This window comes from Canis aureus, chromosome 23 (genome assembly GCF_053574225.1).
Source record: "Canis aureus isolate CA01 chromosome 23, VMU_Caureus_v.1.0, whole genome shotgun sequence".
NCBI lineage: Eukaryota > Metazoa > Chordata > Mammalia > Carnivora > Canidae > Canis > Canis aureus.
Window position 1 is genome coordinate 39,750,622 of NC_135633.1, and position 127,657 is coordinate 39,878,278.

Here is a 127,657-nt window from a genome sequence, read left to right on the forward strand (position 1 = left end):
ATCAGGGAAATGAAAATTAAAACCACAGAGATATTGCCTCACCCTAGTCAGAATGGCCAGAATCAAAAAGAACAAGAAATAACAAGTGTTGTGAAGATGTGGAGAAAAGAGAACTCTAGTGCAGTGTTGGTAGGAATGCAAACTGGTGCAGCCACAGTGAAAAACAGTATGGAGATTCCTCAAAAAATTAAAAATAGAACTGCCCTTTGATCCAGCAATTGCACTACCAGGTATTTACCAAAGAATACAAATATACTAATTCAAAGGGATCCATGCACCTCAATATTAATAGCAGCATTATTTATAATAGCCAAGATATGGAACCAATCCAGATGCCCAGCAATAGATAAATGGAAAATGAAGATGTGGAATATATATATACAACAGAATAGAACCCAGCCATAAAAAAATGAAATCTTTCCATTTGCAGCGCAGTGGATAAATCTAGAGGGTATTATGCTAAGTGAAATAAGTTGGACAGAGAAAAACAAATATATGATTTCACTTACATGTTTAATTTAAAAAGTAAAAACAAAACAAACAGACTCTTAAATACAGAGAAGAAACTGATAGCAATCAAAAGGAAGATGGAGGGGGATAGTTGGCAAAAATAGATTATGGGGATTAAAAGGTACAAACTTCTGGTTATAAAATAAGTCACAGAAATCAAGCATAGCCTAGAGGATACAGTGAATAATACTGTACAACTGTTGTATGGTGGTAGATGGTGACCAGTTACCGTATAGAATTCTCAAATCACTATATTGTATAACTGAAACTAACATAACATTGAATATCAACTATTCTTCAATAATAATTTATTTTTAATTTGGAAAAAAGGAATCAAAGAAAACAACCATGAATTAATGTATTTGGGAGCACATAAATAAGAGGGAATATTTGAGCTGAATCTTAAGAGAAGAATAGAAATTTATGTATTTTGTGTGTGTTCCTTTGCTTTCTATTTGGAGTCAGGTTAAGGAGAAATCTGGATTGGGCTTGTGGGCAGTGGGGGTTGGAGGTAGGAATTGTTATTTTTATTTTTAGAAGATAATATTAGTGGTGATTAGTGGTGATAGCATTAGACCTGTTGGAACTAGAACATTTTGATCATTTTGCTTTTTCTGTTATATGACAGTGATTATTTGGGATTTAAGAAAACTTACCATTTAAAAAAAAAATCAGCTTCTTTTTCATGGTGGAGCTGCAAAGTACCATAAATCAGATCTATTTATTCTGCAGAGACTTACTTAACAGGTCCCTTAGGCAAATATTAATCAAATAGGCACCTAATTCCCTAAATCAGCAGAACTGTGGTGTGGGAAAAATGCAGAAAAATGTGCAAAGGGACTTAGGAGCCTCCTGAGAGGAAGAGATTAAGATCCCAGCTTCTTTCTATTTGAGGTTCAATGCTATCACATTTTTACTGCTGAACTGATTATATTCCACAAAATATGCACTGACAGGAAAGGACCTGAAGGGAAAGGTTCCAGGAGGAAAGGGAAAGCCCTGCTGGCCACCCAGGCTCCACAGCAGGGCCTAAATAGAGGTGAGAATGGGTGTGTGGCTGACACTGGATATCTCTCCCTATTGCAGAGGAAAATGATAGACACAATTGCTGACTTTCATAATTAAACTAAAGAACTTGAACCTTGTACATCCTTTTGAGCACCTGTGAATGAAGAGAATGCTCATGGGAGTAAGATCCATACCAGTAATGATGTCTTTCTCGCATTTATCAGGAAATATTCCATAGGGCAGCATGAGGCCTCATCTACACCATTTGGCAGAAAAAAAAAAAAAAAAGTCAAAAACTAGCATCTGCCTGTGGCCTTGTCTAATTCTTGAGTTTTCTTTCAGCCTAGAAGCAGGACTCTGGGCTGAATCACTCTCCAGGAGTTCTAAGACAATTATTTACGATCGAAGAAGCCTTAGGAGAGACACTTTAAAATCCTTGTGGTGTTAGTTTGCTAGTGCTGCCATAACAAAGTGCCACAGACTGGGTGACTTCGACAGCCCAAGCTTGCATCCTCACAGTTCTGGAGGCCAGAAGTCTGAAATCAGGATGTCAGCAGGATTGGTTTCTTCTGAGGCTTCTCTCCTTGGTTTGTAAGTGGCTGTCTTCTCCTTGTGTCTTCTCATGGTCTTCTCCCATGCGCATCTGTGTCTTCTGTCCATAAAGACACCACTCACATGGGATCAGGGTCCACCCAAATGAACTAATTTTAACTCAGGCACCTCTTTAAAGACTCTATTTCGAAATAAAGTTCCTCTACTGAGTACTGAGCATTAGGACTTCAACACATAAATTTGTAGGGGAAGGAGGGCACAGTTCAGCCTAGAATGCTTACCAAGTTCACAAAAGGAGACTCCAGGGAATTTGAATGTTAAAAACTCTTACTATTTTTAAAAGTTATTTTATTGTCAAATCATTACCCATAACCATTTTTTTCATATCTAATGCTATGTCAACTTGCTTCAGAAATTTCGTTTAAACGTATTAATGAATATAGAAGACACAGTTGAGGTTCCCAGTGAGACTTGCTTCATTCCCACTGACATATGTCCCTTCACAGAAGCCATTGGTATGTACTCTGACAACGTTCCTATAGATATTTTTTTGTTTTTGTCGTAAACTTACCTGCACTCTAAGCTGGTGAAGTAGATCATACCATCGACATCTGCTTAAAATTCTTATATAAATGGCAGCTTCAGAATAAAGTCCACACTCCCTCGTATGGCATGGTTTTTTAAAAAATTTATTTAGTTAGTTTTTGAGAGGGAGAGAGAGCATGTGCAAGTGGTGGGGTGGGTTGGGGTTGTGGGGGGCAGAGGGGAGAGAGAAGGAGAGGGAGAGAATCCCAAGGAGACTCTGTCCTGAGCCTGGAGGCGGATGCAGGGCCCAATCTGATAACCCTGAGATCATGACCTGAGCTGAAACCAAGCCAGTTGCCAAACTGACTGGGCCACCCAGGTGCTGATCCTATGGCACAGTTTTTAAAGATCTGTCCTCATCTGCCTTTCCAGTCCCACTTACTGTCCTCCTCCTACACAGTAATGAACTGAACACATCATTTGCATGTGGATATCTCCATTCCCTTACTTATACATGCTCTTCTCCTTCCCTAGAATGACCTTGCCTCCTGTCATCTAGTTTCTTGTCTCTCATTTATATTCTTGTATCATTGAATAATGCCTCTGTCACAACACAGATCATATCATATTAAAATTGTACATTTTATCCAAAGGATTCAGAGTGCCTTGAATGTAAGGAGTGAACCTCTCCTAATTCAATGCCTAAAGCTTGGCACATAGAATATGATTAACTCAACTAAGATTTGGTAAATGAATGATTAATTGAATGAATTAACTGGTTATTGATGATGTTGGTAATAATACTGCTTGGTGGCACATATTTGTTCCATGAAATTAAAAAAAATTTAGCTATTGAAAAAATCTACAAACGAAATATTTCTGAGATTCTGTTCCAACAACAGAAGCAGCACCTAAATAAGAAAAAAAAGATAAATGTATTTTCTGAATATTGTTTCTCCTGCTGAGACTTTCACAACTGCTGCTTTCCTTTGGGGGCTAGGGTGTATAAGGCTGACTGGCTCCAGGATGCCTGAGTTCAACCTTCACTTGACACCTGACAACTCTGTCCCTCCCTGATCTTGCTGGAACTGTTACTATCAGGTAGCAGAGACTTTTATTCCTGCCTTATTAAGATGGAGACCCTGATCCTGGAACCTAATTCCACCAAAACCCGTAACTCAGGAAAGGGAGTGTGGGTTTAGGGAGACATATAAGAGAGCCCTTCAAATTGAAAAGCCAGTCCAGGTTCTAAAAGTTTAAAAGCCTTTTCATCACATCCATGTTCGATATCTGTCTCTTCTCAAGAGAGAGGGAAAAAAAAAGCAAATTATTTCTATCAAATTGAGGTCACAGGCTTCCCAGGAAAAATACAGGCCAGCTTCCCTCCAGGCAACAGATTCTCCCGTACTAGGGCTGTGTCTGCACAGGAGGCAGCCCTTGTGGCTCTCCTTGCTACACGGAGCAGCCAGTTCCTGCGTACAGCCTTGCTCCACCACCCACCCAGTGCTAATTGCTTCCCTGGGATGCAGCAAGAAACTGGGGTAGGAGAAGCCTGTCAGTGTCCTGAGGTAATTCCTAAGGGCTCTCTTCCTAGACTCATTATTCTCACAGACACTCAGCCTCCAGATCTCCCCAGAGCACCCCAAGGCAGTCATACCAAAGGCATCTTGGGCACCCTTCCCTCCTGAATGATAGAACAGGAGGTTAATCCCCAGGCACGGTGCCCAGGGAGGCCAGAGAGTGCATGAGGGAAAATAGATGAGTTTAAGAGGGAGACCATGTTAGCCCTCTTGCCCTCATTACTGGGGGCAGACAGAAGCTGTCTAGGTTTGCAGACCTGAGGGGGTGCTGGCTGCTTACAGGGTCCTCACAAGACAGAAAACCAGAGACAGCCAAGACCTCATGGGGCTGTTTTGCCTAGAATGAATAACAGCACAGTAAAATAAGACACTCAGGTGGCCTTCTGTGGTAGCACTGACAACAGCTGACCCAGGGCTCGGGGCTTAATACAGAATGAACAATGACCACCTGACGTGGCTCAGAAACTATGAACAGAAATGTGCCCACAGAGGGCAATATAAGAAAATTCAACTTATAAAACAATAGCTTTGGGGTAGCAACAAGCACTTGAAACATACGTAACAGGGACGTCTGGGTGGCTCAGTGGTTGAGTGCCTGCCTTTGGCTCAGGGTGTGATCCCGGGGTCCTGGGATTGAGTTCCCCATTAGGGTCCCTGCACGGAGCCTGCTTCTCCCTCTGCCTGTGTCTCTGCCTCTCTCTCTGTGTGTCTCATGAATAAGTAAATAAAATCTTTTTTAAAAAAGAAACATATGTAACATGCATTTTTAAGTTAAGATCTCCCACCATACCCACACAGACACGCAGACACACACACACACACACACACACACACACACACACACACACATACACACAGAGTGAGCAACAAGGGAATTTCTTTTTTTCTCTTTTCTTTTTCAGAAAAGCACCAGCTTGTGCAAAGTAACAGCTCTAAAAGACTCTGACTGGACTCCAAAGATATCAGAAATCAGCTAAAAGGACCATCTCTCTGAGACATCGTTACACCAATATTGTCCCCGGATTGTTTCAACCCTTCACATGATCATGCCTGTTTACCCAAATAGAGGACAGTGCCTTTAGCTAGATCGGTATTTACCTCATCCACTTTGATATAGTCGACAGTGCCTACGAAAGTGACAGGCACAAAGAAGGCGCTAACTCAACATTTCCGGAAAGGAAGGAAATTAAGGGGAGAAAGGAGAAATAGCAGGATGGAGACAGGAAAGGAGATAGGGAGGAAAATGCATGAGGGATGTTTCAGGGTTTTCCAGAACTCTACAGAAATCCACTCTCTAAGCCAAGATATAGGTTAAACATTTTTCTTTTTTTTTTACTGCGATAAATACAAAATGGCCAGAAGCTATGAAGTTAAAAAGCAGGTCAACAGTGTTTGTACACAGCTCTAATTCTCCAAATTCAGTGATCAAACAATATTTAGATATATTCTGCACTGCTTTTTACCATCTTCTGACCCAAAGCTGGCCATGTTCGATACACAAAACCATCCTGGGCCCCCAGAGGGCAAACATGAAGGAGTCCTAAACAAAGGACTGCAAACAGGATGCTTGAGTAGGTTTTCCAGACTTTTTCAAGGCAGATGTACGGAGAGCTGAAGGCATGGCAGCCCTGAACTTGACCCACTTTGCTTAAAACCAGGATCAAGTTAATTTTATTTTCAAGGACACAGACATTTACTAGGAAGTCTAGCATGACAGAACTACTTAATGAAATTTTTACTGTTTCTCCCTAGAAATGACTCCCATTGCCCAGCTCTTGCCTCTCCTTTAGCTCCTTACAGCAATTTTGGAATATTCGTCTCTGGTTCTAGTTCTCGTAAAGATGGAATAAGAAACGTTCTCTATCCTGTCACTGCCACTAAGCACAATGGTGAAGCCTGCACAGAATGTGTAGAGCAGCTGCTTCAGGACTCTGAAAAAGAAATAGTGGCAGACAGGTGGAGGAAGAAGATCAGAATCAATGTAGCACCATAGCCACACTGCCAGTCCCCCCATCTTTCTGCCATTTGGCACCAGATTGGGCACAGTTGTGGAACTATACAATGGGACAGGACTAGAATTAGGGTAATATGAGGGAGGCAGGGTCATACAGTACAGAGCCAGATCCTGTCTTCATTTAAAATTGTAATATGATGGGGTTTCATATTAATTTTGATTTTTTAATCATGCATTAAAATGTTATTTATCTTGGTTATGATTTTTTTGGCAACCCTTACATTTTGCACCTATGGCATGTGCCTCACTAGTTTTACCCTAGTCCTGGCCCTGTAGCAAAGTAGGATAACTAAAATACATTTTCTGGGTGGTGTTCCAAAAAGGTGAGCCATGGGGAACTGGAAACTGCCAAAGAAACTAAAGATAAAGAAGAGCTCAGGAAAGTGATCCCACGGAAATTGTATATCAACTCCTAGGCTAAACTCCCAGTTATATGGGTGTGGATCAGATTCTCACCAGCAAACCAAAATCTGTGAGAACTGAGCCAAGGTACAATTGCTGCCCAGGACACTGACTGGTCACTAGATAGAGCACAGACAGGACAGTTAGAAGCAAAGGTTTTGAAAGCTCGACTGACATTGGAACCCCAGACAAGACAATCCCACAGAAGACAGGATTAACTTGCAGCCAGAAACAGAGTACCAACATTCTCCATAGTGTTTAAATAGGACAATCCAAAATTAGGCTGCATATGAAAAAGGAAAATCTCAACTCACATTGGAAAAAGATAGTCCAACAGTCCAAAGCCAAGATGACAGAGGTGTTAGAATTATCTGACCACATCTTTAAGGCAGCTATTATAAAATGTTTCAACAAGCAATCATGAACACTCTGGAAACAAATGAAAATATAGAAAGTCTCAGCAAAGAATCAGAAGATGTAGGAAGAACCAAACAGATATCTTACAGCTAAACAATACAAGTAACTGTTAGAAAGTTTAAAAAATCACCAGTTGGACTCAACAGTGAGATGGAGATGAATAGAAGAAAATAGAAAAAAGAGTCAGAAAACTTGAAGATATGTAAATAGAAATTATCCAGTTTGAAGAATAGAGAGAAAAGAGATTTTTTTAGAAAAAAAAATTTTAGAAAAATTTAAAAATCTTTTTTTTTTAAAGATTTTATTTATTCAGAGACACAGAGAGAGAGAGAGAGGAAGAGACACAGGCAGAGGGAGAAGTAGGCTCCACACAGGAAGCCTCACGTGGGACTCGATCCCGGGTCTCCAGGATCACACCCCAGGCTGCAAGAGGCACTAAACCGCTGCGCCACCAGGGCTGCCCTAAAATTCTTTTTTAAAAAAGATTTTTTTCTTTTTTTTAGAAATCTGTAGGACAATTAAAGAAGAAACAAGCTTAATATTTGTGTTGTCAGAGTCCCAGAAAGCAATGGGGAACAGTTTGGTCCTGAAAAAAAAAAAAAAAAAAAAAAACAGTTGAAGAAATAATGACCAAAAACTTTCCAAATATTTTGGTATATGGTTCTAACAATTTTAACGCATGTATCAAAGCATATGGCCACTACTACAAACAGGTAACAATAGCACTGGATTTCAGATCTGGGTCTATTCTCAAGAGTCTATTTAGATCCTATCCATATGCTTCCTGAGACTTGCATTTGAATTCTACCAAATATTCTCTTATGTAAAATGTGAGGTGAAGAGTACTATTTGGCCCTCATAATATCTTCCATTCTCAAAAGTCCCCAACATTGAACTATCAGTGGGGCCTTAACATCTATATTATGAGCAGTTTCCCTCAAAACTATTTGTTAATTTATCTATATATTTTTATCTTTTTAGACAGAGGGAGAGTGAGGGGGAAGACAGGCAGAAGGAGAGGGAGAAGCAGGCTCCCTGCTGAGCATGGAGCCTGATTCAGGGCTCAATCTTAGGACCCTGAGATCATGACCTGAGCTGAAATCAAGAGTCAGACATTTAACTGACAGAGCCACCCAGGCACCCCAAAGCTTTTTTTTTTTAATTGATGAAAATCTTCAGGGATCTAAAAGACATTGAGATTGCCTCTGAAAATCAGCATGGAAAACTTCCAGAGTGTAGGGTCTCTTCACTTGATGATTCTTCAGCCAACAAAAAAGTACGTATGCAAATATGAAGTGTGTATAGGTCCCAGCGCTGCATCTGAGAAAACTATCAAACATAAAAGTCATCCAAAAATCATGTCCAATGAAAAAACAACATTTATAAAAACCAGCAGGAGCTTCACTCACATTAGTGAAGAAAATTAAATGAGATCAAGAAAAACCAAATGAGATCAAGAGGGTGGGACTATAAGACCACGCCGGAGAACTTCAATAAATTTTATCAAAAGAAATCTTCCAAGGACAAAGTGCCACTTTTGTTCTCAACCAAATGTCCTGTTAGAGAAAGGGTTAAGCATTTTCTTCTCACAGCAAAGCCGAGAGTAAGGGCAGGGTTGGGGGATCTGAATGAATGGTTGAGATGAGAAAGGCATTTTTATTTATGTCACTGCTGCTCATGTAGGGGAGCAAAGGCCAGGTGGTAGAGCACAAAGCATACCCATTTTGAAATCAGAACTCTTTGTAAAGCTCACATCTCCCATTATAATGAACTTGGGCAAGCCATTATCCGTCTGTCTTGCTTGAACCAACTTTCACAAGTTGTGAAAGGTGCTTTTAAAAATTAAAGCACCAAGTCCTACCTCTTTGAGCTGGGATATTCTGAAGGAGGTATTTTTCTGCACAAGTGAAGAGCAGTTACCCTCATTGGAAACACCTTTCCCTTCTACCTTGTTTTGTGAGTCTTGAAGAACCAAGCTAGGGTGAAATCAGGTTTGAGTTTACGACATCTCTGGATAGCTTCCTGCATTCCAACAGCCTCAAACTTTATATATTACATAGAGAAATAAAATACATACTACTTCAGCTTCCTAGCTTTTAAACACTATAATGAAACTAGTTGTTTACCTGGATAGGAGTATAGATTTTAGAAAAAAAGCAAAAGGGAAAGAAATATCACCCGGTTGTGCATCAAACATGGTTTTAAAGCTAAGAACTCTATCAATTGTTGAACTTAAGTTGGGATTTACTGAGCACCTACTGGATGAGACATGCTTTCTGCCCTCTAGCTGCCTCAAGCCGACCCAGGGAGGCAGGAATCTCACTAGGTTTTTCAGTATGATAAATCCAGTAATGGGAAAGATATACAAGGAACACATGTGACACAAAGGAAGCCACTAACTTTGTTCAAGAGGGCAGATAGGCGTCACAGAAAAAGTGGTGTCTGAAAACAAAGATGTGTAGGGTTTCTCAGGTTGGAAGTGGGAACAGGCTTGGGGTGCTTGTGTGGTTCAGTCAATTAAGCATCTGCCTTCAGTTCAGGTCATGATCCTAGGGGCTCTCTGCTCAGCAGGGAGTCTGCTGGCCCCTCTGCTCATGCACAGGGGGACTCTCTCTCTTTGTCAGATAAATAAATTCTTTTAAAAAATAAAATTTGGGACGCCTGAGTGGCTCAGCAGTTGACGTCGGTCTTTGGCTCAGGGCATGATCCTGGGGTTTCGGGATCAAGTCCCACATCGCGGTCCCTGTGAGGAGCCTGCTTCTCCCTCTGCCTGTGTCTCTGCCTCTCTGTCTCTCATGAATAAATAAATAAAATCTTTTAAAAAAATAAAATTTAATTTCAAAAAGGAAGTGGAAACAGGCTTTCCAGGCAAGAGAAACAGGTTACCCAAAAGCACAGAGCCAAGGGACTGTAGGGAGGTATCAGAAGATCTCCTTAAATCTACCATGTTCCCAGGATGAGACTGTTAGGATGAGAATCCATTTCCTCTGGCTCAGGATTGCCTGGTTCTAAATTTTGCCTAGATGGGATAATGTAGGGAATAATATGTAGACAAAAGACCTAGGCTAACAACTTGATCTTGGGCAAACCACTTTGGGTATTGGTTTCCTTATCTATGAAATGAATCAAAGGTCATTGCAACTTTATACAGCTGTTGTGAGGACGTGCTGATAGGACAGCATTCCTTAAACTGTAAATCTATGCAGATGTTTATTACTCTGGATATGTCTTTAGATACAGTCATTTATAAATCACTCATATTCAATTAATCTTAAACAGATATATAAGGCAACAGACACGCAGTGCCCTGAATAATAGTAAATAATACATTGCTGCCACTAAAATGTGCTAAGAATTGAAATAGGTAGGACAAGATCTTGGTATTTCAAATCACTTTCAAAATGTTTAGTGACTAGGAAGAGAAACATCCATCACTTACAACTTCCATCTGCAAAGTGTAAGGGAAAAGCTTTATCATGAAATACGTATTATGATAGAAAAAGTAAAATAAGGCGAGAAAGCATAAGATACTTGAATGCATGATTTATTTAAAAAACATGATAGAAAACCTTTAGAGTGAGACATCTGATATTCAGACTTCAGCAACTCAGAAGAAACTACTACAATGAGAGACTATCAGGGAGGCCCCGGAGGTGCAATGATGAAAACCAACCTATTCTGTTTTACATTGCTTTTGAAGGCCCTCATACTGCTCTTAATGTGCTGCTTCAGAACTTTTGTGATTTTTTTTCCTTTCTTTTGGTGTATGTGTGTACATGTAAGGAGAAGACAGCTTATAATGTACTAATTTGCTTTGAGAACATGGCAAAGTATTTTCCTAGCTTTCCTCTGGATTGTGACTCCCCTAAAAAACTTGTAAATCATCTGACATGATAGTTAAGAGCAGCTAAAATATTTAATTAATTGATAAATTTATTCTTTCTTCTGTTAGCCCACCAACCTTATTTCATGCCAGCTTTTGGCTGCATACTATGAATACGAAGGTGAGGAGGGATCCATTGCCTCTGCCTGTAGGCTGCTTGCTTTAGGATGTTTCCAGAGGAGTGGGAGAGATAGGCAGCCGAGCAGCAATTACAGGAAGCCTCATTGGTGCTCTGATAGGAATACAATGTTGTAACAATCCCAGGAAAAATGTTGTTTAGTCTGGGGTGGGGGTCGGGGGGGATTGGAGTAAGGATTACCGCCTTAAATGGATTTTTTAATGCAAACATTTAATGAATACCTGAAATTTTCATGCTATTTGGGGTACATAGAAACTATCAAATCTAATGCATTAACATTAACTCAGAATTTTTTAATGATTCATGTGTTCACCTAGTGGATACTTAATGTTACTTCCTTCTGTGGGCCAGGCACTGCCATATATACAGCAAGATCAAGACTAACCTGATCCCCTCCCTCACTGACCTTAAATGTGGCCTCAACTAAAATCTTCAGTACACAGCTAGAGAAACACTTGAGCCAAAAGGAACACTTCTCTCAAGTTAGAAGTGAGATATTCCCTTCCCTGGGAAAGTGTGACCAGTACACGAGCTTGAAAACAGCCTGAGAAATCGTGGGGCCCTTTCCTCTGCCCGCACAAAGGACACAAATATTAGACCAGGTATTCCTGGGAGGAATGTGCTTTTCTACTCCCCGAAGCCAAACACAAAGCACCCATTCTTACTTTGAAGGCCTCCTTACACCTGTAGAGCCCTAATGCATGAAGGAAAGAGCATGTCTGAAGACTGAGCTAGGTTGAAGTCTCAGCCTCAAAGCTTCGCAGCTGTAAGGGCCCAAATGAAGAATCGATTTCCAGAGTCTTGCTCTCATCTACCTGAAAAATGGGGGAAAGCATAGCAGTCTTCTGGACTTGTGATGAGGATTCAAGAGACTTATCCCATAATCTAAATGATAACACCACATGCAGTGTTCAATAAATGTTTCCTTGTGCTTCAACATCCTGTCCACTTGTTAACTCCTGTATTAAGATGTTCATTTCCTTTGCCCAAGTATGTAACTGTACTCCCATCATAACTTGAACACAATATTTTTTTTAACAAATGAAATTTGTAAAAAAAAAAAAAAAAAGAAAGAAATTTGTATGTTTCCTCATCAAGCTATGAACTCCTTGAAGATACAGAATATGTGTGGAGCCCTGCCCTCGCTCAGTGCTTGGAACCTTTTAACTGCTCTCTACCTCCTTCCACGGCAGGATTTCCATGACTTTCGCATTAACAGGAGGTGGAAACAACAGGAGAGCAGGGTATTCCTTCGAGCATCCTCTCAAATGGAAAACATTGCTTGGCAAATCTCTGATTCAGCCTGAGGTACTTACCTGAAGTGTAAAGTTCAATAAATTTTCAGGTGAGTGGCCATACATTCTTGGCAGCCAAAACAAATAAGGAGGTATGAATATTCATATAATTTGATGTGCAAAAGAGGAAAACAAACCAGAGGCATTAGGAAGAACACAATTATCCCTAGTATTAAAACCAGAGAATCATTTGTCTGGGGCCTCACACAGAGGAGACTGTTTAATTTAATTAACAATGCCCACAAGAGCATCTTTGCTGTAAATATAACATACCACAAAACGACCATAACTGTGAAATCGAGGGACATTCCCGCTGGTCATTTGCAATCTAGAGATAGATTTTACAATACCTAGAGAAGCAAATGGACAGATAGTCCTGTATAAACACTCCCTGAGGAGTAGAGCAGCAACATTGCACAGTGGTTATGAATGCAGCAGGCTCTGAACTCACACTGACCAACTACTTACTATTAATTCTATGACCTTGAGCAAATCATTTAGCCTGAGTCTTGATTTTTTTCATCAATAGAATGGGGATAACAATAGGATCTATTTATGAGGTTGTTGTGAGTATAAGACAAAATGTGTGAAAAGCACTTAATTCAGTGTGTGGGATATGGTAAGCATTTAGTAAGTATTATCCACACACACTTGGAAAAGAAAAATCACTGATTCTCATGATTGGTTATTTCCTTCAATTGAGTTTGGTTATACTTTGCTCTGGTTTGTAACTCCTATTTATTCTATTAGGGCTTTCCATCAGAATTTCTGCTAATTTAAAAAAAATTTAAATTTTAAATTAATTCTGAGAAATAGAATCTACTGGATTTTGTTACCCCCTTTACGTGAAACCTTCGGCCTCACTTCTTGCAGAAAGCATTGTCCTTCAGGAATATTCCTACAATGGGCATGAGTAATGCAGCTCAAAGTCCTCCACATGCCCCATTCCCCGAGGAGACTACCTTGATCTTTGCCCAGAGCGTTCCCCTTAGGGATCAGAGTCAAATGTTACTAGACCCACTCAGGAGTATTCTCTTTCAGAGTTTCTGTGTATTCATTCAATAATTCTTTATTAAGCACTACACTATGCCAGGTTCTGAGTCTGTTACAGCGAATGAGAGGCATGCTTGGGCTTAGAGCCCCCAGGACTGGATTCTTGGCTTCAATCCACCACAATCGGTGTATTCCAAGAGCCTCATCTGGCTCATGGCCAACACCGGGGCAGGCCTTGAAGAGGGGCCTGTGGGTTGTGGCGGGCACACACATGCATGCCCACCCACTGTGCTGTGCCTTGATTCTCTGGATGGCTTACAATCTCTTTTGGAGGCTCTAGCCTCATTATAACAATCTTGGTAAAAGTAAGCCTTTGTGATTCCATGAAATCAATTAAGCAAACATTCAATTTTGTGGATACTCACTGAGCTTGGGAAATGAATGGAATTGACATCTTTTCTGTGAGCACTTTGGCATGCTTTGGTTTCTCTTAAAGCTCTCTGTCTCCTTGAGAGGTAAAGGCTAACATGTTTAGAGTGGCCACAAATAGGCACATTTGTTTTTCTTCTCCTGTAAGCACAGTTTTGATCAGGACTTTGTGTTTCCAAAAATTAGTTAGATCTCTAAGTTTTATTAAGATCTGAGGATCCCTGGATCTTACTATGACAAGAATCCCTGCTTTCATCTCTCTCACTGGGTCTAGACTCCTGTAACATTTTATGTCAGACAGAACTTTTGAAAGTGCAGAGAAGTCAAGCAACTTCCCCAGGGTCACAAAGCAAGTGAACAACTGACTTAGGACAAGAACTAAAAGCCATATTTTCTACCTTACCAGGGTCTCTCAACCTTGGTAATATCATTCTGGGCCAGATCATTCTTTCTTGTTTGTATGTCTTATTTATTTGAGGATGTGTAATAGCACCCCAAACCTATATCAACTAGGTGCCAGTAACACTATCCAATTGTGAAAGGCAAAATTTTCTTCAGACATTGCCAAATGTCCCTGCATTAAAAATCATGGCCCTACAGCCCAGGTGGCTCAGTGGTTTAGCACTGCCTTTGGTCCACGTCGTGGCCCTGGAGACCTGGGATCGAGTCCCATGTCAGGCACCCTGCATGGAACCTGCCTCTCCCTCTGCCTGCATCTCTCTCTCTCTCTCTCTCTCTCTCTCTCTCTCTGTGTGTGTGTGTGTGTGTCTCATGAATAAATAAATGAAATTTTTTAAAAAAGAAAAATCATGGCCATATAATAGACTAAGGGAAACCATTCATCGAACCTAAATAGTTGAACCTCCTGAAAATTACTGAAATGTTAAATTACAGCAATCTCTTAGGGGCTGTGGGGATGCCAAGGCATGTGAAACAGTCTACCTTTAAGGAACTTAATAAAAAGACTTTGGGATGAAGAAAAAGAAGTTGAGATTGTTTCTGGGGACAATCATTTACTTTATTAAGGGAGGGAGTTATTAAAGCACTGTTGTCTACTCACTGATCTGGTCAACATTATCAATACCTTATAATGATATGATAATGTGGATAGTAGTAGTTACAGTTGTGACAATCCTATGATATTTTTACTGATTTTTTTCAAATGAAGAAATTGAGACTAAGGGAAATAAAGTAGCCTGCTTCAGGGGCACCTGGATGGCTTAGTCCGTTAAGCATCTGACTCTTAATTTCAGCTCAGGTCATGATCTCAGAGTTGAGAGATCAAATCCTGAGTCAGGTTCCAAGCTGGGTATGGAGTCTGCTTAAGATTCTCCCTCTCGGGATCCCTGGGTGGCGCAGCGGTTTGGTGCCTGCCTTTGGCCCAGGGCGCGATCCTGGGGACCCTGGATCGAGTCCCATGTCAGGCTCCCGGTGCATGGAGCCTGCTTCTCCCTCTGCCTGTGTCTCTACCTCTCTCTCTCTCTCTCTCTGTGACTATCATAAATAAAAAATTAAAAAAAAAAAAAAAAAAAAAAGATTCTCCCTCTCTCTCCCTCAGCCCCCACCCCAACCCTATTCTCTCATTTCTCACTCTCTCTAAAAAACAAAAATAAAGTAGCCTGTTTCAGGTGAGGAAGCTCTAAAGAGGAAAGGTCAAGATGGGCACCTATTTCTGTACCATTCCAACTAGTATTCAAGAGGATTACCAATGGTGGATAGTCACAGATGTTTCGAGAGACCCAAGCGCAAGCAGTTGGCAGAAGCTTCAGGAATAAAGTGAAAACAGCAAATTACCCATGAGTTGCAGTGCTGAACCAAATGAGAATATTAATCATACATATTTGGAAAAGACATCCCAGATGTCTAGTGACATTAACCTATTTATATATCATAAATGAAGACATTGCTTTATTTAATGACCATTTAACAATCTAATTGCAATATACGTGTGCCTCAAAAAGAGGACTGATTCTAACTAGAAACATATTATAGTAGAGCAATTAGAAACATTAAAGCAATAGAAATACACTTTTTAAAAACATAATCTTAATTGTCTATAGGGAAAAAACTTCAAATGTTAACAATATTTTATCCTAGCTTGTTCATAGGCTGAACTCATTCTGGAGATTTTTATGCTCTTTGTGCTTATGAGAAATTTCTGTAGGCTATAAAGACTTACTCTGGATGGTTCAGCACAGGGATAAGACCTGATTTCCTCATGTTATGACTCACAGCATGCAAGGAAGGCCTACCAATCCACTCTGCTGGGGAGTGTGTTTGGCACCATGCAGAGGTGTCACAACAAGAGTAAATGATCAGATTCATTTTGTTGTCATCTTCATATGGCTACAAGCCTTCATTTTAGTGACACAAAGTCTTGATTCATTCCACCCTGAAATAGGGCCTTTTCTTCTTAAAATTTTTTATAGTTTTGGTAAAAGCTTTATCATTTAAACAGATGCCACTAAAAGTGTTTAAAGTACTAAGAGAAATGCTATTAGTATATATAACATAATGAGAAATATTTTTAACACATAAAACATAAAGGACCTAAAAATTTTAATGTATAAAGAACTTACATCAATCTGGAAGACAAAATGAGTAACTCAATAGAAACAGGACAAAGTATATAAGAAGATACTTTGCATAAAGAAAGCATTAGCCAAAAAATATATGAGAAGTATGCTTACTATCACAAATTTTAAAAGTTAAGATGAGGTACATTTTGTACTTAATAGCTTGGTATGAATTTAAAGTATACATATAAAATGCCTGGGTGGCATAGTTGGTTCAGCATCTGACTCTTGGTTTCAGCTCAGGTTGTGGTCTCAGGGTTTTGAGATCAAGCCCTGCATTGGGCAGTGTGAAGTCTGCTTGAGATTCTTTTTCCCTCTCCCTCTGCCCTTCCTGCTTGTTTTCTCTCTTTCTCTAAAATAAATTTAAAAATCATATATATATGTATGCATATGTATATGATTTATTATATATATTTATTCCTGTATATATATGATTTATTAATACTATATACATGGTCTTTATTAAGACTATATACATGGTCTTTATTTATTAAGGCTTAATAAACAATAAACATATATTTAAATAATAAATATTATTTAATATTATTTATATATTTAATAAATATTATTTATATAATAAATAATAAATATACATATTAAGAAATAAAGACCATATATATAATATTTATTGTGAATATATATATATATATATATATATATATATATATATGGTCTTTTGTTCACTTTAGTGCTTTTTTTCAATTTCCCTATTGTAGAATTTTTCATTCTAAATTTCTACCTCTTTGGAACTGTCAGATACAGACTCATGTTTTCCTTTACTAATTATAACAGGAAAAAGGAGAAATTTTCAATAAAGAAAATTAAAGTAAAAATATTTGAAGAAATAGATTGAGGATGTGCCTAGCTGGAGAGAAAGCTACTCTTGATCTTGGGGTAGTTAGTTTGATCCCCACATTGGATGTAGAGATTATTTAGATAAAATTTAAGAAAAATAGATTGAACAGTTAAACACTAACTTTATGGTACTTTGTACCTATTTTGTAATTATTTCTATTTTGTAGGTCTCATCTCTCCAGAAACATCTTTAGGCTCCTTACAAAAGGTAGCACTTGTTTTTCCTAAAAAAAAAAAAGATAAACATATAAAATTGCCTGGTTTAATCACAGGGTCAAAATGTAACATGGAAAAACTAGACAAAACTCCCACAACTTGTGTTTCTAGTGCTGGATTTCCCACTAATGATTTGTAATCTTCAGCAAGTCACTGAGCTTCTCAGATTGCATTTGTCTCACCTGGTAAGAGGGTTGGGCGGATACATAATTTAATCCCCCTAAGTCTACAGTAATGTAAGGACTATGGAGTCACAGAGCTTGGTCAAATCCTAGCTGTTAGACCTTATTTAAATTTATTTAACTTCATTTTGCTCATCTGTTACATGAGGAAAATAAAAGTACCTAGCTCACAAGGTTGTCGTATGGCTTAAAGACTGTCACATACAACATGCACAATACACTTCAGCTAGTAGCAGTGATAGTACTATTGAAAAGCTTTTAATGTCTGTGGCAATCTTGACTCTATCACTTTTTAACATTTCCTCTCTCCCCTAAACACAGGATCACATGAGGAAAGATGATTTCCAGGGCTTTTCCTGCTTTTGCAGGAAGGAGGAATTACCATTTCCATGGTACATTATCTTGACAAATGTGTGGATGTTACCCACTATCGGCACTCCAGGAGCTTCTTTCTATCAGATAAGAATTTCATGAAGAGGACCCTACTTTTTTGCATTCAGATATTTGGATTCAGCAACAAAATCATTTAGCATACATTTATTAAACACCTATTATATGTTTAGCATTGTAGGGACTGAGACACAATGATGAAGAGGAGAGACAAGATTTCTTTTTTTTTTTTAAGATTTATTTATTTGATAGAATGTGTACACATGCAAGTAGGGGGAGGGGCAGAGGAAAGAATCTTTATACAGACTCCTCCCTGAACACAGAGCCCAGGGAAGGGCTGGATCCCACAACCCATGAGATCATGACCTGAGCTGAAACCAAGAGTCAGATGCTCAACTGAATGAGCCACCCAGGTGCCTTGAGAGACAAGATTTCTGACCTCATGTTGAAAACATTGAAGAGATACAGAACAAAAATAAATAATGGAATTAAAATCATTGTGCCAGGAAGAGGGAAAAAAAAGTCTGAAATATAGTCTTAGGGAGGACCCACTGCAAAGAATGGTCCATTGGTGGTAATCTAATATATTCAAAATACTATGTTCATTAAATGTTAGAGCAGATGTCTATGGGATTTTAATAGATATTGGCTAAGAAAGAAAATCCTGTGTTCAAATAGTTAGAAAACTTATAGTTAAGCATTAAATACATTTCTTTACTGCAGTACTTATCAGAGCTTTTATTTACTGATATGCATTAGTTTCCCACATTTCTTTACTGCAGTACTTATCAGAGCTTTTATTTACTGATATGCATTAGTTTCCCACATTTCTTTACTGCAGTACTTATCAGAGCTTTTATTTACTGATACGCATTAGTTTCCCACAAGAAAGCTACATGGTGCTCTGCTTTCCTAACTTACTTGACTACAGAATCATATTCTCACAAAACATTTTTAATAGGACATGTGACTCATTAACATATTCTGGGAATTACAGCTTTCAAAATATCACATCAAGCTAAAGAAATACATTATATTAAATGGTGTTTAAAAAATGTTTTTGAAAAGTTCTGAAAATTTTTGCTACTAATGTCATAGAGGCACCACCAGATAGTTTGTACCCCTGATGACAGTAAACATCACTTATGAAATATTCTGGACTTGTTGTCTATGCAGTGTAATAAAATTCTATAAACATAGTGTCTTAAAACAACACATACTGTATTATCTCATAGTTTCTGTGGATCAGGGTTTAGGTATGGATTAGCTGATCTCTTAGCTTAAGAGTTCTCACAAGGTTGCAGTCCAGGTGTTGGCTGGGCTAGGTTGTCAGCCGGAGGCTTAAATGGGGAAAAGCCTACCTCCAAAATCATTTAGGTCTCTGACAGAATTTATGCCCTTGTGGAGATACAAATGAGTGGCTAGTTCGCAACTGCCCTTAGGTCCTAACAGCCACCTGCAGCTACTGGAAACCACTTGTGGTTCCTTGCCACACAGGCTTTCTCAACATGGCTGCTTGCATCATTAAAGCAAGAAGGAGATCTCTCACTTCTAGTCTACTATGCCAGAATCTTAAATAATGTCACCTAATCACAGGAGTCATATCTCAGCACCTTTACCATATTCTATTGCTTAGAAGTAAGTCACAAGTCCTGTGCACACTCAAGGGGAGGAAATTACACAAAGGGATGAGCATCATACAGTGACATTTATTTGAGATCATCCTAGTCCCTGTCCATCATATATCCCTTCCAAAAAAGTTAACTGAACTCTGATCAAGCCTCTAGATCTAATTACCAATTTACAGATAAACAAGTGGCAAGGGAACACATTACACATCAACATAGAGTCCCAAATAGTAAAATCAAACTATAAAAAACTTAGCAAAATCAATTCTCTTTCTTCGTAATTTAAATTATGAGGAGAAAAAAAGTAGTAAGAATCTCAAGTCATATTAATCAATTGCAATGAATGAACTTCATTTTGACCTTAAACAAATGAGAAAAAAATACCCAACTTATCAGATATTTGATATTAGGAAGTACTGCTTTTTGAAAGTATGAACATTCTTAGTTAAAATAAAAAAATAATTATATTTTTATGATGCATATTAAAATACTTATGGACAAATGATCTGCTACCTAAGCTTTGCTTCAAAACCATAATGTGTGGATTGTGAAAGCCAGTGGGTAAGGGTATAGTAAAACAAGACTGGACATGTGTTAAAGATTGTTGAGCCTGGATAATAGAATGGTTCATTACTCACTTTACTTTTCTATGTTAGAAATTTTCCATAATAATTTGTAAGACTTTGATGAAAAGTGTCCAGTAAAATTTCTTAGTTGAATAAAATATCTCAAAGAATAGATCTATTCATACCTTGTCCAAAAGTAGCCCCATCTATATCAAGAGCAAGAGTCATGATGGGATAGGAAGAAAGAAAAATAATAAAGCATATTTTAGAACTATATCTATAATAGAACTTTCCCTGTAGTTAGAAGCAAATGGAACATCTTAAAACCCAATATATCAAACCTTACTAAGTTTTTTAGGTAATTGTACTGCCAAAGAAAGCACCTGTCCCCTTAAGTCCACCTCTCCCAGACAGAAAAATCCCTAAAACATTGTTTAAGCTGTGTTATTACCCTTAGATTCCAAATTTTCCATAAGTAGAAGGCAGACTTTGAAATATCTATAGTCCTCAAGGAGAGCACATACCCTTACATACATTTGAGAACAACCAAGGGGAAAAATGTGAAGAGGATCTTGTCTTTATGTGAGGCCTCAGTGAACAATGAGTAAAAGAGCAAGAAAACTCCTGTTAGAAAGTAAAACTGGAGCCTAATGAAGGATCTCATCCTACACCAAGGGTAGGGGGCTTCCCAGCGTGTGCTCAGTGAGGTTTCACAACTGATATGGATCAGAGACTGCTGTGTCCCTTTTGAAATAGGGCTGTCTATTTTGGTTGTCCTGGACATGTCCTAATATTGAAAATGGCTATACTGGGAGCCAGATAACTATAAGGAGCCATACCAGGGACTCAGAGAAGGAACTCATCAGTGGACATTCTAAATTTTGAGATGGATGCAGTGCTGTGACCACATGAGACTTTGGGTCATTGCCTTATGGATATGCTGAGTATATTCTGTGTAGGAGAAAAAGCATAAAGGTATTTGGCGCTTGAAACAATGAAATGTAGCACAGAGTGGATAAGTGCCTACAAGTTCCCCTTCTTCCTTCTGGGCAGACAGGAAGAATATATTCTCAGCCCCTCTTCTAGTTAGGTTGGAACCATGTGACCAGCTCCTGGCTAATGGTATGTGGGAGAAAGTGATAAATTCTACTTCCAGACTGGCCCTGCTATGACTTATGAGAACTTTTTTTTTTTTTTTTTTATGTTTCTTTCTCTCTCATCCATGCTACTGGAAGTGATGTATAATACTCTGAAATGGAAGGAGCTTAGATTCTTGAATTATCAATTGGAAAAAGCAACATAGAAGACCCTTCTGCCCACTCAGCCTATAACACATATGAGAAATAGACCTTATGCTTCTAAGCCACTGAGATTTAGGGAGTATTTATTGAAGAAGTTAGCATGAATTATCTTAGAGTCACTGCTAGATAGAAACGTATCTCTTTAAGTGGCTTCCCAGGAAAAAAACAGGAATGCCACATAATTTGAGATACTATGCGCTTGTGATTGTCTTTGAACTAGACATTTGGGAAATTCTTTGGTCGCAAGCCTTTGCTTTTTTTTTTCCTCAACTTTTTTGTTCAATGGACATTCAACAAGCAATTTCTGAGTTCCTTCTATTTGTTAAACACTGCTGTTGGTGCTAGGAATTCCAAGGGGGAAAGCAGGGTGTTTCTGCTCACATAGTGCTTAGAGTTTAGTAAAGACGTCTTCTGGATCTTGTGAATAATCATTTTCAAGGATTTGTTGAAGTCTCTAGGAAATGGTTTCCTACCCTGTGCTGTAGCATCTATTCCTGGGCCCTCTGATTCTTGCCTTGTCTTTCCTACTATTTCCTTAATGATTTTTTAAAAGATATTATTTATTTATTCATGAGAGGCACAGAGAGAGCAAGGCAGAGACATAGGCAGAGGGAGACATAGGCTCCATGCAGGGAGCCTGATGTGGGACTAGATCCTGGTACTCCAGGATCATACCCTTAGCCAAAGGCAGACGCTTAACCGCTGAGCTACCCAGGCGTCCCTCCTTAATAATTTTTAAATGGACAGAGTTCTATCAAGGCTAGCATTTAGCAGGCTTACAGAATTTCTCACTCAGATCAAGATACAAGGTGTAAACTTTATATTTATTTCCCAGGTTCATGTGTGATGCTCAGGTGTATGCTTGCTTTACAAATATAGACTCCCCTCTACTCAATGCCCACAATAGTGGGTTCTATAATTTTGATTGAAACTAAGGTTTTAATTATAGTTTTCTGATCAGTCTAGTACAAGACAGATCACATGACCTGACATCTACTATTGTTAATATTCTTCCTGCCTTAACCCAGATTTTAATCCCCTGCTTCTGTGTGCAATACCTTGAAGCTCTGAGCTCTTCAAGTCTCTTCAAGCTCAGAGTCTCAAGGATGTTTGGGAATGAGGGAGTGCTCAAAGGGCAAGGAAAAAATGATTAGCTCTAACTAGTCAGCGAAGGCCAGTGCCTTCTCAGAAACATCACAGTAGAGATAGGAGACTAGATCAACATGTTTTTCTAATGTGGTGGGGGAAGGAAGAGAATATTTAGTAGTGGGGAATGGAGGGCAGCTAAAGAGGCCTGAATCTTGGCTCTTCCCTCTCCAGTTGTATCATGTATGTCCTTGGTTAAATCAATTAACCTGGGTAACACATTTAAATTTATGAATGGGCAGATTTCTCATAGGACTGCTGCAAGGATTAAATGAGCATATAAAGTGCTTTGCATTAATATTGGGTTTCAGAGGGTGAACCACATAGGTTATAGCACAATAAGGCATTTTTCAGTTTATATTCATCATGACACAGAGGGAGAATGTCCCTTTGATTTAATCAATTGTCCTTTTGCTACATTTACATTGCAGATTCTGTTTTCTGTATATTTACGGCCATTATGTTGGGAAGTTGGGAGGAGAAATATCATGCAAGGTTATTATTGTAAATTTAAAAGCTGCTGCCTCGTTTAAGGAAGAAACAACCCTGAAGTGACCCAAGCCCTCCAAAGGCACTGCAGACTGCTTTGTTTTGTAATCACCAAAATAGCAAAGGACCTTTGCTGACATTTTTGATTTGGAAATTTAAACATATGCTTTGTAACAGAGGGTGAGATAATAGGTTTACTTGATTGCTAAAACCCTGTCTTAGAGATACTGCTGATTCCTTGCTGGTTTATTGCACAGCAGACATTGGCAGCAGCTTTTATACCATAGGACTTATTGAGCTACCATGCGAATATGCTGCCTGGGGTTACCATAGCTGAGCTATTATTTTCAAAACCTTCCAAAGTTCTTAGAAACACAGGCTGAAAAGGAAGAGAAACTGATTCCACTAGATATATTCTGGGTCACATCATCCTAGCTAAATATTTTGGAATAGATATTTTTTCTAGAGTTTTATCCAAATATACAATTCATATCCCCAGTCAGTAGTCAGAACATTTTAAAATATGTTTCTCTGCTTCAATCTGCGTGATACAGCTACAAAGGATAAAATAAGTTAAATCACAAACCATGGGTCAGGATGCACCTGCCTCACCAGAAACAGCTTAGCCTGATGGTTAAGTGCACGGACTTGTGTGCTTAAACATACCTACAGTTGATTTTGGTACTGCCACCAGTAAATGTGAACTTGAATAAAATGTAAACCTGAACATTCAGGTCCTTGGTTTTCTCATCTGAAAATAGTTTTAATTTTTTTCCCATAGGATGTTTTTTAAAAAGATTAATTTTTTCTTTAAATTTTTCATCAAAGGATAATTTGACTTTTTATGAAATACCCATATTTTATTTGGACAGTTGATGAGTCTTTCAAATGCTTTTGGACTTCTATCAAGATATAGTCCATTTTCATCACCTCAGAAACTTCTTCTAGTTTCCTTCCTAGTCCAGCCCTGACTATCCCACTTTGAAGACAACACTGTTCTGATTTATTTTATTACAAGTCATCCTTACTTTTAAGGAACACTCCGTTTGAAATGAAATCATGCCTATAAAGTGCTCAAAATATTTCTGGGTATCTATTAAGTATTCAATACATTGTATTAAGTATGATGACTAATAGTTCTTCTGAGTTATCATTGGGGTAGCTGATGCACAGTAGACACTAGAGGAAAAATTAAGAAAAGGGAAAAAGAAAAATAAGAAAAAGCAGGATATTCCTTAACCATCACTGAATTCTTTCAGATGCCAGTGCTTTAAGAGTTTACATCATTTAATCTCCACAATATTCTAAGAGTTATAACCATCTCCCCTATTAACGAATGGGAAAACAGAGGTTCAGGCAAGCTATGTAGCTTCCTAATATCACGAAGCACTGTTCAGTAGTAGGACTGAGAGTGAAGCCTCTGTCCAGCTCTAGAACTACACTTATTCTAATAGACCACTGTGATCCCTATATTAAAAGACACATAAAAGAAAAGGAAAACAACACTGAGTCATAAAATGACAATGTATTAAACTTGATGCTTCTCATGTATTAACTCATTTAATCCTTAAAGCAGTTATTCCTTCTCCTTCAACCCCCTATCAATACACACACACACACACACACACACTGTACATTTCAGGAGTCAGAATTAAAATTTTAGTCTAACTTCAAGTAACAATATCTTCCAAGTGTCTGTCAAAAGGAAGAATGCTTGAGTTAAATCAGGCCACAAATACTCAGATGTCCCAACACAGTCCACAAAAGGGACAACTGAAATCTCAATATTTAGATTTGAGGTTAAAGAAAGTGATCAAAAACTAAGAAAATATGGTATGATGTCAGGTCTAAGCAGGCACACTCTTACTCACTGTATATACACTTTAAATCATGGGTGGGTTTGCGTAAAATATCTAGATGTTGCCAATTGAATCATAGCTACTTTGGGTGATATATCATCTATACTCTGAGATTTTGTAGCTATTTTTAAAATTCTGTAGTGCTCAGCTTGGCAGCACATATACTAAAATTCTGTTATTTATTTTATATATGGAGGCATTGTCTGATCTTGGGATCTAGAAATAAAGCAATCAATAACTCAACAACTTACATAATCTTAAAAGAAATGCATTTAAAAACAGTAAATTTCAAGGTTAGAATGCAAGCTGGAGAACAAAACAGAATTTGGGACTCTTAGACATTACAAAAGATCACTACAAATAAGCCATAAGTACCTTCCTTTTTATTCAACTAATATTTAATCAAAATAAAATATTGTGATACTTCCATATTGAAACATTTTTATAAAGCTATTATAGATATACATGGACCCAAATCAGAATTTTATATTCAAGCTTATACTTCCCTTAAAATGGCAAGTCATTTTTAAAATCAGGCTGTACTAAACACACTACTGCTATCTATAACAAGGAATTATAAAATCAAGACATTTGGGAGACCAAGTGAAGTCAAAGGGTCTTCAACCCTGGCATCAACCCATTCTAATTTGATGAAAATAAATATATTGAGGCAATTTTCTCAGTTCACACACAGTTATCTTAAGTAGGGCATTAGAAGGCAACATGATCCTGACCTATTTTAAGAACTTTCCCAGAAATTAAAAATGTGGATGTCCTCCTGGCAATATTTTCCTAAGTTTTAACATCAGAAAGAGACAGAGAGAGGAAAAAAGAAACTAGCCTGAGGATTGAGGTCAAGAATGACATACTATTATCCCAGACGTCAGAATATCAAGATCAGTACAATGGACAAAAATATCACTTTTACTCTGGATGGAGAAAGCAGAAAATGGTGGTCCCATCTGAACAACAAGAAAAAAAAAAAAACAAGCAGCCTACACAATTATAACTTCTCTTGAGCTCATCAGATAGCTGAGGTTGCAAAACAGTAAGACCTGGACTGAATTTTAAAGAGTAATAAGCTCCTTCAGGGAGAGATAGGACACATGAACTGTGTCACTGTTTCTAGAACATGGGAGGAAGAAGAGACTGACATTATGTTGGTAAGAAAACTTCAAGTAAAATTTTAATGGATTTTTAAAGGCCAACTATGGGCTAGCATGAAAGTTTCAAATACCTGGGAGCCCAAAGAACTCAGGAGGAGTTGGCAACTACATGCCCAAAAGTTCATTTTTATGGGCCTTAACTAGATGCTCAAATTAAAGATGCAGTTAGCATGGGCAAGTAGAAAGAGTCCTGCTATGTGAAGCAAGCATTCAAGTTGTGATTCCTGCCAATGGAAGATAAGCACAAAACATTTCCTGCCTTCCAGGACACGTGGAAGGCAAATGCTTTAACCCATTGGAGAAGGGGCAGGGAAACTTTGCGTGTGTGCGCGGGTGCACGTGCACACACACACACACACACTCACTCACTTCTGGTTATCATTGACCTGTAAGACAGCAGCAGTGGTCCTACATACATGTAATTGAATTGTCAGAAGGAGAAGAAAGAGAACCTGAGTGTTAAAAATGACTACTTAAGGGGCCTCTGGGTGGCTCAGTTGGTTAAGCAACTAACTCTTGCATTCTGGCTCAGGTCATGATTTCAGGGTTGTGAGATCAAGCCTGGTGTGAGGCTCCACATGCAGTGCAGAGTCTCCTTCAGATTCTCTCTCCTTCTCCCTCTGCCTCTGCCCCTCCTCCTGTGTATGCTCACTCTCTCTCTCTCTAAAATAAATAAAAGTTATAAAAACCTTAAAATAAAATAACTAAGATTTAATTGCAAAGAATTTCCAAAATTACTTACAACAAGAACTTCTGGGAATCCTAAGCAGATTTAATTGTAAATAATAATAATCCATTAAACATCCTAGATCCATCATATTCAAACTTTTGACAAAGATAAAAAGAAAATCTTAAAGCCACAGGAAATAAACATTACATAAGATGAAACAACTCTCATATTGTGTTCTTATCATAATTAAATTAAATTAAATTAAACATATAAGAATTGCAGTCAACTTTGGAGATTATTCAAGCAAGGAAACAATGGAAGAACATCTTTAGAGTATTGAAAGAAAAGAAAAAAAAACTGTCATCTCAGAATTCTATACCAAGTAAAAATATAATTTAAAGGTAAAAAAAATGTTTTAGCAAAAAGAGAATGAGTTCATTGCTAGATCAGCACTTTTAAGAGATGTTAAAAATAATTTCTTCAGGAAAAAGAAACATACTATTAGTTGGAAATTTAGATTTATACAAATAAATCAAAAGTGCCAGATACAGTGAAAATTAGGATAACCATGAAAGATATTCTTTTTTAAATTTGTTATAAAAGAAATTACTTTCTACAGCAAACAGAGCAACAACATATTATGGAAAGTGTACATACTTAGTAAGATGTATGCCCACAATGGCAAAAAGCCTGTGAGTAATGAATGTGGAGCATTCTGTTGTAAGTTTCTGAAATGATACAGAAAGTGGTGAAACATAATTTGAGAGTAGAGCTAAATTAAAGATGTGTATTGTAAATGCTGGAATAAACACTAAAAATTTAAATCACAGAGATAGAACTACTAAGCTAAAATTAGAGATAAAGTGAAATAATAAAAACATTCCATTACTCAAGAAGAACTGAAGAGTAAGATAAAAAAATATTAGGTGAAATAAACAGAGAAAATTAACAAGGTGTTTTACTTAAATGCAAATGTATCAATGATTTTGTTATACATAAATGTTCTAAACACCCAAATTAAAAGGCAGACATTGTGTGATACTATGAAGAGACTCAACTACATATGCTAGTGTCTAGAATTACAAAGAATACAGTGAAATAAAATAGTTCTTGCTAGTAAAATGAAATGTTAGAAACAGGATTAAAATATAGGTCCTACTGCAGTGACACTTGGAGCCTGGTACCATACCTATTGTTAATAGGACGCTGCTTAATGCATCCAGCATCTTAATAAATTGAAGAAGATTGAAATCACATGAAGCATCTTTTCTGAACACAATGGTATAAAACTAGAAATCAAGTATAAAGAAGCTGCAAAATCTACAAATACATAGAGATAAAACAACTTGTTTCTGAGCCACCAAGGATTCAAAGAAGAATGAAAAAAGAAATAAAAATATATCCTGAGACAAATGAAAATTGAACCACAACATGCCAAAACCTATAGGATGCAGGGGGAAAAAAACAGTCCTAAGGGGTAAGCTTAGAGCAATAAACACCTACGTTAAGAAAAAAGAAAAAAAATCTCAAAATAAACAGTCTAACTTTACACTTCAAGGAACTGGGAAAAGAAGAACAAACTAAGGTCATAGTTAGTAAAAGAAAGGAAATAACAACAGCAGAAATAAATGACATAGAGACTATAAACATAATAGAAAAGATCAATGAAACTAAGAGCTTGTTTTTTGTAAAGGTAAACAAAATACAAAAATCTTTAACTAGACTTACCCAGAAAACAGTTGGTGACTAAATTAAACTATAAATAAAAGAAGTGCCACTACAACTGATACCACACAAATACAAAGGATCATAAAAGATTACTATGACAAGAAATCATCTCAAATTTCATGGCTGAAAATGACAGAAATTTATTCTTTCACCAGTTGTGGATGCCAGGAGGCTAAAATGAAGGTATCAGTAGAGTTGGTTCCTCCTGGAGGCTGGGAGGAAGAATTCATTCCCTCCCTCTCTCTAGGTTCTGGCTGCTGTCTGCAATTTTGGCACCCTTTAATTATAGCTACATCACTCCAATCTCCGCATCTGTCTTACCTGGCCATCTCCCTTCTGTGTCCCTGAATGTCTTCTCCTTTTCCATCTCTTGTAAGGACACTCATTATTGTACTTACAGCCTACTCTAATTCAAGATACTCTTATTTCAATATCCTTACCTTAATTACATCTGCACAGGCCTTTATTCCAAATAAGGCCACATTCTGATGTTCTAGGAGGACATGTCTTTTGGAAGGCCACTATTCAGTCCACTATAGTGGCTTTATTCATAATCACCAAAATCTGGAAAAGCCCAAATATATTTCAGCTGGTAATGGATCAATAAATTGTGGAACCTACCCCTATAGCTCAGCAGTAAGATGGAATAAATTCCTATTTACATGTAACAAATGGATAGATATCAAAGGCCTCATGCTAAGTGAGACTTTCCAGACACAAAAGCTACCTACTCCATGATTGCATCTATACAGCATCCTAGAAAAAGCTAGAAATTAGGAACAAAATCAAATCAATAATTGTCAGGGTTTGGGGATGAGAGATGAGAATTAAGTACAAGATAGAACTTTTAGGGATGATAGAAATGATAAAAATTTTAATTGTTAGGGTGGCTACATACACCATTACAAAGACACTGAAGAGACACTGAAAGTTTTTGAGTAAAGATGTTAATCACCCTTGTGGCATATAGATATGTGGATATAGGTATAGATATAGATAGATAGATAGATAGATAGATAGATAGATAGATAGATAGATAGATATGTGTATATATATATAATATATACATGCACATAAACCATATATATAGATATACACATATCTATATGCCACAAGGGTGATATATATATATATATATATATATATGGTTTATGTGCATGTATATATTATATATAATATATAGACACAATGGAATATTATTCAGCCATAAAAAGAATGCAATTTTGCCATTTGCAACATGGATAGAGCTAGAGAATAGTATGCTAAGTGAAATAAGTCAGTCAGAGGAGGACAAATACCTTATGATTTCACTCCTATGTGGAATTTAAGAAAGAAAATAAATGAGCAAAAGAAAAAAAAAGATAAACCAAAAAACATTCCTAACTATATAGAACAAACTGATGGTTACCAGAGAGGAGGTGGATGACGGGAATCAATGAAATAGGTGAAGGGGATTGAAGAGCGCACTGAGTAATATATGGAATTGTTGAATCACTGTATTGTACACCTGCAACTAATGTAACTGTGTATGCTAATTATAATGGAAGTAAAATTAAAAAATAATAAACATGTTAATCACCCTAATCTTAAAAATAATTTGTTGAATAAATCAGGACATGCAAAGTCTAGAGAGAAGGAGCTCAGTTTTAAGAATCTGAGCAGGAAAAGTGTCAGACTGGCAGAAGCAGTAGGGAGTAAACAGTGTCAGAAAATTTAACCACTGGGATACCTGATAGGACTCTCAAATCTAAGACAGCCAAATTTAAACTTTTAACCTTCCCCATCAAACATGCTTCTTTCATAAAGTACATCACCTCAGGAAACAGCAACTCCACCTTTTCAGGGTCCCTGATCAAAGACAGATGTGTTAATCACTGACTCTTTCATCTCAATCTCAGACATCATCAAATCCCAAAGCTCCATCTTTAATACTTGCCAAAAGTCTCTCGTTTCTTACTAACTTTATTGAAGGCATCCAGGTCCAAGCCACCAGCACCACATTCCTAATTTTTCTCTTTGCCTCCTAACTGGCTCCTCGCCTCATCTTCTCCAGTCTTTACTCCATTCAGTAGCCAGGGTCATTCTTTTAAAGCATAAATCCGATTATTTAACTTCTCTGTGCAAAGACCTACCATTTTGTGTCACGCTAGTAAAAACAAAGGTCCTACAAAGCCTACAAGATCTTACATAATCTGGCCTATTCCTTCTGACCTCATCTTCTACTACTCTTCTAGTTTACTCCTCGCTCCAGTCATACTGGATACTTTACTGTACCTTGAGTGTGAATAGATATACTCCTGCCTCAGGGCTTTTGTATTTACTATTTTGTTTGTTGATCTGTTTTTCCCTCAGAAAAACAAGGCTGACTTCCTTTTAAAATATGATTTCTGCCATAGGATCTTTCTGAATGCCCTGTTTAAAACTACATCTCTCATCCCTAGTTCTCCTTATCCCTTTTCTCTACTTAATTTTTCTCCTTTGCACTTCCCATTATCTGAGATATTACAGGCATTTACATTATTGAATTTCATTTATCTAAAGCAATAAAAATTCATATTTAGTATATTTTAACATCTTTGAAATCAAAATATCTCACAATAGATAGAGTCTTTTTTTGTGGTGATAAATAAAATAAGGATGTATTTGATAGCTATCGGCCTCTTAGATTCAATTGAATAAGGCAACGTTTATTAGTTATTTTCATTTGAATATAAATTTCAAGAATGGTCTCTCTCTTGTGTAGTACCATATCCCTAGCTCCTAGGATTGCCTCTGGCTAATAGTAAGTAGAGGGTGTATCTGAAGGAGCAAAGGCAATAGAACACAAGAAATGAAGTGACTTTCAAAGTCACATAGTTCAGAAATGACAAAAGCAGTACTCAAACCTAATTGTATTTCCATTAAATTATGTCACCACCTGGTGCAAAATGCTATAAAGAAGTTAAAAATGATGATGAAGGCTGAGAAAACTTCATTAACTTTAAGTTATGTCTTTAAGGAAAACAGTTTCAGCAATCTACATGGTTGCAAGGAATAAGTTGTGATTTATTCTAAAAGAGATGATTGAGCAACGATCATTGGAAGATTTCTTTATACTAGTAGTCAGCAAACTATAGCCCATAATCCAAATTCACCTGTCACTTATTTTTATAAATAAAGTTTTATTAGAACACAGTTTATTTTCTTTTGCTTACATATTGTCTATGGCTGCTCTTGTAGAGTTGAATAGTTAGGACAGAGACTATAAAGCATGTGAGGCCTGGAGTATTTCTATCTAACTATTTACAGAAAAAGTTTGACAACCCCTGATTTACAGAAGGACATGAGTTGAAGCTATTCTTACCCCTGAACCGAGCTTTCTTGGTAGATTCAGGGGTAAAGTCCAGAGGCCGGCATTAACCTCTAAGAAGGCAGGTTAATGTAGCATTGTAACAACTAGAGTCAGTAGGCTGGTTTGAATTCTAGCTCCACAGCCGGCTAACTGTACAATCTTGAGTAAGTTACTTAATCTTTCTAAACTTCCCTTTCTTCATGTGGAAAATGTGATTTAGTATTAAGACGTTTTATAAGGTTATTATGAGAACTAAATGATATAATATATGCATTTCAGGAAATCCTAAATCATAATTATGATTCTGCTACCTTAAGAGATAAATAGGATAGTTAGGAATCATAAAGTATTGCAAATATTATTTTAAAAAAGGACATTTTAGGGTACCTGGGTGGCTCAATACATTTAGCCTCTGCCTTCAGCTCAGGTAATGATCCCAGGGTCCTGGAATCAAGCCTGGCATCAGGCTTCCCTCCTCAGTGGGGAGTCTGTTCCTCCTTCTCCCTTTGACCCTCCCCTCTGCTCACGCTCTCACAGTCTTTCTCTCCCAAATGAATCAATGAAAAATCTTTTAAAAATATTTAAAAATTTTTTTTTGATTTCTCACTTAACAAAACTGCAAAAATATACTAAATTTCAGTAATATTTTATTTTGTTATAACAAGGATTAGCAGATGAGTCGATAGGAAATACATTCTAGTTTACCATGGCAATCTCATAAGTGAGTTAACAAAAGAGAAGAAGTATGGCAGCCTAGAAGGTGAAAAGAAAGCAAAAATACTATTATTAGTAAAGCCTTGGTGGAGCACATGGGCTATCTGGTGTACATTCTCCTTGTTGACTTCCTTCCTTCCTTCCTTCCTTCCTTCCTTCCTTCCTTCTACAGCTTCTTATTTTTTCCCCAAAGAAGTCCAACAGTTGTGATGTCAATGGTCCAGGAAGAGTCACTAATGTTGTATCATCCATCACAAGTCAAACTTTCAGTGAAGAAGTAAAACAATTATTGTCCAAGGAGGATATGGGAAAATTGGGGTTGATGCTGTCACTTCCTCCTGTGCCCAGGCACAAAGTAAATGGTCCTCTGCCTCAACACCTAAGTGTTAAGATTTAAGATACTAAGATTTCCTAATTCTGTTGAGTTTTGGTGGGATGTGGCATATACTATTCTAATTACTGGGCCTTACGTTTTTCAAAGAGCTGGGTGTTAGGACTCAGATATAAGCCTAGGTAAGATTACAAGTCAGAGTTTTGGGATCAATCAATCAAATAACCAATTCTGTGGTTGAAGTTCTTTAACACCTTAGTAAAGAACAAGGGAAATTGGTGTCAACTAGATGGCCAAGCAGAAAAATACAGATAAATAGTTAGAGTTTCTTATTGCTTTTTCACTGTCTTTTCTAAGACTATCTGTAGTTCAAGTCCCAAACCCTCTGAAATATACAAGGTGGGCACTTTCTTATTTATAGGTAACTCAGACTCTGGAAAATGGTCATGGAATAGGAGGACCCTAGGCCCATCTCATCCTATGAATATAACTAGGTAACTATCAAATCACCTTAAATACCCAAAAATTGAACTGAAGACATACAGAACAATTTCCAGAACTAAAGGCTGAGAATAGACCCTATCAAAGAAGGTGGGAAGTATGGAGACACAGTTTGGGAGAGAAACAGAGTGTGCCCATTGGGGTGGGGAGCATAGTGCTGTCACAGAGAGTGGGGAGAAAAAGACTAACACATAGGGAAGAATATGGGGAAAATGAATTCCCATAGCAATTGGCTTATAAAATGAGAGGGCTTGAATTTCATGAGTTCTTGCAACCGGCAGGGCTTAAAGCCTAAAGTTCTAAAGGTCAGCAGGCTTGGCTCAAGGAGAGCTTGGAGGATATTGGGGCTGCTCTTGGAAAGAAGGTGGGCAAATAACCCATGGACATCCAGCCTGGAAAAAGTAATCTGAAGAGTGCCTGGGATACACAGTGGGAAGGTTATCTGCTCATCTCAGAGTATGTCTTTGAGAGACAACATTCATGGAGAGACCCCTCCAGGAAGAAAGGAACTGGCAGGCACCATTTCCCTGTCTTGCCCCTCAACATAAACACAGATCCACCTGCAAGGACCAGCACAGTGCCGACACTCTCCATCTAACGTGCTTCACCAAGCCCCACCTCCACATTCCAGTGGAACCGCCCTTCCCAATCATTCTTGCCTCAGTCCCAGTGTGGTGGGCCCCCACCTCCAGAAAACTGGTTCAAGCTCCTGCTCACATCACACCTCCAGACCCAGGAGCTTTGTGGAGCCTCAGTACCAGCACTGCTGGCAACAGGACTCATTTCACAAACAGACCAGAGCACAACTAGTCAAAATGCACCACATGTAGGCCAGGGACCAAATCCTGACTGCAATAGACAAAGAGAACCTCTGCAGATGGCTGGCCTAAAGGATAAAGTGGCCAAGACAGAACAGCAGAGTATACACAGCACACACTGGAGACACACACTAAAGTATCATGCCCTAGGGAACAGGAGACACTACACTGCAGGGCACTACAGGATCTCTTCTTCATAAGACCATTATGCTCAAGAACAAGAGAAATAGCTGAATTTCCTAACACAAAGAAGCAGGCAGAGACTTACACAAAATGAGAAGACTGTGGAATTTGTCCCAAATGAAAGAACAAGACAAGGCCATGGCCAGAGACCAAAGTGAAATATTTATAAGTAATATATCTGATAGAGAATTTAAAGTAATGATCATAAAGATACTCACTGGACTTGGGAAAAGAATGTAAGACACGAGTGAGACTATGAATACAACAATAAAGAATAACATAACAGAGATAAAGGGCTCAATAGATAAAATGAGAAACAAGCTTGTTAGAATGAACAGCAGGCTACAAGAAGCATAGGAATTAATTAGCTACCTAGAAGAGAGTATAATGGAAAGTAATCAAGCTGAACAAAAGAAAGAAAGAATAATTACGTAAAAAGAGAATAGACTTAGGAAATGCAGTGATTTCATCAAAAATAACTTTTACACCATAGGAGTCCTAGGAGTAGAAGAGGGAGAAAAGGGGACAGAACTTGTATTTGAAGAGATAATAGCTGAAAACTTCCCTAATCTGGGGAAAGAAACAGATGCCAGATCCAGGAAGCATAGAGAACCTCCAACAAAATCAACAACAGCAGGCTCACACCAAGACATGTTATAATTAACACGGCAAAATATAGTGATTAAGATAAAAATTTAAAAGAAGTAACACAAAAGAAAACAGTTACATACAAGGGAAACCCCAAAAGGCCATCACGGGATTTTTCAGCAGACATTTCCCAAATAGAAGGGAAAGGTACAATATATTCAAAGTATTAAATGGCAATAATCTGCAGCCAAGAATACTCTATACAGCAAGGCTGTCATTTAGGATAGAAGGAGACATAAAGAGTTTCCCAGAAAAATAAAAACTAAAGGAGTTCATGACCACTAAATCAGCCCTGCAAGAAATATTTAAGGGGACTCCTTGAGTGGAAATATAGGTTGAGGAACTCACAAAATAAAAGAATGTAAAATATTACACCATATACCTAAAACATAGGGAGAGAGAAGTAAAGAATGGGTTCAAACTTAAAAGGCCATCAACTTAATATAGACTGCTATATGCAGAAGGGGCTATACACAAACCTAAGTCTAACCACAAATCAAAAACCACTAATATATATGTAAATAATAAAGAGAAAGAAATCCAAATATATCACTAGAGAATAGAAGCAAATCATGAAAGACAAAAAAGGATCAGAGAAAATTTTCAAAAACAACCACAAAACAGTTAATAAAAAGGCAATAAATACATATCTATTAATAATTACTTTGAATGTAAATGGACTGTTCCAATCAGAAGACATAAGGTTACAGAATGGATTAAATAATAAGATCCATCTCTGCTGCCTACAAAAGATTTAGACCTGAAGACAACTGCAGATTGAAAATAAGAGAATGTAGAAACATTTATCATGCAAATGGATATCAAAAGAAAGCCAGAGTAGTGATTATTTTTTTTAGATTTTATTTATTTGAGAGAGACAGCATGAGCAGTGGGGAGGGGCAGAGAGAGAGAGAGAGAGAGAGAAGCAGACTGAAATAGGGCTCTGACTGAGCCACCTATGTGCCCCTGGAGTAGCATTTCTTATATCAGACAAAATAGATTTTAAAACAAAGACTGTAATAAGGGACAAAGACTATATAATAATTAAGAGGTCGATCCAACAAGAAGATTTAACAATTATAAATATTTACAAATCCAACATGGGTGCACCCAAATACATAAAACAATAATAAACATAAAGGAACTCATTGATATTAATGCAATAATAGTGGGGGACTTTAATACCCCACTTACATATGAACAGATCATCCAAACAGAAAATCTACAAAGAAACAATGGTTTTGAATGTCACACTGGACCGGATGAATTTAACAGGTAAATCCAAAACATACTATCCTAAAACAGCAAAATACACATTCTTTTCAAGTGTACATTGAACATTCTCCAGAATAGATCACATATTAGGCCACAAAACAAACCTCAACAAATTTAAGAAGATCAAAGTCATACCATGCATTTTTTCTGACTACAAAACTATGAAACTAGAAGTCAACCACAAGAAAAGTCTCTGGAAAGACCACAAATACATGGAGGCTAAATAACATGCTGCTAAACAATATTAAAGAAGAAATGAAAAATAAAAAATTACAGAGAAACAAATGAAAATGAAAACACAACAATCCAAAACCTTTGGTATGCAACAAAAGCTATTCTAAGAGGCAAGTTTATAGCAATACAGGCCTACCTCAAGAAGCAAAAAAAATCTCAAGCAATCGACCTAACTTTACTCCTAAAGGAGCTGGAAAAAGAACAACAAACAAAACCTAAAACCAGGAGAAGGAAAGAAATAATAAAGATTGGAGCAGAAATAGGTGATATAGAAACTTAAAAAAACAAACAAACAATAGAACATATTTACAAAACCAGGACCTAGTTCTTTGAAAACATTCGATACTATTGATAAGCCCCTAGTCAGACTTCTCAAAAAGAAAAGAGAAAGGACCCAAATAAAATCACAAATAAGCAAGAAAAAACAACAACCAACACCATAGAAATACAATTATAAGAGAACATTATGAAAAATTTTATGTTAACTACTTGGACAACTTGGAAGAAATGGATAAATTCCTAAAAACATATGACCTACAAGAACTGAAACATGAAGAAATAGAAAACTTGAACATACTAATTATGAGCAAAGAAATTGAATCTATGACAACAACAACAACAAAAACTTCCAACAAATAAAAGTCCAGGAGCAAATGGCCTCACAGGCAAATTCTACCAAACATTTAAAGGAGAGTTAATACCTATTCTTCTCAAACTATTCCAAAAAATAGAAAAGGTAGGAAAATTTCCAAATCCGTTCTTTTTTTAAAAAATATTTAATTATTATTTGAAAGAGAGAGAGGGACTAAAGGAAGGGGCAGTAGGGGAGAGAGGGAGAGAGGGGGGAGAGAGAGGAAGAGCGAAAGAGAATATCGATCCTCAAGCAGACTCTTCACTGGGCACAACTGAGCACAAATCTTGATGCAGGGCTCAATTCCAGGACTCTGAGATCATGAGCTGAGCCAAAATCAAGAGTCAACTGCTTAACCAACTGAGCCACTCAGGTGCCCCCAGATTCATTCTTTGAGGCCAGTATTACCCCGATTCCAAAAGCAGATAAAGACACCACAAAGGAAAGAGAACTACAGACCAATGTCTTTGATGAACATAGATGTAAAAGTCCTCAACAAAATACCAGCAAACCAAATCCAACAATACATTAAAAAAATCATTCATCATGCTCAAATGGGATTTATTCCCAGGTTACAAATGTGGTTCAATATTCACAAATCAATTAACATGATCACATCACATCAGTAAGAGAAAGAATAAGAATCATATGATCAATTTAATAGAGGCAGAAAAGGCACTTGACAAAGTACAACATCCATCTGTGATAAAAACCCTCAAAAAAGTAGGTGTAGAAGGAACATACCTCAACATAACAAAGGTCATATATGAAAAACTCTTAGCTAACATCATCTGTAATGCAGAAACACTGAGAACTTTTTCTTTAAGATCAGGAACAAGACAAGGATGTCCACTCTCACCACTTTTATTCGACATCATACTGGAAGTACTAGCCACAGCAATCAGACAACAATAAGAAATAAAAGGTATCCAAATCGGCAAGGAAAAAATAAAACTTTCACTATTTGCAGACAACATGATACTCTATATAGAAAACCATAAGGCCTCCACCAAAGAAACTGGTAGAACTGATAAACAAATTCAGTAGAGTTATAAGATATAAAATCAATGTACAGAAATATGTTGCATTTTAATACAGCAATAATGAAGCAATAGGAAAAGAAATCAAGGAATTAATCCCATTTACAACTGCACCAAAAACCATAAGATACCAAGGAACAAACCTAATCAAAGAGGTAAAATACCTGTACTCTGACCACTATGAAACACTGATGGACAAAATTAAAGACAACACAAAGAAGTGGAAAGACATTCTATGCTCATGGATTGGAAGAACAAATACTGTTGAAACATTTATACTACCAAAACAATCTACACATTTAGTGCAATCTCTATTAAATACTAATAGCATTTTCACAGAACTAGAACAAATCTAAAATTTATATAGAACCACAAAAAACTCCAAATAGCCAAAGCAATTCTGAAAAAGAAAAGCAAAGTTGGAGACATCACAATCTTCAATTTATATTATAAACTTCCAAACTTCAATTTATATTATAAGCTCTAGTAATCCAAACAGGATGGTACTGGAACAAAAATATATACATGGATCAATAGAACATAAAACTGAGAAATAAACCCACATTTATACTGTCAACTAATCTTCCACATAGGAGAAGTGAATATAGAATGGAAAAAAAAGTCTCTTCAACAAATGGTTTTGGAAAAACTGGGCAGTAACATGCAAAAGAATGAAACTGGACCACTTCTTATCCATACACAAACATAAATTCAAAATGGATCAAACACCTAAATGTGAGACCTGTAACTATAAAAAATCCTAGAACAGGCAGTAACTTCTCTGACATTCCCCTGAGTCAAGGGAAAGAAAACTATTGGGACAACATTAAAATAAAAGCTTCTGCACAGCAAAGGAATCGATCAACAAAATTAAAAGGCAACCTACTGAATGGCAGGAGATATTTGTAAGTGATACCCAATAAAGGGTTAATATCCAAAATATAAAAAGAACCTATACAACTCAACACCCCCCCAGAAAACAAATAATCCAGCTTAAAAATGGGCAGAGATGATGAATAAACATTTCTCCAAAGAATACATCTAGATGACCAACAGACTTACGAAAAGATACTCACCATCATTTATCATCAGGGAAATGCAAATCAAAACTACAATAGGATATCACCTCATACCTGTCAGAATGGCTAAATTCAACAATACAAGAAAAACAGTGTTGAAGAGGATGTGGAGAAAGGGGAACCCTTCGCACTGTAGCTGGGAATGCAAAGTAGTGCAGCCACTATGGAAGACAGTACAGAGGTTCCTCAAAAAGTTAAAAATAGAACTACCCTAAGACTTAAGATCCAGCAACTGCACTATTTTGAGTATTTATCCAAAAAGTACAAAAATATTAAATCAAAGGCATACATGCGCCCATATGTGTATAGCTGTTATTTATAATAGCCAAGATACTGAAGCAGGCCAAGTGTCAATTGATTTATGAATGGATAAAGAAGATGTGGTATATATCTATAATGGAATATTATTCAGCCATAAGAAATAATGAATTCTTGCCATTTGCAACAACATGGATAGAGCTAGAGAATACACTGCTTCACTTAGGCGTGAAGTCAGTCAGAGAAAGACAAATGTCAGATGTTTTCACTCATGTGTGGAATTTAAGAAACAAACAAACAAACAAACAAACAAAAAAACAAACTGAAGGGAGGAAAAAAAAGAAGAGAGAGGGACAACCAAGAAACATATTAGTTCCTATAGTTTCTAGTTCCTAGAAATAGGTTTGTTCCTATAGTTCTCTTAATTATAGAGAACAAACTGATGGTGACCAGAGGAGAGGAGGGTAGTGGTGGGGGACATAGGTGATGGTGATTAAGGAGTGCACTTGTCATGATGAACACAGGATGATATATAGAATTGTTGAATTACTATATCATACACTTGAAAGTAAAATCATACTCTATGTTAACTAACTGGAATTAAAAACTTGAAAAACGTGAGCCTTAACCAAGTCTGTGGGTTTCACAAGGGTAGGAGATAATCATTTTTAATGGTAGAGCTGGTTTCTAACCAAAGTGAATTGATTTTGGTAGCAGCTGTACTAATAAATTTGTTCAAAATAGATTATGGGGCCTATACAATTTAGTGGGTGGATTTTCTCAAGGGTCAGTTTGTAGAAAAAGAAATGTTATGTTATGATGATTAACAGAGACCTCATGTTACAACTTAAAAGAGGACATCCCTTGGGTCAGTAATTAGGATAGTGCTCATGTCACAGGTTGGAGAGGCCTAAGATACCAACGTGGAGCGCTAGGAGACCTGGACGTAGTTATCTCCTCATTGGAGAGATTTTCATTGTTATGATTGGAAGAAGAGAGGATCACCTGCAAGAGCTTTAAAGCTTTATGGAAAAAGAGCACCTAATAATAATCTTATAAAACAAGACATTTACTAATGTCCTTTTCCATAACTACAGCTTAGTGAGGTGTATCCACTTGCATCCATGGCTAGAGAAGCAGTGGGGTGTCGTAAAAAGGCAACACCTTTAAATTTACATATATCCAGAACTGATAGTTGGTTCAAACAGTTAATTGCTCTGAGACCTTGGGCAAATTGCTGAATTTATTTAAGACTAGTTTCTCACAAAATAGGACTATACTTACCCCATAGATTTTTGTAGGATTAAATGTCCATTTCTTTCCCTGGAATATCCTGTCTGTTCTTATTCAAAAGACTGGTTCTTTACTCTTTCATAACCTTGCTTAAGCTGCTCATCAGGGCAGCTTTTCTTGCATCCTAAAAGCACCCTATGCTTAAATCTATCTACATTAAATCTAGTTAATAGTTTAGTGATACAATTTTCATAGGCTATAAAGTGAGGTCTCTGAAAAAGTAACTTTTATTTTTCTATATTGATCATACATTCTCTACCAAACCTTAGTCCATCTTTTAACAGAATCTTAATTTCTTAGTCTTCAGAGTCTTTTCAGTAAAATCAGCATTTGTCACTCCCATCCCCCAGGATTTATCTAATACCACCATTATGTGTGTGTGTATGTGTGTGTGTGTGTGCATGCGCACACACACGCACACAGGGTGCTGAGGGCTGTCTGAAACCCTGCTATAAACATATATCCATAAGGTAATTCAAAATATGTTTTATTCCCACATCTGATGGTCAGTCTGTTAGAGATACACCAGTCCTGGCCACACTGCTAAGACATGTGGCCTCATTCAGTTCTGAGAGGCTGCCCCATAATGGTTTCTGCTCTACCATAAGAGGTTTTGGAAAGCTTGAGAATTCACCCCCAGTACTTTCTAATGGAAACACAGGGCCCTGTGAACTAGAACCCTCCATGGGGCAATCAATGTGCAGGATCCTTCTTCCTGGAACTGCCCATCTTTGATGAATGAATTCCAGGAAAATGTGATCAACAGCTCCTCACTAGAGGCATATGTGTTGAATTTCATAATGGAACTTTTAGTCAATGTGACCAATTAATGCAAAGGCCCTGAGGACTAAAACCTCTGGAATTCTCTTCCTTTCTTCCAATTCAAGAACTGATTTTATATTACAACATGTGAATGAGTCTTGGGAAGTGTACTCTGTCATTGAGAGAGTAAACTGTGAATTGTGCAATAGGCAGTTCATTGTAAAGTGGTTCTCATGTGAGGTAGTTTGGTTTAGTGGCTGAGAGAAAGAAAATTCAGTCTCCAATCTCTGCGTTCCCTCTCACTAGCTGTGTGACTGCCCTGTGTCTCAATAACCTCATCTGTAAATGGGAAGAGTTGGCCCACATCTCAGTACTGATGCAAGGATTAAAAGAGATTATGTATGTATGAACACTACTTGGTGTCTAATAAATGTCAACAAAGTTGGTAATATTACTGTTAATATAGATGAAAACAGAATATTAATTTTTGACAAAATGAAAAGTTACTAGATTTATCTTCTAAATCCTGCAAAGTTTTCTGCCAATTTATATAAAATACTTACACTGTAGATATTTTACCTACCGACATTTACTTCTCTGGGTTAGATTTGCATTTCGGGTAGAGTGGACTAGCTAATGTTGTGCCCCTGTAGTGCCCCTGACTAGAAACTAGAAAAAAAAAACTATACAATTTAGAAAATATGTTTGAAAGTAGTCAAAATGTTCAGATGCCTCCAGATATGAAGGGAATGAAATTCCAGGAAGGAGGAGCCTCCTCATGTGTCCTGACCTTCTCTGCTTCCTTTACCCCGGGGGGCATTTGTTGGTTCTTGGTGTGACAGGAGTCTGACAATTCAGGCTTTGAATCCATGGAGGGCACAGAAAACCTGGCAGAGTATTTGGAAGAAGCTTGACAGGGCTTCCAAGCCTCTGCCAGCTTACCCCTCAGGACTTGTGCTGAATACTTAGGCTACGTGGGGCAGAAGGCCGAACTCAAGTGAAAAGCGTCTCAAGAGCAGAGCAGTTTTGGGAGACTCAGGAACAGAAGAGAACATTTCTGTGCTCACGAGGAGGGGTAAGGAATTTATGAAGCTCCCTCTTGAAAGAGGGATAAGCAGAACCAAAAGAAGCTCACTCTTGATAGAGCTGCATCTCAGCCTTGACTCAGAACTGCCCATGAGTAGATTCAGGCCCCCCACTCTCCCTCCCTACAAAGAAAAGGGTAAAAGATATAATCTGAAGTCTATTTTTTTAATAGACAACCAACTTTTAAAAAAACTAGTAAGAGATTGCATAACCAAAAAAAGTAAAATAGAAAATTACAGCAAAAAAAGACCCACAAGCCATTCAGCTACTGCAGTTAGGTAATGGAGACTCTATGATTAATAGGACTAAGGTTGAGGGGAGATGATAAATAGATTATAAGTTAGCTAAACATTAGTCTTAAGGAAAACCATCAAATACAGATTGTAGAATTAGAATATGTAACATCTAAAACATCTGAAATTAATTGATTGCATTAAATTGAAATTTTAAAAATAGAACTGATAAGATAAATTGAGAGATTTATAAAAGATTGATTAAGAGATTGATAAGGCATGGTCAGTATCTTCAGAGGAGACTACTGTATAACGAAGAACCTAAAAGGCACATTAGAATTTCAGGAGAGTGGCTTCTAGTCTTCTTATTAACTAACCGTGAGGCCTTGGGGAAGACTTTTTTCTCTAAACGTCAATTTCATCATGTTGAAAATAAGAAGATGACCCAGATATCTATGTCTAAGATTCCTTCCAATTCTGAGATTTAAAACAAACTGACACAATAAGACATAGGTCTGAAATCACCAATTTAATTATAGGAAAATCTACTTATGGTTTTCCTGAAGATGTTTTAAAATTAGCTTTGCTGTGGTATAATTTACATGAAATCTATTTCACTCATTATAGATGTGCAGCCCAACACTTTTTGACAAATACACATATGGCTATGTAAACACTACCATGATCAAGGTATAGATCATCTCCAATGGCCCAGAAGTCCCCATGTCTCTTTATAGTAAATCCTAGCCTCTGGCAACCACTAATCTTTTTTTTTTCTGTTTTAGTATGCATCTCCTTTGTTTGATATTTTATTTTCAAATTTGAAATCACATATTCATTTTTATACCTGTCAGATAGGTAGCCATTCAGCATTCTTTTATACATGTTTACATGCACACAAACATATGTAATCCTGTAAAGCAGCATATCATTTGTACTAGTTCATCTCACCAGGATTTTATCTTTTCTCAACTGCCCTCTTAGTCTTTATCAATATGATAGCGTTAAAATAGACCATTATTTTAATCTAGTGGTACATTATTACATTGTGGTTTTTTTTTTTCTTGGAATGAGCTAGCATTTTTTGTTTGTTTCAAGTTTTCTTTAAATTCTAGTTAGTTGGGATGCCTGAGTGACTCAGCAGCTGGGCGCCTGCTGGGATCCGGGATGGAGTCCCACATCAGGGTCCCCCGGGGAGCCTGCTTCTCCCTCTGTCTGTGTCTCTGCCTCTCTCTGTGTCTCTCATGAATAAATAAAATCTTTTAAAAAATAAAAAAACAAATTCTAGTTAACATACAGCATATTATTGTTTTCAGGGATAGAATTTAGTGATTCACCAGTTGCATATAACACCCAGTGCTCATCACAAGTGCCGTCCTTAATGCCCATCATCCATGTAGCCCATCCTCCCATACCTCTCCTCAGTTTGTTCTCTACAGTTAAGAGTCTCATGGTTTGCCTCCTTCTTTCTTCTCCCTTTCACTATGTTCTTCTGTTTTATTTCTTAAATTCCATATATGAATGAAAATATAAGGTATTTATCTTTCTTTGACTTATTTTGCTTAGTATAATACACTCTAGTTCCATCCACATTGTTGCAAATGGCAAGATTTCATGCTTTTCGATGGCTAACTAGTATTCTATTATATATATAGACCAGATTTTATATATACATATATATCACGTCTTTATCCATTCATTAGTTGATGGACATTTGGGCTCTTTCTATAATTGTGGTAACCACTAATCTGATATGTCAACATAGTTTTGTATTTTCTAAAATGTCTTATAAATAGATCTGTTAGAAATCTCACAGAGGAAGACATAGACATGGCCAACAAGCACATGAGAAAATGCTCTGCATCACTGGCCATCAGGGAAATACAAATCAAAACCACAAAGAGATATCACCTCACACCAGTGAGAATGGGGAAAATTAACAAGGCAGGAAACAGAAAATGTTGGAGAGGACGTGGAGAAAGGGGAACCCTCCTGCACTGTTGGTGGGAATGTGAACTGGTGCAGCCACTCTGGAAAACTGTGTGGAGGTTCCTCAAAGAGTTAAAAATAGACCTGCCCTACGACCCAGCAATTGCACTGTTGGGGATTTACCCCAAAGATACAGATGCAGTGAAGTGCCGGGACACCTGCACCCCGATGTTTATAGCAGCAATGTCCACAATAGCCACACTGTGGAAGGAGCTTCGGTCTCCACCGAAAGATGAATGGATAAAGAAGCTGTGGTCTATGTATACAATGGAATATTACTTATAAACCACGAATACCCACCATTTGCTTCGACGTGAATGGAACTGGAAGGTATTATGCTGAGTGAAATAAGTCAGTCGGAGAAGGACATTTTATGGTCTCAATCATTTGGGGAATATAAAAAATAGTGAAAGGGAATAAAGGGGAAAGGAGAAAAAATGAGTGGGAAATGTCAGAGAGAGAAACATAACATAAGAGACTCCTAACTCTGGGAAACGAACTAGGGGTGGTGGTGGGGGTGACTGGGTGATGGGCACTGAGGGGAGCACTTGATGGGATGAGCACGGGGTGTTATTCTATATGTTGGCAAATTGAACACCAATAAAAAATAAATTTATATAAAAAATAAATAGATCTGTTAGTCTTTTGTGTCTGGCTTTTTTTTTCATTTAACATAATGACTTTTCAATACAAGGTAATGCATTTATCAATAATTCATTCATTTTGTATATTGCTAAATAGTATTCCATCCTATAGATATAGCATATTTTATCAATTCACCAGTAGATAAATAGTTGAGTTTTTTCTCATTTGGGGCTGCTATCCTATGAACATGTATGTACAATTTTTGTTTAGACATATTTTCATTCATTTTGGCTACTTAACAATAAGATATCTGGTTCATACAACAGCTCCATGTTTAACTTTTATTTAAAACATCTACTGAACTGTTTTTTTTTTTTACTGAACTGTTTTCAAAAGAGGTTGTACCATTTTGCATTTCAATCAGCAATAAATGAGAGTTCCAGTTGCTCCATATCCTAACACATTCACAGCTTTTAACTAGCTTTTCCTAATAACTAATTGATGTTAACTATCTTTGCATGTATTTTTATATGACATATGTAGATTTTTGGCTAAATAAACGCATGTTAAAATCCTTAGCTCAATTTTCTTACTTTTTTAATTGACATTTTCACTGAGACAATTATAAATTCATTTACAATTCTAACAATATAAACTATAGTGCAGGCAAGTAGAGCAGAAAAAAAGAACCCAGCAAGGACTTAATTCAGGAAGTCTCCTTTACCCCCTGTTCTGAAGACTATCTCCTCCTACTTAGAGGAAACTTCTCCGTCTCTGAAGGGATGGAGGATCACTGGAGCTTGGGTTTGCTCCATTAGCTCCAGCTATGTATCCAAGTGGTAGATGGTCATCAGAGTGTCCATTTTTTCCCATATTCCTCTATCTCCTGAGCTAGTGCCCTCTGCAACCATCCCCAACCCAGATGGAGGAAAATATAGAGATAGTTGCCCTGAATGTACTCCCTTTCCTATTTTACCACCCTCTATTTTCAGTTCATCCAATGTTTCCCTGGAGCAGCAGCATCCCCTTGGGCCATGAGAGGGAAGTGGACTCTGAGAATATGGAGGCTGGCTCTGCAATGGTCCCAGCTCTGAGAGTCCAGCCTCAGTTGAAGCTCAGTCAGGCACAATCAGCTGCCGGCATAGTCTTTTCAAGGACTCTTGCTTGGACAACCGGATATCCACATGCAAAAGAATGAAGTTGGACCCCTTCCTCATATCATACTGAAAAATTAAATAAAAATGGATCACAGACCTAAATATAAGAGCTAAAAGTATTTTTTAAACTCTTAGAAAGGGGCACCTGAGTGGCTCAGTGGTTGAGCGTCTGCCTTCAGCTCAGGGAGTGATCCGGAGGGTCCTGGGATGTCTGCGCTGGGCTTCCTGCGGGGAGCCTGCTTCTCCCCCTGCCTGTGTCTCTGCCTCTCTCTGTGTCTTTCATGAATAAATAAATAAAATCTCAAAAAAAATAAAATAAAAAAAAAATAAATAAAATCTCTAAAAAATAAAACTCTTAGAAAAATAGTGATAAATCTTCAGGATCATGAATTAGGCAAAATGCCTTCTCAAATATGGCATCAACCATATAAAAAAGAAACGAGATAAATGAAATGTCATCACAATAAAAACCTTTACGCCTCAAAGGATGCTATCAAGAAAGTGAACAGACAACCCATAGAATTTAAGAAAATATTTCTAAACGATACATCTGACAAAAGATTTCTATATAGAATTGTATCAAGAAATCTACAATTCAGTAACAAAAAGAGAAGAGACACAATTAAAATCGGCAAATTATCTGAATATTTTTTCAAAGAAGATATACAAATGGCCAATAAACAGATGCAAAGATATTCAACATCCTTAGAAGTGAGTTAAATGTAAATCAAAATCACAATGAGTTACAATTTCACATCCATTAGGATGGCTATAATCAAAAAGAGAAACAATAACAAGTGTTGGTAAAGACATGGAGAAATTAGAAGACTCATATATTACTGGTGGGAATGCAAAATGGTACAGCAATATTGCAAAAGAATTTGACAGTACTTCAAAAAGTAAATATAGAGTTACTGTATGAGCCAGAAATTCCACTTCTAATTATATATCCAAGAGAATTGAAAACATATGTCCACAAAAATGCTTGTATATGAATGCTAGGTGAAAGAAGCCAGGTACAAAAGACATTATATGATCCAATTTACATAAAATGTCCAGAATAGGCAAATTCATGGATATAGAACATAGATTAGTGATTTTCAGGGGGTGGAGGGGTGGCATTTGGGAGTGATTGCTAATGGTTATGGGATTGCTTTCAGGAGTAATGACAATGTTCTAAAACTGATTATAGTCATCATCAGGCAACTTTGTGAGTATATTGGAAAATATTTTAATCACATACTTAAAAAAAATATATCTGCTGCAACTTTATACCCCCAGCCATTCCTCTTGCCAATCAGGGCCCTTGCCAATTCTTAACTGTATTATCCTAACTTGTTCTACATCCAGTGCTGCTGTCAATCCATCTTCCATCCCACAGACAGAAGAATTTTTCTGAAATCTAGATCTCATGGTCACTCCGTTGTTTAAGCTCAATGGTGACTCTAACTGGTTACAATATAAGACTTTCTAATGATGGTTTCAACCTGTGCTTCAGCCCCAGCTTTGCAGCTTCTCTGCTACCCATGTAGGACTTGCGCTGCCACATCTGCCAATTAAGTCTCCCCTCACCTTCCACTTCATTTGCTACTCTCTTCCTATTCATTTTTCTCTACCAGATGTCCTATCCTCTTTATCTTGAAACGTATACTTATCCTTCCAAGGTTTCCTTTCTACTTTATCTGAGAAAGTTTCTCCAGCCCCTTGATACAACAAGCTGTTCCCACACTATGGGGGCTTTCATGACTATTGGATTGCACAGGATGTGGCTTTGATGATGTGTTCTCTCTCTCATACTGGCCAGAAGCCCTGAGGAAGCGGATTTTTATTTTATGCATGTTGACATTTCCACTCCCTGACACAAAGATTCAATAGAGACTCAGTAAATGAATGAAGCCAGGTTTAGTGCTTTTTCCAATGTACCATCATTCTTGCCCCTTCCTGGATAGACCAGAACTTCCAAAATTACTCTCCTCCCCTTTATTAGAGATTTTATCAGGTAGCTCGACATCACTCTCCAGTTCCACCTGTTATGATTACAACATGCACGTGAATAAATTTTCTAGTATTGTGGACCTGATCTTAATACTATTGTTCTACCTACCTCAGCAACTTGCCTCTGAGATCTGTTCTAGCCCTGCCATTATGAATGACGAGTCTCACTTTCCATTAACCCCATCTGTACCTGTTATACATTGATCTTACCACCTCCTTACTGTCCCTCAACTCCTGTCTTCACTTTTTATTCACTTGAGTTCCACTGTCAATAATTAGATTAATTCTCTTATGTTCATTTGCATATTCCACTGCCCCTCTTTCCCTCTACTGCACTTTCTTATTAAATCACTAACTCATGCGGAATCTAAATCTCTTCCTATTTTGACCTAAACCTGCTTAGTAGAATGTGACTGGAGAAAAAAAGGCACAACCATACTTACTAACCTCATTTTATTATTTTTTATTTTTATTTTTTAAAGATTTTATTTATTTATTCATGAGAGAGATAGACAGAGAGGCACAGATACAGGCAGAGGGAGAAAGCAGGCTCCATGCAGGGAGCCTGACATGGGACTTGATCCCAGGTCTCCAGGATCACACCCTAGGCTGAAGACGGTGCTAAGCCACTGAGCCACCCGGGCTGCCCTCATTTTAAATTCACAATTACCAACCCTGAGTATATTTTTTAAGTCAAGTCATCTTCCTTCCTCAAATTATCTCACACCTTTTCATTTCTCCTCAAACCTTTTCTACAGCTCCCCTGATTCAGTCCAGCAGCATCTTCAGCATCATCCTCTTGGTTTATCATAATAATTGCCTCTCCAGCCTCTCCGCTTCCCTCTGACCCCTATAAACTCTTCTCCATAAAGTACCCAGACGGCCTTTCTTAAGATGCCAATTAAATCATGCCACTCCCTTCCCTCAATACCCTCTATCAATTCCCTATTTTATTCCTATGGAAAATCAGGGTAAAAGTACATCATCTTCTCCCTACCTACCACTTTTCTTACCTCATTCACTGCTAATTCTTCCTTGTTCCAGGTCTTTAAGTCACATTGTCCCTGGAAAGCTTCATTTACGTTCCCATGTTAGGCCTTTGTATTTCCTTGTCTTTCTGTCTGGGATTTTATTCTCTCAGACATTTACATGGCCTAGTTCATTTTCCTCAGAGCTCTGCTCAATTATTGTACTATCATAGAAGACTTCTTTGATTACTTTATATAAACAGTATCCCCAATAAACACTCTTCTTCTTAAATGTCCTTATTTTTCTCCATGAAATTCATTAGTATGTAACATATATTTATTTGTTTATTGCTCACTGCAGGCCATTAGAATGCAACCCCCATGAGAGCAGGGACTTTGATTTACTCATTCCTCCATCCACAGCAATCTCAACAATGTTGACAGCTTGTTGAATAAATAAATCCTTGTTGAGAAGGATCCCATTACACAAAAATAATAAAGAAAGGAAAGAAAGGAAGAAGGAAGGAAAGAAGATTTTGTGTTTTAAAAAAGTTCTGTATATAGAAAAGTTCTGTATATACCTTTTATTTGAGGTAACAGGATATACATAATTTGGTACCCTATTTTTAAAAATTTTTTAAAGAAAAACGTATGTATATATATATATATATATATATACACATAGAAAATAGTCTCTCTATATATATATGTGTCTATATCTTTACTTTTATGTGACCTTGTACAATTTATTTACTCTCTCAGAGCCTCTGTTTCTTTATTCACCAACTGTGAAATTAATTCTACATTGAAAATCTGCTATGCCAATTTAATAAATTAATGTAAGTCGAATACCTAGTACCCAATAGACTCTCAGGAGCAGGAGGTATTATTAGAGGAATAGTAGAGATATGGCTTTTAGCAATTATTCTAAGTCTTAGCTAGTTGTGTAACTTCACATATGTCACTAAACTTCTTTGGACTTCAGTTTCATCAGTAAAAGGAGTGGCTGGGAAGAAAACCTAAAGATAAAGGTTTTCAAAGCAACCTAGGTTTTAAGGGAGCAACCTAAGTTATATATATAGTAACGTGTTTTTTTTTTTACTGATACCTCACAAGAGCACCTCTAGATCTTTGTGAGTCAAAAGACTCAAACTCAAGGCCAAGGTTGTAACTTGATTATTCAGCTGACCTCAGTTTGCTGCTTCTATTAGAATTCTGGTTCAGTTAATGGCTAAGGGCATCCTATATATTGTATTTACTCCTGGCATCTCCATCATTACCTAGACAACAGAAGAAACCCTTATGTTATTTAAAAATAGTTCATCTTCATTTTGTATCTTCTTAACAGGCATAATACTAAAAACATTTTTTAAGGCAAAAAGTCTTTTATGGCTAAAATCAACAACACAAAAACAACAGGTGTTGGTGAGGATGTGGTGAAAGGGGAACACTTTTGCACAGTTGGTGGGAATGAAAACTGGTGCAGCCACTGTGGAAGAAAGTATGGAGTTTTCTTAAAAAGTTAAAAATAGAACTATGCTATGACCCAGCAATTGCCCTACTAGGTATTTATCTAAAGAATACACAAATACTAATTCAAAGGGATACCATGCACCCCAATGTTTACAGCAGCAATGTCTACGATTAGCAAATTATAGAAAAAGCCCAAGTGTGCACTAGCTGATGAATGAATAAAGAAGGTGTGGCGTATGTATATAATGGAACGTAAAAAAGAATGAAATCTTGTCACTTGCAACAACATGGATGGAGCTAGAGAGTATTATGCTAAGCAAATAAGTCAGTCAGAAAAAGACAAATACTGTAGGATTTCATTCATATGTGGAATTTAAGAAAGTAAAACAAATGGGCAAAGGAAAAGGGGGGGGGAGGAAAGCCAAAGAATAGACTCTTAACTCCAGAGAACAAACTGCTGGTCACCAGAGAGTTGGTGGGGTGATGGGGAAAATAGGCTATGGGGATTAAGGAATGCACTTGTTATGATGAGCGCTGGCTGATGTATGGAAGCCCTGAATCACTATATACTAATAGTAATATAACACTATTTTAACTGGAATTTAAATTAAAACTTGAACAAAACAGCTCTTTTTAGATAAGCTAATTCTACCCTAAATCATTTTTATTCTGAATTGAGCATAGAATGGACCAGTGGAAATGGAAAAGCCTTTCCATGTATTTGTTTTGGTTCAAATAAAGTTCTTTAATAATGATTAAAACACAAATAGAATTATAACTGATATAAAAACATCAAACACAATCTCAACAGAATAAGAAATCTGTGTATGTAATTTCCTATTATGCAAACTGATTACATGTAATATATCTTTAAATGAAGTAAAATTATGAAAAATAGACTGGAGTTAAAATCAAGCCTGGTTTGTTATTAAATAGTGATGCTTATGTTGTAGAGTTCAAGGAAATTCTTTTCCTTGTCATATTTTTTTGTTTTTCAATTTTCACAAAATTCGTGACCTCTTTTTGAGTCTCTGAGGCCTTCTTTGTGTGTTATTCCAAAATCAAAAGAAGGAAGAGAACTTAAAACGGGCACAGGTGGGAATTCTACTTTAATTATATTAACATTCCATTGCTATGGATTAGAATGTCCTGAAGAGAGTAAACTAACCCAAAGTAAGAGCATAGTAGAATTAAAAGACAATATGGGGGGGGGGGGTGCATGTGTGCATACATATACATACATACACCACAGTGGGCTCCCTTTCAAGGGAGCTTAATGAATGAGAGCATATGTTAAAATATGCCACATGAACATCCTCCAACACTTAGAGTGCTTGACATTCTCTTAGGATAAGAGTGTCAGATCTAATTTCTCTAAAAGTATGGTTGCTACAGAAAAACCCTTGGCACATAGGGATATGTGAAATTGTCTTGCCTTGTGATAATTTGAATTTTAATTCATATCAGAATAATAACAGCACATACTCAGTTCAAGATTCTAGGGACTCTTCTAAATGCTTCAAATAAATTTCAGTAGTTTCTCCCTTACCTGCCACAATAGGTTCCCAAACCCACAGTGGATGCCAGAAGTGAGAAACCCATATGTACTGTTTTATCCTATACATATATTCCTATGTTAAAGTTTAATTTATAAATTAGACATAGTAAGAGATCGACAATAATAATAAAACAATTGTAACAATATACTGTAAATAAAGTTATGTGAATGCAGTTTCTCTGTCTTAAAATATCTTCTTGCACTGTACTGACCCCTCTTGTGATGAGGTGAGATGATAAAATCCCCATGTGATGACATGAAGCGAAGTGAGGGACGTAAGTATTATGAAGCAGGGTTAGGCTACTATTGACCCCACCACCGTTAGAAGGAGGATATCTGCTTCCAGACCAGGGCATAACTGAAACTGCAGATAAGGCAGGGACTACTGTAGATACCTAACAAGCATTTATAGCAGTGGTTCTCAACCTCTCTTAACCCATCCCCCTCTTTAAATAGGCTACACGCCCAGCAAGGAACCCAACGTGGGGCTTGGACTTATGACCCTGAGATGGGAGACCTTAGCTGACATCAAGAGTCGGATGCTTAACTAAGTCACCAAGGTGCCTCAAACATGCTCCTTTTAATCAGGACTAAATCAGCACTCTCTGCTCTTTCCACCCTCTTTTACTCTCACACACACACCAGATTCTGATATGTCATTTCACCTAGCACCTTTGTACCTTCTACATTTTACTCCCATCAGCCATGACCCTCTGTTGCAAATCCATCCTGTGCAATTAACTTCTACATATCCCATCCACAGAAGATTTTTAAATCGTCTGAGATTTGTATCATGAAAATATTAGGCATTTTAGTTTTCCATACATAGAACTATAAGATTGAATATCTTCCCTCTTGTCATCACCGCTTTGAGATTTTATTTTATTTTTTTATTTTTATTTTTTTTCGCTTTGAGATTTTAATACGTATCCATTTCCTCTTTCACTTTTGATAATCATTGATTTAAGGCATCTCATACTTATTGAATATTTATAAATTGGCTAATGCTTTATATTTCTTTAAATCCCACAGCATTACTTGGAGGTTAATTTATTATTTTTATATTAAAGATGAGTTATTTAAGACTCAGAGATATAATAACTTGCTTAACAGTAATAATAGACCAAGTATTTGAAATCTAGTGGGGCAGAAATAAGGCTACCTGTTTACTGTCCATTTCATTTTCCTGCAGTACATTTCCAAGCCACAACGAGGTGGAAGGTTGTAAGCTCTGGTCAGTTCACTGTGCGCAAATGTTATAGGATTGGCTTTAAAGTATGCTCCTCAGTCTTTTATGTTCTCTCTTTCTTTCTCCTACTGTACATCCAGAAACAAAGGACTGCAAAGTGGTGGAGCCACATAAGGGAAGAAGCCAAAATAGTTGAATTTCTGCTTGTAGAAGGGTAGCATTTTATAGTTACCTGCGACCAGATCACCACTTAAACGTATGTAGAAGTGATCCTTCATTATGTTGTCACTAATGGTTTGTAGTTATTTGTTTCCACAGTTATTATGACTTATCCTAATTAATACACTTTGCCAGTTATCCATTTATTGCCTCTGTGTTCCAAACCCATCCTCTTTTCCAAACCCATCCTCTTTTTTGATTCTACAGCTGGACGCTACAAACATTTCTCCTTTTCCAGCAGGCACAGTGTAAAGGCTTTGCCAGTGCAGGGTGCTAGAGGAATACTGTAGGAAGGAGGGGATTGTTTTTATCTAGAACCACTGCTGCCAGAGGCCATCTTCCTACCAGCAGACAGGTTTCTTGCCAGAGGCACTGGCAATAATGGAGACCTACAGGTGCACACCCTCCAGAGAGCTTCAGTGGGGCACCATCAAGCAACTGCCCAGCAAGTGGTTTTCTGCTCATCAGCCAAGGCATGAGGCACCCAAGTGAACGATTCCACCATCCAATGGGCCTCAGCAATACCTTCTGCAACAAAGTGGGTGGGAAGTGGGCAGGCTCTGACAAGCATTTTCATTCTTTGGATGCTCTCCTTCAGCCACAGAAGTGGTGGCTTTTCCCTACACCTGCTATTCCTGTAAAGTTCTTTCTCTCTTCATAATTAATTTGTTTTTGCTAATTAATAATTCCTAATGTTAAATGTTCCCTGCTCAACTTACTGAATAATGTCTGTTTCTTTACTGAACCTTAACCAATATGCACGAAATAAATACACAACTTAAAAATCGGTGCCATCCAAATCTATAGTAATATAAAATATGGCCACATGGAGACATATTGAAAATAAAGTATTTTGAGTAAGGTAGTCTGGAGTTTGAGGACTGATTCTGTCACTTGCTAGTTCTGTGACCTTTGGAGGGTCTCTAAATATCTCTCTTGCTATCGAGATTAAGTAGCATATTGTACATCTTTGGCACAAAGTAGGTACCAAATAAATGGTATTTTATTTTATTTATTTTTTTTAAAGATTTACTTATTTATTTATGATAGACAGAGAGAGAGAGAGGCAGAGACACAGGAGGAGGGAGAAGCAGGCTCCATGCCGGGAGCCCAACATGGGACTCGATCCCAGGACCCCAGGATTGCGCCCTGGGCCAAAGGCAGGCGCCAAACCGCTGAGCCACCCAGGGATCCCCTAAATGGTATTTTAAATAATAATTCACTATGAGGATTTTTCAGTACCTGTGGTTGAGCAATCTTTCATTCTCTTGTCATATTCAAGTGATTGTGTCCCCCATAGCCTCACTGTAGATCTTTGTGTACTTATGTCAAACAAAGCATTTCTAAATGTAGCTTAAATTTCGTTCTCTCACTTTGTTTCTTTTGCCAAAGATTATAGTTGAATATCATTTCTGTTAAAATTAATCAGTATTTAAGGTGTTTATCCAATTCCTTCTCATGTTTCTTTGGGGAGATTCTCTGACCCCAATTATGCTTTCACAAGTCTTTTATTTTCCATCCTTCTATGATTCTGCTCACTATTTTTTCTTTCTGAAAGAGAGATTCCCAGATCATACTTTGTGGGCTTTTAAGAATAACTGCTTCCTGATTTTTATAGGCAAACACCATCTGGTTAGAGCATTTTTTATATTAATTTTTAAATGTTAATTTAAATACAACATGTGGTATGATGTGTCTATTAGAACTTCCTCTACAGTAATTTCACAATATCACCTAGTCCCCACAAGTATTTATGTGCTTTATTTTTATTCCGTAAGCCTCTTGTCACTATTTATCTATTTATTTTGGGGATACTGACTGTTTAGTTATTATTAGCATAAAGCACCGGTTCTTCTATCAACTGTGTCTTTACACATTTCCCTAGCAGAAGAATATTTGAAGTAAAGTTTTCAATGCCTGTAAGAGTCTTCCATTTAAGTGGAAGCTGTTATTATTTATAAATAAACCTTATGGTCAAGAACATGGACCAGGAGGACCATGTACACAGACACATTGGGTAAAAGTCTTAACTCTCGTTTTTAAAATTAAATATAATTAACACACGGTGTTATATTAGTTTTAGGTATACAGTATGATTTAACAATTCTGTACATTTCTTGATGATAAGTATATTCTTAATCTCCTCCATCTATTTCACCCATCTCCCCATCCATCTCCACTCTGGCCCCTTTGTTTTCTGGATTTAAGAGTCTGGTTTTATTGTTGTTGTTATTTTTGTTTCCTCTTTTCCTTTGTTTGCTCATTTATTATTTTATTAAATCTACATATGAGTGAGATTATATGGCATTTGTCTTTTTCTGACTGACTTATTTCACTTAGCATTATACTAATTCCATCCATATTGTTGCAAATGGCAAGATTTCATTCTTTCTTACAGCATGAATAATATTCCATTATAAAAATATACCACGTCTTCTGTACCCATTCATCTACCAATGGACATTTAGGTTGCTTCTATAATTTGGCCATTGTAAATAATGCTGCAATAAACATGCAGTTGCACATATCTTTTTAAATTAGTGTTTTCATTTTCTTTGGGTAACTATCCAGTAGTGGAATTACTGGAATCAAATGGTAATTCTTTTTTTAATTTTTTGAGGAAACTCCACGCTGTTTTCCACAGTGGCTACATCAGTTTTGCATTCCTACCAATAGTGCACGAGGATTCCTTGTTCTCTACAACCTTGCCAACATTTGTTGTTTCTTGTGTTTTTGATTTAGCCATTCTGACAGGTGTAAAGTGACATCTTGTTGTGGTTTTAATTTGCATTTCCCTGATAATTAGTGATGAGTAGCCAAAACAATCTTAAGAAAGAAAAAGAAAGCTGGAGGTATTACAATCCCAGATTACAAGTTATACTACAAAGCTGTAGTAATGGAAACAATATAGTATTGGCATAAAAATAGATACATAGATAAATGGAACAGAATAGAGAGTCCAGAAACAAACTCATGATTATATGGTAAATTAATCTACAACAAAGGAAGCAAAAATATATGATGGGAAAAAGCCTCTTCAACAAATGAAGTTGGGAAAACTGGACAGTTACATGTAAAAGAATGAAACTAGACCACTTTCTTTTCACTATACACAAAAAAATAAACTCAAGATTAGATTAAAGAGCTAAATGCGAGACCTGAAACCATATATAGAAGGAAACATAGGCAATACTTTCTTTGTCATAAGCCATAGAAACATTTTTCTATATTCATTTCCTCTGGGAAAGAAAAGCAAAATTAAACTATCAGGACTACATCAAAATAAAAAGCATTTACACAGTGGAGGAAGCCATCAACAAAACGAAAAGGCAACCTACTAAATGGGAAAGGATATTTGCAAATGATATATCTGATATGGGGTTAATATCCAAAATATGTAAAGAACTTATACAATTGAAAACACAAATAATCCAATTTTTTAAATGGGCAAAGGACCTCAATGGACATTCTTCTAAAGAAGACACACAGATGGCCAACAGACACATGAAAAGATATTCAACATCAATAGCTCCACTTTTAATGACCATGTGGCATCTGAGTTACAAGCGGCAGAAAATCAACTTAATCTTCCCTGAAGAGATGAACAAAGAAATCAAAGAGGAATTTATTGCATCACACAACTGCAAAGTTAAAGGTTAATTCAGGATTCAGGCATAAATGGACTGAGGGACTCAAATAGGGCTTTCGTTTCTTCCTGCTCTCCTTTCTCTCATTCTTGGCTCTTCATCCTTATTGGCATGTGCTCATCTGTCACACATCCCGTGGTGTGAGAAAATTATGACAGTTTTCCATGGACCTCTTTCTTAAAGCTTTGGAGGGGAAGACATACGAGAGAACTTTGAATGGTTCAGTTGAATCACTAGCCCAGTCCTAGATCTCTTACTTTAGCCAGGAAGGATAAAGTACTCTGATTAACCCACTGTGGCCAAATGGGCAGATGATATCCTAAGACTCCTGCGCAGAATCATATAATATGTGTGGACATTGTTCTCTACCATTCTGTTTTCTTATCCGTAAATTGTGAAATCACCCACCACCCCAGTAGGGGAGATCATGATGATGAAATGGCATTTTGTTTGGAAAAGATATAAGACCTGAGCAATAACTATTAACATTTATTATAATAACAAGATAAAAACTAAGAATGTTATGTGGTAGAGACAGAAATGACCTTCTTTTTTTGTTCTGTAACCATATATTTTGCCTGTCTTGTTAACCCATCCCCATCTCCTTAAGAAAATAGCAAAGAGCAGGGACCCATGACTCTTAGTCCTCATGTTTCCATGACAACAACTATCACAGAAAAAGGAAAGAAACTAGCATATAGTAGCACTATGCATTTTGTAGAGCTCTTATTCAGAGCAGTCACTTGATAGCTGTTTGATGAAGTTCAGGGAATGCAAATTGACTGATGCTCTACATCTGAATAGGTAACTTCTTAAAAGTGCAGTCCAATCAAAAACAGAAAACAATGTATTGTATTACAAGTAATAGAATGCTTTGATATTTCACATTTGAAAAAAAAAAAAAAGCCCCTCTCTCATAAGGTTCCGTTAAGCCCATTTATAAGAACATTTTGTTCTAATAGAAAGCATAATCTGGGCCAGTTAGAAATTTGAATTCCAGAGTCTTATGTCTATCATTAATTACAGTTTGAAGGAGTACATTGCACTTAGGAAAATACTAAGGCCTGGGCCTGGGGATTCATATTCTGAAAATCAATACAATGGAACAAAATAAGTTGGTTTGTTGAAATGGAAATTTTCAGATTAATCTAGGCAGGGAGATAGTGTATCCACACTTCCCAGACAGATTTTGTCCTCATCTTTGAGAGTTACTTAAGCTTAGTCCATCCTCACCTCTGACCTCTTTTTGTTGGGATGTCTCACACTCTTTTCTCTTCTAGTGTTGGGGAATATTCTGTTCCCCAGGGAGCCCAGAAAACGAAGGCTATTTTCACACTGAAACGGCTCGGATGCAGCCAAATCCAAATCCAGGTATAACACTAGTTCTGACATCTGAGAGTAAGTCATGAATTTGGCAGTGATGACTCACCGGACAGATGCCAGTGGTGGTAAAGGATTCCTTCCTAGGGAATAAGAGCAGGATGATTCTCCATGGAGGCACAAGATAATGCACTGAGGGAGGTAATAACACATACCGCTTTCTCCTATGGCCCTCGTTTTTTATTACAACTTTATTATTTACTTGCATACCATACAATTCACCTATTTCAAGTACGCCATTCAATGGATTTTTGTAAATTCACATCATTGTACGAGCCTTACCTCAATCAATTTTAGAATATTACCGTCACCCACAAAAGTAAACCTTTAGCAGCCACACCTAATCCCCTTACGCCTGGGCAACAATGAATCTACTTTCTATCTCTATAGATTTGGTATTGTCCTAATTTTGATACCTCCAAAAATCGATGCCATTTTTTATCTGTTTTATTTGCACTACTTGGATTTAATAAATAACTAAGCATACAGAATAGTATCATAATAACCATATGTATCAATTACTTGCTATAGTTTAGGTGCTGTGCTAAGGGTTTTTCACATATTATCACAAGAGGACACCACCTCTCCTGATAGGTAAGAGAGGTGCTTAGCAGTGTCTGGCATATGGTAAGCCCTGTTAGCATTTCCTGGACTGGCTAAGAGGAGATAGTTCAGCATAATGCTTAAAAGCAGGGACATTGCGATTGGGCTCCCTGGGTTGGAAGGCTTGCCTTGCCCGTCTGTAGCTGTGTGAGTTTTGGCAAGTTGCTCAGTATCTCTGTCCTTCAATTTCTACATATATAAGAGAGGAGATGAGTAATTCCATGTAGGGCAGCCATGAGGATTAAATGACATAATAAAGGAAAGCTTACATATCAGTGACTCTCCCATAGTATGTATTTTATAAATAACAGTTAACATATCACCATAATGCAGCATGTGAGTGATAATGGTCAAGAGCTAAGCAAGTGTGGAAAGAGATTTGAATTACGTACAGTGGCCTACAAGGCTACAAGGCCGTGCCATTATGCTGGTCCTTGAAGAATGAGTAGGGTTTCCAGGCCAAAAAAAAAAAAAGGGGGCAAAGGATATTGTTAACATCAGGAAGTGCTAGCTGAACACAATAGTCTTGTGTGCCTAGATCCTGGTGTTTTAGGAAGAAAACTGTAGGCACATATGTTCAATTTCCTTAAACACAATTGGAGCTGTGGTCCCTGATTTAAAACCAACTTATGTTTTTGGAAGAGATATCTTAGTTTGGACGTCTGACCTCTCTCTTGATGCGTGGTAAATTATTTACATATTTGAGTTGCTATCTTAAGGTCTGAGAGCATAGTGCTTGCCTCGGCAGCACATATACTAAAATTGGAAGGATACAGAGAAGATTAGTATGGCCTCTGTGCAGGGATGACATGCAAATTCGTGAAGTGTTTCATATATTAAAGATGATAGGATCTTCTTGCAAAAAAATGTTTTTAAAAAGATCTGAGACCATGATTTAGTCATTTGTATCTCCAGAAAAATACCTAGCCAAATCCTGGGAGCTGAGTCATTATCCAACAAATATTAGTTGAGGGAGTAAGGAAATCAATAAATCAATGGATATTCGTTTTGAAGACCATGAAAATAACAATTTTCTGCGGTGGATTAGGGTTAGAAGGCCATTCTAATCTTACCACGCATATTTTAGACACCACAGTTCAGTGGATGTTTAGAAAGAAAAACAGTGAATTAGAGATTCCATGGTAATGAAAAATTGTTGCCTGGATGCTCTGATGTTTTAAGAACTATTAGCAGTTGAAGCTCAATCAAAAATGAAAATCCCTTGGGGTGCCTGGGTGGCTCAGTCAGTTAAGCAACCAACTCATAATTTCAGCTCAGGTCATGATCTCAGGATGGTGAGATCCAGCCCCAAGTTGGGCTCTCTGCTCAACTCAGAGTCTGCTTGTCCCTCTCCCTCCCTCCACTTGTACTCTTTTTCTCTCTCTCTGATAAATAAATAAATAAATAAATAAATAAATAAATAAATAATTTTTTTTAAAAAATGAGAATCTCTTAATTGGGAGATGATCCTTGGAAGCACTGGCAGAGGAGTAGAGAAGTAGGACAGGCAAGGAAAGGAAAGCAAAAGGGTTGTGATAATGAGCAAGTTACCACTGTGTGAAACCTTGCCTCAGTCCCAGGGGGACCTCTGAGCGTTCATAGCATGAGATTCAGATTTATTCCACCTGAGGAGGGGAGGATGCTGAAGAACTTACTTCCCTGTATGTCAGCCTCAGATGAGACTGTTCCTGGGGGTGCTAACTTTGTAGCACTCTGGTCTGTCCAATGTGCAAGACAGACACACCCCATGCATCCGTGGAATGCTTATAAGCAGAGATGCAGGGGACTGCGATTGGAAGCATGGTGCTGAGGGGGTGTGGGCATTTCCTCACTATTGTCTCACTACCATAGTCCATGTCTTCCTTTCTCAGATTCATTTATGCCACAAGTTAAGTTCAGTCTGTCCTTTCACTGATTTTTAAAAATATTTATTTATTTATTCATGAGACACACACACACACACACAGAGAGAGAGAGAGAGAGAGAGATGGGCAGAGGGAGAAGCAGGCTCCATGCAGGGAGCCCAATGTGGGACTTGATCCTGGGTCTCCAGGATCATGCCCTGGGCCAAAGGTAGATGCTCAACCGCTGAGCCACCCAGGCGTCCCCCTTTCACTGATTTTTTAAAGGAACTTCTTGGTCATAATTCCAAAAGGGAGAGAGAGAGAAATAGAGAACTTAGAACAAGGGTTGGTAGGACAAGCTAGTCTCCACTGCTGTAGTCAATCTTGAGGCAAGAATTGATATTCCGCATTTCCCTCCTTTACCACTTCCATTCCCCTGACCAACCTGCTCCTAGGCTAGGGTCACCCTGTGGGGCAAAATCTCAAGAGTTTTATTTCTAAGAGTATGAGTCCCGGGTTGCTCGTCCTCAGCAAGATGCTATCACTGCAATTGCCCTTTCAGTTCTCACTAGGCATGGAAGCATCAAGAGGCACCCCAACGAGTGCCATGATTTCTAGTCAGACTCCTCCTGTTTCATTATTTAGCAGCAACTGTATCCTCTTGGTAATCGGGATGAATTACCCCTGCCTGTGTGCTAACAGCCTTCTCCAACAACAGGCCTGTAGGCACGAGGAGCCAAAAATAATCAGGCAGCAGCTGAAGCTATAGAGTTAGCAGAGCCCTTACTGTGTCCCCTGGTAGAATTATCAAGACCTCTAACTCTGCAGAACCCGGAGTTGCAACAAGGGGAAGCTTGCTTTCTTAAGTTGATTCTTTAAAGTGATGGTAGGAGGCTTCACTCCCACTTCCACCTTTGATGCTAGCTATTCAGGACCTAGCACTAAATATACTAACATCATCTAAAAGTAGTACCACCTACTGAATTTAACCACATTGGTGTCATTCCCAGTGAAACACAGCAACATATTTACAGTCTCAAATCTGGTACAGAGAAGAGTGACCACTGAGCTTCTCATTGATGCTGGTATCCCTTTCTGGCGGACACTTCTTATTGTTTTAGTGAAGGGAGTGTCTATGGGCTTTCCTGAGGAACATAATCAGTTGGTAGTTTCTCTGATATCACAAAATAAATACATTATAATATGCCCACCTCTCTGAGACCTTGGAACTCTCTTCTAATACTTTGCCAAGGTAGTTCTGGCATCTCCACATCATTTATTTTGGGCCAACATTGTTTCCAAGCTTCAAAGAGCTATTCTAGTAGCACATTGGGATCAGTTCCAGGTTTACTTGCCAGAATGTTAAAAATTAACTCATTAAGGAGTGCTCTCCTAGAAACAGATTATCTATCATCTTGGGCTACATTCTGTCCTCCCTGATTGCATCTCAAGACCAAATCAAGAACATTCTCCAGATTCCTACCAGTACTTATTAGCCAGGTCCTATAGTTAATTTGATTAATAATCCATTTTACCCTGCAACATAGAACATATTTTTCTACTCAGTTCATAGTGAGACCTGATCCTAGTTATTTGTCCAGAAGCAATGAGGGCAGTTGGTAGCAGAACTCGAGAAGGAAAAGTATCACTTTATAAAACATCCTATTCAGGTGGAGCATTCATGTGGCAAGTGACTTTTCTCCCCTAGGAATGGGCAAGGGTCTTTTTTTTCTGGGCCTCATTTCAGAAACATCTTTGGGGCCAAGACTCCTAAGAGTATCTATCCAAATATCTCCTCCTATATTCAGTGTCTGACTCCTTTCCTAAAAGAATTCTCATTTTAGTGGAGGAGACTTGCTAGCTCTGTGTAGGGAGTCTCCTTTAAAACTCTGCTTCTCCTAAAATCAGATCTGAGGCCTGATTTTTAGCATCCATCCTCTCTATCCTATAGCAGAAGGAAATGAGGATCACTTTGATTGTTTGGAGGTCTTCGAACTTCTACACCAAATCCTGAGATGAGTGTTGGCTGACTCAAGACTGTAACGTTTCCTCCTACAGAGTTTCTGGAAGTTAGCCAACTCCATAATCTCATGTCTTTCAAAGACAAGAACAATAGACTTTCCTTCCATCTATATATATTTTTTAAGATTTTATTTATTTATTCATGAAAGACACACAGAGAGAGGCAGAGACACAGGCAGAGGCAGAGGGAGAAGCAGGCTCCATGCAGGGAGCCCAATGTGGGACTCGATCCTGGGTCTCCAGGATCACGCCCTGGGCTGAAGGTAGACGGCCAACCGCTGAGCCGCCCAGGTATCCCCCTTCTATCTATATTCTATCCTAATCCACTTGATGACAGTCTTAGTAATTATGTTGCTACATACAGTTTGGTAGGGATTAGCTCCACCATGTTGTTTATCAGCAAAGTGGTCCTTAGTACCACCTAGCTGCTGAATGATTCAGTTCAAGAAGCTGGTGTTGAGAATCTGCTTCTTGGGTCATCTTAGTCCCAGCTAACTTATTATGCTGGGGTTGGATTTCCCCATAAGACCCTGAAACAAGGACTTGAGTAAAAGTAGTTTATTTGGGAAGTGAACCCAGGATGGACCAGTAGAGGAGTAGAGAAGTGAGGAAAAAAGAAAAGGAAGCTCATGCAGGATGAGTCAGATGGAAGATTTCCCCTATGAGAACCAGGGGCTTCATCCCACTGGGAACTTCTGTAAGGCTTCATAAAGCATGCCTCAGAACAATGTTCCTGAGGAGCAAGGAACCTAGGGTAGTCATCCCTCAACTCCTGTTACCATTGGTTGAGAGACATTAACTCCTGGAATTTCTCACCTGCCTGCCTCATGTGTCAAGTGCTCCAGAGGCCAGAGAATGCCCTCTGGGAATGGGGTCACAAACATTCATAGTAAGAGGCTGAGTGGTTGGTGCTTATAGAAACAGGGAATGCCAAGATAATATTTGGGCAGGATGCTCAAAACATCTGTTACAAAAGATAAAGCTCCATGAGCATATTACGAATGTCAGTGCTGCCATTCTTTTTTTTTTTTTTTTTTTTTTGAGAATGAGAGAGAGAGAGAGAGAGAGAGAGACTGTAAGTGTGAGTGGGAAGAGGGCAGAGGAAGAGGGAGAGAGAGAATACCAAGCAGGCTCCACGCTCAGTGTGGAGTCCTATGTGGGGCTCTATGTCATGACCCTGAGATCATGACCTGAGCTGAAATAAGAATCAGACGCTAAACCCACTGACCCACCCAGGCACCCCTCAGTGCTGCCATTCAATGCCATTAAAAAGTAGTAGCTACCCACAGCATATCAGCACCATATCCATTGTGTAAACCAAAACATTATGATATCTGTTTTGTTTCTTTGCATGTTGATTGATTTGGTACCTTTCTTGATGAGAATATATGAGAATATATTCCTCTGCCTAACCAAGAAAATATGGATACACTGCTTGGCCTAAATGTTGATATGAACAATAGACAGACTCATCTCAGTATAATAGTGCCCAGAAGTTCCTTTAAGTGTATGTTTCTCATCCTGTTTTCAAAACAGAATTTTAGAAATGGGTCTTGAGAACCATGGATACATAGTCAAAAAGAAAAAAAATCACAATACTAAGACACAGCCTTTTCAGAAATAGGGAAACAGCATCTTTTAATGTCTTATTTTCCACTTGTGAAAATATATATAATATATATTACATGAACAGAAGAGTCCCACAGCTGGAATCAAAGAAAGCTAACAGAAAGGCACATATGGAGGCAGGTCTTTTCATAAGTTTTCAGTTAAACAACATTTAGGGCATCACAAGTGACAATAAAAGCCATAAAAGCTCAGGAAACCTGTGTACTGACTCTAAAGGGCTAAATAGGAAATGACTCTTAGGTCTGTTGAAAATGGAGGTCATCTCTGGAGAAAAAAGTTGTTTCTACTTAATAGGCCTGTCAGCCCAGCAGAGAATGTATTGGAGTCTGGACAAAGGCATCAGGGGCAAAGTGAGAGCCAGTGCTTAACTTGACAGCTAGACTGCTCTTCTCCCCTTTCTCTTTAAGACCTGAGGCCTTGGCTGATTCCAAGAAGCAAGTAACAGGGCTGATGCTGGCCTTGCAGAATTGTGGTCAGCTACAAGACAGAATTTTGTAACAGACTAAATATTTAACAAGCCTGTAAACACTGTGCTGGTGTTGGAAAAAACATAAAAAAGAACACTTGCTTTTTTTCTCTCTTATAGGAAAGGTATAGGCATAGATCTTTGGCTTGCGACATGTGTATCCCTATCTTGACATTTACACAAATTGCTAAGAATTAAGACGTGAGATAATGGGATTATTTCTGTCAGATGCCAGTGAAGAAGCCTACTAGGATTTAGCACAGCTGGAGCAGCTGACAATCTTGGGCGATGTGAGGTGGGGCTTCACGATGTCTGGCTCAATGGACTCCATTAGGTCACACTCGTTTGCAAGTATATGTTTCACCAGGCATCTGGAGGCTTCATCAATGTTGATATTCTCCTGTAGGGGGAAAAAAAAAACAACTTTTCTTATCAATATACTAAAATAATTCTGGAGCAGGGTCCTATGTGTGACAAAGGGCGGTATTTTTGGTAATTCATTGGAATGCCTCTTCTATATCCTACCCATGCATCCTCTTTCTATTCCCCACACTCTCATTCCTTCGAAGAACTTTCCTTTTCAGTCCTTCACAAAAGCAAACATATTTGTTTTGTCCCTTAGGAGAAAGTGTTTAACAGGCTCACTTACTTTTAATATGTTGGATTTAACTTAGAGGGCAATTTTCTTGTTTTCACATACTCTTACACACTATAGTGTCACATGTAAGACACGTATGTGTCTTCAGCCTGACTTTGGTTCATAATTGCCCACTGCCACATACTATTTTTGTGACCTTGATAAGAAATAGGAATAATAAGACACCTCCTATAGTGGTCAATAGTGATTTCACAAGTATTTTCTGGCTGTCTGCCTTTCAATCAAACAGTAGGAGCACGCTGCTCTGACCTCTTTGAAGTTACTCATGGACATGTGACTTTCATCAGACGATGGAATGTGAGGGAAGATGTGGCTCACTTTCATATAGATGGAATAAAAGGCAGTGCTTCTTTCGTCAATCTTTTCTCCCTGCTTCTGCAATCATGGAAGCACAGAGATGGAAATGCTCTTGACCTGGGTCTATGAATGAGGGTCAAGAGGAGACAAGTATCTCATGATGATGTATGTAGCAGAGTCAGAATTATGACCTTGTTGTTCCAAGCCACTGAGATTTAAGGTCATTACTGTGATATTACCTAGACAATCCAGGTGGATAGAACTCTTCAAAGGAAAACATGAAACCAGAAATTTCAGTATGTGTTCAAGAATAAAATAAACTTCAATCTGGGGAAAATATGGAGCAAACATTTAAATCTAAAATACATTGTTTATGGAGATGCCTGGGTGGCTTAGTCACTTAAGTGTCCAACTCTTGGTTTCAGCTCAGGTCATGATCTCAAGATGGTGAAATCAAGACCTACTTTGGGATCCACGCTCAGTATGGAGGCTGCTTGAGATTCTCTCTCCCTCTCCCTCTGCCCCTCCCACTTGTGTTCTCTCTCTCTCTCTAAAACAAATAATAATCTTAAAAAAATACATTGCTTATTCAGTTCTTCCAGATTAAATCGTTCCTGCTAATCAGAAAACTGAGAAATACAGAATATTTACTACTGGCATACTAAACAAAAAACCTGGATCTCCAGTAAAGTCAAATGTGTAGAACTTCTCTGAGTGTTTCCTCATAGTCAATGTAAAGAGATAAGGATTTTCTTATCAAATTATTTTACTACAAGGCCTTGTCCGGCCTGAAGTATAACTACTTATCTCTGAATTTTGTATGTGTGTCATGTTTGTTGATATATTTTGAGATCACTGCAAAAAGTCATACTACATGGAAAATGTAAGAGGTAGTGATGGTTTGCAAATGTTACCTATGGCTAATGGCAGTTGATGTAAATATTCATTAGCATGTTCCCCATCTTTCAAGCCCAATCCTGAGTTCACCTGTGACCAAAGTTTAAGGAAATTTTTGGAGTTCCAGGAAACAGACTGATTATTTTCTCTTATTTACAGAGCCTTAGTGAAAATACTTTTTCTAAGTATAAAACAAGGTAAAATTCTGGTTGCTTTTTTTTTTTTTTTTTTGCTTGTTTATAATGTTCTCATTGTTGTTGGTTTTTATTTCAGGCCAGAATTCATGTCTCTGAGCCTCCCATTCCTCAACTATACAATGGTCTTTTTTTTTTTTAAGATTTATTATTTATTTATTTATTATTTATTTATGATAGACAGAGAGAGAGAGGCAGAGACACAGGAGGAGGGAGAAGCAGGCTCCATACAGGGAGCCCGACATGGGACTCGATCCTGGGACTCCAGGATCGCGCCCTGGGCCAAAGGCTGGCACCAAACCGCTGAGCCACCCAGGGATCCCTATACAATGGTCTTGATGACAATACTTACTTAATGAAAAACTGCTTCTCCTTACAGGGTATAGTAGTCATTGATGCCTGCACAATATGTACACGCTGGGCACTTTATACACATAATCTTACTTAATTCCAGTTAAAGCCATATAAGGTAAGAGTTTGTTTTTTCTTACTGATTTTGTTGTTATTGTTAGGCTGGGCTTTGTTAGCTTTAGCTCAAGTATGTGCCTCATTCCATGGAAGCCGGTCCACAGAGATCGGCTTCCTCTAGCCTTGTTCCTTGCTGAGTGGATTACTGTGCCTTCAAGTCATTGCCCACGCTCAGCATGCCTTCTGCCACTCTTCCTCTGCCTGGTGTCATGCCCAGGGGTCACACCTGAACTATCTCCTCTCAGAAAGTAATCTGACTTAGATGGGGCCCCGCTCTTTGGGAGAGACCCAGCTCAACATCTGCTTTTGCACCCAGCCACTTGTTTACGTGAACAATTAGAAGCCTGATCCAGGTCTTCTGCTATCTCCAATTTTAAGAAAGTGCTATTGGGTAGCCTCACACAGCTTTCCAGATTTTGGCTTCATGGGCCAGCACATCTCATTGAGGAAGCCCTACTTCTGACTGGTTTTTAGGTGCTCGCCAAGCCATCAATAAACCAACACTTGGGTTCCCATTTGGCTATTGCTTGTGTGTAGGGAAGGAGGCAACAAAATCTCACCTCAAATATTGAACACAAGATATTATTATGTCTGTTTATAGATAAGAAAACTTAAGTTTAGGTAGATTAATGAGACAGGGAAACTAAAGGACTCCGTAAATATCTACTTTTTGCTCCTTTCCCTGCTTCTATTGTTGATAAGACCTGCAACCCCACCCCACTTTACAAGTGCCTCAAAATGAATATAGCATACGTCCTCCTTGTAACAGACAAGGAGTTGATGACTTCTCTAGAATAGATAACATCTAAGGTAGGAGCAGGTGAGGATGACCAGTTGAAAATAGCATTTGTGTGTTCCAGACCATCAGCACTAGACATCTTGACACCAAGGACTCCCGGCTCCAAGGAATGATGCCTAGGCCTCCATCTAACCAGTTCCTGAATCCCCGAGAGGGCATGTACACCGGACCACTGACCCCAGTAAAAAACCCCAGACCCTGAACAAAGATGAGACTCTTGCTCCTTTCCTTTCCAAGTCTCCTGGACATTCCATCTATATCGGCTCTCTCAACATCTTCAATAAACTCTGCTTTCACCTCATGCTGGCTCACATTTGATTTCCATCCTATGTATAGCCAAAGACCCTCTTGGCTGGTCCTACAGGACCCCCTCTGGCTCCTTGGACCTGGCCTGCTGGTATCATTAGAAAACTTCCCCAAGATCACACAGTGGGTTGGGGCCAAAACTCACATCCAGGTCTTTCTGACATCAAAGCCGGCTCTTACCATGCCATATTCCTTTCCAAGATTGCTTTGGAAACCAAGTGCAAAAACAAATAAAACGTTCTTACTGCAGTGTTAAGGCCCAGTGCTAAATAAATCTTAGTTTCTTTCTCTTTCATACATTAGGGGAAAAAACATGTTTATGTGATAGGAAAAACACATTTTAAGCATTCAAAAGGGCCCCCAGTATTAAGTTAGACTAGTCAGTAGTATTTTTTAAACCTCCACTCATATATTAACATGCCATTTAAATAGGGTTTTCTTTCATTAATGTGCAAACTGGCAAAATCTACTAATGAGGTGAGTGAAATGCAAGTGTGGATAAATTTATAAAACTTCATCAGCACTATGAGAAAGACAACAATAATCTAAGCCCAAGTAGTGGGACTACTTGGATTATCAAAAGATAAGATGATGCTGCTGAGGTTGGTCATTAAGTTGAACACACCTAATAAAGGCTAATTGGTGTTAGGACTAGGATTCGGGACCATGGAGGATGAGGCTGTCAATAAAGGAAAGCATCAGAGCCAAGGATCGCCTGCTTTCAGGTGGTGCATACGAATAATGAACAACACGGCAGCTCAATGACATTCATTAGCCCATTCAATTGATATAATTCAGAGTCCCACTAAGCAGTAGACACACAAAGGAAAAGATGATAAAATAAGTCCCATTTTTAATTGAGCTTACCACTAGCAAGGTTTGTATAAACAGCAAAAATATAATGAGGTTGGAAAGGGTGTCTGGTATCACATCACTACAGAGCCTCGAGTGCTCAGGGGGCCAGGTAGAGTCACTGAGGACTTTCTGCAGGTGAGGTGTCAATAAACACAATATGATACACATCCATTACTAGAGAGACCCTTAGCACTCTGCTTGATCAATTCATCTATCAGTAAGTATTTAGTAAATACCTGTTGGGTGAACCATGGTGCTGTTGCCATGGCATATCCAGTTCAGATTAGAAACTGAAAGCAGAAGCTTAGAAGAGGGGCAAATATGATCATTTATCACACTCATTCTACAGAAAGGCCTGGTACCTAGTGTTCTGAGCATGGGCATGAAGCCAAACTCTTAGCTCCTCCACTTTGTGGTTGTGTGACCTTGGAAAAATGACTAACCACTCCATGCCTCAGTGTCTTCATCTGTCAACAGGGAATTAAGAGATCTACTTTACAGGTAATTGTAAGTTAATCCATATTCATATTTAGGACACATGAACTATGTAGACAAATACTCAGACAAGGGCATGGTCTACATAATCAATACCTGTTATCACGATATTGTCTTTTAATCATCAGAACACAATAATGTGTGCATTCTATTCCTCTATTTTGCAGCAGAGGAAATGGAGTAACTGGCTGATCTCAAGACACACACTGGTAAGCAATGGGGCCAGGTGTGAGATCAAGGAGAAGAGTAAACACGAATACCTACCACAATATTTACCATATGCTTACTACAAGAAGCAAGGTATAAAATGTTAAGAGTGCTGGCGTAGAGCCAGACACTCAGCTCCTCCAGAATAGTTCTCCAAATAAATAAAGAACGGTACAGTCTGAGCACATGTGTCTCGCATTTAAAAAGTATGGGCACTCAGAGCCTCCAGCAAAGTTGATTTCTATTGCAGGTCCTACTCTCTTTGTATCCACCACTGACGTCACAGCCAAGGGCCTAAATGTGGGGAAGGGATGGCAAGACAGAGCAAACTTCCTCTCTCCTTCTGTCCACACCTAGCATGGATAATCAAAACTTGCCTGCTAGAACTACAGGTTCAGACTCTTTGGGCAATGATATTGCAATATAATCGACTGAGCTATTTGGCATCCCAGTGGACACAGCCAAGTTCACATTTTCTAGGTGCTGTGAAAACACACAGCTGCTGGCTTAATTGCAAAACACTACCTGGGGACTTTTATTTGGATTTATTCTAGAGAGTACTAACATCTCCAGGAGGAAATGCATACATTCTATGACTTTCAAGATATGTACACTTAGACTGCATCTGACTGATTTATTACAAGTTGCAGGATGGTTATTGTGCACACTGTGTCAGGTTTATGTGTGCTTCTTTTTGTATCTCTGCTCAGAACTTTTTCATTCACATTAATAAGCATGGCTGAAAAAAAGGCTCAAAATTCCTAACAAAGCAATTTAGTAAAAACAAATAGTTGTAACTATTGCTATTGTTATAGAGTGTCTACTCCATGCTGGGCATATAGCAGGTACTGTAGTCATGAAATAATGCTCACATCCTATCCTCAGAAAAATCTATTAAAAACTAATAGCCATATTTTAAAGGTAAAGAAACTTTAACCTTTAACAAGGTTAGGTAACTTACCCAGAGCAGTATATGACCTCAATCTGTCTTTCCAGCTAAGATTGGCCTCACTCCACTTCCTGTTTCCATATATTACATTGTACTGTCTCCCAAGATTAAAACAGATATTAAAATAGTTTCATTTCTAAACCAGTTCTCAATCCCGGCTGCATATTCAAATCATTTAAAGAATTAAAAAAAAATCTATTGTTGGGGCCCTCCTCCCAGATATTGATATAATTGGTCTGGGATGGGGCCCAGCATGGGTACCTTTTAAAAAGATTCTCCATTTTTTTCCTTTTTTTAAGTTTTTTTTTTTAAGACTTATTTATTTATTTATTCATGAGAGACACACAGAGAGAGGCAGAGATCCAGGCAGAGGGAGAAGCAGCCTCCCTGCAGGAGCCCAATGCAGGACTCCATCCTGGAACTCCAGGATCACTCCCTGAGCTGAAGGCAGACACTCAACTGCTGAGCCACCCAGGCATCCTAAAGATACTCCGTTTCTTTAAAATGTACAGCCAGATTTGAAACACACTTGTATAATCAGGAATGTCTTTAATGGCACTTTTTTTTTTTTTTAATTTCAACGGTGAACTTTCTGGAAGTATCATTTAATAGAGTGATTTTAAGCTGCAGTGATTTTGATCTTCCTGCAGAGGATGGCATATAAATCTAACTATCTGAGGTCTTGGGTACTTGTCAGTTTTTTAATTAGCTCTTCAGAACATCTGTCTGGTGGCAAATTATTTAATCTCTGACCCCCCAGTGCCAGAGAGCAAAAATATTCTAGCAGAAACCCTTCACATCTGCCTAGTTAGAAACTGGCAAAGATTTCATCCTCCTCTAATCTTTCCAAATGCATCAACCTCAAACAAAACACCAAGTGTACCAGAGGCTCTGAGGTTAGGACACTAAATTCCTCAGCCCTGTGAAATTTTAATTAGAGCAGATGGCCCGCAGGATAACACCACCATTGGAAGTCATCGCGCGCAGAACAGCGGTTTTCATAGCCTTCCTCTAAGATTTAGTACTTGTTCATTGAGCGCATAAGCACTAAACAGTTTGCCTGCTTCCATTTGCTTTAGCTCCGATCTAACATGGGGCGGGCACAGCAGACACCAAGCAGTATCTTTGTCTGCTTGGCACCTCTTCCTTCTCTCATCCCTAATATCCCTCTCCCCATCCTTCCGATAACTGCTGCCTCCCAATCTTGAGCTTCTACGGGGGCGCCTCTAAATTGAGTCCTCTATCTCAGACGTTGTTCTCAGGAGTTGGCATTTCATTTAATTTTCACAACAAAGCTGAGGCAGGAGGCATGGCCCTCCTTTTACTGATGAAGTGAGGAGCACAGAGGCTAAATGGCATGCACACAAGGTGTCAAGGACTGCAAGGGGCAGAACCTGGCTTCCAGCTCCAATCCTTGGGGCTTCTGTATTTTCTTTTCCCTCTCCCTGCTGACTTCTTAGAGTCTATGGCCAACAGTTGGTTGGTGCCCAGGCAAAGGTCTGCCTGAATCCAAACCCCACCCCCATGGTTCCACACTAGAGAGTGTGCTTCAGATAAACCAGGTCCTCATGATGCCCTGTCATCTGGCAGTAACTTTTAGTTTGCCAGACAGGCTCTGGGAAGGACAGATGGAGCCATAGTGTCTCTGATTTCAATAACAGGACAGAATCACAGTGTCAACATGTAGATACTGGTGAAGAAGAGCAAAGTACACAGATAAAATCAGCTCTGAAGACAGTGTCCCTCTGACAACCTCCCCCCACACTGCCCCCACCATAGCCCTGCCCCAGCCTCTGTCCTCCCTTCACTAGGGGTCCAAGTTCATTTCCTGGTCCCTTACAGCTCTCTTCCTCACCAGCCCTCTGGCAGCCCCAGGAACCCGACCTCAGGCATGAAACATCCCCAAGCATGCCAATTACCAGGGAAATCAGATACCCCTGATTCAACCTGCTCTCATCGACTCATCCGGAAACCAAGGCAACAGAGAAGGACAGTGACTTGTCTGGCGTCACACAGACTACCTCTCAGCTCTTGCTGTCTGCACACTTCCTTGTTTCTAGAAATATTATCTCTTCAGAGCAGCCTTCTCTCAGCACTATGAAATGTGTCATCAGGGCTCCTTGGCACTTTCTAACCACCTGGCACTTACCAGTGACTCCTAAGTGCCTATCATCTAAGTCCTTAAAAATGGATTTTATCTTATTATGTTTGTGTTCCTGGCTCCCAGCACAGTGTTTGGTGCATAAGAACTCTTTAAACAAAATTACCAAAGTTAGCTGACATCTGTGGAAATCAAACTTTTGGGACCTGGTTCCCCAGCCTGTGCTCAAACCCTTCTCCTCCGGCCCTTGAAAGGTCAACAGTATTAAATGGCAAACCTCATCAGAGCCGAGAGCCCTTGCTCTTAACCTACTGTGCCCACTCCTCTCTGTAAATGTCTGTGAAAGGAATGAAGATGCAAGTCCCTTAACTTGATAGCCAGTGCTTTCTTTTTAAATTTCAAAAATTATGAATGAGCAGTTGCAACATGGTATGTTTGGCCCATAGGTGTTTATTTTTTATTTCAAATGTCTTTAAATGACACATATGCATAGTCTACAGCTTGCCACCTACCTGACTCATTTCCTTAACTTCCTGGCTCCTGTAGGAATGTGAGTTTACCATTCCCGTCTCTTCTCTCACACCAGACTGACAACACTAGCACCAAGCAGGCACCGTTCCCAAGATCTTTTATAGAGTTTACCATTCCTGTGATACATTGCCAAATTCAATATGTAGTGTGCAGATTACCACTAATGGCTATAAAGAATCAAAGCATTCATAGATTTTGCCTCTATTAATTTTGGCTTTAATCTAATGTTTTTTAAATCTCCCTCACAGTGAGTCCTATACTGAAACAGTGGTAGGGTACACAGTAATCAGTCTTGAAAAGAAAATAAAGAATAAACATAAGCAGAAAACCTATCATTTAGCCAGACTTTCTAAATCCCATTAATGAAGACAAAGAAGCCTTCAGTTACAAGGCTTAAGAAGATAAATGCCCCACCAGACACAAAATATTAATAGTAATACTTGCTAACATTTATTGAACATTCACTATTGAACATTTACTCGGGTACTATGCTATGCTATATATGCTTCATGAATAACCTCATTTCACCCTTAGTACATGCTGGGAACTGGATATATTACTAATCTATTTTACAGACTAGAAGACTGAGACACATATAGGATAAGCTGTGTGTCCACAGGATTTGCTGGACTTAATTCAACTTAAAGTCACACTTATCGAGTGCTATGAGCAGAAATTACCTAATAATTCATTTCTATCATAATCAAATGCTTTCATTCCAGCACCTCCATGAACAAGTCGGAGGATCGAGACTAGAATATTGTCCCAGGAAGCAGCAGGATATAATGGAAAGAGAATGAGCTTTGAGAGGAAAAAAGAGAGAGAGAATGAGCTTTGGAGTCAAGCTTTAAAACCTGGTATTGTCACTGACTGCGGGACCAGGGGCAAATCCAAATCCTGAGCCTCCCCTGCTTAATCTAGAAAATGGGGCTAATGATAACTACACATCATAGGGTTCTTGTTAGAATTTATGAATTAAATGATACACAGATGAATAACTTAGACATTACATATAGGTCCTCAGATAAATACAAGCCCCCTTATCATGTCTGCTTCTCTTCATCTTCTCCCTTTGGGTCATTCTTTAGTCATCATTTCTTGTGAGAAGTTGCCTCTGCCTCCCCCGGGCGCGGACAAGCACCCCTCTAATCTGGCACCTGCCACTGGTCAGTATGGAATGGCTTGTTAGTACGTATCCTCCACTGAACTGGGGGCTCCTGTGGGTCTCATGGCTGCATCCCAATGCATAGCACAGTGCCTGCAGACAGGAGGTACCTGGAAGATACTGGGTAAAATACCTTTGGGTGGATAGCTTTGGAAAATACTGGGCAAATATATTAGGTAAATTTGTTAATTCTAACAAATGAATGAATGAACAAGTTAACAAGGGCCCTCCAAAGAGTAACGAGTCCAGATTTCAACCTGAAAATAACTTCAGATGTGGGCGATATCTGCAGGGAGTGAAAAGGAAAACGTATTCACCACAGAATTTATTTCTCAAGTCAAACTGCCTGTTCTTATCTTGTTTTCCAAGTATGATTTGACACCATTCTTTTTGGGTGAAATGGAAGGAAGACTGACTGAACCACTTTATAAAAATCAAGCTGAACTATTAAATGCTTTGCAGTCAAACAGACCGACATTAAATACTGATTTTGCTTTTTAAAAAATGTCTTTATATCCTGATGCTTCAAAAGCTATTTCAGGTGACTTCCACTATTTAATAACTAGATGATAAACTTAGGCAAAATACTCACTTTTCTTGCATGTCACCTATAATATAAAGGTAATAGCACCCAACTGACAGAATTATGAGAATGAGACATAATTAGATATGAGGCAAAAGTAGAAATTGGGCAACATCATATATATTTAAGACTGTATGTTATATCTGAATATTTTAGTATCATCTTTCCTTAAGAACTTTTATGAAACTGAATGAATGATCAATTCAAGCTTCATGATCACTTCTTAGGCCTGTCCTTTATCTTTATATACAGCCCTTTTGTCCAGCCCTCTCCAGCAGAGAGTTTGAAACCTGTTTTTCCGGATAGCATTAATGAAACTCCAACCATAATTGTTAGAGTACAATTAGCCTGGGAAAAAACATGTATCAACAAAAACCATGTGTAAAAGGTGATGTGCTGATAAAATTAAGCAAATCGATCTTTTAACCCCCTTTTTATGTTCAAATGTCATGCTACTAACTAACTATCAGAACTCTCTAACCCTAGGTCTACACTAAGGGATAGACCTAAGTCTCCACTTCCCTACCACATCTCTGATGTCTAACTCCTAAATTCCACACTCAGATAACTAGTCATTTGTAGACTGGGAAACCTTCCTGAGGTAGCGCTTAGCATGTGCTATTTGATTTTCTTTTTTATGATGGGGAATAATACTTCACTTCTTTTCATTCTACAAATTTGTAGTAGCAAAGGAGGAGGAGATACTTCATTTTGGAATTTCTATTATGTAATATTGAAATATTATGTAACCAAATGAAATAATTTATTATTCAGCAAAGAGTCATTGATCGTTTTTCATGGACCAAGCACTATTCATCAAAGTATCTATAATCTTCACTTTAATATACTCTGGCGCCAGTCCCTATGTGGTTATTTTATTAGTCCAGGCCTCTCCTGCCTCTGCTTAGACATGATGATAGTTATGTGCTCCATGTCACAATCACCGTGACATTTTGCTCTGAGCCAGGACCTGTGTAGTCTTTTCTGTGGTCACATGCCTCCATTTTCCTTCCCATGGCAATTTTCTTCCATGTTCCTTCCAGATGGTCTCCTGACTACTCTACCTAAAGTGTAGTAATAGTCAGACTTTGCCCCAATTCCCAGCTCAAAAAACTTTGTCGACTCATGTTGCCTGGTCAGAATCAGTCCAAACCACTAACTGAGGGCCAACCAACAGAACTCCATCTTACTTCTCCTGGCTCATCACCCCTGGTGCCCCTTACTTAGCTGGGCTCCAAATGAACTAAAACTATAGGCCATTCTCTTAATGTGCTTTGCTTGGATTATTCTTACTTCTCTGTCTGTAGGTCCTCTGCCTACAGAGTGATCTCATTTGGAAGTAATTAGCTACTGACATCTAACTGATTCACAAGGATTTCATCTTACTCTGCTTTTAACTTTTAGGTGAAATCTGGGTACATTTCCCAGGTTCAGAATCTTCAGGGTATCTTGAATTTTTACTCTTTGTGTGTTTAAGAGACTATTCTAGCTCTGCCAATTGCTAGCTATGTAACCTCAGGGAAGTAACCAAATGTCACCAGGCAGGCAATCGTGCATAACTGGTGCCTCAGTTTCTTTACCTGTAATTGTGATTTAAAAAATAATGTCAATTGTTACAAGGTTGCTGAGGATGTTATGAAAACAAGGTGAGCTATGTGAAAGAACTCAGCAATAGTGTCAGCATATAATAAGCTCTGGGGAAAAAAAAGAAAGAAGACATCTGAGGAACAACACAGCGACCTGCTTAAATATTAGGTTGTATATGAGATATGTATATGTTTGGGGGAACAAACATAATTCTTTGTTAGAGTGAGTATGTCTGAGGTTTCATGATGTGGTACAGAAAAAAAAGGCATCTTATGGTTAAATCATTTAATGAAAAGTTAAAAACAATTCAAAAATGTTTCTTTATCACTCCTCAGAGTCCTAGCAGCTCACAGAATGTGGCATGTGATCAAACTTCTTGCATTAAACGGAAAAGAGGTTTAGCATCTTGGGTGGCAGGACATGAGGAGAACCAGAGCAACACAGAAGAAAGGGGAGCAAAGGGTAAAGGTCTACACAATAACGTGAATCGAGGAAAGGCAGATGCAGGTTGGGATGGGAGGGTTGGAGAGAAGCAAGCAGTTCCACTTTCTCCTCCCATCTCCAAGTCGAGAATGAGTATGCAATATTTCATCAACTCATCTGATCACAGAACCCTTATTTCATGCTCTGTCTTACAGAGCTAGTGTTTGCCTTGGCACAATTTGGCCATTACTGATGAGGAGTTGTGGTGACATATCTAGAAGTGGTTGTGGATGGCTAAGGGGTGGAGTGGATAGAGATATTTATTAACTGACTTTGTGTTATACTTGCGGTTTTCTACCTTTACCTAGGGTAGTGCTAGGTATTTTTGCCATTTTTCATTTTTCTGGGCCTAGGCCCAAATGAGGTTTATATATATTTTTTCAATATGACTAAAAGAGTAGACAGAGATAATGTTAATAATAAATTTAAAGACAAAGCACCTGATTGGTGGTGATAATCTGAGCTAGGTCAAGGTCTCTTAGGTGCTTCCATAGCAGCTTCTACAGTAGCTTTAATCATGCATGGTTACAATGACTTCTAGAAGGGTTACCTTCCCACTAGATATTAAACTTCTTGAGAGCAGAAGTGGCACTTTTAGGCACCTGGAGTGTTACCAGCAGCTTATATAGGGCTTGTTTGCACCTGCATGCTCAACAAGTAATTTATGAATGAACTGAGCTGTGAAAGGGAAAGAGAAATGGACTAATACCAATTAAAATCACAAGAAAATATTGTGACGTCTTTTATGTTGAGGTCTATTATACTGAACTTCCTTTAAACTCAGGACAGCTTTAGACAGATAATTAATTAAGGGAGCTGAGTCCTCGCCCTAATGTTACTACAAACTAGCTTAGTCACTACGAACAGGTTAAGTCTACTCTTTGGCATCAGTCTCATCAGCTGTGAAAGGAGAGAATTTATATTCTGCCTTTTTCCCAAACAGGATTGAAGGTGACTCGAGACTATCTTCAGCCCTTGACTAATGCTTTTTAACTGGTAGAAGTCCTAAGAATAATGTTCCCTTAATGGGAAAGATTTCTCAAATTGAGAGTTTAAGAACAAGATGTTTATTTAAGCAATCATTTACTAGAGCAAGTACACTCTATCAACATGATTAGCCATAAATGTTTGGTTGCAAAAATCAGAAATCCATTGAATTACCTAAGTCATCTGAAGGGTAGTCAGCGGGAGTGAGGGAATTACCTAAAAGACCCAGACTTAAAATAAAATCAGGCTCTCAAATGCCATCAGATCAGCTTCATTTTTCTCTATCGGCCCAGCACCTTCTTGCACATAAAGGGGGAGAGAGCTTTTAGCAGGTTCTGGGCTTACATTCCCACAGCTTTGCCACCCAAAAGAAAAGGCCTCCTAACCCAAAACTCGGTTGGAGAAGTGCTGGGGAAAAACATGGATGAGTCTGGCTTCAGTCACATGTTCACATTTGAGGATTTTTTTTTTTTAAGATTTTATTTATTTATTTATTTATTTATTTATTTATTTATTTATTTATTTATTTATTTATTTGAAAGAGAGAGAGTAAGAGCAGGAGCTGGAGAGGGGGTTAGGGACAGAAGGAGAAGGAGAAGCAGACTCCCCTATGAGCAGGGAGCCTGATGTGGGAATCGATCCCAGGACTCTGAGCTAAAGGCAGATGCTTAACCAACTGAGCCACCTAGGTGTCCCCATACTCAAGATTAGAGCAATTCTGAGTCCAGGAGAGAATGGCCCCAGGGGAAACCCCACTCGGGTCATGTGGACACTACTGGCCAATTACAATGACTTGAGAGAGAGTACGCAGGAAATGGTAATTTCCATTTGGATAACCTGTGGGGGGACCTGAAAGGGAATGTTTGGGAGCAGAAGTACAAAATTGGTCACGGAGGAATCACTGCAAAGTCAGGAACTCTCTGTTGTATTTACTATACAGCTTCATGAACATCATAATCATCTACACTAACATACATATTTCATGTTCTAGACAGGCATAAGCAAGGTATGATTTTAAAAAGAAACAGAAAAATATTTTTCCATAAAGTTGTGCATTATTAAACAGATACATATCCAGTGGCAGCTGATAACTTTCACATATGCAGAATAAGTGGACATTGGAGTTTTTATATTGGATATGCAAAAAGAGGTAAGTAGAGTTGAAATATAAATGATCTGAAAAGAAGCCCCCTTCAGAAAGGTATGAAGTAGTTGCTTACTAATTTTTTTAAAAAAGGAATAAAAGAGGCTCTTGGCATTTAAGACTTAAACTTAGTTCTGATTTTCTGGTTATTTTTACAGATTTCCACTGAATTCAGTCAATTCAAAGGACAATAACTTTGCAGGTAAAGGACATTTGTTTCAAATGCAAACTTTCAAAGTCTTAACTTTGTTCCCGAGAACCATTTAAGATGTATTACCTGCTTTCTTGCATTATAAAATATGATTCAGAAAATGACTTAGCTTTTTTTGTGGAACCCAGGTTCCTTTTACTACCTGTTTCTTCCTTCCTCTTGTGTATATTTAAGTCTACAGCTAATAAGTCAATTCTATGTGTTGAGGAGCTAAGAGTAAATATAGCCTAAAAGGGATAGAATGAGGTTCTTTTTAATAGACCTTTATTGCTGATTAGAAGGCAGATGAAAATGTTAACAGCAAAATCAATTGGTAATTTGATTACAGATAATTTTAATCATCTATTTTATAATTCTGGTTATTTAAAGTTATTTGTAAGGTGTACATACTATGTTAGCATTCACATTCAAAGGTGTGAACAGAGGAGTGATTAATCTTGAGCCATGAGTAGGGTAGATCCTAATATCTTTATTTTACTCTCAAAGCCCAGACAACAGGAAGGAAACAGCACATCTATAAATATTTCATGAACTGAAAAACAGAATTATAGAGAATGAATGGAAACTTATGTAGGTTTTTCTCACAGATGGAAAGCAAAGTATAAGATTGAGTCTGGAGAAAAATAAGGACAAGAAGCTCAGAAACAGAAATTCTAACTCTATAGTCACGAGTAACCCAGTGAAGAAGAAAGAGGAAGGAGATCAAAAAGAAACCCGTTTGACTAGAGGAACATCTCCGTTAAGATTAGATTTAAAAATAATATGTACAACAGGTAGGAGAAGGGAAGTAAACTCAGAACAGATTCGAGGGTGGTCTGAACTCATCCAAATAGGTCAGGGTGCTCAAACCAAGTCTAAGGACACGCCTGGAGAAAAAGATAAAAGCAGAAGGAGACAGTATTGGAATTTATTCAGAGCAAAAGTATAGATCATGAAGGGAAAGCCTAATGTTTAAATAATGTGGTGCAAGGATAACAGATGAACAGAGAAGGCAGACCTAACACAAACCAACTAACTTCCTTTTCTTCTAATAATAAGGATTTCAGATTGAACAATCAGGAGACTGCCTCTCAAATCTTAGGTTTAGCATGATGCCCGTCATCACATTCTGTGAACAAGGTGGCTTCACACAGAATGGGTAGATGGTGGCACAGAGCTCAAATCCCAGTTGGGAACTAACCTCATTTTCATCAGAAGTTTGGATGAAGGCATAAGCATAATGAGCAACTTTTTGGTAGACCCACAAGTAACAGACAGAAATGACATGATGAAATTTTGATTTTAGAGTGTTCTCACAGACATACAAATACTTGTCAAGTATAAAGTAGCTCATCATTTTTGAAAATCTATATGAAAACATGTAATCAGAATCATACAAATGTCCATTCCTTTTGATCTAGTAATCTATTAAGAATAAAGCCCAATAAAATAATCTTAAATACATAAAATAACTATGTATAAAGATGCTCATAATGACATTATTTATCATAGTGAAAACTGAAAACTGCCTAAATGCAGAACAAGTATAGGAGGGTCAATAGAGGGGATGTTATGGTGCATCCTTATGATGCAAAATTATTCAGCTACTAAAAATTACATTTACAAAGAGTTTGCTTTGAAAAATGCTCATGATAAGTTTTAAAGTTGCATATAATATGATGCAATTAGGAAATGTGAGGTTAACAGTGATTAATCCTGGGTGGGAGCTTATGTGTGATTTTGTTTTTCATTATTAAGTCCCAATTTTCTTAAACTAGGTAAGATTTACTTTCTCCACTTTGGCATTTCCACTCACACCCTGACTATCTACACATTACATAGCATCTCCTCTTCCTTTCTGATGGAATCCTGATTATGTGTAAGTAGCAAAAACTTGATTTCCCTCACTTCTTTGCGCTAAGGGTAGTTAAGACTAATGAAATATAAGCAGAAGACTACCAGGTAAACTTCTAGTAAAACTACTGTTCCCTGAAATTTAGAAAACAGGAATGGGATGGGCAAACTCAACTGTTACATGTCTTTTACCCTTAACCCTCCAACATATTTGTTCCTACCTAGAAACCAACAAAGCAGACAGAAGTCTAAACTGTCCCCAAGATTCCCACCTTCTGGGGTCCATTGCCATTGAGTAGAGGTAGGACCTATGAATATAATAGGATACTTGAGCAGCCCAGGTGGCTCAGTGGTAGCGCCGCCTTCCTCCCAGGGCCTGATCCTGGAGACCCGGAATCGAGTCCCACGTCGGGCTCCCTGCATGGAGCCTGCTTCTCCCTCTGCCTGTGTCTCTGCCTCTCTCTCTGTGTCTCTCATGAATAAATAAATAAAAATCTTTAAAAAAATGAAGCTGGATTCATAGATTAAGGCCTCAGAAGAAAATTTAATAGACCTTAGTATAAAATCTTACACTTAAGCTTAAATTATCAGCAGTTTAAATCAGTAGAGTAAGACCTTATTTTGACAGCTTACCATTTGCAAAAATAAGGAGGCTTTTCGATGACCATGAGTATAACACGTGTCATCAGTTTTGCTACACCTGTTAAATTAATACAATATACTACTATATAAAATTAAAAATACAACATAAGCAAGGTAAGTTAAAGCCTTGTTATACCATGCTCTGTCCAGTCTGTCTGGTATGTTATCAACAGACCTGGCCACTACCTCAAAAAAAGGCAGATGGACAGATTACAGAGTGTCCAGATCGGGAATGAGAATGATAAGAGTTCTTAAAGCCATTTCCCATGAACAACAAGCAGGAGTCTTAACAAAGAGTTTCACAAAAGAGTGAAAACTCAGAGGATTTGAGTGAAAGCCAATTAAGAAAGTAAATAGCAGCTCTATTCTTCTAACTGCTCAGGCCAAAAACTGCAGAGCCCTCCCCAAATCCCTTCTTTCTTGCATAACTTCCATCCAAATTATTAGGAAATCCTCTCTACTACATGTTCAAAGACACATGTCGAGCGTTCCTACTTTCATTTTATCGACATGAAATTTCTCTTTCATAGATGCTGCAATAGAGTCCGAGCTCACCTCCTGTTTCCAGTTCTTCCAACCACAATCCAGGCTCAATGTAACCACCAGAATAATTGTTTAAATCAAATCATATCCCATATTCTGTGTCTTCCAATCTCACTCAGAGGAAAACCCAAAGTTGTTACAATGCTCTAAAGATCAACATGACCCCTATCACCTCTCTGACCTCATTTTTATTGAACCCTCCATAGTGCCTCATCATATGCTATACCCTCTTCCTGGTGCATTGCCCTGCCAGGAATCTATACAGCTCAGTATTGTCCCTCTTTCAAATCTTTAACTTAAAACAAAAATTAATTAATTAATTAATTAATTAATTAAAATAAAATAAAATAAAAACACACAATACCTTCTAATGGAACTTTCCCTGGTGACCTGCCCAAAAGTGCTCTCCTTTCTTTGAACTCTCCTGTCCCATGCATTTGTACCACACTAGCTCTACACTCCTTCCCTGCTTGAATTTTCTCCTGAGCATTTAGCTCCACTGACACACTACACATTGCACTTATTCATCTTTTCATTAGCCGTCTGCACCATTACAATGCGAGCCCCGGGAAGGCAGGTATTTGATCTGTTGGGTCCCCTAGTATAGCTCTGGCGCCTACAAAGTGCCTGTCACATAGAGGAGAGGTGCTCAATGACTATTTTAAGACTGAATGAATGAAACTATAAAATAAGTAGTTAGACCACAAGATGCTTTTGAAGTATTCTCCAAATCTTCTTTTCCTATGTTTCCAGCCAATGGTAGAGGAAGATATAATGACATGAAAATTCGAGGGTTAATTATGGGCTTCTCTTACTGTCTCTTTAGACCTTGACCATTTGATACTAGTGCTCATGTCTGTCATTTACAAAATCTGAAAATTAAGAACTAAACTTATCACCAGATGAGCCAGAAGGTGATAATTGTCCTTCCAAGGGAACCCTTCCTTTTCAAAGGGACTCATCCAGGGATAGTTGTCATAATGAGCATCTTGGGGTATTGTTAAAAAGTGGGATTTACATGCAATGTTTCAGAAACATATTGTATGGGTAAAGCTAGGTACCCCATTGCTGACATCCTTTCATCTTGAGAACCCTGGGGAATATGAAAACCAGAGGACTTATCTTATGATTCACAAAGATTGTGCTGACCCTAGAAAATTCAAAGGGACCAAGAATTGGAAAACTTCTCCACAGAGAACTTCCTTCTCCTGGAGCAACTTTTGACAGGCAAATGATTCCCAAAGATGATTCCACCTCATTTAGTTCAAGGAAATAGATTTACAACCCTTGATTTTTCTGTCATTGGCTTTTCTACCTTATATCTCAGACAATCTAATCACTTCAGAATATCCGTGGACACATCAGGCTAACTAGTCTTTGAATAGTGTCCTAGCATGTGAGGTCAATGAACAAGCTGCTGAGAAGCTGCTGTTGCTTCTCATTTATATCTAATGGGATATTGGTTTTTCCTCCAATCCCAGCAGACTAGCCTGAGAAATCAATACCTCACTAGTCAGTGAAGCAAACAGAGATGAAATGGAAGGCCTTGGGAGAGCAGGGCTGCTGCCCACAAATCTAAGACCACTTGCTTCAAAGATGGCAAACAAGATGCATCAAAGAAGGTAAAAGACCACAAAACAGGGACAAACAAAATCAATACTGAAAAAAATGAAGTAACACAGGGAGGGAGAAGGCAAATATGTCTTAGTAACAAAACCCCCACTGACACAGGAAGCAACCCTTTTTAGAAGGTTTCAACAATGGTTCTGATAGAGGAGACAAAGCTTTTGCCTGTGGTTTTTCTTTTCAAGGTAGAAAGCTGGTCTAGAAAATACCAAGCATATCCAGAATCAATCAGACCTGAGTTTAAATCCTAGCTCTGAGACTCACTAGCTGTGTGACTTTGGGTGAGTTAATTAAATCCCATTGCGCTTTAGTTTCCACATAATCCTAGGATAAAACCTAATTTTAAGAGACACTGTAATGAGTTAAATTATATAATGACTAAGACTGAGTCAGAAATGAAGGAGACAATCAACAAAAAGCCAAGGAGCATGGGTACCTTCTAGTTAAACATGGCAGACTGAGGAAATATGTTTATTTCCTTTCCTTACCAAAATGCTGAAAAAAAATTATTTCAAAGAGACAAAATATTTCATTTAGACTCCCAAGAATTAAAAGAATGAGAAAATGCACAGCAGTATTCAAGAAAATCCAACACATTTTTAAAAAAGATTTTACTTATTTATTCATGAGAAACACACAGAGAGAGGCAGAGACATAGGGCAGAGGGAGAAGCAGGCTCCCTGTGGGGAGCCTGATGTGGGACTTGATCCCAGGACCCAGAAGCTGAAGGGAGCTGAAGACATATGCTCAACCACTGAACCACCTAGGCACCTTCCAACATATTTGTAGAAATCTGAACATAATGGGTAATAGCAGCGGATTTACAAGGACAAGGGCTTTGAATAGAGGGATGTGGGTTCTAATTCTGATTTTGCCACTTACCATATGATGATGGGTAAATTATTCAACGTCTGTAAGTCTCAGCTCTTTAATTTGTAAAACAGGCAGAAGAATAGCACTTCGTTCATTGGGTTTGTGAGTAGTAAATGAAACAAATAAAGCACTTAGGACAAGGCCTAGTAAGAAGAGTAAGAGTGTGTTTCATAAATATAAAGTTTAACTATTATTCTTAATAGTGAGATTCTTTGTGGTCTTGTATTGAGAATTTTCTGATGAGTGATAAAGCTATTAATTCTGCAGTAGTGACATGTTCTTACTAAAGATATCTTAGAGGGGCACGTGAGTGGCTCAGCCAGTTGAGCATCTGCCTTCAACTCAGGTCATGATTTCAGGGTCCTGGGATCCACCCCCCATGTTGGGCTCCCTGCTCAGCAGGGAGTCTGCTTCTCCCTCTCCTTCTGCCCTTCCCCCACTCATGCATGAGCTCTCTCTCTCTCGAATAAATAAATAAAATCTTTTAAAAAAAGATACCTCAGAATAAAGATGAAAAGCTTGGCTTCACTTTTAAGAATCTCCTAATGGTGGCTTCTAACGCCCCTCTGCATAGCATCCTTTAAAAAGGAGTTCCTCTCACCAGTCCCCCTTGGAACTTCCTTTAGGGACTCTCTCATTCTTGGTGACACAGATCAAACGTCAAGGATGCTGTCTCACTCTTGGGCAGAGGTAGCCACCAGTTTTTATAGAAATTGATACTGTATTACAATTATTTGTTTATGAGTTTCCTTCCAGAAGACTTGGAACTTCTTAATGGGAAGAATCTGTGCCCTTTATCATCAATGCCCCAGTGTCTGGCAAAGAATACATAGTAGCTATTCAAGGAATACTTCAGGAATGAATGAATGAATAAATGAGTGAATGAATGAACAAAGTATAACACAATGCGTCTTAACCAGGGTGCATATCACAATCGCCAAAGGACTGTTTTCCAAAAACATACATTCTGTGCCCCTCCAGACATCTCAGGGCAGGGTTGAGCCATGTGCAATCTTAGAAAGCTCCTCAGGAGTTCCTCATGTACAACTCTTGAAGAATCATTGTCACTGGGGAAGCCTGGGTGGCTCAGTCGGTTGAGCGTCCGACTCTTGATTTTGGCTCAGGTCATGGAGTCAGGGTCGCAGGATTGAGCCCTCAGTTGGGCTCCACACTCAATGGGGAGTCTGCATGAGATTCTCTCTCTCTCCCTTTGCCTCTCCCCCCACTCATGCTCTCTCACTCCCTTTCTAAAAGAAACAAATAAATCTTTAAAAAAGAAAGTATTGTCACTGGATAAAGTTCTGGACTAGAAGTCTTAGCATGGTTTCTCCAATGAAAATCACTGAAAAGCCTCTCTGGAACTCCATTTTACTAGTTGCAAGAAAAAAAGCAATATGATAGCCACTGTTCATGGCTCAAATGATGGCAGCTGAAGAAAATGAGAGATGCATGTAAACAAGATGCTGGGAATTTCAATGAGGAAAAAAATTGTTAAACTGTGGTCCCGGGGTGTGAAGGAGGAATAAGCTGGATAATCAGATCTACAGGCTCATGGGTGATTCTTGCAGGCTGCTATGTGGCATTACCAAGCAGACAGTCCTGCAGTTCCCAGTCTGCGGCCCAAGGCTTGAAGGGGGGCTGTTGCCTTCATCTTCATTTTCCTTCTCTGCTCCCCCTCCACACTGCAGGACACTACAACCTCCCTGCTGTGCAAAGTGTCTATAGAGCTTTCTGGATGAAAGGAGTTATATAATGGGGAGTCCTCCTGGGAAATACAGCAGTAAATTAATTTTTCTGCTTCTGCACAGCTCTCTAAGGACAGAAATACCCCAACAAAGGATAAGGAAAGAATAATACAGTAAAAGAATCTTCTGAAAGAGTCCTTGAATAGCAGTGTGGCAAACAGTTCAGCTCCGTCCAATAACCACAGACCTCTGACCAAGTGACCACTCTACATGTGTAAGCCACAGAGCTGGTGAAGGACCAGGACGGTTTCCCAGGACAGTGCAGGAACCAGCCCCACAAAGAAAGAACCTTAACATAATTGTGGTAAGGGATGGGGCCAACTACCTGAAAGTCAGTAATGGAGAGTGCTTGAGCCGAGTCCCGAAGGAAGAATTGAGAGACAGGAGAATAACTGTAGGAAAGAAGAGGAAGGAAACTATGTCCCAGGCAGGAGGAATAGCAAGATGTGAACAAGGCATGTGATGCAGTTTCATATCACTCGGGGACACATGGAGGGTCAAGGTAGCCAGAGGCAGGCCTGGAGGGGCAAGAAAGAACCTCACTGTGGGGTTTTCTATGCTCAGGAATGGGGAGTTCTGAAGGGTGAGTGACCTAGTTCTAAGGGTGCATGGCTTAGATGTCCAGGTGGATGTGAGGTCTCCGCATCAGGTGATATAATGGTCAGAAAAGCTAATGAATTCAGTTTCAGACGTATAAGGTTTGAAGAGTTGTCTGAAGATATTCAAGTAGAGATCCAGAAGAATATGGAAGTGTGAAGTTTGGGAAGGGAGTCACTGTTGGAGATCAAGATCCAGGAGGAAAGCTGATTCCAGAAACATAAATTAATGAGCATGACTGTGTTCCAATAACACTTCATTTACAAAATTGGCAGCAGGCTATACTTGAGCTGCAGGCTATAGTTCACTGACCCCTGTTTAAAGGTGTCTAAACTTGAATCAAGAAGTAGAGCCTACAGAAGATCTTGAATTATCTTCGGTAGGTTGAGCTTTTAGCACCATGCAGTACAGACTACCATGGGCAAAGTCTGGAGATGGACTATTAAAATTGTCCAAGTATAAGATAGGGAAGACCTAAGCTTTAAGTAATGAAAATGTGAACCATGCAGGAGAGAAGGACATATGTCACACCGTGCCTCCTGCACACCAAGCTATGATGATATCCTCTGAGGATCCATAACTACTTTCCTATAATGGTTTAGTCATAGTTGAATTTCAGCTGTAAGCACAGACCTAGAAAGCCTCTGGAGAACCAACTTAGCTAAAGATAAAAATTAAAATATTATTATTAATTTATACTGATTCTTAAATAGGGTAAGTAGTTTGAGTTTGAGGATATTGTACTTAGGATACTCTCAACTTAAGAAACCATTCCCATTTTTCATTGTAGGGCATTAGGAATCTGTCAGAAGCAATGATTCAAATGGTTGTACTCCAGACTGGAGTATGAAACAGTTGTGACCATTAAGTACTACCACCATTTCCATTATTTTTAAAAATAATTTGAAGATTTCATTTGAGAGAGACAGAGCAGGGAGAGAGGCAGGGAGAGAGAGAGGGAGAGAGAATCTCAAGCAGAGTCCCTGCTGAGCACAGAGCCTGACACAAGGCTCAATCCCAGGACCCTGAGATAATGACCTGAGTTGAAACCAAGAATCAGCTGCTTAACCAATTTAGCCACCCAGGCCCCTGGCCATCATGTCCTTTAAATGATGTCTTCTAACTTTCTTCCAATTTTAGATTTCAGATGGGGCCCTTCCTTTTATGTCCCTAAGTACAGAGCTCTAATCAAATGAGCTAAAAATCCAGGGTTAAGTGTGCCAGAAGCAAGTAAGTCAGTGAAGGCACATCCTACAACCTCATCTAAATTCTTTGGCAATGGATGCCTAAAACCTGGAATATCTATTTCCTATAGGAAATTCTGACACTTTAAGAGCTGGTACCTCATAGCATGCTTTGAACTCAGAAAGGCCTTAATATACATCATTCACAGCACAGACCTGGACAGTCACTCAATACAAATTGTGTTGAATCAGTGAATGTACTAGTGACTGTCAAGAATATTTTCATGGCTTGACATTTGAAAAATGGGAATAATCAGAGATGGCCTACTACCCAATATAAAAATAAAAGGTTTTTTTTAATGGTGTTCTATATTTACTCCATTAAAAAGTGAATTAGAATGACTCTCCACCCATACCCAGGTGCAATTATCTATGCGTTTCCAAAGTGTATAAGTACATTATGTTTCTAAGTGCCTATTTTCTAGAAGCCTATAAAATAAATGCTATGTGATACTACTCTTCAAGCAGCTCCCAGAAAAACTAGTCACTTTTTAATTGCTGCATATTTCAGCCTGAATAATAATAATAATAATAATAATAATAATAATAATAAAGAACTCAGTAAACAATGAAACACAGAAAACTTTCCCTTTAAATAAGAAATCTAGACCAGAATTTAAGCAAGTCCCTCTATTTGGTTAAGTGGGGAGGAGCCTGCATCTCCCTATGCCTGTTTCTGCCTCTCTCTCTCTTTGTGTCTCTCATGAATAAATAAATACAATCTTTATTTTTTTTAAGTGTTCTACATGATAAATATATTTAGGAACTGATGCATGATGTAGTCCCCTCTTGAAGGAGATACTAGAAAAAGCTATTATTTGTCTGGCACACCATTATTTTAGAAATCCACACTGGCTCTAGGGCATATTTTGATTTTGAAATGTTAACATGTGAAAGAACAAAAAGAGTATGTTAGAATAAATAAAAATAAGATAGTAGTTATACAGCTTTAGGGAAGTCACCTACGTCTCAACTTTTTTTTCTTTCAAATGGCAAATAATAATAAAGCCTACTCCATAGGTTCATAGCACCATGCAGTACAGACTACTGTTGAATGAGGTTCACATGCAGAAAAATCTTGTCATAAGCTAACATAGAGCAAAAATAAAAAAAAAAATACAGCCATGGTTCTTCTGGAGACTCAGAATGTACATTAGAATATCGAAGTTCTGAGAAATCCCACAATAAGAGAAGCAGTTGTTCAGGTTGGCTTTCTCAAATGTATTTGACCATGTGTGTTAATCCAGGTTCTCAGTGGCAAAATGCAGAATCTGAAGCTGGCTAAATATGAAACAGTTTATTCAAGGGATATTGTGTAGCTTGCAGAATTATTCAGCAGTGTAAATAAAGAGGTTCAAGCCTAAGCTTCCAGAAACTCAAACCCCACATAAAACAAGCCTGATGAGGACACAGCTGCCAGCCACCATGGAGTACTGGGTCCTGTAAATCTGTGAAGCTTCAAGGAGCTCAACTTGAATGCAACTGTCCCCGGGGCCAGCACTGATTCTCTTTCTGGGTCAGGCACAAGTTCTGCTGTCTCCCAAGGACTGATGCCTGTTCTGCCTCCACCTACGCACCCCACTACCAAAAAGTGGATTTTGACTTGCACCTTCTGCGTCTAGTTGCTCAACCAGTATGACTGGTGGAATCTAGGTCAGATGCCTGTGCTCTGGCTGCAAAGAAAGTAAAAGAAGAAAGTTTTATGGGTTCTTCCTGAAGAGGTAAGCCTGCTATGGCTAGAAGCTCCCCGAAGATAGCAAACGTGTATTAATTGCTAGAAATCCAAACACATGAAAAATATCCACTATACTAAGGACCACCAACTCCTCCTTGAAAAAATGAATAACTTCTTATAGAGAACACTACTGAATATACTCCTTCTCCCAGAAGGACACACATCAGCATTTTTCTTTTTAACTGTGCGGGGGGTGGTGGGGGAGACTAAAATTGAGTGGAGTTTAATGTAAGAAAGTTTCTTCCTGGAGTACTCATTGATTTGAGAACATTCTGAGAAAGGGAGTGGGGCTAAAAAGTCACTATACATAGGACAGAAATCTGCCAGGAGTAGGGCACGAGGTGGAGGGGAGCATGAAGAAAGGGCACTGTGGTTCTTTCTGTGCCCTTGGTTCCTACCACCACCGCTGGCTAAATATTACCGTTCCACTACTTCCCATCCACCAAGGCATTTTCCTGGTGTCCTGTTTCTGAACATACCCACACATGGACCCCCTCACAATAAATGCAGTGTGGAACAGCCTGGCAAGGACTGAGATATAGAAACAGACCTTTCCACCAAGTGCTGCTGTTGTGTGCATCAGAGCTAAGTATGGATGGTGACATCTACACCAGCAGATGGGCTGTGGGAACAGATGATAGGGACGTTATGTTTGAGGGGCAGGTATGGTGTATATGTGTGATCAGGCATAAAATATACATTATGTCCTTAATGCTCTTGACAACCCTAAAAGATGGGCGGGTGTGGCCAGAAAGTGAATCCTAAAGGAGCAACTGGTGGAGATTCAGGCAACAACACAACATACAGATATATGGGTCAGCAGGTAGCAGGACCCTATCGGCCACTGAGAAGGGCCCAGAAGATAGGACTCCCAATGTTGTGGATGCTCCAACAAGAACAGACCAAGGCTGTCATCCTAAAGAGACAAATCTACCAGTAAAGACTGGCTTGGGCACAAGACTGCATAAAATAGACATTATTAGAGTTAAAGCATACTTTAGCAGTGAGATGTACTAGAGCTCCTGATCTATGGGGTGACTGAGCAAATCTAAATTACAAACCAGGAATGGGGGTGTTATCATAATTATTCTAGGACAGTAGGATAAGGCAGGAGTGTCCTTGGAAAGTGGGACATGTGATCACCACAAGTATACATTATCTGGTCCTAGTGAGTCTGCAAGTAGAATTCAAGTAAACATGGCTGAGAAAGGACAAGAATGCAAAGGTTGAAAACTAAAGAACATTCGACTTAAGAGAGAGTTTTCCCTTTTATTCCTTTGGTTTTAATATTTGAAGAGATGGTGTAAAAATCAGAGATGCAAGCTAGCATACATTTTACTTTTTCTCTCCTAATTCATAGTCAGAGGCTACCATGAGTGTTCCAGCAATAGCAATGAAACATGAAAACTCTCATGGAGGAATGCCTGGGTGGCTCAGCTGCTGAGCACCTGCCTTCAGCTCAGGTAGTGATCCTGGGGCCAAGGATCGAGTCCTGCATCAGGCTCCCTGCAAGGAGTCTGCTTCTCCCTCTGCTATGTCTCTGCCTGTCTCTCTTTGTCTCTCATGAATAAAGAAATAAAATCTTTTAAAAAAAGACAAAAGAAAGGAAAGAAAACTCTTGGAAAGTTATTCCAGAAGACTGAAGAGCAAGACAGCAAATTTCCCTCAGCAGGAGTGTCAGCAGCAAGATGGAAGCTAATCCCAAAGACAAAGTCTTCTAACACCCTGGAAGTTTCAGCTTCAGAAATGGCCAGGATACAGGGTTGCTTCAGGATGTGGCCATGGGGACAAAGCCAAAGGTGATGGCCTTTGGCTCATTCGAAGTTTTAGAGACTTTAAAAAAAAAAAAAAAAAAAGGAAATCAGATGTCGATGACCAGACTGAATGATTATGGGATCACACAAAAGGACTTTAATTATTAGTAGATTCACTTTCTTAGAGTAAGATCTCTATGGGAAATGCTCCCTGATCCCAAACATTGTAATCAAAGAAGCAGTGGATCACAGTATCCAAATGCTTCCATCTTGTCTTCAGGTAGACAGTCTGGTCTGGGCCTGTTTTGTAAATGCTGTAATACTAGCCTCAGAAATTAAGCAGAGTTTTATCAGAGGTCTTTTAAAAAGACTTTTTGAGCAGTTTGACACTCCAGTGTCAATGCTGCAGTATTGTTCCTGAGATTCTAGATGTTAACTTTGAATACTAACCTGGCATTGGGAAGGCATGTTCATTATTAAGACTTTCAGGACAACTTCAATAGCGGTATGTTTGGAGGGAAGATGACATTGAATGCAGTACAATGAGGCCTTGTACCCTTTTTAGCATTTCAGCACACTTCAGGCTTGTGAAATCCCTCCACCCTCTCTCTGTACAAAGCTTCTCTTCAAAGTTTACACTGGCAGGGATTTGGAGGATTAAAAATCCCCTAAGTACAGTGGGTCAGTCAGGCCTTAAGTTAATGAACCTCATGCTCTTAAGCAGAGTTTGAATGCCGTGGTTGAGCAAGAAATGTCAGAGTGAGGTAAAAGAAAATGTCTAGGAGGTCCTTTGGTCCACAAGCAACTTCAGCCCTCCCTACAAATTCATAGGTCTTTTCTTTTCTTTCTTCCTCCTCTCTCTCTCTCTCTCTCTCTCTCTGGCTACCACATCCCCTATCCTACCCTATATATTTTACTTACATTTTATTATTTGTTATCATTATCCATGAGGTCAAGATTTTGTCTGTTTTATACATCTTTGTATTTCCAAAGCCTGGTACAGAAGAGGTGTTTAATGACATTTGTTGGATGAATGAATGAATGAATGAATGAATGAGTGAATTAGTGATGGAAGACTCCCTCACCATATAGATATAAGTCACTCATTTCAGTTTACCCTTCAGATGTAAAGTAATCTATTAAGAGAAGAAGTTCTGTAAAATCCTCTTCTTCTACCCCTGTACCTAGAGTTTGCATGCAGGAGAGCAATTCTTTTGAAAGAAAGAAACGTGAAGGGATATGCAGAAGCCATAGAACAAAACTGAGTGTGGAGCTAAGAAATAAGGGGAATAGGTGAATTCACATACATTTTGCAATTTAAAATGAAAAAGCCAGAAGAATGTCCGAAAATTAAACTATAAAAAATGTCCTATTTCTAAGGCACCTGGGTGGCTCAGTCAGTTAAGCAGCCAACTCTTGATCTCTGCTTAGGTCTTGATCTCAGAGCCATGAGTTCAAGCCCTGCATTTAAAAAAAAACAAAGTCGTATTTCTCAAATTCTGTAACCTCATCAGACCTGTGAGTTTGCTCTACATTTCTCTCTTTACAAGAATCATCCCCCAAACAAACAAATCAAAAAGATTCAATGACAAGAAAAGTAGAAAGATGGCAGCAAATGATGGATACTATGTCCTGAATCCAAGGAAAAATCCTAAGAAATAGGGGAAACAAAGGGTTTTGGAAGAGAGAAGGAGAAAAGCATTCTAGTGTGCCAAGAAGGAAGGCAAAACCACCAGGAACTTCTGGAAGTAGCAACTTCCAGACTCAGGCCAGCTCAGAGACATGACTGAAAGGAGGCAGGCACCAAAACTGTCCAGGACATGGCCAGAATAAAAGAATATCCCAACTATGACCGAAAAGTGACACCACCATCCTCCTCTCCATCGCCATCATCCCCCAACCCAAGCAGTTGCTTAATCCCTGATGGTGTTCAAACTTCATTGAGGAGTGCCTGGGTGGCTGAGTTACTTAAGCTTCTACCTTTGGATCAGGTCATGATCTCCAGGATCTCCAGGTCCTGGGATAGAGCCCTATTCTGGGCTCCCTGCTCAGAAGGGAATCTGCTTCTCCCTCCTTCCTCTGCCCCTTCCCCCTGCTTGTGTTCTCTCTCTCTTCTCTCTCTCTCTTTCTCAAAGAGATAAATGAAATCTTAAAAAAAATCAACTTGAAGGAGGAGGGTGGGGGGATGGGGTGACTGGTTGATGGCGCTACGGAGTGCACTTATTGGGATGAGTACTGGGTGTTATGTTATATGTTGGGAAATTGATTTTAAATAAAATATTTAAAAAACCAAAAATAAACTTCAGTCAGAGTCTCAAATCAGGTATTTCTTTCCAATCCCTATAGCATTTATCCTTGTTCAAAGCCTTGGTATTTTCCCATAGGAACGCAATGACTACTCTGTTTCCAGATTGACTTGCCTCCCGTCTTTCCCTAGTCCCTGGGAAAATCTGACCATTCTGCTCTCTAGCATAAAACGGGTCAAAGAGTCCTCCTCAGTCTATTTGAATGACATTCGTTATATTTTCAAACCGTTCTTTAATGATTGCATAAATGTTTACAATAAGGCCTTAGTGTGATTTCCAGAAGTAGAGAGACAATATCTATCTTATTCACAGCTGAATTCCAAATACCTAGCCCAGTGCCTATGCTCCGTAAGTCTTAAATATGTTTTCCACAAATACATAAAAATAGGAAAATTATGATATAAAACTATGCAGAATGTAATCCTAATAATGTAAAATATATTTCCACATTTATATATAAAAGATACATATTATATAAATAATATATTTCAACATACAACTTATTTATAAATTATATATAAATTTTCATATATTTTATATTTATATAAATATACATATATTTATGTTTTATTTAAAATATGTACATTAAAAATATATTAATGTAAAATATATTTATATGCCCACCAAAAACAGCAAAAAAATATAGTGAAACATTTACTTTTCTAATTTGCTTTTTTTTTAACTTTCAAAATTTACCGTAAAAACTTTTCTCTCTCTCTCTGATACTGACATGCAAAAATAAAAGCAAAAACAAAGGGAGTAGAGCAAAAGCCACACATCTGACAAATGAGATAGCAGCCTGGGGCATAATGGGAAGAATAATATACTTATCATGCCACATCAGATTCTTCATCTTCCAGCCCTGACTCTGCCCCACTCCCTGCTACTCCTCTGTCATCCAGGAGAGTGAACAGTGCCAAACCACACGATGTTCTTCACTTGCCATCTACTTTCTTACTCCACTATGCCAGTATTCCCAATGTGACAGCTCTGCGTTCTTGCCATCTTTTCATTTCTAGGGCAAAGCACAATTCCTGGCAGAGGATCATATTAAATGTTGATGGCATAAATTAATTAATACATGGGATAAGGTAGTGACACTGCATGTGAACCCATTTCTTTCATTCATTCTAAAAATCATACTTACCTCATAGGGCTGTGTGAGGACTCGATGAGAATGTGCATATAAAACATGCCTGACATATAATAAGCACTCCATAAACAAACAAAGTTATTAGCTATTATCACTATGACCATGTCCAGGTCACTTTTTGCCCTCTTAGCCAAGATCATCTTAAATTGTGGATAGTAATTTCTACCCTGCCCACTCATCCCCTTGAAATCAGAAAGAGCTTCAAGCAATTTGGGAACCATAAACCACTAGACAAACACATATGAGTATCATTATAATGATGCTGATGATGATATGATTATTTTCTGTGGGAATCTTGCCTAGTAAGTTAATCCTTTAAGGTCACATTACCTTTGCTGACGTTTCAAACCATCCTACGAAACCATGCTCCTTGCAGAACTGGTCCATCTTCAGGCCATTGTTTATGAGCACGTCCTTCCCCTGGTCACATTTGTTGGCCAACAAAACCACTGAAACTGGTTTGCCATTAGGGAGACTTAACTTGGAGTCCAAATCATTTTTCCACTTTGTCACCGCTTCAAATGTAGCTGGCCTGGTGACATCAAAGACGATAAATGCACCCATAGCTTCTCGGTAGTAGACCCTTGTCATGTTTCCAAATCTTTCTTGACCTAACACCAAAAAGAAATAGAAATCAAAACCTGATTACAATTGTAAACTGAGTTTCATACCAGAACCTCATGAGGCCTTTATTATATGAGCAGATCACTCAGTAAAGTGCCTCAGTATCTATCTTTAAAGAGTAAGCGGAAGATACAATCACGCAGCTTTGTTTTTCATCTTTGAATCTGGAAGGGATTTGTTCATTTAACAAGTATTTTCTTATAGCATGTAGTGTTCTAGAACTGTGCTAGAACAGCATGCCACTAGCCACAAACAGCTACTTAGGCTTCAATTAATTAAAATTAAATACAGTTTAAAATTCAGTTCCTCAGTCACACTAGCTACCCATATTTCAAGTATTTAGTAACCACATGTGGCCAGTGGCTACAGAATTAGACAACTCCAATATAGAACATTTCCATTATCACTGGATATTCTACTGGACAATACTGTTTTAAGTACTTGGGATACAATGATTAAAATGTGAAAATCTCTGCCATCATAGAGCTTACGTTTTAGTGGAGTGATAGATTATAAATTATAAACATAACAAACATACCTAAATTATGAAATATGTTAAAAGGTGCCAACAGTCAATTCCAATTAAGGGTAGTGTTGGTTGGCATTTATTTATATTTAATAACCATCAAAAATGCAGTTTTCATAAGTAATTATAAAGGTAGAATTACTATCTCCATTTTACAGTGAAAAAGTTGGACCTCAAGAGGCTAAATAACTTGTTCAAAGTATACAGATGATGAGCTTTGGAGCTGGAATGCAAATCTGAACTTCGTGAATCCAGAGCCCATAGTCATTTGCCAACATTGAATACTCTCAACTACTAAACCATTAGTCTTTGACTATCTCTCCTCCAGGCTTACATACCAAGAGGGTCACACTCAACTCAACTGAACAGAAAACAGATATTTACATTGATGCTAGTTTCTGGACTACCTGCTTGGAATACAACAATAAACTAGATGGCCTCTACCCTTAAGTACTCTACAATCTATTGAATAAGAAAAGTCTTCTGACAGAGAAAAAGAGAGAAACAGAAAGAGAGAGGAAGGAAGGAAGGAAGGAAGGAAGGAAGGAAGGAAGGAAGGAAGGAAGGAAGGAAGGAAGGATGGATTTAGGTAGGCAGGCATTGGTCTTATTCAGACCAATCAGAATCACTTTTGCTCTGATTCTTCATTTTTTAAGTAAATGTTGGCCAGTTTGTTAAACACTCTAAGGTTAGCCTTCCTCATCTGCAAAATGGCAGCAAGAATGTGTACCTCACAGGACTGTGGTGTGGATGAAATGAATCAACATATGGAAAGCGCCCAGCACGGGACCTTAGAACTAACTGGCCCTTGAGATTTCCCTGCCTTTCTCCAGCATGTTAAAAATTAAGAAAGACAATATGAAATCAGAGTTCCAGAGCAGAGTTTATGACAAAAAAATTACTGGGATTTCGGCTGATGAAATGAATCCTATTGCTTGTAACTCTAGCCACTAATAGTAGCTGAAGACAGGAGCTAATGAAGGCGGGGTTTATTTCTTTTTAACCCAAAACTCCAGAAGTATAGGACAAGACAAAGGCCTTTTCTTCTGATTTGGTCATTTATTTATGGTAAGAGTCTTAGAAAGTTATATAAATTAAAACAAAGCAAGGTGTGTATTTAATAAGCCAATTTGTTGCAAAAAAGAATAAAATGCCAAAACTGGCAGGTATCTAAGAATATCCAGGTCAACAGCTCTAAGAACACTTCACACTTAACTTTGAGCACAACGTGTTGTGATGCTGAGTTTTTATTCACATTAACAAATACTTTGGCAGGTTGTTAGATTCACATGGGCATGAGCATTACAGATTTGGAGGACATGATCCACGAGCACTTAGTAAAAATGGATGCAGATCAAGGTTCTGCCCTAGCGGGTGAGCCGTGTGCCCACGCATGTATCACTGGAGAGAAGAGCATCCTGTAAGGGCCAGCACATGATGATCCTAAAACATCTCTTACACGGGATTTACCATAGAAGCCTTTCTTTGTACTCCTCCACAATTGTCTAGCCAATGAAAGAAAGTGGTATAATGCTCTTCATATGACACACAACCCGCAGATGAACTTTCATTTCTCCCAAATGAATTTTAAATTTCTTTTACTTTCTTTTTTTAGTTCCTAATACAAACAGTGATCCCCTTTGATACTGCTCAGGATGGCCATGACATTTCGGGAAGACGGGAGAAAAAAGCCTTCTGTGATCATTCAGGACTCTGAAGGCCTCTAGGCTTTGTACAGTTGTCTTATGATCCCTTGCAGAGAACTAATCAGATGAAAAGCAAAGTCATGGGTTATTCAATAATCTGCTTGTCCAGAGGTTTTCATAGTAGAATAAGGATATCTTCAAGAAGGAAGACCTTTACAGTTCAAATATATGGCAAAGGGTCATTTTTAAGACTAAGCAAAAAAGCAATATATCGGCTTAACACCTCTGGAGGAATTCAAAAAGGACATCTGTGTGTTTGTGTGTATGCCTCTGTGTGTGTTTGAGTTTGTGAGGGCAAGTGTGCCAGATCAGAAACAAAGAGAAAAAAGTATATTGAGGTCACTGGGCCTGCTGACTTGAAAAGTCTGTATTTCCAGTGTTCTGGCAGGAGGTCACATTCAGACAAGGGCGTTTCCAGAGCTCACATTTTATCCTTCCTTTGTCAGCTGATAGTCTCTCTGTTGTTTCTTATTAAAGAATGAGAACCAGGTGACTTTCCATGAATGCCTACATATGGGCATTGTAGAGACCTAATGAATTTATCACAGGTAATTAAGACAAACAAAAACAAAAACAGAAACAAACAAACAAACAAAAAACATAGTTCAAAAATTCCCAGTGGGGCTATATCACTCATTCAACACACATTTACTGAATAGCTAATAGGTCCAGGCTCCGTATTTTGTGCTGCAAATACATATCTTTTGCCCTTAAGGAACTTCTATACTAGGAAGTGTCATACTGAATGCCTGCACCAAAAATGATCTGATTCATCGTGTAGGTTCCCATTTCTCTTAGGCTCTACACATACATCCATGGCCATGTCGATGTGACTCATGATTCAGTGTCAGCTTCCAGGAAAGTTAAATGACAAAGCAATGAACTGAATCACAAAAGTTAATACAATGGCTGCTGTAATAATTTGGACAATCTTGCTGCAGAAGGCAATAAATTGAATGGTCAGAAGACATGGGTCTTCATTTTAATCATTGGTTACAAGTGCAGCCTTAGACAAATGCATTTCTCTTTTTGAAACTGTTTTCTCACCTGTAAAATGAATTTGTTCTGGCTGACCTCTAAGTTCCCTTTCTGCTTTCTGCATCTAGAGTTAAAATATTCCTAGTAAATCAACGCTTGGCCCTCTGCCCCAATAGCCTTAAATGGTCCATTTGGTTTCACAGACTCAGTTAAAAATATACACAAGCAATACAGCTATAATGTGTATTTAATGGTATTTTCACTTGGTAATTAGTACTCTATAGATGTTCTCAGTGGGCATAACCAAGCTGGGAATCTTCTACATAGACAAAGAAACAACAGAAGGAAGTGAGTTGGGTTTTCTGTTAGACTGGGCACATTCTCTTACCACTCTACCACTAACCTACTAGCTCTGTGAGCTCAGATGAGTCATTTTATCATTCTGAGCCTCAGTTTTCGTCATTGGTAAAATAGGGAGAGTAGATAAGATACCTGAAATGAAATTCATTACTGCCTCTGGCCACCTCTCCCATCAACCTCCTCAGATGCAGGCATCCAGCTCTCCACCTGCTACTACCTAGTGTTCCCTCCAGTTCTCGACATCACTAGTAATATTGCCCCCCTAGTACCTTTATGTCACCTTCTGACTCTTTCTTCACCCCGCTGCCTAACGGGTCTCCAACATCCTACCAATGTTTCTGTTTTAGAAGCAGGTTGTGATTGGCCCTCCCCCACCATCAGCACTGCCACTGCTCCCATTCAGGCCCTCACTGGGAGCCCTGATAGCTCCCTAACTGAGACTCCCAGCATCTCAGCTCCATTACCCCTGCTCTCCCTTAAAATAAATATAAATATAAACACAGGTGTTCAGACATTCTCATAAGAGATCACCAGATGGGCATACATTGGAAGGAAATGAAATCATTACCTTCAAGAGCGGTCTGCACTCCATGTTCACTGCAGCATTGTTCGTAAGGACTGAGACTTAGAAACCTCCTAAGTGTCCATCAGTGGAGGAATGAATAAAGAAAACATATCATATACATACAGTGGAATAGTATCAGCTATGGAAAGGAAGGAAATCCTGACTTTTGTGACAACATGGACAAAAGGAATGAGAGCATTGTATTAGATGAAATAAGTCAGAGAGAAAAACTACTGTATGATCTCCCTTATATGTGGAATCCAAAAAAGCCAAACTTGTAGGGACACCTAGTTGGCTCAGTCCGTTAAGCGTCTGACTCTTGATTTCAGTTCATGTCATGAGATCGAGTCCCGCACTGGGCTCCATGCTGGGCATGGAGCCCGCTTGGGATTCTCTCTCTCCCTCTCCTTCTGCCCCTCCCTGCCTCCTCCCCACCGCTCAGGTGCTCTCTCTTAAAAAACAGAACAACAACAACAACAAAAACATACTTGTAGAAACATAAAGTAGAAAGGTGGTTGCCGGGACTGGGAGAAAGAAATACAGGGAGATGTTAGCCAAAGGGTATAAACTTCCAGTTCTAAGATAAATAAGTTCTGGGGATCTAATGTGCAGTATGGTGATTATAGTTAGTAATATTGTATTATATACTTGCAAGTTGCTAAGAGAGTAGTTCCTAAATGTTCTCACCACATACCAAAAAACAGTAATTATGTAAGGTGATAGAGATATTCATTCTATTGTGATAATCACTTTTGAAATATATAAGAATATCAAGCCATCATGTTGTACAGCTTAAATGTATATGTTATATGCCAATCATACCTCAATAAAGCCAAAAAGAAAAATCACCTTAGGTATTTCTAGAATACCCATTCCTGGGCCCTGCTCTTCAGAGATTTTTACTGTGCTAGTTTTCTGTGGGGCCCAGGAATCTGTTTTTAAGCACTCCCTAGGTGAAGTCTTAAAACTCTATTTCTAGGAGAATTCACTTTCAAAATGTAAGCATTAACAGTGCGCTCTACTGCTTTAGCCCTTACTGACTCTTACACGCTTAAAAACAGACACCTTTATTAACACTGCACGTAAGGAGATTTTTGGCTCCAATCACCTTTCCAAACCCCTCTGTCACTTCCTTCAACATACTCCACAGCCAAGCCTCACTGGATTACTTATTCTTCCTAAAACACATTCTACAGTACTCACCGGATTTTCTTGCCTTTTCATACCTCTGTTCCCAAAGCCTGAATTCCTTCTCCATCTTTCCTCCTACTCTGCTCCATGAAATCCTTTGCAAACTGCAATTGTGCCCTGAAATGTCATTATATTGGTGCAACTTTCCCTGGCCCCCCAGCTGAAACTAATAACTCCTTTTCCCACAGCATCTTCTTTATCCTACATTATTCATATTTGTCATGCTATATTATCTATATATCTCCACCATGGTACTGTAAAATCCTAAAGAGCAAATTGAAAAAATATACATATTAAAGATAGAGAATGTGAGCAGGGGTTGGTGGAGAGGCAAAGGGAGAGGGAGACAGAATATCTTAGGCTTCACAACCCTGTGATCATGACCTGAGCCAAAATCAAGAGTCAGATGCTTAACTGACTGAGCCACCCAGGTGCCTTGATCATATTTTAATGTTGCGAATCTGAGGCCTCTTCTCTACTTGTATGATAGAATAAAAACCCAAGGTACTATTGTAGAAATAAACTGAAATTAAAGTTCTTTCTTCCTCTAAAATACAACATCATCATGTATTCACGAACTAGTGCTATGTACTAATACACTCACTCTATGTTATACTCTCATTTCCAGTAAATAATCAATAGTGGAGAAAATTAACATTCTGAAAGGGTTATGTGCATATCTGTTGTAACAAGTTTGACACTGGAACGTTATGTTTTTGTAATCATTCTCATCCTCTTAAAAAATAATCTCTTGGAATCAATTTACTCTATTCAAAATAACATATGTTTTGGGTCATGGCATAATCCAGAGAGTTAAGAGTACTACCAAGATACTCTCTTTATATCTCGGAAATAATAGTATGAAAGGCAGGAAGATGAATCCAAAAGTATATATGGACTTTGGACAGGAATCTAGAAGAAAACAAATCTATCTAATGACTGTGATGGCCAAATGGACACTGAACTTAAAATAGCTTAACTAGTTTTGAAGACTCAGGGAAACCCACAGACTAGACTCAGAGTTTGGAGGACATCCTCGTGAATAGGTTTCCTCCAGTTTTTAAGAGCCCATCTGACCCTCTGGCCATCGTTTTGAAACTCATTCATCTTCTCTCTTCCCTACTTTGCCCCACCAAGCAAGCAGCAGAAACACATCAAACCATCACTTTTTTTTTTTTTTTCCCAAATCACCTATGCTGACATACTGGCATTAGCCATGTGTAATCTTCGCTCACAAAATTACAAGCTCCCCCTAGCCAGAACCACCTTTCAGCAGCCCCCATGACAAGTATCTTGAGCAGTTAGTATACAGTGAGTACTCAATAAGGCCTCACTGAGTGAAGGAATAGCCCCTGATTCTCCCCCCCTTTCCCAGCAGATACATGCAGGCTTAACAAGATGTTAAGAGTCACCCTCTGCCATGTCTCTTGCCTTCATCATCACCACTATAGGGAGGATCGCCTCATCTCATCCCATCCATTCACTGAAGAACAAAGTTTTGAATCATTATTTTTCAGGCTCTATTCTAGCAACTAGAAAACAGAATTAAAGGGCCTTGTTCTAATGAATCTTACATTCTAACAGCAAGAGATAAAAAGTTGGTAAGGTACACATAACGCTACACTAGCTGGTTAAGTGTTAGGAAGAAAAATAAAGTAGGAAAGGAGAATATGGTATGTGGGGGTGAAGGCAAAATTAAGCAGGATGGATGATGAAGGCCCACAGAAAAAGTGTCCCTTAAGTAAAGACCAAAAAGAAGTAAAGGAGAAAGCCATATGGATATTTAGGAGAAGAGTGTTTTCGACAGAACAACATCAACAAAGACTCTGAGGCACAAATGTGTTGGTTAAGTGCTTAGAGAAGATCAAGGAGTCTCTGTTGGAGAGGATAGAGCAAGAGGAAGAGTATATATTGAGGCAGGCGGACCTCAAGGTCCAGAGGGGAGCTAATTTCAGGCCATTATATGAAGGTTGCCTTTTATTCTGCATGAGAGAGGAAAGCAGTGAAGGACTGTGAGCAGATTAGAAACATGATCAGGGGCAGGACTAAATGGATACTATGGTTGTCGCATTAAGGAATGACCTATAGGAGTCAAGGTTGGAAGTGGGGAGACAATAATCCAGGCAAGAAACAATGATATAGACCAACATGGTGATGGTAAAAGGTGGTGAAGATTGGTTGCTTCCTGGATATAACTGGTAATCAAGATAATAGAGGAGACGTTGAATATGAGATGATTCCAGCAGGACTCCAGAACTTTTGGCTTAAAAAAATCAAAAGTACAGAGTTGCTAGTAGCTAAGATAGAGAAGACTTTGGGGGGACATCTGGGTGGTTCAGCAGTTTAGCACCTGCCTTTGACTCAGGGTGTGATCCTGGAGTCCCAGGATCGAGTCCCACATCAGGCTTCCTGCATGGAGCCTGCTTCTCTCTCTGCCTATGTCTCTACCCCTGTCTCTTTCTGTGTCTCTCATGAATAAATAAATAAAATCTTTTTTTTTTTTAAAGAAGACTTTGGAGGTGCAGGTTTTGTGGAAGTAGATCAGGACTCTGATACATTAAGTTTGAGACATCTATTAGGCTGATATGTTGAGTAGGCAGTTGTGTATATAATGCTGAAGTTCCAGAGGATGGTCAGGTCTGGAGAGCTAACTGGTACTTTAATTTCTATATGCCTCTGCCAAATTCACCTTCCAAAGCTCTATTTTCATCCTATCATTTCCATAATTAAACACATTCAGAGAGCCACCACACTAACAGCAGATGCCACAAACTGGTGGTTGGGCTGCTAACATGTTCTATGACCCACACAAAATTAAGGCAATTTGACCTATTTTCCAACAGTCATAAATTGGAATATCTCTAGGCATGTCTGAGTGGCTCAGTCAGTTAAACCTCCAGCTCTTGGTTTCAACTCAGGTCATGATTTTATGGGTTATGGGATAAATGCTGCATCAGATTCTAAGCTCAATGGGGAGTCAGTCTACTGGAGATTCTCTTCCTCTGCCCCTCCCCACACTGGTGTGTTCTCTCTCATTCTCTCTCTCTCTCTCAAATAAATAAATATATCTTTTTAAAAATAGGAAGATCTCTAATAAGACAGATATTGGAATTTCTTGAAAACTCAGAGCATATAGAACTACCAAGTTCACATAATAAGAGTGATGTCTAGAAGCTAGTTTATTTTATTTGAGCTAACTAGTACCAAACACCCAATTTTAAAGGAAAGATAATTTGCTCAGATGCTATTCCTTTTGCATTGTCATATACCACAAAAACACTGTCTTAAATTTAAATGTGTATAATTGCATCCATTTTATAAAAATAACTCTAACAAAATATTTAGAATTTAATGAAATTGATATAATTTTATTTTAAAGTTGTTGCTACTGATCTGTTTTTCTTACTATAAGCCTCTTCCAAATGGTTACCTAGGATCCCATGTTTGTTTATTTTTGCATCAAAATACTCTTTAACACACTGGGCTTGTTCCAGCTTATTCACTTAGCTATAAGTGGAGTTTTGTAGAGAAACAAAACGTGATCCAGGATTATGGGGAAGCTGTGTTCCCACTTCCTAGGAAAACAAGGAGCAGTAGCTTGAGTGGTCCTAAACTGGGAACAGATTTTTCAGGGAGAAACTCATCAAAAGATGAGTAAGAGTTTGTCAGGTAGACAAAAGAGTTCATGTACGTTACCCTCTGGGCTCCTATGGGATTTTCAAAGTTGCATACCTTGATCTACAAGTTAAAGGCTAATCCTCAGACTGAGGATCCTCGTGCCTGAAACCATGCCTTGCCTGGCTTTCCTCTAAATTTCTCTTCTTGCTTTCATTCACACTTACTCCAGGGTACCCTTCACTCCTGCTGGAACAGATCCATTCCCTTCCCCTCTACCTAACTAAACCCTAACTATTCTTCAAGGTTGTACCAAGGCCTACTTCTTGGAGCTTTCTGACTAACTTGACCCCACTCTTAACTCTTTCCTCCATTGTACTCACCTAGCACTGACTGTGTCACTTGTTTGCCCATTTATGCAGCACCCCCCCCCCCATCTTGCATGGCTTTTTATATGCTGCACATCTCTGCAGCCTATGTCCCTGATTGCACAGAGACACCTTGAGCCCACTGTTGAATTACTCAATGCTGTTCCCTATGTCTCCACAGCACACACCCTCTGAGAGGCTCATAGGCTACTACATTCACAACAAACCTGTGTGATAGAAGGGGACTATAATACAAGGACTCTTTACATAATGAAGCAACAACTAACACTAATTTCTTATTAGTGAGGGGGGAACCCCAGTGGGGAGAACAGTGAACTGAAGAAAGCAAGATCTCTCATCCAACTCATTTGTTATCTATGCCTACTAAACTCCCACTCATTCTTAAGATTCACCTTGAAAAAAATAATCTGCCCTCCCGCCCTGTTCAGAACCACTCAAGCTCTTTCCACAACTTCTTTAGTTCCCTCAGTTCATAGCTAGATAGGGTATGTCGAATGAAGCCAAAGTGTGTGAGAGTAAGATGACATAAAAAGTAACAATTGATTTTTCAGGTGTCAATAAACAATAACATTATGGAAAGGAAGGGTGAATGATTTGTAGTGACCTATTTTTAAAATAATAACAGAATATTCTAATTAAATTCTATATTTAAATTTCAGGCTGTTGTGGGGGCAGGGAGAGAGAGAAACAGAAAGAGAGAGAGACAATTAGTACCCCACTATCCCAGATTTTTTGGTCAGAATTTATTTTGACTGAGGTCCAACACTACTCAGATTAGATGAAATAACTCACTTGAATAGAGAATAATGTAATGTCCAATACTGGATAGTGGGAGGAAATGAAACCAAGTCACAGAAGAGAGGTTGGCACAAATTGAGAAAAAAACAAAAACAAAAACAAAAACAAAAACAAAAAAAACCAGCATTCCATGTTGTCACCTAAACAAATTAAACAAATGCCTAACAAATAACCTAAAAATATATCCACTGAACAAGAAGCTCAAATGTATTCATAAAAAGGTACGTTTGAATTACTTAGCATTTGACATCACCTCTAAGTTACCTTCAAAGATACTTTTATAAGTAACTCACAAGACAGTAAAAAATTCACGAGTTATAACACTTTTACAAATTTATGACTAGACTCTAAGGGTTTCACTTAAAGAATTTCCAGATTCCTCTAGAGCCCTAATTCCCGAAACATGTACCAGGTTGCTCTAGGGTGTGTCAGTGAACCCACAGGGGTGCAACAGGATAAACAGGATATTTTAAAATCTCAAGCCAGACACAGCAGTACTCAAGCTCCATCAAGGAACTTGATCTCAGGAACTTCTAGCTTGAGACAGCTCATTAGATCTGCTATATTCCTTCTGATGTGATCTTATCTTTTCGAAACTAGAGTTTTCACAGTTTAGGTGATAAAAAAACCAAGACTCAAGGGCCTGGGTGGCTGAGTCGGTTAAGGGTCTGACTTCGGCTCAGGTCACGATCCCAGGATCCTGGGATCCAGCCTTACGTTAGGGTCCCTGCTCCATGGAGAGCCTGCTTCTCCCTCTCCTTCTATCTGCCACTCCCCCTGCTTGTGCTCTCTCTCTCTCTGTCAAATAAAGTCTTTACAAAAAAAAAAAAAAAAAAAAGCAAGAGTCACGTGAAACAGGAAATGAGAGTGTTGATGTCTATTCTGACTCAAAACTTTGTGATGTTGTCCCATGGCCCAAAGGCACATATATGCCAATAGTAAATAATTAAAATTATTAAAAATGTAATGAAAAAATTTTAAACTTGTGTTTCAATTTTTTTTCAAATGGCTACTAAGTTGTTAGAACAAAATACTTATTGAATTGTTTGGTGCTAACTACTGACTACATAGAACTTGGCCTGTTAATCCTATTGACCTAGAGGCACCATGAAAAAATTACTTTGACACCTAAGAAGTCTGAGTACCTCTGCTCTAGCCTCTAGAGTCTAGAGTGCTGTTTTCTTTAAGTTTAAAACTCACATGCACATACACACATATACCTCCCCCTCTATCCTACACAAGACTTAATTTTTATTCCAATACCATCAAGCGTCAAAACTATTCTTACCTTTAATTTTCAAACTAGAGACTTGCGCCCCATAGTCACTGTGGTTTTTCTGCCTAGAAGGAGTATATTCAAATGGCTGTTGGGGCACCTGGGTGGCTCAGTTGGTTAAGCGTCTGCTTTCAGCTAAGGTCATGATTTCAGGGTCCTGGGATCCAGACCCATGAAGGGTTCCCTGCTCAGCAGGGAGTCTGCTTCCCCATCTTCCTTTCTTCTCCCACCCCATATCCCCTCTCCACTCATGCTCTCTTTTTCAAATAAATACATAAAATCTTAAAAAAAAAAAAAGTTGTTATTAAGCCAAGCCAACCCTCTGGTCTCAGCAGTGATATGTGCAAAGAATTCAGCTCATTTAATTCTTAGCTCTATCCAAAAATATAAAGATTCTAAAAATTATAAATTATTCCTTTAAAATATATAGTGTGTATCTTCTAAATTCAACTTAATCTCAGGAATGTGAAAATGACTGCACTGCTGTATCACACTCAGGAAACAGTAGAAATGGAGTAGTCAGAAAATAGCCAACAAATCTGTTCCTACCCAGCAGTATCCCTCATGACCTGTATGATTTTTGAAAAGTTTTACATGTTTTTTGTCCTTGCCTATGTGTTTTCTAACTCATCTAAGCATAGTTCTCTCGGCTCTGTGATGGGGCTAGTAACAGGACCCGCCGGATCTGCTCATTGTGAGCAATAAGTGAAATGATACATAAAAACACACAGTATCATGCCTGACACTCAATAATGATGGCTATTAATAACACATTACATTGTAGGGAAATTGACAAATAACTTGTCAATTTACTTTAAATTTTGCCCTAGAAGTTGGATTCCAAATTGTGTGGACCCGTTCGACAATGGATATTTCCTTTGTCCCCATTAGGCTGAGGAGCTCCATAAGAAGCAAAGTTTTTCATTCCTTTTCTTGAGAGAGCAGTTTTGTGTAAGGCTGATGAGGAAGACAGGTTAAATAATGTATCAGGCTAACAGAGACTACGAAAAGTAGGGACTCAGCACAAAGAAATAATTCTGATTTCTCTCAGATATTTGAAACTATTAACTTGGTTTCCCTTGTTTGGTTCTCCCCTGTATAATGCTTTCTCCTTCTCTACCTCTTTGCTGACTCCACAGTCATTTAATTAAACTATGTCACAACTTATGGCAAGGCCAGCTAAGCCACACCAGGCATATCTGGGAAGCTAGGAAATAACTCTTAATACACGGCTGAAGGAAGAAGTGCTACAGGGAGAGAGAAAAAAAAAGGTTGCATGCAATTCAAGGGAAGAAGAATGAGAGAATTATAGAAGTCTTTATAGAAGAGTTGCCCTTCCAGGTGGATCTCAAACATTTGATAGGATTTGGATATGTGGAAACAAAGGGAAGGGCATGTGAACCAGCAGGAAGAGCAGGAACAAAGTCTCAGAGGCAGTGAACTTGGGGTGTGATCTAGGAGGCAAAAAAAAAAAAAAAAAAAGGCCAGATTCTTAGCCTCATAATGGAGAGCAGAGGAAAATATTACAAATGTTATTTGAGCCAGACCATGGATGTCTCTGGATGTTCCCAGTCTCTTCATCTTCTCTTCTTCATTGCATGAATTTCCATAGGACTGGGTGCCCACTAAATTCAATTATTGTCTGTCTCAGTTCTTAAGACTATATCAAAACATCTAGTGTTTAAAAAATCAATTCTTCAAATCTCATCATTAGTAAACCAGAGATGCCTGTACTCTTGTTCCAGTTCTACCATTAACTAGCTCTAAAAGCCTGAGAAGCTAATACAAACCCCCTCCCTTTTCCCTTTCAGTGCAGAGCTTGGTTTAATGAGCTCTCAAGATCTTAACTCTGTGAAAATTACCCTTCAAAATTATTACTCCATCTAATGTATCAAAAAATCATAAAGATAGCTTTGCCATTTGACTTCCAGATGAATGACACTTCATTCCAAATTACGAAGACTTGGTTAAATGATGAAGTGCAGCTTTTAAGAATGGTCTTTAGGGTGGCTCCCCAATTTTTATGGTGAAAAAATGAGACAGAATGCCAATGTAAGAAAAGTGACTACCATATTTATCAATTTTACAATGTATGCACTTGTAATACATTAATATTCATAAAATTATGAAGCTCTATTTTTTTTGTTTTACTGGAGAAATTTTTAGATCAATGATATATCTTGGAATTGAAGCAATGATGGATAGTTGACTAGAAAACTTCTGAATGAACACTCACTGAGGACCTGCTGATTACCAAGGACTATGTTAGAATTGGGGTTATAGATTGGAAGAAAAAGACATTCCAGAGAAGTAGTAGAAGGCTTCAAATCCACGAAAAGCATGGCTATTATGGGAACAGAGAAACAGTGCCTCCCATGGGCACACGGGCTCAACAGACATTTCTTAAAAGAGGTGAGACGGGTTGAGTGACCAAGAATCCATAGGAGTCATCTAAGTGAAAAGAAGAAAGTGTATTTAGCCACTGACAACCATATGAGCCATAACACAGAGGGTGAGGTAGGTGAATTGAAGCCATAGTAAGATGTGTGGAATGGTCAAGAGTCAGAGGTATGTAAAATGGGACTGGAATGAGTGACCTCAATTTCATGGTAAAGTTTAGCCTCTAATTCTGAAAGTAATGGGGATCCACTGAAGAATGCCAAAAAGGAGAATGAGGCCATGTTCAAAAGTCTCACCTCTGTGGATTACAAATCAACGTGGGGGAAAGCTTGAGGAAGGGTCGGTATTAGGAAGCTGCTACAGTAGTCCTGATGCATCGTGAAGAAGACATGGCCACTCATAGAGGGATGAGACAGAGTGAGTTTTCAAGACAGAAGAGATAGAATTTGATTAATATCTACCTGTAAGAAACTAAAAGGAATGGGGAATGGGAGGTTAAAACCTGAGTGTTTTTCAAAGAGTAACTTAAAATCACATAGTTTCTTAATTAAATTTTCAAACAGCTGGAAAAAAAAAATGATTTCAAACCCAGGCTACAGTCATAGTCTTGGCCTTGCCAAGTCAGACGCTACGCTGGTACATCAACCTGGAAGATGAGTGTCATCCGTTGGTGGAATAAACATGATTTTCACCCTAGGAGCAGCAGGGCCAGCATATCCTCCTGGCAGTTTCCATCTCAGAATCAAGAGAAAGAAAGAGGGGCACCTGGGTGGCTCAGTGGTTGAGCATCTGCCTTTGGCTCAGGTCATGATCCTGGGGTCCTGGGATAGAGTCCCACATCAGGCTCCCCATAAGGGAGCCTGCTTCTCCCTCTGCGCCTCTTATGAATAAACAAAATCTTTAAAAAAAAAAAAAAAAGAATCAAGAGAAAGAAAGAAAAACAGGGGGATGGGGGCAGGGCAGTTCTTAATGACTTGAAAGCTTTGCAGGATTCCACAGAGTAAATCATCAGAAGAGGAAGAAAAAGTCTAAGCCTAAGTCTAAGCAACCATTCTCAAAAACTTTTCAGGTGAGTGATGACTCCAGTATCAAACCACTTTCACTGAGCGACCACTACACACCAGGCACCATGCTTTACTTAGGCTTGGCCCAGTTTCCTCACCTCCAAAATTGGAACTAATAAGACCTATTTGCCAGAATCACTGTGGTGTTTAAATTGCAAAAGTTGCCTTTACAAACTGATAAATGTAACGGATCATCACTTTTAACCTCTAGCTTAACATATGTGTCCTCTCATGGTTTGTAAACTGCACATTCACCACCCCCTTCTCACACCTTGTAACCTGTAGCTATGTCAGATTATTGCTGTCCATCCCATGTCTCCTCACAGCTAGGGTAGGTGTCCTGTTTTGACTTCCTTTCAGTATCTGACAATTCCCCTTCAGAGCACTCATCAAAACAGAGATTAAATAATTATCTTTCTGTTTTAAATATTTTATGTCCCACTAGATTATCAGATTCCATAAGTGCAAAAATTGATCCATTTTGTTTACCCTAAATCCCTCTGCTTATCAAGTGAATGAGTAAACTTTCCCAGGCAAAATCTTACACTTCTCAAATCCTCAAATTTTAAAATGACCTTTTCAATAAAATTCAGCAAAATAAAACAAAAAAAATATTTAAGTACCACTTCAACCCTCAATGCGAATAACTGTATTCATGACAATAAGCCACAGTGAAATGGATCCTGGGTTTTCTTTTGATCTAGTCAGGACTCAAGGGCACCACTCGCTTCTACTAGCGAAGAACCCAACTCCTCCCTCAATGGCTCTATGACCTGAAATCTGTCCTCTTTCTAGCCATCAGCCCTCCTATCACCTCATCTCTAGTGTTTTTTTTTTTTAAGATTTTATTTATTTATTCATGAGAGACACAGAGAGAGAAGCAGAGACACAGACAGAGGGAGAAGCAGGCTCTATGCGGGGAGCCCGATGTGGGACTCGATCTTGGGACTCCAGGATCACGCCCTGAGCCGAAGGCAGATGCTCAACCGCTGAGCCACCCAGGCGTCCCATCTCTAGTGTTTTAATTCCTCTTTTCATGACATACATAATCTATAAGCAATGGGAAGGCCACCAAGACAATTTCTGGAAAGATGAATTTGACCCAGGTACACATAACAACTGAAGAAAGAAGAGACTAGAACTAGCCAGGTGGCTATTACAGAAGAACAGGGAAGTAATAATACTGCTGTGCTTGGTCTAGAGCAGTGGCAGGAGAAGCATAATCACTATCTGACTTGGAGGGTCAAAGAAGAAAAGATGGCAGAGGCTCTAAGTCCATGTGACTACAGGAAAGGTGTATACCAAGTCCAGCGAGTGGGGAAGGATGCCTAGTTTAGACTTACAATAGCATCCTTTACTACTTATCATTAGGAAGGGTTATTGTGGCTGTTCTCTGTACTCGTTTGTTGTTGTTATTGTTTCCTACTTTCCAATTTTGATACATTGAGCATATATTACTTCACCAATAGAGAAAAACCAACAATCTTTGGGTTTTTTATGCCACTTTCTTATGATATATTGATCTTGCAATATAAGTGAGATATCATGAAGGAGATGCTCAGCAGGAAGACCAAATGGTAGGTCTGAAGATCGTGGGAAGTCAAGGTCACATGCACATTTTTGGAGTTGTCTGCATGGAATTTAAAGCCATGGGAAAAAAAAAAAAAAATAAAGCCATGGGAATGTGTAAGATCCTCAAGAGAAAGAGACAGAATTGAAGAAAGCCCCAGGTTGCATGGCCCTGAAATCACCCTCAGGGAGAAACCGGTGCTGGGTAAGAGCACTAGAAATACCCTAGGAGTCAGAGGCTTTATCCAAGCTGCTCAGTTTTAAGCTCAAAAAGCAGACATATGTGGTGCAGGCTGGACCGCCTCTGCACCACCAGAATATTTTCAAGTGGCCTATTTCAATACAGTTCATTCACTATTATAGTGATTTGCTTTGGTGCCATCGTGCCCACTGAACTGTGAATTTCTTGAGGTCAGGAATCAGGTCTTATTCGATTTTTTATCCACTTTTGTCTTCCTCTCACCTAGAACGTCTCTAACACATTCATACACACTGTGCCACTTCCTACCATCTGTGCTAAAGAACCCAGACGCACACATTAGAGCTCTTCCTCCTCATCCCTTCTTTCTCTCAAATGACTTAGCACTCCTTGTGCAGACTGCTATGTGCTCTCTTGTCAGAACTAGTCCTCTAGGGACACCTGGGTGGCTCAGTGGTTAAGCGTCTGCCTTTGGCTCAGATCATGATCCTGGGGTCCTGGGATCGAGTCCCGCATCGGGCTCCCTGCATGGAGCCTGCTTCTCCCTCTGCCTGTGTCTCTGTCTCTCTCTCTCTCTGTGTCTCTCATGAATAAATAGACAAAATCTTAAAAAAAAAAAAAAAAAGAAAAGAAAAGAAAAGAAAAGAAAAGAAAAGCAAAGCTCCCCATCTTGCTCAGTGTACATACTGCTTACCTCTAAGCACAGACCACGTTAGTCCACATGGTATTTAGAAAATCTATAATTAGCCAGGCTAGAAACAAGGCAATAAACTGCCCAGAAGAGAGTGGCCCAGACTTGACATGCATTTTTATTTATTTATTTACTTATTTATTTTTGGCTTGATGTGTGGTTGCCAAATTTAGCTCCCTCTACATTTCTAGATCTATTAACATTTAAGACCCTTCTTCTAAAACACCTTGGAGAGTTACAGTCTTTTAGAAATAGACACCGAAGAGATAGTCAAGTCCAACAGCTTCCCCCCGTTGAATTTCACGAGGTGTAAGAACATTTTATAAACTCTGAAACAACACAGCACTGTGATCCAGATGAACCTCCTGGCCACTGGCTTGACGCTAGGCCCAGGCCACCTCCCCACCAGTTGGCCTGTGGGACAGTCAATGTCCTCCAATGTTTGTCACAGAGTTCAGTCAGGGAAAGTTAGCACACATGCGTGCCCTGAGGGAATTATTTTTCTTCAGCCACTTTTCCTCCTCTGCCACTTGCTAACTCCTACAACCCTGGGCAAGTCCCTTACCTCTCTGATTCTTGTTCTTTTCTATTATGAAATAGATTTTTTTTCAAGATTTTATTTATTCATGAGAAACAGAGAGAGAGGCAGAGACATAGGCAGAGGGAGAAGCAGCCTGATACGGGACTCGATCCTGGGACTCCAGGACCACACCCTGAGCTGAAGGCAGACACTCAACCACTGAGCCACCCGGGGGCCCCAAATAGATTTCATACCACCTGATCCATCTATATCCTTAGCCGTATTGGGCAGATCAAGAAGGAAATTGTATGTGAAGGTAGTTTGAAATGGCGATTAAGAATAAGAGTAATAGCTAACATTTATTCAGCATTTATTATGTGTCAGGCACAGCTCCACGTGAATTACCTCATTTCATTCTTTTAACAACACTAAGGAGCAGGTTCTGCTACAGTCCCCTGTTTACAGACAGGAAACCAAGGCAAAGAAGTTTAAGTGGCTTGCATCAGTCCCAAAGCTGGCAAGGGAAGAAGGTGGAATAAGCTGCGGCATGCTACCTGGGCACACTCAAGACATATCAGAGCTGACAGCAACCACAGGAGACTACATAATACAAATACGTGACATCGCAGGAAAATGAATCAGGAGCCAGTTCATAGATGAGGGAACTGAGGTTCAGCAAGCTCTCACGGCCTGCCCAACGCGAAGTAGTATATTTTAAAAATAATTTCGAATATATCTAAGGCATTTTACTTTTATTTCTATTTTTAAAGTTTTTTTTTTCAAGATTTGTTTATTTGAGAGAGAGAGAGAGAGAGAGAGAGCAAGAGTGGAAGAGGGAAAGAGAGAAACTCAAGCAGATTCCACACCCAGCTCAGAGCCCAATGAGATGATCTGAGCCGAAATCAAGAGTCAGATGCTCAATCAATAGAGCCACCCAGGCACCCCAAAAGTATTTTATTTTTAAATCGTGAGAAGTAGAGCAAAGCTGTTAGGAAACTGGTACTGAATTCCATAGCCAAATTTTAAATTCCAGCAGTACCACTTAACCAGCTATTTTACTGGGGAATTAAAAATTAAATATGTATGGACAACTGTAAGAATAAATGCTTGAGAAATGTTAGCTACTATTACTATGACTGACCTAATTCCTGCAGCTAGGGTCCCAAAGCACATCGAGAATTCTAGACAAAATTGTATAGTTCTCTTTGAAAATGCTAATGGAATAATTATAGTATTAGATTTGGAGAGGAACAGAAAAGGAGAGTCTGAAAGGGGAACCTTTTCTTTTACTTTTTTCCTGATACATCTATTTTAAAAACCCTATAACTTAGAGTCAAATTTTCAGAAACAGATTTTCATTCTATTTCTTCCCACTGTCCACACAGTCGTTCTGATTAATATCCAAAAACATGTTAGAAATAGGAAGGAGAAGCCAAGGATAACCTTTAGTAAATCTAAAGAAGTAGCAGCTTTAAAGAAGAGGAGGGTATAGCCCCAGTGGGCCGACTGTGCCTGAGGCACTCACAGGCCTATGGTCTTGAAGAGCATGGCTTGATTCCAAATCACACAAAATTCTATTAATCCAGCTCTTCCACTTATTAGGTGACCTCAGGCAAAGTGACTTAATTTCTCTTGATGCCATCAAGAGCCTTGGAACCCTGAGCTGACCCAGCTGCTCCTCTATGATGGAATCTTTGGGATTCAGGGTGATTGCCATTCCCTGTGAGGTTTGTGGAATTTACCATATTGGTTTTCAGGCCTACTTCACAAGCCCTGAGAGGTATTAAAAAATATATAATTTTTTTTTATTAAGTAATCTCTATGTCCAATGTGAGGCTCGAACTCATGATCCAGAAATCAAGAGTCTCATTCTCTACAGGCTAAGCCAGCCAGGCACCCCCTGAGAGGTATTTTTTTTTTTTTTTTTTTGGAGTCTTTCAGGAACAGACTGGCCAGTTGAAGTGGCTACTTGAGATTTATCAAGTAATTTAGTTGGACAAATAGGCCCTGACTTGGCATTGAATCAAATGAATATCAAAAATCTAATGAGCAGAGCAGCCCGGGTGGCTCAGCAGTTTAGCGCTGCCTTCAGCACAGGGTGTGGTCCTGGAGACCCGGGATCGAGTCCACGTCAGGCTCCCTGCATGGAGCCTGCTTCTCCCTCTGCCTGTGTCTCTGCCTCTCTCTCTCTTTCTCTGTGTGTCTCTCATGAATAAATAAATAAATAAATAAATAAATAAATAAATAATCTTTAAAAAACAATCTAATGGGCAAAGATTTGTTCTGTAGCAGATGGATCTGATATTCTATCAAGGGTGCACCTGGGTGGCTCAGTGGTTGAGCATCTATCTGCCTTTGGTTCAGGTCATGATCCTGGGGTTCTGGGATCGAGCCTGCTTCTCCCTCTGCCTATGTTTCTGCCTCTCTCTGCGTCTCTCTTGTGAATAAATAAATAATACCTAAAAAAAAGAGAAGATATTCTATCAAGACAGAGCCATCCTCTTCATCTCATCCACATTCCCAATCATCTCAAAGTGAAGCTCAACCAGTTATCTTTTAGCCTCACCTCTTCTTTCCACACACACCCCAGAGTTGAGTCAAAGGAGAGAGCGAAGCATTCCCATGTTTGGACAGACAGGCTGATGTGCAGGTGCTGTAAGGTACACTTAGCTGACTAGAGTCTGAATGGGCCCTTGACGCTGGATTTCATATGAATTCACTCCTCACAGGGCTCTCTATGTCACCGCGACGCCCCAATCATCCTTTCCCAAAAGGGCCCTGCTTTCCCACAACGAGCGGCGCCCGATGCCCTGCTTCTAACTCAGCTCACGGGGTCTCTGGGCTGTAGGCTGCCAAAGACAGGTTCCCACTGAACTTCAGAGTTCTGGGAAAAAGAAGTTCCCCTACTGAAATGCTACATACCTTGTACCCATACAACTGACTTTCCAAGGCTCCTCAGATTTCTTATTTACACAGACTTCTGTCACTAGAGCCTTCACAGCAACTTCGTTCAATCCAGAACCTGGCTCAGGAGGCATTTCTTTTTTTCTTAAGATTTTATTTATTTATTAGAGAAAGAGGGAGAGGGGAAGTACAGAGGGAGAGGGAGAAGCAGACTCCCCACTGAGCAGGCAGCTGGACACAGGGCTCAATCCCAGGACCTGGGGATCCCGACCTGAGCCAAAGGCAGACACTGAACGGACTGAACCACCCAGGAGGCATTTCTAGACTTAGGACTTAAACTGCTCATGACAGCATGTTGTAATATGGATAAAGTTGAAAAATGGTGCTGGGTATTCGGGGACAGATTATGTGTGTAATATAGGACTCATCATTTATTATGACTTTGCACATGTATATCATGGCCCTCTTGCCTACCATTTATATATGTTAGTTTAACAATAATCCTTGCAGTTCTCCTTGATAGTAGGGAGCACCACCTTTAGCTGGCTGCTCACTTCTCATTTACTGGGAGGAAGCGTTCTCCCTAATTTATAGATAAGGTAACCAAGATCAGGAGGTTAAGGAACTTGCCTAAAATCGCCCAGGATGTGTGGGGTAAAACAAGGATTCAGTCGAAAATAGTTCAACTCTGGAATTCAGGCTCTTTCTTTTTTTTAAGATTTTATTTATTTATTCATGAGAGACAGAGAGAGAGAGAAGCAGGCTCCATGCAGGGAGCCCGATGTGGGACTTGATCCCAGAACTCCGGATCACGCCCCGAACCAAAGGCAAACGCTCAACCGCTGAGCCACCCAGGTGTTCCTGGAATTTAGGCTCTTAATTACTATACCTTTCTATCCTCCCTGTTAGGTGAGGACATGAGACACATGAACATTCTCTAACATGCCTGAGGTCACATCCTTATTTGCATTTGACCCAAAGGTCTACATGACAGCTACATGGCCTTTGAAACAGTAAGCTAATTCTAAGCTTCAGTCCTGGATACATACATCAGTGCAGCCAGAAGAATTCTGTCTCAGACGCTAAAACATGCATCAACCCAGTGCAGAGCCTCACAGTGGCTTTTCCAGATGAAAAGCCCAATCAGATAGTGGCCGATGACATCTTCCGGTCTCTGATAACCCCTGTGCTACTAGAGCTGCCGAAGATGAGGCCAAGTGCGTGAATCTGTTCACATGTCAAAAGTTGTATCATAAGACTTAGCAGCTCATGATTAAAGAGGCAACTGGGGCCCTCAAAAACAGAAATGCCCTTTCAGAAATTTTCCACATTTGTTCTTGCTTCAAGCCGTGATAAAGTGTTTCCAGGCAAACACACCAGCTAAAAATGACCCTATTTTCTGAAAGAGAAGTGGCCGGTTTGCATGCAGCACTTACAAAGGTTCCTGGTACCACAGACCACAAAACAGGAATCCCAGAGGATCTTGCAACCTCAGAGCAGGAATATTCCTGAGCTGCCCAACCCCCTTCCACTCAACAGGGATGCAAGTGAGCTGAAGCCACTTGTCTGAAGCCAGTGAGCAGGTTAGTGAGTGGCAGAGCCAGGATCTGTACGGAGGGGCCTAACAGGCAGGGGTTGCAAACAGCTTCAGTCCGAGCAAGGACTCACTCTTGCCGTAGACTCACATTTGCCCAACTCCCCCGCCTACCTCTGGAGACAAATTCTGGTTTCAGACATTCTAAAGAAGCTTCTCATTTCCCAGATCTCCCAGTGGAAACTTTAAGGACAAATCAAGAAACCTTAGGGCTAATGTCATCGACTCTTTGCCAAAAGTGACCCTAAGGCATGTGCACAGGCTCCTTTTCATAGACCACAGGGATCTCGAGAGAGACCGAGAAATAATACTTTGCCCCCAACACCTACATACAAGGACCCTTCTTGGCTCCTCAAAGCTGAGAGCCTCCAACTCGCTTGACTGAAGAGTGGACGGGGCGGCATGAGCTGGAGCAAAGTGAGCGATGAAAAACAGCTGGAGGACAGATCCCTCTAGCCTGGCGCTCTCCTGGCTGCAGCCCTTAACCCTCCCAGGGGCTCCCCCCCCCCCTCCGGTGGCCGTGGCCGTTGGGACACGAAGGGCCGCGTCACCGGCGGCGTCGCCCAAGTCCGGAACAAGAGCTGGAGACCGAGAACTGCAGATGGGCTCCCGCTGGGGCCCGGGGGGCGGGGGGCGCCGGGGCGAGAGACCCCAGGGGAGGGTGTGGGAGGGAGGGCCAGCCGCGGCCGCTGCCCCAACGCGCCGGGGAAGGGCTGCGCTGGAAGTCGCGCAGGGAAACTTTGGTTTTGTTGTGGAAGCAAGTTCCCGAGCCACCAGGAAAGCCTGGCCCGCGCGCCCTGCCCCGGGCCCGCAGAGCCGCCGCGAGGCCCCGGCCCGGCCGTCCGCGGGCGCTCACCTGCGATGTCCCAGAGCTGCAGGCGCACCACCGTCTCCGGGTCCCAGTGCAGCACCTTGAGCGCGAAGTCCACGCCGATGGTGGCCCGGTAGTGCGAGGAGAAGTTCTGGTGCACGTAGCGCTTGATGATGCTGGTCTTGCCCACGCCCAGGTCGCCGATCACCAGCAGCTTGTACAGGTGCTCCTTGTGCGGGGCCTGCATCCTGGCGGGCCGCCCGCGTGCCGAGCCGACCGGGAGCGCAGCCGGGGCCTGGGCGCACCGAGTGGCGGGCGCGGGCGCGGGGCGGGGACGGGGCGGGGCGGGCCGGGCCGGGCCGGGGGCGGAACTCCTCCCGCCGCCGAGGGACGCGCCGACCGGCGCCCCGGGGCTCGTCCTCCCTCCCTCGGTCCCTCCCCGCGCCGCCCCGCAGGGCGGAGACCCGAGCGGCCCGGGCCCGCGAGGCGGGGGCTCGCGGCCCAACGCCTGCTGCAAAGCTCATTCGTGCTGCACCTGACGGTTCCCAAAGAGCCCCCCGCGCCTGTGAGCCTCAACACCAAGCGGTGAGGCGCGGGCTCTGCTCTCCCTGTTTGCGTGCGCGACAACCGCGTGGGCAAAGCGCGGGCCACCGCGGGCGGCAGGTGACCCCGGGTCCCGAGCGCCCGCCCGCCCGCAGCCCGCGCCGCCCGGACCGCTGGGGAGACCGTCACCGGGGCTTGCTTCCCTGAGCTCTGGGGTTTGGAGGGGAACGACCCTGGATAAGTCATTTGACCCTGCGCCAGCCTCTTCCCCAGCGCGGCGCTAACGCTAATCGGGCTGCGCTGCCGCGGGGGAGAACTGGCGGGCGCCCCCCCACCTGCGCAGCTGTCAGCGGCCATACACGGGGACCACCTGGGCTGAAACCGCAGCCGGCATCCTTGGCTTTTAGCCGCCTCCTCTCCTAAAGCTCCGGGAAGCCCCGAAAGACAATGTCAATAACTAGTCAGATTATTTTAAGTGACAATAATGGCAGGCATTTATCCAGACTTGCCATGTGCCAGTTTTTATATACATATCATCTTATTATCCTAGCAGTCTTTTTTTTTTTTTTTGAAAGATTTTATTTATTTATTCATGATAGACATGGGGTGGGGGGGGCAGAGACACAAGCAGGCTCCCTGCAGGGAACCCAACGTGGGACTTGATCCCGGGTCTCCAGGATCACGCCCTGGGCCAAAGGCGGGCACTAACCGCTGAGCCACCCAGGGATCCCCTATCCTAGCAGTCTTAAAATTGATACCATAATTCTTCCCATTTTACAAAGGAAGAAACTGAGTTCTAGACATTCTACGTAATGTACCCAATGTCAATCACTAATAAAGAAAATAAATTAAAACTCAATTTTCTGAACCAAAGACTTTGTGTGTTTCTGTTTAATGTATTCCTTTAGCCAATATATATTTGTGGTTGGGATGCTACAGAAATAACACAAAGACTCCTCACTGTTGATCCCCCAGAAACCCCGTTCCTGTTTCACCTGACCTGTCGGGTGTTGGCCGTGTTCGCATTTAGACATTGGTAGGTTTGTGGCTTGTTAACGTGTTAGTTTGGGATTTTTTGAAAATGATTTTTATACCAAGAGAATATAACTTAATGCTAATAACAACCTAAAACAAGAAATGGAAGCTACTGGTTATTCTTTTAGTTTTTCACAGGATTAAATACAGATTTTTTTTTTCCTGTATCTTAAGTGCAATTTGAGATAGACTGGCCAGAGAGAACACTTATAAAAATAAATACTTTTTAGGGGACACGTGGATGGCTCAGTGGCTGAGCATCTGCCTTTGGCTCAGGGTGTGATCCCGGGGTCCTGGGATCGAGTTCCACATCAAACTCCCTGCAAGGAGTCTGCTTCTCCCTCTGCCTGTGTCTCTGCCTCTCTCTCTGTCTCTCATGAATAAATAAACAAAATCTTTAAAAATAGTAAAAAATTTAAAAACTACTTTTGAATAGCTTCTTTGAAAAAAAAAACTTTACATCCTTGTGGGTGGAGGCAGACAAGACAAACAAAAAGAAATAAGTACAATTTGTAACATATTAGTGGGTGATAAAATAAGGGAAGGGAATGGGTATGAAGAGTTGGAATGGGATTGGTCTTTTAGATAGGGTTGCCAGGGAAGGCCTTGCCGAGAAGGGAACAATTGAGTAAAAACATCCTTTTCTCCGGAAGTGGCATGCAGATCTAGATGATGAGCATCCTGTACCCGAGTGAGTCATTTTTCACCTGAATATTCCAGGAACTCAGCAACGTCCACATTATGTCATCTCATCATCCCAACTATGTCAGGGAGGATTTCATCCAGTTTATGAAGAAAGCAAGACAGAGAGCAGCTTTCCCAAACCCACATGAAGTGTTAAAACGGAGATTCCAATAAAGGTTTGTGTGAAATGGAGAAGAGAAAGGTTGGTGGGCCCATTGGCTTTCTGCCTCCATCTGACACTGCGCTTGAGGCCTTCCTCCTCTATAAGCCCAGACAAGCAGAGGGGGACCCTCGCTGCCTGACCTGGATGAATCACATAACCTCTCTGAAGCTCAGTTTCCACATCCACAAAATGAGAAGAAGGAGATCTACCTTCTAGAGTTGTTGGTAAAAGTAGAGACCATATAATAAAATGCCAAGGCTGTAGAAGGTGCTGAATGACAGCTATTAATAGCAAATGACCGACAAGCTTTTCACACCACGGTCTCTGGAATACTGGAGACCCACATCATGTCTGGTCAGCTTTCTAACCCCTCAGGGGGTAACTCAGAGGCTTTGCTCATAATGGGCACTACATGAAGGTGTGCAGAATTGCCCTGGTTTGTGTTTTATTGAATGCTTAGATAGGTAGACATCATTCTTTGGTTTCTGCCCACGCAGGGACACACCAAGCAGATTATATCTGACGAGCGAACCAAGTGTTCTACCTACCTTCAGTGCTGGCCAACGCTGTGGCTTCATTTTGCAGGGAGGGGGGTCCACAATCCTGAGGGGCCTTAGGCCCTTCTTAGAGCTTGAAAACAGCAATAATGACAAAGGCCCTCCCCAGATCTAAAATCGTGGCTCTGGAGATCTGAAGACAAGTTTGGTCTGGGCAAGGAGCTGGTGGTAGATACAGGGAGGGGGTGGGAGTTTGAGGCACAACATGAGCCAGCCCTCAATGTTAGGCCTGACCCAGCTGCTTACAGGCCCCAGCCTGTTTTCCCAGCCTTGTCCAAGCTGAGTCATCCCCACCCTCACCTGGCCTCCTCTGCCAATCAGGAGCATGCTGGAGCGCCAGACGGTGAGATTACCGCATAGGACAGGTAGACCAAGATTCAGGTTTTCTGAGACCTAAAGCTTCTGAAATTGGGGGGCGGGCAGGGAGTAGCCTTTAAGCGAAAGAACACAGAATTAAGGAATAAGTCCTAAAGATTCAGCCTCAGGTGCAGGAGAGCCCTCTGTCTGGGGCAGTGGCCCACGAGCGAGAGCAAGCTCCCTGGCTAGACAGGAAGTATTGCAACTAGTTTCCAGGGTCACTCATTTAGGTCTCATGATAATTCTTCACAGTGGGAAGAAATTACTCTTGGTTTATATTTTTTAAACCTTTCAGACTAAAGCAGCTCAGTGAGCTTGCCAGGCTAGCAGTTCAGTGAAATCCTGAAAGATTCCAAGTAAAATGAGAGAACTGGGTTGCAAGATCTCTGGGGTGTACTGCTGACTAACATGTCAGACTCAAGTCTGGGCCTTTTAGACACCTTCCGGCAGGAGTGACACCCCAACCAATTCTAACCACCCCCCACAATGGCACCATTACCCGAGCTGTGGTGTTTTCTCCCCTGCACTCCATCTGCTCCCCTGACCCAGTGAGGACATTTGGGAGAAGGCTGTGGAAGGGCCGTTTCAAAACAAACATCATGGCAAGGTTTGCTTCCGATTTCATGGCTCCATTCTCTCCCCAGCTCTGCTACATATTTGTCCCACAGATAAGGGCCCTCCAAGCACATTTTTTTGGATGGCAAACCTTTCTGTGTCCCCTTTCTTTGCTTTGAATTTTTCTACCCTCAGAACTAGGCTGCAATCAGGAAACCGGGTAGCTGAGGACAGGATATCAGCTGGATTCAGGGTAGAGCACCTTTAGATGAAGAGGACATTAGGGATCCCTGGGTAGCGCAGCAGTTTGGCACCTGCCTTTGGCCCAGGGCGCGATCCTGGAGACCCGGGATCAAATCCCACATCAGGCTCCCAGTGCATGGAGCCTGCTTCTCCCTCTGTTTGTGTCTCTGCCTCTCTCTCTCTCTCTCTGTGTGTGACTGTCATAAAAAAAAAAAAAAAGATGAAGAGGACATTAGCAAACAAGTAGACGTCCTTTCCTCTTATCCTCCCCCTACTCCTAGATTATGAGAGTCCATAAGATCCCATCTGTCCCAACCTGAGATTCCATCTGCCTCAGATACCTCGGGACTATCCGGAAGAATGCCTGGCTTTATCCTGACAAGCTGGCTCTCCTGCCTCCAGAGAGAATGGCTGGGGTTGTGCCTTGTGGCTGCTCCCAGCAGCCACCTGCACCATGGAAACCCATTTTCCTGCAGTAACTCTTAAAGTATCTCTGGCGATGTTCTGATAGTTACTACCCTCAAGTTGCTACACCACAGTACACCCTCTCCTGAAGAACAGGAAGGGAGGTGACTCAAGTCTGTCAAAGCTGTATGAGACCGCAAAGTGCTCAGAATTCAAGCATGGAATGGCACTCCAGAAAGCACAGATTTAGATGGAGATTTCTCTACATCTCCATTCCCTTGCTATCCAATGTGGGTATATATTCTTGCACATACTCAGGGGTAAAACTAATTAAAATGGTTGGAAAATTGCTTTGCAAACATAAACATGAAGCCTACATGTTTCTCTCCCAGGGCTGTTGTATTAGACGAGTCCCTATAAGGTTACCTTATTTGCCTTCACCAAGAAGAGAGCAGTAGGAAGTTATTCATCAGTTCATATGGCTCTCCTCTTCTCCTTCTTCTCCTTCTTCTCCTTCTTCTTTCTTCTTTCTTCTTTCTTCTTCTTCTTTTTAGATTCTATTTATTTATTCATGAGAGACACAGAGGGGGGCAGAGACCTAGGCAAAGGGAGAAGCAGATTCTCCTCGGGGAGCTTGATGTAGGACCCCAGGACCCCAGGACCCCAGGATCATGATCTGAGCCAAAGGCAGACGCTCAACCACTGAGCCACCCAGGTGCGCCTTGTTCATATAGCTCTTAATTATAGCTCTGGAGAATTACTTAAATGACCACAAGGTAGGGTACCAAAGACTAGGTTGGAGGAAAAGTAAAGTAATTTTTCTTAGATTAATGCAAGCAATAGATCTTCTGAAAAAGGTCTGTAAAAGATTGCCATAGAATTTATCATCCAAACAGGGACTCTTGAGAGTGAAAGGGGGACATATTAATAATTACACCAAACCATAGGAACAAGCCAGAGCTGTCTAAAAGAGTGTTTAGTCCTGAAGCGGAGGGCTGGAGTTCTCAAGTAAAATCCACAACTAAGAGTGACATTTAAAAAATCTCTTAAATCACCATTTTAATAAATATTTCTGCCAAGTTAAGGCGGAGCTAATTTCTTGTTGTCTTCAAAGAATCCCCCTTTTATCTACTAGTTTGCCAGAAGCCTGTGCTGACTTGCAGTGGGAGTTATCCAGTATCCAGGGCTGAAAGTAGACCTCCAGGTGTCTGGAGGAAGGCAACCATTTTCAAATTATTTGGAGAGAGGCCAAGTTAGATTCCGTATGGAAAATGCTTGAATTGAATATACTTCAGTCTACAAGAATTTTGATGTTGGACTTTTTACCCAGAAAGAAAAACTATATTAGGATTTTTACTGGTTATCATCAGAAATTGATTGCAGGTGAGTTTTTAATGTACCATTTAGTTTGGACCAAGAAAAGCAGATTATACCCTAAACCATTTTCAGCAGTAGATTTATTGTCAGCTACACTTATATGCTAAAGCTGCATATATTTGATTTGCATTCAACAGATGGGGCTGAGCTGGGATTCATTTTCCTTCTAACCCACCCAACATGGATGAGTATAAATGGGCTAAGGAATGGCCTAAAGGCAAGCATCTGAGAACACTGAGTGAAATGATTCAATATGACTCACAGTTTCAACTTCCTTGTACTGAGGGCCTACAATGCACCAAGCCTTTGTCTTAATTTATTTAACCTTCAAAACTAAACTGTTGGTAGGTTTCCCCACTTTCTGAAAATGAGGGAAATGGGGATCAGAGGATTTAAGTAATTTGCCCAAAGTGACAGAATGAAAATTGTAACTCATGATTCCTAAATCACCCCTGCTTTCCCTACTCTACACACTCCTATAGACGCAGTAAAGATCCAGACTTCTCCACCTTTGTTTCTGCTATGATACCAGATATCAAGGCTGTTAAAGGGGAAGGGGAGGTGATTCTATTTCTGTTTTACAAAGTCCTAAGCATGGAGGGAAGAACATCCAATAAAAGAGTAAAAGATGGACACGTCTGGGTAGCTCAGCAGTTGAGCATCTGCCTTTCGCTCAGGGCGTTATCCCCGGGTCCCGGAATCGAGTCCCACATCGGGCTCCCTGCATGGAGCCTGCTTCTCCCTCTGCCTGTGTCTCTGCCTCTTTCTATGTCTCTCATGAATAAATAAATGAAATCTTAAAAAAAAATAAAAGAGTAAAAGAAAGATGTGTGATTCAAACATAAAAAGGTACATGGCACACTCCCTCAAAACTCAGGCAAAACGGCATGCTGTCCATTTGTGGGAGTGAGCTGATCAACAAAGGTAGAGAGCATAAAACAAGGAGTCTACTTCTGATGCTCTCAGAGACGGCAATAGTTTAGTAATGCTCAGGATCTCCCTGGAGTGAGCCCCCAGCCATAACAAGTGGGGACAGCAGGACTGGTACGGTCTCACTGAGAAGGTAACTCAAGCAAATTACCGACAGTGTCAATCAAAGAGTATTTGTGTGCAAAGCTCTGTGACAGGAGTTTTCTGAGGCGCGGGGGCAGGAGTGGGGTCTCAGCTTTATCTACAAGAATGTCCCTACCATGGAATCTTACCATTTACGTCAACGTAGACAGAACTGGAGGGTATTATGCTGAGTGAAGTAAGTCAATTAGAGAGAGACAATTATCATATGGTTTAACTCATGAGGAATATAAGAAACAGTGCAGAGGATCATAGGGGA

General features: G+C 39.5%; 1 protein-coding gene, 1 long non-coding RNA gene and 1 other non-coding gene across 4 annotated transcripts; 2 read left to right on the forward strand and 1 right to left on the reverse strand.

Moving 5' to 3' along the window:
* The first annotated feature begins 52,243 nt into the window (after nucleotides 1–52,243).
* Nucleotides 52,244–69,258, forward strand: LOC144295030 (uncharacterized). Of its 2 annotated transcripts, XR_013362374.1 has the most exons (5): nucleotides 52,244–52,276; nucleotides 53,991–54,106; nucleotides 58,997–59,087; nucleotides 68,086–68,175; nucleotides 69,035–69,258. It is a non-coding gene; the product is annotated as an uncharacterized LOC144295030 (long non-coding RNA). The 2 variants fall into 2 exon arrangements; XR_013362373.1 differs by lacking the exon at nucleotides 58,997–59,087.
* On the forward strand, nucleotides 60,432–60,538 carry LOC144295601 (U6 spliceosomal RNA). Its single transcript, XR_013362683.1, has one exon. It is a non-coding gene; the product is annotated as a U6 spliceosomal RNA (small nuclear RNA).
* Nucleotides 65,177–120,724, reverse strand: RAB38 (RAB38, member RAS oncogene family). The gene is made up of 3 exons (XM_077867368.1): nucleotides 120,454–120,724; nucleotides 96,959–97,239; nucleotides 65,177–66,060 (listed from the first exon to the last, which is right to left on the reverse strand). The coding sequence occupies exons 1-3, from the start codon at nucleotides 120,653–120,655 to the stop codon at nucleotides 65,908–65,910; spliced, it is 636 nt and encodes a 211-aa protein (XP_077723494.1). The 5' UTR covers nucleotides 120,656–120,724; the 3' UTR covers nucleotides 65,177–65,907.
* Between the last annotated feature and the right edge of the window lie 6,933 nt (nucleotides 120,725–127,657).

Coding starts and splice junctions, on each gene's coding strand:
- RAB38 (XM_077867368.1), bottom strand. CDS start 120,655: ATGCAGGCCCCGCACAAGGAGCACCTGTACAAGCTGCTGGTGATCGGC. Junction 97,240..120,453: donor GCAGCTCTGGGACATCGCAG/GTGAGCGCCCGC, acceptor TTTTGGTGTTAG/GTCAAGAAAGATTTGGAAAC. Junction 66,061..96,958: donor GGTTTGAAACGTCAGCAAAG/GTAATGTGACCT, acceptor TTCCCCCTACAG/GAGAATATCAACATTGATGA.